At 38.4% G+C, this 144,179-nt stretch overlaps 1 protein-coding gene across 1 annotated transcript; it reads right to left on the reverse strand.

Moving 5' to 3' along the window:
• Positions 1-8,225: 8,225 nt before the first annotated feature.
• ADAMTS18 (ADAM metallopeptidase with thrombospondin type 1 motif 18) lies at positions 8,226-87,164 on the reverse strand. Its single transcript, XM_059824872.1, has 23 exons — positions 87,063-87,164; positions 86,828-86,906; positions 84,655-84,971; positions 58,198-58,480; positions 54,400-54,599; positions 53,571-53,654; positions 52,540-52,699; positions 51,798-51,903; positions 48,352-48,489; positions 46,730-46,883; positions 45,605-45,700; positions 44,482-44,630; positions 37,634-37,806; positions 35,579-35,709; positions 35,319-35,442; positions 33,841-34,085; positions 23,094-23,235; positions 21,446-21,572; positions 16,710-16,914; positions 14,195-14,386; positions 13,608-13,820; positions 12,032-12,179; positions 8,226-8,341 (listed from the first exon to the last, which is right to left on the reverse strand). The coding sequence occupies exons 1-23, from the start codon at positions 87,162-87,164 to the stop codon at positions 8,226-8,228; spliced, it is 3,684 nt and encodes a 1,227-aa protein (XP_059680855.1).
• Between the last annotated feature and the right edge of the window lie 57,015 nt (positions 87,165-144,179).

A 144,179-nucleotide genomic window follows, 5' to 3' on the forward strand; every position in this document is an offset into this window, starting at 1 on the left:
GCAACTTGTACATGGACAGCAGTGGGAGCTTTACTGTTCCAAAGCCATAACTTTTAATCAGCACAGTTCCCTGTCAAAGTGGATTACCCCAAGACACTTCACAACCCTCTCTGCTCCCCACCCCCCCGATGGCTTCCGGGGGGAGCTTGGAACCGGAGGAGAGAAGCAGTGATAAAGGGGATGCAATTGTCCGAGAGAGACAGAGCTATGTGCCAAAATGTCTGAAGGTTTCAGGATTGTATGATTCTCACATTATTGGTACTTTATTTTTTAATGGACCACCGTTTTTAAAAAGGCAAATCCACTGTTTGCCTTCCTCTTCTATATAGTTAGGATGCCACAGTAACACAATTTGGAAACTGAGGTGTAAACTCTCCTTTCAAAGAGTCCTTTGGTAGCTGAAGGATGCTGGCTGGGATCCATCCAGTAGGCATGAGATTCGGAAGGTTAATGAGAAGTTCAGCAAAGAGCATTTACAAAAGCCAGCACCAAGAATAACCCAGTTCTTGAAGTACTCTGTTCCTGGGCAAGTGTGATTGTGTAATCGAGGAAGCTGGGGAACTGCTTCACTCTGGCTGTTTCCTGAATAAGAAGCCATAGCATACGTGAAATAGTTTGGGGGTTTTCCGCCTTAATTAAGTTCCTTATATAAAAAAAGAGCTAGATTAACAGCCTAGAAGAACTATACAATATATATTGTATATATGTGGATAAGAAGAGTTTGGGTGGCAGATTCTAAACTTGGCCTTGTTAGAGGAATCTCTACTCTGACCTGAAAGAAGAGTAAGACCTTTAATCTCCATTTAAGTCACGATCTCTCAGCAGATCAGTGCTGTTATCAGTACCAGTCAGCACAAGGGCCCCATTGTGCTTGCCTTCATGCAGGCACCACATGTGAGTTGTGCCTGCCCTAAAATAAATTAACCATTTAACCATACTAGTGAAAGAGGGGATAGTGGATATAGTGAGCTAGAGAGAGGTGGTTAAAGGGCTGAAAGTGATCACTTGTTTTATCAAATCCAGTCTCTGACCACAACAAACTGCTATGTCATAGATGTAGAGTCCAGAATGAACCAAAAGAGTATCTGTTCTGTTCCCTTTCCCCTCTTCCTTCCCCAGTGCAAGTACAAGAAGTTGCAAAAACACTATGTACCACCTTACAGCAGACTTGATACAAAAGGTCAAAGACTCAAAACCTGGTAATTCACAGGAATATTGTAGGAGAGCTTAGAATACGTGCAATAGTACTAGGAATGTATTTGAAAATGTCCAGATGATCTTAACTGGGTGAGAAAAAATCCTCCTTCTTGACCATAGATTTATCATTGGGTGTAAAAAAAGGGTGAGCAAATCACCCAACCAAGAACAAGAGAGTATCAGCAAATTCTGTACAGTATCTCATCTCTGCTTTTTGTCAGTCAGAAGACAGATTCCCTTCCCTTTGTGTTTCCAAGGTACACTTCCAGATGAAAAACCCATTCTTGGTCACTGCTGAAGACCAGCAAAACCACTGAAGAGTGGGTCAAATTCAATGCAAAGCAAGTACTTTGCAGCAAACACAAGGCAGTCTGGCCTCCCTTCAACCTCGCAGTTGTTGATCACAACAGGTCAAAGCTCAGAAGCCCTGTCATCCCAAACTTAAATTTATAGCTCTGGCATCAACCCTCACCTGTTATATAAGCAGTTCCGTGAACTTCTGGCTTCCCAGCTCCTTAGCCCAGATGAAGTTTTTTCACCAGTGCTCACAAGCAACCTGCAGCACTGCACTGCGGCAGGGAGGCATGGAGGCGTTCGCTCTACCTTACAAACAGCAATATGACTGGTGAAACCGAGCAGGATTCTCAAAAATGTGTAAGCTCTAGGGCAGAATCACTGTGCTAAGGAATAAATCAAATGGCTGATGAGTGTGCCAGATGTTAAATGTGTCTTAGTGAGTTAAGTGGTTTATATCAGCTACCTGAGAGTTGCACTGGTACACTCTCGAATCAATGTGGCTAATGTAACATAGGTCTGGTCTAGCTAGAGATTAGTAGACTGTTTCTGACACTTGAGCAAGCTGTATGCTTCTCTGAACAATAAGCTTATAGCGAGTCTATGATTTTCATGAGAAGTTCCATTGCAATTGAGACACAACAACAAAAAAAGTCAGCATTAGATGTTAACTGGCCACAAGACACAATGCCGATTCGAGTTCAGAACATGTAATATGGTAGATGCATATCACAGTAGCCCATATACCATCTGATGGTCTCACTCAATAGCTGAATGCTTTTCAAATTAGATGTTCCAGTTTGTTTATATACAGTTTTGGTTTTGCAACTAGTATTTTGGAAGTGGACACCAAAAACCTCAAAAATAAATTGTGGTAAATGATACAGTTTGAAGAAGTATATACTATATTTAATTGGAGAGAGCTGTCTTTACAGCCTGTTATTGTCTGTGCTGGTTGACTTTTCCCCACACACCAGCAAAGACAAGAATGAGTAAGTCATGGTGGTTCTGGGCAACTTGGCATTTGCAATGTATTTTTACAAGGTCTGAGCTGATGAGCTTTCTGCTGACAGGCAGTGTTTCTGGCTAGAAATGAAATGTTCTGATCCGGTTAAAATATTGCCTATCAATGGAGGGTGCTGGACGGTTAAAGGAAATCCGTTGAAAGTGTTTAGGTGCCCCCTCTGCTTGAGCCCTGCAGGAATCCTGGGTGTCATGGCAGTGTCCTGCAGTGCCTGAGGTGAGGGATCAGGATGGCTGCAATACATTACCATGCTAAAAGCACTATGACAGTTGGTCAGAAAGGGCATTATAGATAGGATTTTGTACAAGAACAACTTGAATTCTTCCAACATCCTGAATCTCTTCAACTATAATGTAAACAGAGCTAGTAGAGGGCCATTATGGCCATGGAAGCACAGGAGTGTTGGCAGGGGATTCCTGCTTTGGGGAGAATGCCTTCAGTTTCTCCTATTAGACAGACCTAATTCAGATACTACGGTGATAATGAGAAGGTGTAGATCCCAAAGAGGGAGTTCTTGTATATGCTTTTCTCTGAAATCTGTTTGCTTCCCATAGGTAAGAACTTCATGAGTAAACATTTCCTTTATAAATCCTTTCATAGTATTTTTGAATGAGCTTTTGTATCAGCTCTCCTATGTCATTATGAAAGGATTACTGAACATTATCACAACAGAACATAATAATTTAATGCTTGGAAGCCCAAGTCACCTAAGAGATACTAAAGGTCTATCTTAAATTGCAGTGGGTACACAACAGTGTTAAGGCTGAAATGTATGGTGATAATAGGCTTTCCTAGAAAGTAGGCCTGGAAGTTAGGGCTTAGCTGAAGGTTCCTGCCTCCATTGGCAGAATCCAGAAATTAAAACATTCTGTTCATGATTGACTACTTCTTATTATTGAACAGAAAGTACCTAAAATATTTAGTAGTTTGAAGTATAGGTCCCATAATAGATGCTTTTCTTCAGGGAGCATGAGGAAATCTGGTTTTGATGTTACTACATTGCATTGTGAAGTGAGAAATTCAGGTTTTGTCTCTAGTTCAGCCCAGCTGGGATGTTCAGGCTGTTTCTGCCCCGGTATCTCTCATGGAAAATGAGCACACTACTTCCCTTGGCCCTGCCTGGTGCATGTTGGCTGTTAGGAGGCAAGCTCTTCAGGCCAGAGTGTGCTTCGGATGACCTCTACCTAGGGCAGAGGCAATGACTTCCCATGGGCAACGCAAATGCTGTGAATAGCAACCCGCATCTGCACCATTTGCACTGCAAGTCTGAGAATCAATACGGCCCTGCTACCGGTCTGTCACTGCCTGTTCTTCTGGGAAGCAAGTGTTATTTGTAAGCCGCGAGATGAAGAACTTTGGAACGTGATACACATCAAAGGACACGTTCCAGCCCAGCCCGGACATGGATTTGTTCTGAAGAACAGGGGATGAAGAATATCTATGATAGCGGTGCACAGCGTGCAGGAAGTAGACAGGAAGGTCAGCTTGATTTGGCTGATTTTGATACAATATTGGCTGGGGAGGAATTTAAGGTATCGTCTAGCAGCTGCATCTCCTTATTTCAGAACTTTTTTTGATGGAATGAAGACTTACTGCCTTGCCAAAAACTCACATCTCTGTAGTCCCTGATAACTGCCAGGCTAAGAGTTTGAATGATTCATATGTATTGCTTTCCTCTCGTGATAGCCACTATCTTGGTTAGGACTTAGCATTGAACACACCTCATTTTTGATTTGTTCCACTGTATCCCAGCTTCCCTACTGCCTTTCCCCTCTACTATCATCTCAGACCTCAGCAGTGCTCAGCATTTGCTTTCGAAACAGAGTCAAGATAAAGTTCCTCAGTATTGCTCTTTCAGATCTTATCTGCGTGGACCTGCCTTTGAAATGTTCTGCAGTGTCCAGGCAGACAGGGAGCTGCGAGCAGCACTTTTTCTCCTAATTGCAATGAGCTCATTGTTAACATGTTCTTTTCCTATTGTTTCTTGCTGTACACTCGGGACTGTAAGCCTTTCATGACATGTGTATACAGTGTTGTACACAATGGGATCCCGGTGACTCAGTAGGGTTGGACTTCTATTACAATAGAAATAATAATGTCAATTTATTTTATTGATGCTTTGAATAGGATTTGCTGAAAAATAAAGTAAATATGGGACGTGGATCATGTTACCGTAAAACCACATGCAGTGAAACGTTCATCTGTCTCCAACATTTCATGTCTTCTGGGCATCCGAGATAGTTGAGTTTGATTTACACAATCAAGCCATTCATTAAATATCTGTTTGAGTTTTAGGCAGATGCATCCTTTACCTGAGTGATGAAATCTGACTACAGGAAACAGAGCTATTCCTTTGTGAAAAGACCCCATTCTGCTTTATAAAGTGAGCCTTGCAGCAATGTACTTCTAGAAGACTGCCAAGCTTTGTGTACCAAATAACGTTGTAAGGGCTCAGCAGTAAAACAGTTGTGGACTTGGGGTTGATCCAACCACACAATAGCACATCTTTATGCAATATTTCCTCTTTCAACATCCATCTCCAACACTGTCATTCACTGACAACCGTCAGTTCATTTTAATTCCAAAATTCTAGCCCAAAACACAAAGCAGTTTAGAGTCTGAATTCTTGTGTGGGCATATTAATTATTTAAATCACTAGTCCAAATCATGTTCAAAAGAGCGCTTGCTGGGAATCCTTCAGGAGCAGACTGATCTATTGCTTACTATCGCCTACTAGATTATACTGTAAGTCAGAAGCATGCTCAGTATTTCCTACCAACAATACTCTACATAGCTTGCTGTTGTCAGAGAACTGAGTGATGGTGAATGAAGGGAAAAGCAGCAAATATATGTTAGAGAATATATATATAAAATGATCCAGTGAATTGATGTGGTCCGTACTAGGGACTGGCTTGAAAACTTCTGGGCTGAGTCATTTTTGGAAAAATAAAGTATCCCCAGGCAGATGGGAGAGGCCATAAACCCTAATGCTGTGTTGAATGAGGCTTCTTATCTTGCAAAGCACCTTGCCGATAAAAACAGGCAGGGAAGAATCATGCTGGTTCTGTGATCCACAAGTTTCCACTGTCTTTGGTGAGAGAAGCAATAGGTCAGTTTTGTCTTGCACATAGGGGGATAACTGTGTTTTTGTGTATTTTAGCTTTTGTCTTGTTATGAAAATAAAACCATGAAGTTATGTCCATTTTGCCTTTTTGTGCCTGAAATGGGCACAATCCGAGCCAGCTGCTTCAATGTAGGGTAGCCATTCAAATGAGAAACATCTTCTGCTCTTAAAAGGCAACTACAATATATTCACTCTGTTGAATAACCAGTCGTGCATTCCTCACTTGCCAGTACAATGGGACCTTCAAAAGTAGAGAAGTTTCACATGACCTTAGCACATACGCCTGACTTTGAGTGCCAGAGAGGAATGACCTCCATCCCATTCATCATAATGGCTTGTTAACACTCAGATCCGCTGTTCTGAGGGTTCCCCGCCAATATTAACCCATACAAGACCTGAATGGTAGGGGCATGGTTAGGCAGAGGTCACACTTAGCTACGGTGGCTAAATTTCCACTGCCCCGAAGAACAGGCTTTTCTTCTGGGCAGCTTTTGTCGCTACCCCTCCACAGAACTGGCGCAGGCTCAGAGTCACAGACATCAGCCAATTACGTAGCAGACGCAAACGGGATAATGTTTTACTTAACGATACTATGGGACAGTCAACACAAATGCAAATGAATGCATACACCATTTATATTACTTGATATTTACTTATAACCTCCATATTTTATTCATGAATTTTACAATTCCAAATATAATGAAACAGTTAGAGTACTTTATTACAAAGCTTATAAAATAATTAAATATTACACTTATATTTTTTGCCTTTTTTACACCATAATTCATACTTTGTGATGCTACCATCTTCTTTCCTCAGTTGTCACTTAAGGAAGTGAGCAAAGAAATATAAAGGAAAAACTATGCATTAATAAATTAATTATTTTACATCAAATAATAAAAAAGGACACAATTATAAAAACAAAACAAAAAACCCTTGTAGTTTTCCTAGAAAAAAAGCTATAATTACACAATGGCCAATATCAAGACAGAGCGGTGTAGGTTGAGACATGTTTCCAATCATCGTTTCTTAAAGTATCATAGAATACATGTTTTTAATTTAAATTGTTGCAAAAGGAACTGCTAATTTTAAGTGACCACTGTCTGGCATTAGTGCTGAGCTGGCTAATCTTACACTGAAACGATACTTTAAAAAAACAGTAAAACTGAACTACATTCATCAAACGAAGTTGTGGGATTGGATGGAATTAGATAAATATGTCCCTCGTAGGCACTCCCCAGAAAATTGCAGTAGAACACAGCTCTGTCTCAGAATGGGTTTGGCAAATAGGTTGGGTATTTTTTCAATGCAGCAACTTTTTAAATGGTACCATTTGATAGATAGTGTCACCGAACGTCTCGATACTGAATGATTACGAGTATCATTATGTTTACATTTCTTTTGTTTGCTGGTGGATTCTGAACTAAACAAAAGTATTAGGAGAATGTATAAAAATATAATTGACTTTTATTTGGTTAAAGTAAATCATCCACTTATCTTTTTCATTTTTTTTCATATAACCTGTGTGAATAAATAACTATTTAGAGAAGTTCAGCATGAATTAATGGACTGTGATAGGCTTGTCATTTCCTTTGGGTAACAGATTAATCAAAATTTGCAGAGAGATTTGAGCTTAAAAAGAAGACATTCTTCAGTATCTTGGCATTCAAGCAACCTAGCTTCTGAAAAAAACTACTTTAAAATATCAAGTTTAAATTTTAAAATTACATATCTAATGAGCTTAGAAAGTTGAAAACATAAGCATTGAGCTCAATAAATCTGAGTTTCTTGAGTTAGTTGAAATATGAAATTCTATTTTATTTGTAACACAGCAATATTAAAAAAGTCCAAATATTCTAATGCTGAGTATTTCTAGGAATACATTTCAAGTTACTAGTTAACCACCTCTGAGTTTCTACACAAAACAGAAAATGAATTCTTCAAAACAATAAAAACATTAGCATGATGCAAAACTTGCTTTTCCAGCAGCAAGTCTAATAGAGAAGCACCATATATCTTTGTAGTGCACTATTTACTTCTTGCGGTCACACGTGTGACGCTGCGTTCTCCAGACAAGAGCCATTTGAATGTCTTTCTGTGAAAGTGGCAGTAAACAGCTTCCTTACCCTGGGACGATAGTCTCATTAAAAATATGAAAGGAAATGCTTTTGATAGTGTGAACTGTCATGCTGCCAGGCTGTAACCTTCCTCCTCGAGCTCCCAGTCTCTTTTGCTTCGCATTCTGGTCAATTAGCCAGAAAAGGCTTCCTTGCCTTAATTTCTTCCTCATAACATATGACAGTGCAAAATGACACTTTTAAAGAAAGAAGAACTGCCCCTCGAGTCTCAGTGTTCAAGTGATCCGTAGTACCCTGTACTTTAGTGAGGTCAGCAAATAAAAAAAAAGAAACATTCCTTTTTCAACATATATCCAGCAATTACTGTACCTCAGACATTCCCTTAGAAAAAATGTCTCTTCCATCAGTGGTTTATGTGGCACCATGTCTTGCCTCGAAGCACAGTTAATTCCAACATGAATTGAAGAAGAGAATCCTGTCACTGAAGGTTTCACATAACATGCTGCTATCAGTTCTTCTTCGTGCATGATTTACAACATTGCTTGCCGTAAAATTTGTGGTTACAGACACCATGCTGAGGTACCAGATGACACCAAGTGAAGAAATCCACACAAGAAGGATCATCTGAAGGAGAGAAATCCAAGCAATATGGTAAGACTGTGTTTTAGCAAGTCTACAAGTCAGGCAATAGTTCCGCACGCTTGTATACATTTGGTAGTATTAAAAACATGATGGGTGATTTAATTCAAAGAAGAGGGACCAGGAACTAGCTTTCATCTCAAAATCACTAGTTTCTTTTTTAATTTGTTAAGAGATGTTTAATTTGCTAAGAAATCAGATTTGTTAATTTGATAGAGCTAATACAATCGGAGGGTCAGAGGCTAAAGGAATTAAAAAATCTAGAGCACACTTTGAAGTTCAGGAAAACAGGAGGAAGTTCTACTGTAGAGGATAAAAAAGTCACCTGTGTTTTCATCTCTGATTACAAATCTTGTTCTAAAGCCAGGTACTTGTACAAATGAGCCTGCTCCATGCTTGATGCTGATTGCTTGTTGCCATCAACATCACATGAAGTTTACTTGCAGCTCAAAGTAGTGTCAGCTTTGAGCGTATGTGCACGTACACACAAAATGCACGGAAATGTGAATGCATGGACCCTACTCTGGGCACACAGGTGCACAAAGTGCTCTGCTACATGTTTTCATTCCAACACTTTCTAGAGGGATTTATTTCTCTCCATCTGACTGTGCAGGGATCCTAAGAAATCCCTCTTCTTAGGCACTTTAGTTAGGTGGCATGAATCAGGCTTTTAGGACTTCGAGTGTGCCATGTTGGTGAAATCTTAATTAACTGCAATGGGAAAAGAGACAGGCTGACAATGTTTAGTTCTGAAAAGCCCAGCTTTTAATTACAAATAAACCGTATTTTTCAATTAAGATTTTATTTCACTTAAATTTATGTACAGATCATTTATACACACAGCCCAGTCACTTTAAAAACATTTCATAGCTGCTCCTTTCTACAGTTTTGTAGTGGATGCTTTATGTTTCTTTAAAAGAGCAGAGTGATGATTCACATGGATGATTTATAAACAAATTCACCATGTCTGAGAGAGCAGTAAGACATTTAAATGAGGTTTAGCAAAATTTATAGCTAAACTGAAATCTCCTGTGAGCATGGGAAAAGATTCTGTTCGACTCTCAGAACTACTGTTTACATGGTCAATAAAGGGAATTTACAAGGAGACAGTGAAGAAAAATCTAGCCACCATTGTCTGTGTTCTCAGATCAGCTAAGCTGAGTCACAGAAGATCCACGCTCCCTCACATAGCACAGACAACTTCTTCATATTCTGTGGGCCAGGAGTCATTGCCGGCTCTCTACAGGAACTTCTTCTGATTAGTCACCATTTTGCTTTTTTTGATTCCCTTTTATATGATGGCAGAGGTGATTCTGTCTACCTTTACTATCCTCAAATTGATTTGAATGAATAACAAAATAATAGTAATAATTTTTTTAAAAGATGCCATTTTATTCTTCAGTTTTTAAAGAGATAAGTCTGTCGGCAAATGCTAATGTTATGTAAAGAAAATACTGTCCTTGAACAAACAGTTGTCCAGGAACTGGGAAGCTCAGCCCTGAACTGCAGCCTTCCCACCCCACAGCACTGCCTTTCTACTCTTAACTGGGTGTCAGTGGGGATGCAACTGGGAGCTCAGCACCAGCTTTCACGTGACGTCCCCTACTGTCCACCAGACAGAATTTGCCGCTGGGAGGACCCATAGCAGACAAGAGATGAAAAACATGCACAGCACAAAATGAGGAAAGCTGTTCCGATTAAGTCAGGAAGAAGCTCTCCTGCCATGGAAGGGTAAATTTTCAAAAACTATGAATTACTGCTTAAAAAAAATTTGTAAGCAGTGAGGAGGCAATGTTAATAAATCTTTATGCCCCTTTTGAAGATTGGAGTGCAATGTTGACATTACAGAGGTATGGCCAAAAACTTTTTACTCTTGGGACCTAATCCAAAGACCATTGGAATGAACACAAAGAGTCCCACAAACTTCAATGGGCGTCAGATCGTTATTTCTATTTACTCAACTATTTACATGTTGTTTAAATTTTCATTCATTTTAAACAGTTGGAGTTACAGTGACCTTAACTGCATCTAACAGAGGAATGCAAATGACCCAGTGTGTCTAGGAAAGTGTGTAAACTGTCGCTGAAACATTAATTTCTTGACTGTGATCACTGAGCTGGAGCTGCATGGCTGATAACAGAGACTGATTTCCTTCAGTGTGATTCCAGCACAGCTGGTTCCCTCTCGTTTTGCTGGTTTAGACAGAAAGTTAGAGAGCAGTGAAGAGATAATTGATCTCTAGAGCCTGACAACCCAGTTCCAATAAAGGGGAAGGGGCTCCTGCAGATGTGAGGAGAGAGAGAGAAACAGGCCAAGGCCAAAATTAGTAACAGACATTACTCCAGACATGAAATATAGCAGAGGAAGCCAGGGGTGAAAGAAAAGTGCTTGCTATATCGTGACAGAAAAGGATGTAATACAGAAACTCCAAAGTACAGCAGAACTTGTTACGAAGGTTAATTTGAAGCACTAAGAACATTTACTTATAAAAACAGCAGAACTATTTACTCATCCCTTTTAGGACCATTTCATGTATATATCCTTGTTTGGATTCAGGTCCCCTGATATATCAGTTTGATACTCCACATGTGTCCAGTTGATGCAGTAGAATGGTCTGTGAAGATATCACTGGGCTTTACAGGCTTTGTGTGCACAGTGGACGCCAGGAATCGGTACAGCTGAGGGGGTGGTTGGCTAACGTCCACTTACAAAATGCAGGGCCAGCGCTTGACCTTTGCTCCCAACTCTGTTACCACCTTTCTCTTGCAATCCAGCCTAGGTTTTATAGAGGTTACTTTCAGCTCCCAGTTTTAAAACAGTAACAGTTAATGTACGGTATTTTGAAAGTTAGTGTTTAAAGTGCTTTAGCATACCTAGATAACCAGCGCTATATGGGACAAACCTGGACCTCCTTGAGCTTTTTTCCCCACAGTTAAGGAGTCACAAACTGTAACCAGCTTGTAAGCAAATATATGGGATGGGGCTAATGCACCGCTCTCTTTCTGTGGTGGCTCTGAGAGAATTCCTCTTCTATCATTCAGAGTGACCCAAAACCTCTTGCTCCTCCTGCCCACTAGAATTGCAAAACACACTGAAGAGGTGGAGAGGGATACAGCAGACACACAAGTGGGGACAGAGCTTAATTTCGTGTTCCCTGACTGCACGTCATACACTGATCAGAAGCAGTAAGAAGAGAAGTGCATTGTAGACAAAGCATTTTTGGACTCCCAGGATGTGGGTGCAATCTGAAGCTTGAGCAGACTTCAAAAGACTAAAAAAAAAAAAAGGCAAATTCTTACTGCTTAGTTCAAAAGTTGCTATTTTTAATCATAAAACAGTACCAGCATAGGATACTTCTATGTTATTCAACAAGATAGTATAAAAATGCAGCTCAGAAACAAATGGCATAACTTTTTGATGTACTTTTTTTTAACATATCACTGTTTTTAAAATCTTCTGTGTCAGTTATACTCTCAAGTCTGCTTTAAGAGGGTTCACTTTGAAAATAGAGATGCTGTAGTACCAGAGAATAACTGTAAAGCTGGAAACTCTCGGAAAAAATCATTTATGAAGGAACGTGTGAAATAATACTCTTCAGTGGGTGTAACTGGAAAAGGTGATTTTTGCTGGATACAGAGTTCTAAGCAACCAACCCAACATAGAGCTGAGTTTTACCTCTTTTCACAGGGACTGGGCAGAAGTTAGTATTGCAAGCTCTCAGGACTGCTGGTTTCTGATGGGGCAAGCACCCTGAAGCTGGTCTTCCATGGCGTAGGCACTGTACGCTCCGTGTTTGCACTCCCCCTCCACATGTTACTGTACACTGTATGTAGAGAGGAAAAAAGTAAAAGCCGTCTTTCATTACAGAGACTCTCTGGGAGCCCATGAAAGTCAAGGAGTAACTTTCAAGGGCTTTGGATGGGACTTTCAAAGAGAGAGAGGTCAGGATCGGATGTGCTGTTCAGCAGCCCCCATCAGGACCAGCTTCTCAAAGATGTGTGCATCTGTTCTCCCTTCTGAAAGTTTGGTTATTTAAGGACTCAGCTGAAAATTTGGTTCCTTACTTAGGCATCGAGACAGAAACTGAACATTTTAGAAAACCTGTTCCTGATTGTCTGCACTGATTTCTTTTGAACTCTGAGCCTCTGGGCCCAATCCTGCTGTCTGAACAGAGATAAAACTCCCATTGGAACCATAATTATGGCAGTATCTGGGGAAAACCACTATGCCTTTGCAGGAAGATCTATGAAGTATTTTAAAATGAATAAGCCTTTTACTTGTATGTGTTTCTTGAAAAGTTGTCTTTAAGATAAATGTGATCATTTTCATCTGATTACAATTGTCAGGCATACATTGTTTCATGTAAATGTTATTAAATGAGTGTGTGTCTCATTGATATGTGACTCATAAAGTAGATAAGTTCCAGAAATACAGAAGCTTGTTTGCAAGAATGTAGAAACAAATACAGACTGATCCCATAATTAATCATAGTATTTAGGGAATTCCAGGCAATCTGTGCAGATGCTCAAATACATTGTGCATCTAGATATGTAATAGTTCAACCACAGTGCAGTTCGAAGGAGACTGAGAAGAAAGCATTGGAAAATGGGCATGGAATGTAGTGCCTCTTGAGCATGAATAACATTTTTAGGTGACATCCTTCAGTTTCAGGACAAAGAAATGAGCTACCCCAAAATACATGATGAATGTGGACCAGCTGCATCATGTGTCAGTGGCTGAGTGGTGCGACCTTCTTTAGGGAATGGCTACGTGCAGGAGACTCCTGTGGACCGTTAGTACTGGAGACATCTCCTCCACACAATCGGACATTTGAGTACAGCACAATGTAAGACTGGAGCTAGCTTTAATCTAGGTAGCTTAGACTCACATTGCCCTAAAGTCACTATGGTGTGGTCTTCAGCATTTTACGCCCGCCAGGTGTTTATGCCACTCCAGCTAGCCTCTATTCCGTGGCATATGATACCACAGCTTTTCTAGGTTCGGTGCCCTCTAAGCCCACCTCACCTTCTAACTATGGTGGATACACTGCCCAGGAGTCAGCAGTCACCTTGCAGTTGTTTTGTTCTTTAGTGCTGTGTAGTGAAAAGCACTAAAGGATGCTATTTGAGCTCCTGCGTAGAGAAACTTCCTCCTTTTGTAAACTCCATAAAAGCCAAGATGTGAAACAGTGCTGGAGAAAGAGTTCTAGCCAGGACCAGGAGAGAGAGGTGAGAAAGTTTCCCATTCCTACCTGCTGCCAGGGTGAGGAATACCAGCCAGACACCATGTTATACAACATTTGTGATGGACAGGCTCCCTTGTTACAAGCTTCTTCCAGGTCAGTGTTTGGTTTCTTGATGTTTCTACACCTTCTCTGAGGAAAGGTGATCAGTTTCCCATGGATGCTTTTCTCACCGCATTTTAGTTCTCGCTTTTGTACACCTGGGCCACAGGAGGCTGAGCACTGCAAAGGCAAAGTATACCTTTTAAATCTATAGAAACACATTCAGATAAAGGAGAATACGCTATGTGCAAGAGACCCCAAATTATGCAAAACTACAAAAGGATTATATAATGAAAACCACAAAGACCATGTTCCATAATGTATAAATGGAAATATGAATCCAAGCCAGTGAAAGTCCTGAAAAACAAAGAGATCAGGGTACATCTAACTACATCTGGATGTAAAGAACTGTGGGTTTGTAGCAGCTTGCCTAGAACACCTGATTTTCAAATGACAGCTCAGCTTTCTCTCCCCTGCATGGTGGGGTGTCCCTGAGTCAACATTTCCAAAAGCAGCAAAGGAAGGCAGTGAGCCATGTAACTGCACCACTTTACCTCACTCCAGGAAGAAATCACCCACTGGAGTCGGTCATTTTTGGGGCAGCGTCCCAGCACACAGGTCTGCTGGGATTCAGGTTTATGGTCTCCGTTGCACATACTTTCAGGCAAGATTTTAACCTTGGGAGAACCGGTACTTTTGCAGTAGACATCCCGTTTCTTAACACCTCTCCCACAAGTCTTGGAGCACTGTGATGGAAAGAGATATTAATTTGAACTAGAGGAAATAAAAATTGGTGTTATTTGTATTTTACAGCAGGCATAGAAACCATGGCTAATGTGCTGTGTAGCTGCCATTATAACATAAGTGAACTGGAAATTCTATTGTAAATAAGTGAGAGTAACATCTGTATGTCACTTCTAAAACATTGTTCTAAGTGCTTTCTTAACATAAACTATGAACTTTTACAGCCCCCATGTAGGACAGATAAGTAATAGCTCTCTTCCATAGATGAGGGAAGTTGGACTTGTGAGCAAAATGCTTTTTTCCCTGGACAGCATAGTTGAAAGCTCGTCCTAACCTCCCATCGCAAAATCTCCCACCGCAAGATGTTCTCAGCTATTTGTTATTTTGTCCTCACCTTGGCCTAGAGGGATGAAATAGAGGCAGAGGAAACTACCCAGGGAATCTATACATAGCTCCTTCACCAAATGAATCTCACTACAAGACAGAATCTGATACAGACAATGGTTAAGAAGTTTGACCAAAGATATTTTAATTGCCAAGATTACAACTGAAGCTTAGGACAAGTCACCAGTGAATAAACATGCATTCCTGAACCATGGTTCAGTTGAAGAGACATTCTGTAGTTTTCATTGCCTTAGCATACAACAAAATGCACGAGCAAGCCATTTCTGATGAAATGAAGAAATAAATGGCCCTGAAATAATGCTGCCAGCTTTCTATCTTGTTGCATCCTCTTCTAATTGTTCTTCTTTTTACTAATAATTGACGCATTCCAAGGCAGACTCTTGCACTATCTCTATCCGTATTAAATTACAAATGTTTTTAAAAGATTACATGAAAGCAGAGTTGCACTGAGGATGCAACAGAAATACCTGCATGCTGAAAACCTGTGGTTTTAATCTTTCCCCCAAACAAACAAAAATCTCCTTGCATTTAAAATTACTCTGATTTGTGTAGAGAGGCTGAGTATTTTGCATTTTTTTTCCTTTTAACTCCTTGGAGCCTGTGATATAATAGCGTTCAGCTGAATCTTAAAATCTTCACTAACTTGTTCGATAGGCCCATTCACTACATTTCTGCAGGACTTGTGGACTTAATTTTCATAGGCTTATTTGAAAATCCCAACTTGAATTGTACACCTCCTAAAGAGGAGGAAAATGGGGAGTTTTACTTTCTTTTTATTATTTTAGAGGAAGGAAAGTTTGAAAGTGTGAATATCTTTGTTCTTCCTTTTGAAGTATCTAATCATCATACCTGGTTTTTACAATCTCCTGCCACACCAAGTTTTCCTTCACATACATGGGAAGAAATAGTTTCTTTTTGAGTGTTAAGACTCTGTTACGATGGACTATTGAGTAGTTACTCGTCTGTCATAGTACATTACAGGGCACTCCCCTGGAGCAGCAGTCTGTGCTTCTCAGCTGGGAATGCTTAGGTCAAGATGTCCTTGAACACCTAAAGAGTAACAGTACCCAGAAGCGTACACAGAAGTAATAGATTTTTTCAGTAAGTTTAAATCCACCTTGAATCTTACTAAATGAAGATGGAAAAAGAAAAATAATGTAGCTCCTTTTGATAGAAGTGTACTGTCAGCTCTCTCTTAAATCTTAAATCTTCATTTATCCGTACATTAACAGTTCCTACCAGCAGCAATAGTAGTGAAAGAAAGAGCAGAGATGAGTTTTGTGTAAGCGTATGTGTGTTCTTTAACTCAGGTTGGTTTACTGTCAGGCAGTTCGCAGGTTTGTGAAGCAGGGTGTGTACATACAGGAATCTGCCCAGGGGCCTTATGCCCCTCATGGCCATTAATTAACTGCAGCAGTACTCTACTTGCAGTAGAATAGTTACTCTAACAATGGCGAAAGTACAGAAGTGATTAGTGAATGTGTAAATCACAAATTTATCAACCCACAAGTCACATATGTGTGTGCATTAATATGCAACTCTAACCCCAAATATTTCTTCATTCCTTGACTGCCTGTCATCCCTGAGAAAAGCTAATATTGCTGTGGGAAGTTATCTCAGAGGGGGGTTAATGGCTTTGAAGAATTCATAAAGCCTTAACTTATGAAACCAGAAAAAATTATCCATCTGTTTGTATGTACCAAGAAGGACACCACGTGTCCTTCTGGCAAGCCCTCCTGCCCGAGCACTTAGGAAGGCTAGTTAAAATACAGACATAGTTTACATACCATCTTCACGCATAGAGCCACTTGCAAAATACTGATCTTCACAAAGTTTGCACTGTTCTTCTTTCTGAGCAGAGTTTTTGGCAATATTTTCATTATGCCAGCAGACAAAAATGTAAGTTTTTCTCCAAATTACCTGAGACCATAGGCCAGGGCTCCATTCAGGTGGGCAGTCCTGACTGTTGCATGTCTGCACCTGTGTAGGGGTGCTGACAGGACACAGGGAATGGGCCACTACCTCCTCTCTTTGGAAAGCCCTTTTCTGGACACACTGAATGAGACGACTTTGTTGCCCTCCTCCACAAGATTTGCTGCATGCACTCCATTCACCTGTTGACCAGCTTAAAGGAGAAAATGTATGTTAGAAACACAGGAGTCCAATTAGCTTTATAAAATCAATACATATGAGCCACCTATCAAATGTGAATTATTTGGGGATTCTGCTTAGCCTACTCTCCTGATGTACTGATATCTGTTCAAGCAATCAAAAAGCCATAGTTACATAATCTATGTTCAAAGCATGGAACCTTTTGCTAGGGATGAAATATAAGTTACACAACTAGAAAAACTAGCGTTACTTATTTACAGTTCTCATCTACCAGAACCAACTTGCCTATGAATTCAACCTGGAATCTGGAATTCCACAGGGTCTGGGAGAGATGCTACCATTGAGGCTGGTGGAGTATCTAGAAGATCTAAGGGTCTGGCTAACAAATCACCATTCCTTTTTAACCACATCTATGCTTTTAATTGAAAAAATCTCTCTAAAACAGGAAAAGAAAAATCTTTTCTAAAGAAACGGTAGGATGATCGCTTTTGTCACTTTAGCTGCTGAAGAGACCTCCAAAGAGACTAATGGAGCCGAGGCCAAAGGAAGAAGCCAGATAGATGGAGAGAGTTCTATAAATCAGTAAGATTCGATTGCTGGAAAGTTCTGCCCTTTGTTGTTACATTTTTTCCTTTTTACATCTCTCTCAGAAGACAGAGCGGATGAGGAAGATTCACCTAAGCTGATAGAAGGGAAAAGCTGGTATGGCAGGGAAAGAATGGGGCCAGTTTAGCTGAGCATGTACCTCCCAATGCATTCGTGCGTAGATGCACTCACAGAGGGCGACAAATGTTGGCATGGTGCTGTCCAGTGGTATTTATGGCCTCTATTCACAAAAAAAGGACTTGCTTGCTAAAATCAGCAGTCCTGTCATTAGTGTCTGGAGGATTTAAATGTCCTCAGACTAATAAATTTGGCAGACAGATGATATAGAATCTAAATAAAACAGAGGAAACTTAAACAGCAAAAGCTGTTGGACAAATCTATACTCCAGTCACAGGCACACTTCAGTTACACATCGTGTCACTGAAGTTACACAAAGTCTGAAGAATTATTACCAGTTGTTTAGGATAAGATCAGTTTTGAAATGTCAATAGCTGCTCAATATTTCTATTATTGAAGCACTGAGCCCGTCCCCAGCCTTTGTGGAACACTTTGCAAACCTACAACTAAGTGTCTTTGTCCTCAAAGGCTTGCAATGTAAGACCATACACCACAACTAGATAGGAAAACAGAAGTGAAGAAACAAAGGAAATCACAAATGACTAAATGATTACTCAGGTTGAGAACTCTTATTCAAAGACCCAGCGCCGAATTTAAACTAAAGATTTTAAAACAGCAGGTTGACAAATTTTTAATAATTTACGCCACAGAAAAGGTTCTCGTCTCAAATCCAACCGCTTGGCCTATCCTACCTCCATGGCTTCCCACAGCATCAGCCCTGTGACCACTGGAATAGCTGCTCACTTACAGTTTTAATGACAAGAAAGCTTTTTTTTTCTTTTCTTACTGTGTGAAAGATGAACAGCATCCCATTTGCCTGTCTGTTCACATCTGCCTGAAAACAAAGCTCATTTTAATTTGTAAAAAATGTATAAAAAGCCTATTTTAGAAAAATTCCTTTGGGAATAGAAGAAATCCCAACTCTCAGTCTAGTAACTTCAGGAACTGCCAAAAGTAGTGGGAAATATAAAAAGCACTAATTTAAGGACAAAGAAATATTAATATGAAAAGTCAGTAGTTATGTAATTCCAGAACACGTCAGAAGTTTCCTTTTTGTCTGATTTATAAATACTTGGACTATTGCAATACAAACTTCTGGAAAAAAGTTACAGTTTTAATCCATTTTACAACTTCTAATTAGTTTGCCTTGAAGTTTCTGACAATGGTGATTGGTAGAGCAACCAAAAGTGTTCATTTTAAGAGTTTATTCACTGTAACTACCGAGAAAATTCCCCTCTTCACAGAGGAGAGGGCAATAAACCTACTTTAATGTCCTCTAGTAAACTGCCATTTTCCAAGATTATCTGGGCTGTGATCCAAGAGTATCTTTCATTAGCTCAAATAACTAAATAATTATGACCAGATTTGCCAGCTCTGAAATCCAACAACAACAGTGTGCAGTACTGATGCCTTTCTGTGCTCTTGCTGTTGGGACAGTAGTTTGTCCCTACTCGGAGTAATAAGTCTTTGTTCTTATGCTGACCTTTATAGGTCTGGAGCCTCTTTTACGTCACAAAACTGACACGCTTGTATCTCATCTATTATTCACCTCCTTCCCTTGCCTGTTATGCCTACCATATTTGTTTTTGCTTTATTTGCTGGCTATTAAGCACTATTTGTTTCCTCCATGGTATTTATTAATACTACACTTTTTAATGTTGGCAGTCTCAGTTTTATGGGAAATACTACATGCCGTGACTTTCTGAGCAGATTGTTCAGCAGAAACATTCTGGCATAGTCTCACTCAGCTGAATGGCAATCTTTTAATTTAAGACATGGTCCTACATGTAGATCCTCCGTACATTAATATTTCCTAAGGATTTTAAAAATAATTAATTAGTGAGTTGAATTGGTTTTCCCTAAAGGTGGCTTGGGGCTTTCACCATTTTTCTTTTTGTACTCTTTCTAGGGTTCGCGTCATTAACTGTGTTTTAAAGTAGTAAATCTAAGAATATCAGAGCAATTTCAGCATGAAAACATTGCACTGCATGTCAAAAATTAATATTCAGCATTTTGAGTGATAGGTACATCAGTGGATGTTCAAAATACATCGGGATCTCTGTTTAATAGAAATGGAAATTTTGTGTGTGGTCAATAGAATTGAATATGATTTTGGTGAAGCTTTATAGCATAACAATGTCACATCAAAACGAAGGTAAGTATAAACAGCTTAAAAAGACTCCGGGAACATCATAGACAATACATTTCTGTGTACATGATACTGGGTTCTCTGGATAAAAATAATGCTGGCAGAAGATAAGTCACACATGAAAAGATTGTGTTTGGCTACAAAGATTACTTAAAATTGGTATTGAGAAAATCATGTGGCTAAACACAATCTAAAGAAACTGCTGAAGCAGGAACATGGGGCTCTCATGTCACGTGTTACCATTATTTAAACCTTATCTCTATAGGCTTTGTGGTCATAGTGTATAATTTGCCATTTGGATTTTGTGTACTCTGCTGTAATCTTTAAATTTTGCAGGAAATTCCAAACTATTACTGGACTATTTCTTAGTATGTTCAACATATTGCAAACTATGGATTTTTAAGTAAAAACAAAGCCACTACAGAACATACACTTCTTTCTGCTTTGCCCCATCATCCTCTTCTGGACTGGGGGAGATGGGGAATGCTTCCTATTAAACACCATTAAATGTTTTATTTTATGAAGTATGGGAGCGAGCTCAGCCAATTGCTTTTACCACCCATTGCTTTTATCGCCGCAGAGTAAAACCAGCAGATGACACGAGGTCTAGGGCTTTCCTCCATTTCCTCTGCCTTCTGCTGCCGGTGCTGCCTGTGCACTTCAATGCATCTTCAGCTGTCTTTATTTCCCACTGAAACACTCTTAATTTTTTCAACATACCGCTTTAGAAAATCGCCTGTTCTGGAAGTCAAAATGTCTTGTCCAACATAGTACAGCTTTTCTGATCTTTAGTATAAAATTAAAGTAATGCTAAGGTTGCCAAGTCAGGAATCCAAAAGTGAAAAAAACCAGCAGAAGAAAGATGGCCACTGTGTCCTTAAATCTACCCATTTATATTCTAAGCCACATAATACTGTGTTTAATTATATGAGCACACAACTTTTTTTTTCCAAAGGACCTCTACCACAGCTACTATAAATCAGTGTAACTCCCTTGTTTTTAAAGGAGCTCTATTGATTTAGACCAGCTGGATTTGAAATGCTTATCTATATGTCAATGTCTTCCTTTGCATCTCACCTTTCTTACGTCTTTTAGAAAATAAGATTGTTCACATAGGCAATGTCTTAATATTTATTTTTGTGGGCACCAGGAGCATTGCTGATGATTTATTTGGTTTAGATAGTTCTCTTCTTGGTATCATAATACTCTGTGGAACATTTCATCCAAAAATCACTAATTGCACTTCACAAGATTCTTTTAACCTAATCTAATATGTGGGATCTGAGTCACGGGGCCAAGCTTCCACATGGGGAGTAGCACTTTATTCAGGAAATGGTCTTATTGGTTCAAGGTGAGTAAAGGTGGCAGAACAGGCCTGTAAGTAACTTAGATTTACTCCGTGTCACATAGCTAACCCCAGCATGGTGACAGAGCTGCAAGCAATCCTCAGGAGGTCTTGCTTAGCAACATTAGAAATACGGCCTCTATTATTATCATTGGGCAGAAGCCTACGCAACTAACATTTTTAAACAGTTACTGGTTTACGTTACAGAATAAAAGTGGGTTCATCTAGCAGGCTATACAACTCTGTGTGCCTATCAGAGAGGACTTCTTTCGTGGCAAACTCAGTCATTAGGCACAGTGAAAAGGTACAAAATTAAAGAGAACTTACTATGCTGGGCAGGGATTAGTATTGCATAGTTTTGTTTCAGTTAAAGGCTTCATCCTTGGGCCACAAAAGGAGGAATTAACTCGTGTACGATGATCTTCTAAACAAATTGCTTTTGCTGTAATGTGTCCTATGGAAGCATTAGAAAAAAATAGAGTAAAATAAACATTTATGCATAAGAGAAAAAGTAGTAGGGAAGAATTTTAACTAAACAAGTTCAAGCTCATCCTTGGTACAATGCCGCTGACTTGAACTAAATAAAACAGGATTTAATTTGGCAACATGTTTTTAACATTGATTTCCTTCTCTGTAATACAGGTACTGTTGAAGTCAGATGAAACATTTTAGTTATAAACAGCATATTTGCAGAATCTTCCCACAGTAAAAATTAGTAATTCCTCAAATCCTAATTCCCTGCAGAAACTAGCAGTGCTTGCTTAGAGCTCTCCTCATGCACTTGCAAACTGCAACAAAACATTTTGCAACTTTTTACAGTATATCTTTACAGACTTTAGAATTCTGCAGGTTCCTACCTAAACTCTATCTCGTGTCAACATCAGGACAGATTACAGAGAAGACTACAAATGCCTTAAGAGATGAAGTGATTGTATAGATTTATGTTTTAATTGAGATGTATCATTCACCTCACACATGGTTCATTGGGCACAGCAAGTCAAATTTGGCAACACGGTTGTTTCCATCGTCTTTATATCCATGCTGCAACCTTCATTTGTTTTAAAGGGAAGCAAGAAAAATACAGTTGTCATACTTTATGTCTGCAGTGCTCCTGGTGGGTCTTTCTTCCATAAACAGTCTACTGAGATGCTGTGAAGTCTGACAATACACTAGCAAGATATTCCTGAATTTCACCTGGACTTTTTTGCCAATACAGGAGCATAACATGGCATTTCCTTGGTCACCCAGTCCTATTCTTTGGTATTGAAGACAACTGCATCATATAGTCTTATTTATATGACCCAGTTCCAATTTCAAGGCCACTAAAGTTTTAATTCTCAATTCTTTTTGCAGGACTTCCCACATGCCAGTTTTCTGCTCACTTTCACTGACAGAACATCCAGGATTTAGAAAAACAAATAGAAGGTCTGCACAAAGCAAATATGTAGAGGAATATGGTAGTAAGAAATCCTTAGCTTATACAGAATTTCAGACTCTGACCTGGCAGAACTCAAATATTTGTAATTCAACAGTGAGAAGATCAGGGTGCAACTGTCAATAAAGGTCTTGATAATATTGTGGTCTTCAATTACTCTCTACAGAGAAGATAAATTTTACTCATTGTTTGATAGCATTCTATGTTTCCAAATTACAACAACATCAAATCACATATTTAATTCCCACATTACTTCAACAGCAAGATATTATATGCATATGGATTGACCTAGAGAAAAAAGACTGAGTCACCGTAAGTGACACGAATTGAGACAAGCATGAATTTTTTTTTTACTATAAAGGAAGTATGAAGGTACTTCATCTGTGTTATAAGTCATCACATAAAAAAATAAGGACCAGGTGTTCAGTGTAATGCCCTGTATGTACTGATACACATTTGCAAAATTAAAGGCAGCTGAAATGTTTGAGAGGCTTTAAAAAAATGAAAAAGAAGAGGATTGGCAATTGGAAAGTTACCTACCACCACCACAAGTAGCTGAACACTCTGACTGCACCGTCACCCAGGAGTAGCTATGTTTTTTGACAGATGTCTTGTTTTCATTGTTGGTTTTGGAAAATGTATATTCCCAAGCAATCCCAGGATTTTTGCCTTGTAACAGGATCTATAGAGGGGTATTTGGGGTTTGTTTAAAAAAAGAACAGGAGAGGGTAAAAAAAAAGAAAAGGATTCTGTCATTCTGAAGGAAGATGAACTAAACATGATATACACATAATATATTTATACACATGTTTGTGAAAGAATTTTCAGGAGACCTAATCTTTTGATAAACTAAAAACCATCAAGGTAATTCCTGAACAGCAAAGCGTTTGCTTGGACTAACACCTGCAGGGCACGTAACAGAAGAGTGCAGAAATACACGGTTCAGCATAATGCTCCTTCAAATCAGAAGGCATTTGACTGGATTGGTGAAGCAGAAATGCCTTCAGGAGATGGGAAATATCATCCAAAGACTTATGGCAATGCAGTATTAGCCCCTGCCCCTGCAACTGGCCCTTAGCGAGCAGGTCCCTGCAGTCACTGGGGGCTCACTGGCAAGCGCTGCAGTTTGCCTGTGGCAGTGCAGTGGATGGATTAAGGATTTGGGGGTGGGAGAAATTTCCTCTTTTTTAGTAAGCAAAGTCCAGGCTAGCAGATCCTTCCACAATGCCTTCTATGAATGAAGCCTTTGCTATTAAGTAAGGAGGACTCGCATGCTTTACTGAAAGAAGCTTGAGCAAAGTAGTAGTATAGCTGGGTGGGGACTGGGAATAGAGGTGGTTAGAGATGGCTTCCTCAGTTCTTAAGGCTGAGGGTATAAAATAGATTATTTTTTTTATCCTTGTAAAAAACTTTTTTCTATGCAGACTGGCAATAAATTTTGTTTGGAAGATCCTCAGCTGGTATTTTTCTCATGATTATTGAAGCTGATAAAGTCAAGGAGAGGACTCATCCCTGGGTGTCTACAAGGAAAAAAGGATTGGAAAAATCTTTTATTCATGATTTTAGCATAATGTGTTAGAAAATTTATAGAAAGTGTGATTACTGACTATAATAACAATCTTTGTCATTTAACTCAGGGAGCCTAGCTATAGGGGGTGCACTATTTTAGTGGTGAATTATATTGCAGTTTTCATGTAGGCAACTTTCTAAAATTCACTGTATTCATTTCAAGTCTGAATTATAGTCAATGCAAGATGCATGAACATCTGACACGTACCTAAATTTGGGGAGAAATTTATATTTAACAACATTTATTTTAGAAACTTTTTGGTAGTAAAGTGCATTTATATTCATACTTAATAGAAAAAGTGCTAGAGTTTACAGTTACAGAGCTCTACTAAGTTTTAATTCTTCACCAGTATGGATCTGGTCATAGTAACATAAAGAGCAGGTGCAGTTAGCCTCAGTTGCCAAATATGCTTTTTGATAAGCACTAGCATTTCAAGTACAATTTCAGTCTATGTTAATGATTACCATTCAAAATATTAATAAAATATCAGTTAAGTTCTCATGATGTCTAACCTGAGTGCTTAAGCAATCCGTTTAGGTAGAACTGATCTCTTTATAGACCGGTTTCATAAAATAGCAACAAACTTGCATTTATGTCATTTAAGACCAAGAAATATAACCTTTTGAAATGTAGCCAAGGGTTTTAAAGTATTCTGAAAATGTACCTATTGGAAAACAGAAATTACCCATGACAGTGAAAATTCAGACCAAATTTACATGACCTCCAGCTCAATAATGTTGAACACATGAAGGTTCTGGACTGCATACTGTTTACTTCTCTAACAGAAATAAAAATGGATGCTATATTTTCCATTCTTAGTAGCCAAAGATTTTATTTTAGTCACTGAACCTTAATAATGATCCAAACTGAGAATATAGCAATTAGGACTGTAAAAGGCAAAATACTTCCAAAAGAATTGGAGAGTACGTGCCTTCTCATGGGAAGATTCAGATTAGAAGATCCTCCAAGCACAGGTAAATTAAAGTATTTCATGTGAAAGTTTTCATCTCACCCATCCAAGCTGAATTCATGAGCACCTTAGAATAGCTGTGAGATTACGGAAGAAACAGATCTGAGAGTGATTACTGACCTCTCTATTTTTACTGAATGTTCTTGATAGAAATAATATTACTGTATCTGCTTTAGGGGTGATATGTATGTATATATCACAACTATTTTACAAGAACAGGATTCAAATAGAACACTCTGAAATTAGGAAACATTAGAATTGAGACTGCTGTGCAACTTCACACTGCCCTGCACAGATGCATTCTGAACCTCTGGGTCTCATACTGTCTTTCCAGAAAGCTGTGTTCAGTGCTTACAGCACATGGTGCTCACTAATGAGCATATTACAAAGTTTCCATATTTCACTTTATCCTCATGCATCAGTGGGTGGTTCTGTGCCCTATTTGCTATGCTCTGTTCAAACTGTTGCCAGCATAACTTTTTTCAGGAACTTTCTTTTCTCCTTGGCTATTCATGACTATCTGATGTAAATGTTTTATAACAGCCCCTTCAGATGAAGAAAATATCTCTTCTATATAATTTTTTATTTTTAGAAAGCTGTCCCGACTGCTGATAGCAAAAAGTCCAACTCTGTTAAAACAGCTGTTCCAGTCACTTTGAATCTTGAACCTCAAGTCCATGGGCATAAAAGTTCCTAGAAAAAACAGGTTGCAATAATATGTGTTCACTCTACGGTCCTTTTCTTAAGGACAAATGGAGACAAATATCTAATGTGTAAAGTTTCAGAACATGTGCTTCAGAAAAAAATAGGTTGTGTTAACCCTACAAAGAATTGAGCCCTGGAAAACTATTCTTTAATTAAAACAATTCCTTTCCTGGTCCTTCTTACAGACCAGACTTCAAAATGCTTTAATTTGCTTTTACTCATTGGAAGGTCCTACAAGTCCAAGGTATTAGCAGAGACCTCAGCATCTTAGGCAGCCAGAAACAATTTCAGAGAGAAGCTTTATTTTCTTCTTGTGTTATAAAAGATCTGGCTAATGTATGAACAAAGTCAGATTTCCTCTTTCGTGGTCCTATGAGGATGCACTTTCCCCTATTACAGTAGGTGCTCTGTGTTCCTTCAAGTGCAGAGGCTGAAATTCTGTCTGGCCTTTTAGTGAGTTGTGTCAAAAGAGGAGGAGGTTTTGTCTATACCTCCAGAACTTGTGTAAGGTTAGCCCTCATCTCATTTGATTCTGACAACTGTCATAAAACTGTGCTATGTCAGTGGCCAGAAAAACAGTAAAGCTTAAAACTTTTCTAATAAAAATGTCGTGAAGTATTAGACTGAACATTTGCCTTCTGAAAGTGCTCTTCACTTTGTGATAGCAGAGGCAAGAAACAGAACAAATGTGTCCCGAACACCAGAATTCAGAACACGAAAGAGGGAGGATGAGAAGGTGAAAGTGGCAACCGGTTTTACTCCTGTTAGAGCAATATTCTTCTGGTGCTTCAACAAAGTGAAGGGAATGAAGCAGAAATGATCCCGGACGAGTTAGAACAAGACATGTTAGTACCTATCACTTCAGAGAACAACGACACAATGATGTAAGAAACTCACAGCCCCCAGCTGAGTGAGTGCCTGTGGGGTGAACCCTGCACGCCAGGCAAGCTGGGCCAAACACCTTTTAAGACCTTGGGCTACACCCCCTTCGTGCGCACTGGAAGGTGGACGCAGTTGTAATAGGCAGGTGAAGTGAACTTCCTCTGCGATTCCTGGCCGGCAGCCAACGCTAGAGCCCCTTCCCACCCGCAGACTACAAGAGGGAATGTTTACAGAGCAAGAGCTGCAGCACAGTCAGGTCTCTTTCCTCCTGTATCATCCCAGCTATGTAGAAAAAGGGCAAAATCAAACTCTGGAAAAGTATTGGAGCCAAAATATTGCAGGGCACAAAACCATATACTTTAAAGTTCCTGGCATTCAGCTGAAAAATAGTATAGAATGTATAATGTTCAACCAAGTTTTCATCAGGAATGCAATACTATTGCAAAGTTGCAATTTTGCCAAAGTAATGAGCATATATAAAGTTTTCTATCGTATTTTCAAACATTCATTATAAAGCCCTTCTTTAACAACCCAATAACTGAAGTCTGCATATACAGCCAAGTTATCAGACCTACAAATTTGGAAAGACCTCCAGTGCTAGTCTACTTAACTGGATGCATTCCAGCATCTTTTCAGCCAACTGGCATTTGCTCCCAAATTTACAGCTGGCAAACAACCTCCTTAAACATTTCCAGTTCCTCAATAGAACTGTTTAACGTCTACCTTTAACACACCAACCACCTGACTTCAGACACAACACTTAGCAGCTCTGACCACAGGGCGCAGAGTTATAAAATTTACAGCTTCTTGAGTTCGAAAACCACAGACTCTATGGCTGGAATCTGCCAGATCTATTCTGAAGAAAAAGAACTGTGGCTTTCGCTTAGGGCACAAAATGTTAAAACAATGGATAAATTGAATTCTCCTGAGTAAAGAACCTTTTCCTTTTGCTGCTAATTTTGATTTCAAAGCTAAACCAATAAATGTTCTAAACTAGCTGTGCATCTGCTCCTTTGTTTGAGATTATTTTTTTTCCCATGGCTATCCTAAGTTTCCAATATAATACTCCATTTTGCAGGTCAAATTTTCAAAGAGCCTATCAACATTGCTTTGTTATGATTGACTCTGTGTTTTTCCAGTGTTTTTTATTGTAAGATGTGTATGTGAAGTTACTTGCAGCACACTGAATTAAAAGAGATTAATTTACACAAGATAAACTCCTCTTTCTTCCACAATATTCTGTCCAATGTATAGGAAAGCATACCAATGCCTGGCATGTGACAAGCTGAAAAAAAGACTCATTATCTCTGTGAAGGACTAGTAGACATTTACAAATCACTTACAGAGTGAAGCTGAGCATAGAGAAAAAGCCAGGTAAAGGAATAGCTACTGTTTACCCATATGTGCTTCATGTATTTTCATCTTTACTCATTCTGCATGTGCATAATTTACAAAATGGGCATGAGCCCAAACTTTGAATCCCAGCGTACATGGTAGCTTTGATCTGAGTCTTCAAATTGCATCTACATTTCCTGGGTCACTCCCATACTCTGTAAGTCTTTGATAATTTTTTTAGGTGGATGTAACAGAGTTGAGCTATCTGCAGTGAGCCATCACTTACACCAATAAGGGCAGATGGAGAAGTTTGTCTGTGTGGAAGACCAGTGCCTAGCTGTGTTATGCTTTTGAGATCTGCAGTTTTCATCCACTGTGAATCTACATGCTGTTTAATAAATATTGTAACATCCAACATCTTAAGCCAGATTCTGATTTCTCTGTTTAATCAAGATTAATGCCATTGACTTCACGAATTTACTCTCGTTTCAGTAGGATATATCTAAGCATGCAGCATATGATGCTGGTGGAAAACTTTTTAAAACAAGTTTTAAAACAGGACCGTTGTCTTGAATGGGCAGTTATTGGATGCGCTCCTTGACAGTGGCCAACACCAGGAGCTTCAAAGGAAAGAGAGAGAACACCTGTTTGGAAAGCACCAGTAAAGGAAGAATTACCTATTGGTTACTTAAGCCAAACTTTAAAACAAAAGGGGTTTTATCTATTCAATATTTCTAAAGTCACTTTAAACCCAATCTTAACTAAAAGCTTATGACAAACTATTGTTTTGCAAGAAAGTCCACTAAGGTCATTAAAAGGAAAAAAAAAAAAAGTATCCTTGAAAGGACCTGTATGATCTCATTTCTACTTCAGCTGTTTCAAATTTATCTTCTGTTGTTATTGTGTCTCCATTTTTTTTACTGTTCACATGCTAAATGTACACTCTTCAGGGATACTGTCCAGCTAATCTGTCCTGCCTAAAGGAGAACCCTTTTATCCATTGTATTGAATCAACATCTGCATCTTATAAGCACATCTTAGCTCTCTTTAGCTTACTTTCTCTTTAGGGGAAATCAGTACAAATTTATCATCTAGTAGCTAATAATAAATGTAATGCTTTATAACTGCAACTTGGCTTTCTCCCAGTGGCAGCTAGATCATCAGTAAAGTCATTCCACCTGGCCTCCTTTCTCTTTTTTTCCCCTATTGATAAAGAGGAAGTGATTTACTGGTTTTAATTAGACATACTCCTGCCTTGAAGCTCCATTCACCTTCTCTTCCCGTGAATGTCTGCCTCTTTGCAAAGCATCCTTTCCATCTGTTAACTTACTGCTGGCAAAATAAACTATCATTTTTCACAAAGATTTCACAACTTCTTGATTCATCATTTCACCAAGTTTGAGGTACATTTCAGTGAGGATACTGATCCTATCACCTCCTGAAAAACCTTACAGTGCTTTTTCAAATCGTATTTGACTTCTCGAATCAGTCAATTCTTTGTCCGTTTATTGATAGAATGGAAAACCAAATGACTGAACTCTCATGTTTTTAAGTTAGTTTATCAATCCCTGGTCTTGTAATACTTTTCATGCCTGTATAACAGTTCACTTACTTTTGCCCTTTCAGAATCTTTCCCATAATTCGAGTCAGTCGTGGAGGGTGACTGAGTATTTCAACCTCATATAAGTTCTGTATTGATGGAGCCCTGTGATGGCAATGTCCCCTGTGCTCTGCTAGCCTCTTCTGGAAAGCATTTTCAGCAGTTAGTGATGCCCACTGGCAGCCCTTATTTGCAAGGCTGGATAAATGAATGATGAATTTACTGTTTGTTTCTCCTCAAGTTAAATATTTTTCAGTTAACAGAAAAACACTGACAAGGTCTTTAAATTGAAAGTGCTGACCTTAGATTACCTATGACCAAATGCCAGATAAATGAGCTGAATATATTCAGCTACATTAAAAAAAAATTCCAGCATGTTTCCATTTAAGATGAGACAATTATGCTACAGAAACTGTATTTTTAAAATCTGTTATTAATTTCTGATCCTAGATTATCATTTAACTATCATATTTCTACCCCTTTCACCATTGTCTGTTATTTCATCTAACCTGAATCTGACCATTTTGGGAACTGCCTTCTGAATGAATGAATATTTTTCATTTCAGCTTTAATCGGTTTCTACAAACCCACAATCATCAAAGTATCAATAATACTAACTTCAGAAGGATGCAGATACACAAATTCTGAAGGGCACTGGTTTACTGCTTTTTGCCTTCCCTCCATCTGTGAAATTAATTCTTGAACAATCCAGAAAGGGTTCTGATGAGTTCTAAAATTTCATCATGCATTTACACTTCCAGTAGTTGTGCTCAGGAGATGCGAGTCCTGCACATTTAATTCCACATTCATCTCACAATGTTCTCCTCCTCCTCAGAAAATATTTGGCCACTATAGTTTGTATTTTTTCTCCCACAACCTAGTTAAATTACGCATTCACTGCCCTTTGTCTTCTTTGGTATGACTCGTTCCCATAATTACATACATATAATATATGTAAATATATATGTCTTTATTTTTTTTTGTGACATTCCAGGGTAAATAAGAAAAGCACTTTATCAGTCTTTTTCTTGTCTCTTATCCATTTCTGAATAGTGTTTAGGACTGCAAAGTCTACTTAAATGATACATGCTCAGCTTAACTATTGAAAAACCTTACAGAAAAATAGATGCATAGGAACATACTGTACAATAAGATATAAATACAAAATGTTTTGTAGAACTGCAAGGCTGAACTTGTGATATGCAAGACAATAGGGAATTTTAAGATTTTTTTCTTATTTGGGTTTCCTCCTTCTCTCTTAATACATGCTTCAGGTGTCTCTTTCAAGAAAATATTTTGGAGAATGACTGCATTTCAAAGGAAGTGATTGCCTTGAGCACAGACTTGCCAGACCTGTCTGGACCCATACCTGGATAGCGCTGGTCCCATCGTCTCCTGTGAATGCTGCTCAGAGGACGTGAGTAACCTGAACTTTCTGGCTACATGCAAGCTGATTTGCATTCAGAAACGCAGTCGAAAACCTGGACCATTTGAGTCACCCCACAAACGTCTAGCAAAACTATGACTACAAAATTAAATAGGTGCAAGCTGTGTTAATCTGTCTTTCAGATCATAGTGGAATGGCAATAAATACACCTACAAAACTTTACATTGTCTGCCCACCTGAATAATAAAATTTCCTGTATTTATGCATGCAACTTACTCAATTTCTCAATACCTGCAGTGCGCATTTTTACAAGGGCTTGCACTGAATTCTTCTGGGAAAAGAACTAATCTAGAAAATAAGAAATTTCTTTCGAATACAACCTAATTAAAAAATGAAGAAAAAAATATCTAAACATTACAGGAAGAAGTTGAGGTCCAAACCCTGGAAAGCCTTACCTGGCTGAAGATCAACTTAATTGGATAGAAAATTGCTGGCAGGGCTTTTTTTGTATGTTTCTTTGAAAATTACAGAAGAGAGAAAATTTTTTAAAAAGCTACAATGTAGTATACTTAAACATTCCTTTTTTCAGCCTTCTATCAGTTTCTGGTATTTATAGTTGAAGTAGGATTCGTTTCATTATTACTGCTGCAAACAGATCTTCAGCAATATGTGTGTTTTCTCATAAAAGCTTATTTCTTTAGTTTTCATGAGCATTTTTGCTGCTTAGAGTTATTGGTAAATCATAAATGATGCAGATCTCTGAACACAAAGTTTTGTGGTTTTTTTCAGAATTCAGCTTGTGGAATGTTGCTTAAATTACTGAAAGGAAAAAAAATCTTAACTACAATTCACAGATATATATATATAAAATTGGGGAATACGTAACTGTAACATTTTCAGTCATTAGAATCCCTAGTTACCAATGCCAGTGGTGTAGGTATTTCAATAAAAATACAAGGGAAGTTTAAATAAGCTCTCATAGGAGCAATAGCCTCCAGTTAAATGTTAAATCTTAATAAAACTGTTTAGCATAATTTGATAGGATGAAAATAGAAGTGTTATTTGGCATTAAAATTTTTTTCTTTAATCTTTGTTCTGCAAAGTATGTGCACAATATGCAGCCAAGTAAGTCATCTTGCAGGCAATTTATTATTCATACTTTAGCTCTATAATAATACAGTTCAATTTACTTTGTATTATGACAAATAAGATTCCTGAGAGTTCAGCTTAACATTTCATAGTATTTATAAGTTTGCTTGTTTCTTTGGTGTAAGGCTATTTTGGAGGTGATTTGCAGACAGGGAAGCATGTCTGTAACTTGTAGACCAAACTCTTCCTTGGACTAAAGCATCCCTATTAACATACACACCCAAAATGAAAATTCTTCAACTGAGAAAAAATGTTTTAAAAAGGCATTGCAAACTGTGATAGTAATTTGTGAAAATGCATGCCCTTAGCCCATGTCAAACTGTCTGTTCTAAAACATGTGTTCATCCTAAAGTACTTTAACATGTGTTCATGGTCCATGAACTTCAGTGGTTCTTAAAGATACGTTCATTACTCAATCAGTACGAATAGCAGTAAGGCTCTTCAGTATTCCAAATAAAAACTTTACTGAACAGTTGTGAAAGTTTAAATAATCCTTGAAGAATATATTTCATGTTACAGTCTATACTTACTGTGTTTCTTAGTTTAACAGAACCAAGCTGTGTAAGGGAGACGGGGTGCAGCGTTCTCAGCTAACCGCTCCTGCTAAAGTTCTGCAGAAAGCAGTTTTCAGTTACGGTGTTGTATGATGGGACGAAGAACCACAGATCGCTGCCTCAGAGAAAGGGTACAGCACTCGCTCGCATGCTCCCCAGGTGCACGCCAGAGAAAGCTATGCGTTTGATAGTGAGCTGACCAGAGTATTGCTGGAAGGTGTGGGAAGGAATTGAATCCCTTCTGGGGAGGGCTCCTTCCTTCTCACAGGGAAGGATTCATCAACACAGACATAACAGATGAATTACACAGCCAAGGATTTGCTAGAGCATTCTAACAAAGCAGGCAAACTAACGTAGCTAACAGAGAGTAAAGACTTTGGTGATTCAGCCAGAAATTGACCCTCAGATGTTCTGATGCATTTTGAAAGAAAATCTAGTAAAGTAACCTAATGCAGAAAGAGATTTTTCTTAGAACAGAACTATTAGTGGCCAATTTCAAAATTGTAACACTGGAACAAACCATAAAAGTACCAAATTTACTTTCTACTAAATACAGTTTCAACACAAGTCATCTGGCAGACGGAGTAGGTGGTACAAATTTGACTGGGAGATAAACATGTATAAACTTCATTATTTTAGATGCTATCACCAATAAAACTGAATCAACAGAAATTACACAGGAGCCTGTGTGTGGTACTTTGACCATCCTTGTCCCAGGGTAGATGTAAAAATGGCTACATGCACCTGCAGTTTCAGAAGCATTATTTGAAACTGTTACCATTAAGCCTTGCTATGATGTTAGATTTAGTTTTCACATCACTGAATTTTATTGTATACCATTTATGGGATACGTTTATAATCTCTGTTACCATTGTGCAGCAACTGAGAAATAATGCTATATGGTGTGTTCTATGCACCTTCCTTTTCACTGAATTTGTGACAGTTTACTAAACTTCAGACCTTGATAAACTGGTGAAAGGCCTTTCAATCTAGCATGACCACACAATTATGTCTGAATACTATCGTGACTCAACGCTATTCTTTAATCTCACTGAGAGCTACAGTGCAGAGCTAAAGCTGTCGTTACTAATTCTGTAATAGACATCAAGCAAAGAATAAACAGAAGAAAGCTTACTTCAAAGACCAGCGTCTCATTAGTTGGTCCTGCTGCATATAGACTCTCTGGATGGTTAAAAGAGCGTTGATAATCAAAAACTGTTCCAGCAAAAGAGAATTTTCCTGGCCAGTCAATTGTCCAGTCTCCTGTTAGATAATACTTTTTACTGAGGTTGCGCACTGCAAGGTAGCTGGTGGAGATTTGCATTTCATGGAGCTGTATGCTGCGCGCTCCTGCTGGAATAGTGACCACGGCATAGTAGTCTGAAATGAAAGAAGTAAGCAACATTTTTGCAGTTGTAATACAGATAGAGATGGCTTATCATTTTTGAGCCAATTTGCAATTTTTGCAGTTTAAAAGATATTGAAGACAGCTGTTCTGATCCACCGAAGTTACTCTGTTTTCACAAGGAGAAACCAGTTCTGTTTTTAAACCCCCTATGCAGCCTGTAATCAGAGTAACTCAGAGGTATTTCAATTCTTGGAATTTTTCTTTGTGATTAAAGACAAGAAAAAGCAAGTTCACCTTAGAAAAATGCAGAACAGATTAATGGTGGTTTCACCGTGATTGGTTTACCATGTTTTCCTTGTAGTTCCCTGCAGCAGTTGGAACGTACTACTTCCATCATGGACAAGGTTTTTGAGGTGAGATGCACTGGGATGCAGAGAGCTTTCACAAAGCCCTGTATACCACTGGATCTCCCTGCTGTAACCCATTGCACTCTGAGCATGTAGAAATCTCACTTATTCTACAGTCAGATGAGACACCGCTGACAATCTCCAACACGCACTGCACACAGCTAATTTTGCAGAGGATTCAGTTTAGATTAGTTTTCTAGCATTGTATCTCTGTATTACTATATCCTAAACAATTTCCTGGTGTATATTACTGTTGTATTGACATGTCTTATGATTAACAGTAAATGGATCCTCAAAATACCCCTGTGGGAAAAGAAATATTATCTGCATTTTATGCCTGAGAAACTGAGGCATAGTGAGATTATTTCACAAGGAGCCTGTGACAGTCCACTAAAGAACAGTCCACCTCCCAGTGACTGGATCATCCATTGACTCAGCTGGACAGCTTCCCGTCAACTTAGTTTGAAAATGGACATGGAAATACTGTCATGTTTGGCATTATGCTGTGTAGCGCTTTTTATATCTTCTACAGTCCCATTCCAGTCAGAGCTGTTGACAGCTATTTTTTTCACTTGCTTGAATCCTAAAATCTCTTTTAAAAGGAAATTCACACGTAAAGGGAAAATGTGGCTTAAGAAACAAGAGGAGTGCTTGCAAATTAACTAACCAAGACTTATGCTCATAGCTTTCTTGTTACCAAGAAACAGGAGAAATGTGAACTCTCCTCTCACTCTCCCAGTGATTTTCAGTTCACATCTGGACTTTCAGCCACTGCCCTAATGAGCAAGGAGTCATATATATTACATGGGGATACAGCAGAGCAATGAGTTGATGATCATGTGGAACAGCTTTCCTTACCATTAGCTTTGTGCTGGATCAAGTATTGGCCTTTAAAGAACTTGCACGTTGAATTATCTCCTTTACAAACTCCACAAGCATCCAATACAGCTTTGGAACCAAGTCCATGATCACACCCTACTTGCTGCAACCAAAAGGCACAAGTGAAGGACTCAAACACAAGGGAATTTGAAGAAACAGATGCATTTTCCATAAAGGAGTAATTTGCCCACTTTAAAAAAATAGACATTAGGATTGTAAGAAACTTAATTTTATCTTACTTCACATATTCCATCAATGCACACATCATATTTATTTGGAGAACACAGAGTTCCATCCTTCACTTTGCTGGACATTGCAAAGAAAAAGTCAAAGTCTTCAGCTGTGCAGTACAATTTACATCTATCTTCCTCTGGGGGAAAAAAAACCAAAAAACAAGACAAGAATGCAGACCTGCAGCACAGGTTTTTTTTTAAAAAAAGCACCCTGCTATTGTTTCTTCCTGCATCCTAGATGAAAAGCTACAAGGATTAATTGTGTGTGGTGACATATTAGGACCCCAAGATGGGCAGAAATATAGCCAAATACAGTAGCTTACATTATGCTATTTTAGAAGAACATGTGGGTTTGACTGTCCACACTTAGAATTAAGAATTCAAAACCAGTGTGAAAACATGTACGTTGCATTAGCTCTGCTGATGCGGCCCTGACTTCAGTTCCATTGGTTCACAGTTTCAAATTTCATTTTTTATTAAGAGAAATGGGAGATTGTAATAATTTTATTTAATTTTTAGTTAAAATTTGAAAAAGATATAAGGTGGCATAAATGATCAGTTCAGCTGAAAGCTAGGACTAGGGCCACATTATCCCCTAACAAAAGTGCTTTTCCTCTAAAAAATCCCAACCATTGTCAATCAAATTTCTTCTTATACATGGATGGTATGTTATGCTTATAAAGGGCTGATTAATTCTACATAGACAAAACCAGTCATGCAATTGTAAATATTGTCACAATTGCTGAAATACACAAATAAAGCAGCATAACAAAATTTTGAAGAACATGAAATTGGATTCAAAATAGTATCCTTTTATTCTTAAGTAAGCAGCTGGATTTTCAATAGTACTTTCTACAGAGGCAAGGCATCTGTAGCAATTTTGAAAACCAGATCATGTTTTCAGGACTTTAAATGGACACCTTGGGGGAGATATTGAAAAGCAATGAAAGGAGTAAGGACAGGCATTTTCAAGTTCAGAGTCACATGGGGACGTCTTGCTTTTGAAAATTATGCCCTTTATCCCTAATTTTAAGCTCCTATTTACACAGCCCCTACTTTTAAAACCAATGTAGGCTACTGTAATTTCTGTTAAACAAGATGTATTACTCTCCCTATTATACAACATCCATTGTTACATGCTGTGAAATCATATTTCATCTTTCCTAGGTTCACAATGGCTGTTAGGACATAGGTTTCTAAATACCCACGAAAATGTCTGCAGAGTCTTTTGAAGAAAATATAATCAGGCTATGAATGAAAGTTACATGTATGTGTGTATATATGTAATTATACATTTATTAGTATCAAAAGCAAATTTGTACAGGTGCTAAACAAAGCAGCTACAATGGGACATAATCCAGCCACTTTTATTCAAGCAGTAGCAAATGCAGCTACAAACTGTGCTTTCAAACTGCAGAAAATATTTGTTGTCTCTGATAAAAATGAATAGAGTCAAACTATTTGCAAAATTAAGATGCGTAAAGTAAAAATAAACTTTGCTTGTACAAAAGACAAGAAGCAGTTATTGAGTCCTGAACTTCATAAAGATCTCTTACTAAAAGATGACTTAAAAAAATGTATGCCAGTACATTGTTTGTTTTTCCAATTCCCATGGGACTATACCAGCAGAAAAGTCAAAAGGTTGATTTATTGTTACATTTCGAAATCTGAGAACATTCCAAAGGAAGGAAGCTTCTGGTAGTGTTATTGTGGGAGCTCACATTTCCCATGCTGACAAATCCATGGAAATTGTTTTGTTTTGTTTTTACACTAACAGATATGTAATATAAAGTGAAAGAGGGGGGTAGCAACAGCCAGGGAGTCATGCTAAGGACAAAGATTTAAATTCACAACCAAAATCAGTTCTGCATGTTCATACAGGCAGTATCACACAGGAGGCCGGATTTGACTATGCTAGAAAGCAAACACATCTCCAATAAGCCAACTGAATTTCTGTTTGCCTACATCAGGGTGATATTTGCCCAGAGAATATGGATGAATTACAGCTTACAGCTCGCTTCCTGCAATTGCCTTTGTCCATCAGAGCTGTGGCATAATTACCTTCCACTTTAGTATACGGCTTCCATTTGTAGAACCATCCCCGGAAAGGTTTGCTGTTGTATTCTGCACACTGCTGGGCACGGAAGTCCAAACTATTTGCTGGACATGGCTGATTATTACAAAGTTGATAAATACGGCTGGAACCTTGGCAGAATTTGCCTCCATACTGTGGCCTAAAAAAAAAGAAAAAGAAATTCTTTTGCAAAACCTACTTTTTGTGTGATTGGCACGTTACATGTGTATTAAGAGAGAAACTGAGAGGACGTATTGTCTTAGGAGATGAGTATTTCTTGTACGGGCCATTAATTTTCATGGTTCCTAAAACCAAGCAAAGCAGTTGCCATGAATTATCTACTTGGATCACTGCAAACTCAGCAAAGATGCAACCATCTAGAGGTGAGTCGTGTTTTCACTAATTTAAATTTATAGGGCTATTTTGTATTGACTGGTTTCAATCTTGTTATATAGCTGTTTTTACTGTGCTGTAACCCAGGAATGAACATGTGCAAAGAATTACCTATCACAATAAGAGTTAATAAAAGATAACATAACACTGATCAAACATAAACAGAATGAATAATTACATTTGGTTGTTCGTTTGTTTTGTAAATCATTTTGAAAAAATGTGCTTTTAAATAGTCAAAGGAAACAAGAACTGTGCACAGTTGTCTTGCTTTAGGAAAATGTTGGAATTCATGGAGAACTTTAAACATGTCACATTCATTTCAGCAAACCTTACCTGGGCATTTCCCTTCATTTTGGCCAGAATGAAAACAGCATTTTCTATTACTTTGCTAGCATCTTATGTTATCAGAATAATAGTTTTTAACTATTTGGTCTATGCACATGACTGTAAAACAATGTAAAATGTAAGACTTGCTCTTTTTGAAGTGACTGAGAGGTCTCACAAGCTGCTGAGAAATGTATTCACTCACTTTTGTATTCCTTATGGATCTATATAGGAATTTACTGATGCTATTTTTTCATCTTCACAATGCTCAGATATACATCTGCAAGTACTGAGCCAAATCTTCAAAACACCAAATTCTAAGAACTGTTTGTCTTACTATACAATTTCTTGCATCAAGTGAAAAAAAAGGTAACAATGCTGCACTTGCGTACATTTATATAATGATTTTTAAAAATTAGGGAATGTACGTACTTGGAAGACAAGCTATGATCTTTCAGTGGACAGCTTGCCCATGTTACAAACACATTAAGGAAAAAAATTAGAATAATATAAAAGATAATGAATAATAATATTAACTAATAATAATAATTATTAATAATAGTATAAAAGTTACAGTTGCAACAAGTATAATTTTACTTGTTTGTTTAAATGCCTAAACACTATGTTATAACTATTCCCCATATCAATGATTGCACGCAACTTTTCTTGACACGCATCTGACTGGAGTAATATGGAGACAGCTTGGTGCAACATGGCTGAGAAAATCCAGGTGCTTTTTCTCTTTGCTTTATTATAAATTTTAATCTTCACATGTCTAACCCTCTAATCAAGCTGGAGCTTGGTTTATGTTTTGAATCAGCTTTGAATGTACAGAATATTTGACTTTTCCAGAACTCTAGACTACAAAACAGTCTTTCAAAGGGAGAGGTGGAAACCCACCTGCTACTCTATTTAAAACTGCATTAATATGTGAGAATATGAGCCAGCAGTGTGCCCAGGTGGCCAAGAAGGCCAACGGCATGCTGGCCTGTATCAGAAATAGTGTGGCCAGCAGGAGTAGGGAGGTGATGGTCCCCCTGTACTCGGCACTGGTGAGGCTGCACCTCGAATACTGTGTTCAGTTTTGGGCCCCTCACTACAAGAAGGACATTGAGGTGCTGGAACGTGTCCAGAGAAGGGCAATGAAGCTGGTGAGGGGTCTGGAGCACAAGTCTGATGAGGAGCAGTTGAGAGAGCTGGGGTTGTTCAGTCTGGAGAAGAGGAGGCTGAGGGGAGACCTTATCACTCTCTACAACTACCTGGAAGGAGGTTGTAGAGAGGTGGGTGTCGGTCTCTTCTCCCAAGTGATAAGTGACAGGACAAGAGGAAATGGCCGCAAGTTGTGCCAGGGGAGGTTCAGGCTGGATATTAGGAAAAACTTCTTCACTCAAAGGGTTGTCAGGCATTGGAACAGGCTGCCCAGGGAGGTGGTGGAGTCACCATCCTTGGAGGTATTTAAAAGACGTGTGGATGAGGCACTTAGGGACATGGTTTAGTGGTGGACTTAGCAGGGTTAGGTTTACAGTTGGACTTGATGATCTTAAAGGTCTTTTCCAACCTAAATGATTCTATGATTCTATGATTAAAGTACCAGCAAAATGTGTTGTGGAAAAAAAACAACTTCCATCGACTTTTCTGAAGACAGGCTGAGAGAGTTGGGGTTGTTCAGCCTGCAGAAGAGAAGGCTCCAGGAAGACCTTACATCAGCCTTCCAGTACCTGAAGGGGACCTACAAGAAAGCTGGAGAGGGACTTTTTACAAGGGTATGTAGTGATAGGACAAGGGGTAATGGCTTTAAACTGAAAGAGGGTAGATTTAGATTAGGTATAAGGCAGAAATTCTTCACCATGAGGGTGGTGAGGCAGTGGAACAGGTTGCCCAGAGAAGTTATGGATGCCCCAACCCTGGAAGTGTTCAAGGCCAGGTTGGACGAGTCTTTGAGCACCCTGGTCTAGTAGAAGGTGTCCCTGCCAATGGCAGGGGGTTGGAACGAGATGATCTTTAAGGTCTCTTCCAACGCAAACCATTCTATGATTCTTGAGGTCACCTACTAGCTACCCTGACACTGGGTATAACGGTGAAGGTCTTAAAACAAAGTCAGATTTTCTGTCCTAGTTGGTGGCAATTCAGTCTGTGAAAGCCAGGGAGGACATGTAACACCAGTGAAGTCAGAGAGTATTTATGTTGACTTTGTGCAATTGGTGAGAGCTTTGAGTTAAGGCAGCCAAACCGTTGGGTCCTTACTCAATTCTCTACAGACTTTCTTTACAGCTTGAGCACATGTATGATTTTCGACCTCCTTCAGCCCCAGAGAACAAATCTGCTTTAGTGTAAGGAAAAGAAGCAACCTCCTTCCAAGTAAATGCCACCAAACAAGCAATATAATAGAATTATTTATGGCTAGATCGTGATTTCTAGCCACAGTCTTGCATTTGAGGATGGTATAAAATTCCACCAAACTAAGGGAGCACTGAAAGAGGCATTCTGTTTCCCAGCTTTGTTACAGCATTTTAATATTACAGTACACTCCCATTACTGAAACTGTTGGCCAGAGAATTATGGAAACTTCCCCACCTTTGTTTTTTACTAACAAGATGTCAGTAGGAGTTAAGTAATTTGCAGGAAACTAAATGTAAATCTACAAACCCAAATTTCTGAGAAAATACTATTATATATACTGACAAAATCACACTTTTATTGGTGACGTTTATACCACCCATAGAGTTTGGTTTGACTGCCTACAGAAGCTCTGTTAGTATAACTGCACTTACAATGGAATGCTTTTCACAGAGGTTATTCCAGTATTTCTATAGTGATACAGTGTCCCTAATACAGATATCACCTAAACTTTTCATCCATCTGTGTACCTCCCCAGTGTTGACATATATACGTAAAGATACCTGCATGAATAGATGCTGTTAGAGCTGAGGCCTTGCTGAGGATAATTGGAAAAGGGAGAAATCTGGTGAGAAAGGCCAGCAAAAAAAACAGTCTCTAAAGAATGATTTGTAAAAGGAGTATAACTGCAAAGATGTAAATACTCCACTTCATATAAAACTCAAATATTAAAATGCTACAAGAGTAGTTTAAATTAATTCTGCAGTACCCTTTTAAGAGTGGACTTCATGAACAATGAAAGCAAAATGGATATTCACTGCAATGCAACACAGAGTGAGAAATACTGGAATTAATCTGATCAAGGAAAGTATTTTATGCATTACAAAGGAAATTAGCCTCTGAAATTCTGGTCTTCTATTTTTTCGTGTTTTGTAATCATTTAAATTCAAGTGAGAACATTTCTGTTCATATTATGACCATATTATGATAGCATCACAAAGCTAGACTATTTTATTCTGCATGAATTTGAAAGGTCTACAAGGTCTTTCACAGTTTTCATTTTTAATTATTATTTTAAATGGCATCATTACTTTGCATCAGTTTACACCTGCATTGTCTGTAACCACTGTTACAGGTACTGTACACAAAAGATGAAAAAGACGTGTTCAAGCAATTTTGATTTAGTCTTTTGATTGCATACATGCCTAGAACTCCATTCTACTCTTACTGAACAATGCACTATTGTGAAGTGGGTAGGATGCAGTATGATTTAGGTATTAATTTAAATCTCTCGGGCACTCTTCAGGTTCTTTCCCAGCTAAACTATTAAATTATGTAATCTATTTCTATCTTGAAAAAGTATCTCAATTGTGAATTGTTGTGATGTATGAAAACCAGATCCATGAAATTACACTGTGACAATTTACAGAAACATAATGGCTTTAGCAAATCTGCATAGTTCTGTGTTCTACGGATGACCTCCATAGGTGTTTGTTAGTATGAAATCGTATATAACTCAGGTGGTAATTCAGAAGCCATATCCAGAGCTGTTTGGGTGTGGTCACAAGGTCTGTCTTAAAATTCTCAAGAGAAAGGGAATTGAACTGGTTGGATATTATTTGCGAGAGGAGAATTTCACATACAAACACGGGTAATGAGATTTTCATAAGCAGCAGCCTGAATTTGTGTTCTTCACCTGTCTTTAAGCTCCTAATAAGATGTGTCACCTTTAAAATCACCGGAAACCTAGAAATCTCCCTCAATGTTCATAAGAAGTCAGTTACTTTGAAAAATTGACTACTTATTTAAAAACCTCATTTTAGAGGCCAGTCAGTTCTTCAGAGATCCACACCCCTTGTCCTAATTTCTTATAGAATTACATTTTATTCTTTCTCATTCTCAAAATTTTGCTATCCAGAATCATTTATCAAGCTTTTGAACAAAATAAACATTAGCTCCTACACAAATCTGGATTAGGAAAAGTGAAATAAGTATATTACATATGAAATAATATAAATACATGTACTGAAATATATAAACATCTGAAATATATTTCAGAAGTTCAAAAAGAAAGGAATCATTATTCTTTGCTTATGTGTAGTTCTAGAGGTGAACAATGAACAGTGACTAGGTTGTAAATCGTTCCATGTGGTATAACATTGAAAATGGATAGTATCATTTTTCTAATGATTCCACATATATACAAAAGTGCTGTGATGGGAAATACAGCTACCTGGATATTTGTACACTGTTGCGTGGATGGCTTATTTATAGTCCTGTCATTTCATCGCTCTAACTCTGAGAGAGATTTATAGTATCTTCTCTTTGCTCTAACTGAATTATCACTAATATAATAAAATTAAATTTAGTATAAACACGATCCAGCTCTGGTATCAAGTCTTACTTGGTTACATCAAGTCTTGCATCAAGTCTTACTTTAATTAGAACAGACAGATCACTCTGAATGCAAGTTTTAAATACATAAAGCTGCAGTAACACACAACTTTCATGTTAAAGAGCTTCTGCTTGAAGACCATTTGAAATCATTATCAGTTATAATAGTGCACCAAACTGAAGCATTTCAATTACTGGACATTCTTCTATCACATAGGGAGAGCAAGGGAAGGCTTATGAATAAATGCAAAGAACAATGTCTTACATACAAATTTAGCAGGCAAAACAGGGACCAAAGTAGGAAGACCAAAATATATGTATGACGTGTAATTGAGACCCTGCATGCTCTTGCTAAATAGTTTAATAAAGGAAACTATCCAAGTGATTTTATTTATCAAAATACACTGAGAAAAAACAAAAAAGGTTGAGAAAATGCTCTGCTATGGGTCTGCAAAAATTGGCTTGACTGAGTGAGCGTAATAAAGACTTTTAACTAACTCACATTTTCCTATAACATAGTATATGAAGCGTGGGTATTATTACTGCAGCACTGTATAGTAGGTGTGAGGCTTCTTTACAGCCTCATATAAACTGTGTCATATTTTCTCTGTTTTTTATTACTGCAGTTTAAATGCTGTTTTTATTGTGTGCAATGAAGAATACATGTGTCTGTGCCTGTTGAAGTTGTGTATGAAGTAAAACAGTGAAATTCTTTTTTCTTGGAAGTTGAAGTGAATTGAGTACTTGGGAAAGATGCTGGTCAGATAACACTTTACCTCTACTTTGAAATAGTGTTGTAAGGAATAATAGTATTTACAGTGATAAGACATTCACTAGAGGAAAATACCAGAAATGTTTCATGAGATAGCATACAATTCTAGGGTTCAGCAACTTTATTCTGACCTGTGAAACATAAAAGAATGCAAAGAACATGACTGACATACAAAGATATCTGTCTACAACCATTTTGATATTGACTTTAAACATTTTTGGTTTATTATCCTGGATAATACGGTGTCATCAGAAGTCTTAATACCTTTTAAGACCTTTTTCCCTTGCTTGTAAATTATTAGGTGTGAATATGTGTGTGTGGCATTTCGTTACTTCTGCAGGTATTTGATAAACTGTAGTGTCACAAAATAAATTGAGAAGGTTGGGCTGTGGATGTTCTAGCACTCCAGCAGTCTTCAGACAGCCACTACTTTCTAGTATCAGGACGTATTTCTGTCCTTCAGTTACTGACTGGTCATACTGGACATGAAAGAAAGGTCTTAGAAACATTTTCAGACATACTATTTCCCTACAGAAATGGACTCTGTTATTTTTTTGGTGCTAAAAACTTAAATAGTTAGTATAAAAATAATACCTTTGCATATCTATGTCTTACTTTGGATTATTGCAGTGTCTTTCTTGATATGTGACCCCACCTCCACAAGTGCGAGTACACTCTGACCACTCAGACCAGGCAGACCATTGGCCATTTACAGGCTTGGGTCCATGATCACCGTATTTGACACACTGTCCTCTTCGACACCACTGCCAAAAGAATGCCAAAAAATACCCCATCAGTTAGTTACCTAGTAGATGCAAAAAAGAAAAAATCCACATTTCAAAGCTCCAGTGCTTAACCCTAATAAACATGAGGTGACCCACTGAACTCAATGAGATAGTTCACAGTAGGACAAGGACTCTGAAGTAGGACATTGACCCACACAATGGTATAAATAAGCAATGTAATAAAATTTGTTGAAGTTCTGAGTTGAAGATCTCTGAGGTACAAATTTTCAAAACTGTTCTCTTAGAGAGTATCTTTTTTGCTTACTCTTCCCCAAAAAATCCATGTTAATTCATGGTCCGGTGTTGTCAGAACCTCAAAACTTCCCATGTAATTTAAAAATAGCCTGCTAAAATTCTGCTAAAATGTCTCCCTTTTATTATTCAATTATGAAATACTGCACAAAGAGAAAAAGCAAATTAGAACTTTTCAAGTTACTTCCAGTAACTTGAAAATCGAAACAATATTCTACTGGAAGAAATATTACAGCAAAAGAAAATGTTTTGGGTAGCTATGAGTGAGTGTAAATTTGAAGGTTCAACTAAAGCAAATAACTATGCTCTTTTAGTAGTCATCACTGATGATAATGTGCACGATGGCCTTAGTCTGTATAGCAAATACTATGGCTTAAGGATTGTTTATATCAGAGTGGAATTTGAAGCTTTCATCTAACTTCTGTTACAATTAATGGATTTTCTTCCTGATTTAGATTTGCCAGCTATCTTATTCCATAACTTGATGGGGGAAGCATCACTCCTTACCATCAGACAGGTGCCACTGTGAAGACCAGTCCTGACTATGTATCACAATGCAATCTTACAGAGCACTCTGCAAGTCCGTGATAGCAAACCTGGAGGGATCTGGATAAAACTGGTTTTGACAGGAGCTGGTATTTGACCCAATACAGTCTAAAAACAAGTTCAAATTACATTGTCCTATTTGTAAAACAACTTACCATACTAATACCACAAGCTGTTCCTTCCGCTGCTGGCATGAACTTCGTCTCGCACCTATGACCCACTTTGTGACACCAGAGAGATTTGCATATATCCTGAAAAGAAAGAAATACTCACTATAGTACTCATAATTCCCATTATTTGCTGGCATTGAGAAAGAGTAACAAATGATACATACCTTTCCTACCTTAAAAGCCATATAAGTAAAATCTTTTCTGAATTTAGAAAATCCAGGGTTTAAGATTCATAGCACAGCCATATTGCCTTGTTTATGCACCATTTCACTATACATTTTTTAAAACTATTTTGAGTGTGAGACTCTACTAGAACAAAAACTGTGTTAAAAAGTTCAAGGCTAAAGTTTCATCAAGTCTACAGTGACTACAATATTGTGAAGAGACTAGATTTTCTAAAACACAGGAGATATCTGGAAACATATTCTCGTCACAGTGCTGTTCACTCTCTCTTCTTTGTTTATTAGCTGTAGAATAAACACAGCTGCCACCACCTGATAAATGTGGTTAGTATAAAATAAATCAAAATACTCCAGGATGAGAACAGAAGTAAAAGAAATTACAGTATTTCTTTTCAGAATGAGCCCTCCAGATTATTTAATAAAATGTCTTCTCTGAAGAGATCAGCAAGGAGTGTAGCAGTCACTAAAATAACAGATTAATCTAAATTAATTCTTCATCACAAATCAAGAGTATAAGTTACATTTTTATTTTTCTAGAATAACCCTATAGATCTTTTCCAGACTTTGCTGTCAATGCGTAAGAGTAAAACAAAACACAAGAAACTTAGTTCTTCTTACCCCACACCCAATGCAAGTTTTGATCAAAACTCCACTGCCTGCTCATTTCCCTTAGTAGACAAGGGCTCATGAGTCTTACGTATTCAACTGTACTCCTTATGACTCTTGGAAAAAACACATTTCCTTCTGAAACTCCCCTGGGATTATGATATTCCTCAAAAGAGGCCAGTACCTTCAAAGCAAATTGCCAAGCAAGATAAGGTAGAGAAATAGCCCAGGCCTCTGAAGAACACTGTATTACTTGTACTTATTTAGTGTACTGCAGTTCTCTAATGTAATTTTAACTTTTCAAAAGTATATCAATAGGTACCTTTACAAAGCTGAGGTTGCACAGTTTTGCTTTCATTCCAAATTGCCATTTGCACTGGGTATCAGCATCATAGATCTGCCCTGGCAGTTTGTCAGGATATTTATACTGTCCTGTTTGCTTAGGTTCATCAATCAGGCAGGCAGCTTGAGCTGTACTATAATGAGAATGTGTATTAGTCATGACTATGATCTTTATATCAAAATATTTTAATTTGCTACAGACCAGCAAAAACACATAATATGGTATACAGTACCTTTAACTAGCTTTAGAGGTATGCACTGAAATGAGAATATCTGCTTGCAGAGCCAAAAGATCTTGACATCTTGTTGGTAGCCTGACCTGCAAAGTTTTAAGGAAGCAGGAATTTCCAGGCTTTGGGACTGTTGTGACAACAAGAAAGAATGATGCCAAATTCTTTTCCTCCCTTTATTCCTGTGTAACCAAGAGCAAGGTGATGTAGTCTGCTTCTTTCCCTTAAATGGATTCCCAAAATCAGGAATCAACAGAATCAACAGGCACAGTCTCATTTCAGCATTCGCTTTGTGTGGATTGACAAACAGAAGGCTGCTGCAGCTTGTGTGCTCTGGGTTGGCTGTGTCCAGCTTAACACCAACGGTACCCTATGGTCTACTTTTTTCCCTTTATATATGCTTGAGAACCCATGTATACAGAAGGTCACTCTATGCTGGTTTTATCTTCCAAGTGTAAGTCTCTTGGACCGTATTGCATGTCGGAGGGCTTATGTGACTTTTTAGTTTGCAATTTGCTTGTGTACTCAGAATATGTTGCATCATTGCAGCAGAAAAAAAACACCAGAACTCTGTCACCTTTCCTGGCCACTACTGTAAGATACTAACTTGGAATTCAAGGATCAGATCCATAGAACTATCGAGGTGCTTGATCCTCACCCTGAGGAATTAACATCTAAAATGCCTGTATTGGATCTGGGTCTTAGTACCGCTTACACATTTTTTAGTAATCATGTATAGTCTACCGATGTACGACAAACAAAATAAAAGGAAAGTTGTACAGGAAAGGACTGCAATTCTGATGACATTAAACATACACCGAAAAACAGTTGCTTTAAAAGCATCACTGAGTAATGCCAACATGCTGGAGAAATAATTGGCATCTTTCTCTTTTTCCTTTTTTTTCCCCCAGAAACAGTATATGAAAAATGTAAAATGTCCTTACTCATGACAAGAGCTAGATCAAGAGAGAAACTCCACTGAGAAAGGCCACTAATGTTAATTTACATTTTGTAATGACTTTGGGACCACTGTGTCTGCCCTCTTTTGTGTTCACTTCCCACTAATTCTCTAATAAACCTAGCTGCTGATAGGAATGCCTGGGAAAGAATGATACGCTAGTCATTACTGCAGGATATTCATGGAGGGTGAAATTCATTCTTTTGAAACAAGGCAGGACAAAAACACTTACATGCCATACCACCTATACGCTTCATAAGTCCAAGTGTGCGGGCTCAAACAGTACATGGGTTTGAGCACATTTTAAAAGAGGTGAATTTCACACTTAAGTAATTTTTATGTCTGTTCAAGAGTTCAAGCCCAGTTACTAAAGATACATTCCCTGGCACTGGCCCAGATATACATCTGACCTACCTGAGAAATTTGTTGAGATACTGCCTGCTGCATACAGACCAAGAAAACACTCCATTGTTTCCTGTGAGTGTGGGAGACATAATATTACCCTCAGCTTTTCTACAAGGATTTCCTTCTCCATCATGAATCATACCAAAGCTGAAAAGAGAACCAGGCGTGAGAGTGAAAATCCAGATTAATCAGAAGCAAGACACAATTTGGGGCAGAAGAAATACTTTCTCGGTAACAGTTCTATGCTTGAACTCCACAGGGAATGTGGAATTCATCCCTTTCGTTCCAAAGGGATGAAAACATATGCGCCATACAAATGACTGTAGGTATGAAACAAGTTCCAATTAACAGCATTCAAATTTTATTGTCATCATACACTTGTCTGATGAGAAAAAGATAGTCAAGTTTCAAGGAAGACCCATGCTGGTGATGCACAGGAGCTCTGCAATGTGAGCTAATGACAAGACACTGGCACGTAAGTACCAGAGCTGCAGACTGTGTCAGAAGTTTTACAGTTTAACCATTTCTCCTTCCTGAAGGAGGAATGTTTTGTGGTGAGACGGATGGAAGTAGTGGACCTTATGTTCGTTCAGTCACACTTGTACTTGCCTATAAATCTATCAGCTTAAAACACACATGCAGTCTGAGCCTTTCTTTGCCTAGCGATAATGCCTGTTAACATGAATGGCGTGGAAATTAGAATCCAGGGAAATGTCAGTATTACACAGCTGTAAGAATATAACATAACTGTTCTCCTAATAGGAGGGAAGAACTACATAGCTGCATTCAATCTGTAGCAAAAGAAGTGGGATTGAATGAATAGAATACAAGGTATGAATATAAAAATATGACTCTTTTTCTAATTTTGGCCACTAACTTGCTAAATTATCTCAGGCAAATCACTTTCTTTTCCTCGCCTTTGTTATACACTGTCACTTTGTCGAGACTGTAACCTTTTTAGTGGGAATACTGTCTCTTATTGGGTGCTTTGCTTAGTCTGCAGCATCATGAAACCCTGCTTTCACTGGGAGAGGTGTTAGGTTAATATAAAGAATAATAAGCAATAATAAACACCACATTAAAAATGATAATTTTATGGCGCTTATGGTTATAATAAAGCTAATTTTCAGGTTTCTTCCTTTCACTGTTTTATATTTACTCACTGTACAGGACATCTGTGAATTTCAATGTGTTTTGAATAGAAATTTCATAAGCTGTTACTTCAACTTTGTAGTACGCTGGCGACTGGACTCAATTCTCTACTGTTACAAATCATTGCAGGCTCATCAGAGGTACTGCATGAGGCTCCAAACTTGCTAAAATATATGGCTCCTTCTATAGATGGACAAAAAAAGTCCCAACTGAGCTAGTATTTTAGAATCCTTTATAAAACTTTGTTCACATGCATTGCAGCCAAAGAATCCACAGTTTATATACCCACTGTCACAATGGGCTCTGAACTCCCAAAGGAACTGTTAAGCTTTCAGGTAAAAACACAGACTACTTAAAGAAAACCATAAAAATGTAAAACAACTGAAGCTACTCAGTGGATCACAGTGTGATCTAAACCGTATACAATACTCTCCTACTGTGAAATCCTTAGGTTAACATATTCACAGTGGACCTCAGCACCTCCATAGCTGTCGCAGTTTTTTTTCTACCAGGAATCTCTGTATCACAGAGACCAAGTTCTGTTGTCTTACATCATATACTAGGTAGTCTCAGGAACATCAGCATGAACAAATGATAATACAGACATTTTGTATCTGGGGCAGATTTCTTCCAGGAGATAAGATGCATTTTATTAGACAGGAGTAATGTAGTATACCAAAGAAAGGCTGAATAATATGAGAATCAAAGGCAGTGGTGAAAAAGAAAAAAAAAACAACATTAAAAAATTTCCAAGCATAATCTCTCAAAGCAAATAAGAAAATAAACAGGAAGGAAGGACATTAAGAGACCAAAGGGGATAATTCTTGAAAAATAAGCTATAGGCCTGATTGTCTCCTAATACTGATCAAAGGGCACTAAAAATGTACTGAGGTCAGTGAAATTGCGTTGGTGTGACAGGAGGATCAAACAATATATATTTTACATATTGGGTCCCACTGAAATTGTTGGCACAGTTCCCACGGGCTTCACTGGTAGTTGGATTATTCTTTAATTCCTTGTTTCCCTTCAGATGTACAGAAACCTGTGAAAGGGTAACTCGTGTAGACGCTAGGTCATAGTATCTACTGTAGAGCATATTTGTACAATGAAAACTAAATAGTCCTGATTCAGTCATGCAGAATCGGAAGGATTCATGCCTTGACCAAACAGCAGAATACAGTGCCATTGCTTTTCAAAGATACTCTGTGCAGTACTGTTGCTGCACAAAATAAAGATCCTATGCCCATGTTTTAGCTGATCCTTGATTTCAGGTTTGTACCACATAAAGAAACTATGCTTCTATACTGCCAGTGGTTAGAGACTCCAGCTTGAACTATGTTAAAACTGACAATCAAAACCATGCAAAAAGTTGTGAAAAAGTAATTCAAAATGATTTAGGAAAAAAACAGGAGAGCAAAACCTAATAATCTTCTTTAGATTTAATTCAACAATTCGGAGAATAGCTGAAGATCCATGGAAGATTTTGACTGATTTTGTTTGAGAGACAGCAGGTTCTTAGGAAAATTACAGTCTTATTACCATAGAAATCAAATGGAAATCCAATGGATACAGATACAGAAAGGCAGAAACCACCACAAAGGTTGTTTTTAGCCAAAGCATGCATTAACTAGGTAGAGAGAACAAAGAAGGACAGGTTGAATGGAATGAATGGCTCCCAGTTCCTATGAAACACTGGGTCTTCTGCGAAAGGGACCCCTAAGAGACTCAGAGAGATCACTTCTCCATACTGTAAGCTGCAGTGTCCTTTCTTTTTTTGGAGCAACCACACTGATAGAAGAAGCAATTTGTCTACCAGAACATGGTACCAGCGTGGGAAGCTTGTACATTATTGTTGTCAGCTTTTACTGTTTGTTCTGGTTATCACCTGGAATATATAAAATGTCAAAAAAACAAAAATAAAAGGACAGCACCCTGGGCAGCTGATTCACCATTTCATGCTAAAGGACACACCTCTGAGTGAAGAGTCTTGACTCTGTTTGGCCTAAAATTGTCTATAGCTTCCCGTCAAATTAGAAACAGTTGTGAGGTACCTGTATCAGCATAAGGTCCCTCCACCTACAGCAGGAAAATTGATCAAAATCCCACAGTGGTTATTTTTATGATTGTTGAAGAGATGATATTTAATAAGGCAAATGCATTAACTGGATGCTTTATATATTCTAATCATTATATAGCTCTCTATAAATGAACCATATTTAACTGATTTATATTAACTGGTGCTATGTTTTCATTCACTTACATATGTATCTATAGAAGGAGCATGTAAGGCTCATGAAACTTACTTGTGTCCAGATTCATGAGCAATTGTAAAAGCCAGTCCAAGGCCTGTATCTTCATTAATGGTGCAACTACGGTATTTGCTGCACATGCCACTGATAGGTGCAAATCCTGAAGGAAGGAAGCAGTAGAATAGCTTGTTCCTCTACCGAATTCCAAATACATATATCATCTGCACTGGTCCTAATAAGCCAGTCTGTTGTGATGCATGAAGATGGTTGTCTACTTCATCAGGTTTATCATGAAAGAATTACAGCAGACTTTTATTTGACAATAAAGGAACTCCTGTACAAGAAGCATAATTCAAATCTAACCTCCCAAAAATACACTTTACTTGTAAAGATTATTCTTCCCCCACCCCCAACCCCATGCCTTTACTGCTCCCAAAGTAGGGAGGAATCCCATTCAAAAAGGGCAAGCAGTCACAAAAAGGAAAAAAAAAAAATCAGAGTGGCTCAGAAATTTTCTGAAAATCAAAAATATTCCTTGAAGAGGTAACAATCCAAAAGCATGTCTTCAGATAGCTTGTTTTGCCACTTCTTCTGGGGCAATGATACCAGTAATACTCTTTTTCTTCTAGGTACCTCAAAGATAAATATGTAAAAATAATACTGTTCTTTCCTCTTCAAGAAGGCTAACATTATATGCAGAAATGGACTTTTTTATTTTAAAACATTTCAGTCTTTATCAATCAAGATGCTGCTGTTGACACCCACAAGTTTCTCGGAATGTGTTTTCATATCATACCTAAAGTATCACAGGGTTCATTTTTCCAAGAGCAGATATCAAAACCTGTAAGCAAGATGGCATGGTCATGGCGCTTTCCATTCTTCCCAACCAGAGCAGACTGCCATTGACAAAAGCTGTTCAGTGACTGGTCCGCATGGTGGTTAATCAGTAATCCACCCTGTAGATATTTCACAGACACAGAAATAAGGTGCTTCCATCAGTACTTGAGAAAGGTGATTGAAAGAATAAGAGTCGGTTAGGGAAAAAGGTATTACTTTTTCATATTTGTTCTACATAAACTTACATATTCCCATGTTAACTGTCTGTGATGACCAATTCAGCTGATGAATGAATCTATTACAATTGTAAAATAAAACTGCATCTCTCCCCAGACACATAGATATTTTCAAAGTCAGTGGTTGGAATTACAGTGTACAAATATATTTGATTCCTGATAAAGCTGAACACTAAAGCATTTTCAACCTTGTGATTAAAATGTTTGGAGATTTCTGTGGAGGAAAAGTATTATCCAAGTAGATCAACCCATCACAAATTTCTTTTCATCAAAAGAGATTTTGTCTTGTTTTGTCTCAGCACCCTTGACAATAGAATTGGCTCTACTCCCACCTTTTGTTACATGCTATCTTCAGTTTGGGACTTTTGACTCCTTCCCCCTTCTGATCACCACATCCTGGAAAGCCCAGTTCAAAATCTTTTTATTTATTTAAATACTTCTTAAGTAGATTTCTCATTCCAGCCATTAGTCTTCAAGAAAATGCTGGAAATGGTTAAATTTTATCTTACTGGAAGCATTTCAATGTTTCTAAAGAACATTTATATGAAATGAAGGTTTTAGTATCAAAAACTGAGAAGCAGTGAAATGCAGAAAGTGTGATTTTGGAGGGTTTTGTGATTTTAATCTTCTTCTCATGCTTTCTGTCTTAAGAAACCTCTAATGAAAGTTCATGTACATAACGTGGGAACACCCAATGCTCCCTGTGAACAATAGCAAATGAAGTATACCACACAAAAATCCTGACACAACTTACAGGCTCTTGTTCCAAAAGAAGAAGGCTTACAACGATAATGTTTATATCACTTCCAATTGTTCCATCTTTAAAGAGACTAGAGACCTGCAATGATTATTGAAGAGGAAATATCATCTACATGTTTTTTTTTTTTTAATAGACTAAACATATGTATTAAGTTATTGCATTGGACTTCAATTTTCAATACAAAATAATGGAGTTCTATACCTTGTAGGATTAATCCAAAGGCGCTTAACCCAGAAGAATTATACCCAAAACCACTACATCCAAAAACCTTAAAAACCTTCTATTGATTTTAATGGGCTTTGTTCTGTGCTTGGTCTCCAGGATCAAGTGTAATCAATGTCAAAGTTCAAGTTCAAGTTTTGTAGTACAAAACTAAAGAGCAAAGCCACAAAGGAAAACATATTGCTAGTTAAATTATATTACTTTTCTGAAAATAAATTTGTGCTTTCTCAAATAAATTTTTGTTTCAAGGACAGTCATCAGATGAAACAGACTAAGTTTCATAATGCTAAAAGAAATTAAAGTTTCAATTTCAGAGTACCTGCCTTTTTTGTACTACACAAGAAGTATTTTAAAATACAACATTTTAAATATTTTCCAATATTTTGTTTTTTAATCCTACAGTACTGTTGCCAGAATGGTGATAAGGGATGTATTTTTAAAGAGCTTTTTGATGTAAGTAATACATTAGATGAGGCTTGAAGAAAGGCTTGTGTAAGGTGCCCCTGCTCTTTTCGGTATCACTGTTTGTCTACTGAAAGATCCTACTCTGACATAACAATATTCCACAGGGAAAATATATTTCAGTTACACCACATCTTACCATATTCATAACTGTTAAGATGTACGTTGTTACGTTTTCCTTGCCATGTTTCTCCAACATTTTTTTATCTGCCACAACAAGGGTTTCAACATTTAGACTTCCATTTTTCTGAATTTTAGCAGATGATCTTTTGAACCTTGCAGAAGTCCCATATTCATCTGAGCGAACGTATGTCTCTTCTGTGGGCGGCTTAGGTGCATCTAAAAGGAAATAAAACTCAGTTTTGGAAAGGGTTCAGATCACCCATGAACAGTTTCATCCGAAAATGAAGCATCACAGGTTTAGAGCCTTAGATTATTTTTACAGCATGTGATTTAATACTTATGGCTAAGTTCTTGTATATTTATTAAAAAAGACCTGATTCATTCCTGAGGGAAGGACGGCTACAGGGAGAGAAGGAAATGGGACAACCACATTCATATGCAATAAGCAGTTTAAAATAAGGAATTAATCTAATACAATGGTAGCATCTGTGGCAAAAAATACAGACAGAATTTTTAACAGAATATCTACATTTTTCCTTCCTTTTGATAACTTCCTGAGGTGTTTGGCATGTGCTACTTACATAGCAGTTGGTAAAAAATTCCCTTCCACAACAGATGTGCACGGTCAGTACAGAAAGCAGACACACACCATAAGTAAGATTCCTGCCTGCTATTGTGATTGACATTAGTCTTCTATGCGAATTTGCCACTGAGATTATTCCTGCTGGGAACATATTTATTTAGTATAGGGAAATGTCAGGCAACAGCAAGGAGGGCTTGACAACAGGATATGTGCATCCAGCCCGCACACCCCAATGCCAGGGTGCACTTTTTCCCTCTGTGCTTGTATAGCATGGTCAATGGCACGGTTAGAGAATGGTGTCTACTCCATTTCTTCAGAGAGACAGAAAATGGGAAAAGAAATACATATCCTACATCTTATAGTGATCCTGTTATTCATAGCTTCTTTTGCATAAACCTACGCTGCCTTTGCATTAAGAATTAGCTCAAAGGCCACTTTAACATACTATTTGGATAACAATAGGATTTTTTTTTACACAGGATGTAACATGACACAAGTGAGGGAGCCTCAGGTAATTAAAAAAATCCTGCCTGTGCCTCATAAGAAAGTTATTCCAACAACAGAGCTAAAACAGACACTACTTCCTTCCATGCCAAACTGGGAAATCAAGAATACCATAGAATGCACAACAGTGGTCTGCTTTCAAGAACTAAGTCACTCTGAACTATATTTAACATCATTGCAAGTGACTGTGCTAGTAAGATTTTAAAATGTATCACTCATCATAAACAATTGGCCTTTACAAGCTCAAAGAACTTTTCTCTTCTGGAAGCACGTCAAAACACGAAGACATGCCTCACACAAGAGTGAAGTGTTCAGTTCAAGGCACATCAGTTTCCACGTACTATTTTGAAGGCAATACAACTTCCAGGCATTTCACTCATAAATCCATGAGCAATAGAGTTTTGGTCTTGAATTAACTTCACTGCTACTAATAAAACCTAAGCAGCAGCAAAGTTTCAGGCATGATTTATTAACTACAGTCAATTCTCATGATCTAAAACCATTTAGATTGTGAAGAAAAGTTCGAAAGATGATTAACTGACTTCTCTAGTGCTTACAAATTGCCAGCATATGAAATTTTAAAAGATAGTGAGTGGGACAAACTACTTTCATGACACTAAAAGTGGCAATGTGCTCTTCCCTTTTACTGTTCAGCAAGCTTGGATTCAGTCTTCGGTTAGGATAAGTTAACCTTGACTAGGCAGTGTTTAAAGCAAAGGACTGCCTTCCATAAGACTGCATTCTCAATGCCTTTGTTCATTCAAGCTGAAATTTTCTATTCCAGGTGACCAGACTGGATTTTACTCATAGAAGGGGTGTTGCCTTTACTAAGTGATATGTTTTTCTTCTACATCCTATATTTGCCCTTACTCAATTAAACGATGACACATGGTTTTATCTGTAGGACTGCATTCATTCAGTGAACGTGAGATCGACTTGTTCTATAGATTAACCAAGGCTGGGTATGGAAATACGTTGTTAGTTTTTAGAACTCCTCCTTCTTTTCTCTCAGAAGGTTACAGGTATGTACTGCCTGAAGTGAAAGACTGCAGGATGTGAAAAGAAAGAGTTTCATGGTTAAGGTAATTAAATGCAATCTTGCTTAATCGGATTCTAACAGTGCATCTGACACCAAGCTCCTAAGCAATAATGGGTAAATCACTTATACGGAAGTCATCACAGTTGGATACTAACTGCATGTTCTTCGTGTCACATAAACCCAGCTTGAATATGCACCTAAGAGCTTACAGTTGTAACTGAAATTATTGAATATATAGATACACATATACAATTACAGGAGCATATATTTTGGTAAGTATTTTAAAGAAAAACTCAGCTTGTCGATTTGGTACCCAGAAGCAATGGTTGTTTTTGACCTCTCCTGTGCCTGTGAGTCCCATTTATAAGACAGGAATAATGATAATATCTTCTCACATCCCAGGAGGTTATGAATTTCACCGTTCGAAATGCACTCATTTATTAGAAGCATAAGCACCGTGTAACATGCTTGAGGACATGAATAATTCTGAATTTGGACAAGCAGTCACAGGGGGTACAGTAAATAAGACGCAAGACCACAGTGGACAATGCAAATAAAACAAAACACTGTAGAGCAGATGAGCTAACTTAGCACCATTACCCTTTGCTCTGAAGCAGGCAGCAGGAAAACCAGACAGGAGGGAAAGGGAGTATGTAATGAGGTAGTTTTGAACTGCATCAGAATGCAAATGTTTACAGGTTGAATCATAGGCTTGTGCATCTGGCATTTGAGGTCTAGCTTTCAAATCTAGGGAAAAGGATTTTTGAAGAAGCAGTGAATTTTTAATGAGCAGTTTTCAGGCCTCAAATAGGCCTCAGTCTCAGACAGCCACCTTGTCCACTACCTCCTTTCTCATTCCTTCCCTTCTATTTGTTTTTCTCTTTCTTCCTTACATGCCTTTTGGAAAAGGTACCTACTCATTTTCTCAGAACTCTACTAGGAAGCTGGAAGAATATAACTGGACTGAGACAATGTTTTCAATACTGTGTGCAGTGCTGCAGACCCTCATTACGAAACTCAGCTCAGAAGCAGCTCAGCTTTCAAAAAGTATCAACTGAATGCTGTAAGTACAGATATAGGGTCCAAGGGGGATCTAAAATGTTCTGCAATTTGAAGGCGTAATGAACGACTCAGAAATATTCCAGTACGTTTTTTAAGAGGTGGCTCCAAAATCTTATTTAAACAATTTACATGGGAGGTTCTTTTTGAAGATCTCAGTTGCTGAAAAAGTCATTATCAAATGGTGAGTTCAAGAAGACTTATTCTCTGTCCTGTCAGAAATTGAGTTGGAAGACTTTTTCTCCATCTTCAAGCCTAATTAGTTATATATCCCCAAACTAACAGAGAGGGGTTCAGGGACCTGGCATCCATCACTGCACAAAAGCAGCATTCTAAAACAGAATTGCTTACTGAAGACTACGTCAATGTCAAAAAAATCAGGCAAGGGATCTTTTAGCCTAGGTAGAGAGTAAGAAAACTAAATAGTGATTCTGATGGCTTAGTAAAACAGATGATGACATCAATTTAAAGGAATAATCAAGTTTCTCATACCTATTTCACTTTAGAATTGTATAATTTAAAAATATTATGTCTCCATCACAAAGGTGACTATGAACCACAGCTCAGAATCATCATACAGTCTCTAAGAGCCACTACCTCAAACAAGGAGAGAAAGTTTCCTTACATACATTTCTTGCGACGTCCACAAAAATGTTGCTTTTGAAACCTTCCATGGTGGTAACCATTCGCTTGAGCATGATACTTGTGGGAAGTGTGAATTCTGTGATGACCAAAAGAAAAGTATTTGGGATTGGACTCTACTGTGTACCGGTGCACCTTCTCTTCCACAGTTCGTTTATATAATACATGAGGATGGTGTCCAGCAGGTGATGTGTAGTTGTGCTCCTGTGCTAGCTGCTGAGGTAATGGAGATATAAGGAACTCGATCTTCTGTGTCCTTATCAAACCTGACTAAAAAAAGAAACACCACCACAAATTAGAGAAGAGACTGTCAAGATTCACAGCTGGAACATGCTAGCTCTTAAAGTGATCTCCCTTCAAAGCCCAGACAGATTGAAATGTGCTCCTCTAAATTAGATTTACTCAAGATAAATTCTAGATAGTCTTCCCAATTAAAGTAGGCATTGTTTCACTATGGAGATGACCAGGTTTCACATTTGGTAACACACAAAACAAGAATGTTGTGGGACTGGCAGCATAGCACCTTTACACAGTACCATGAGTAATTTCATATGCAGTATTAATCCATTCTTCACAGTATAGATTTGTTTGTATGTGTGTTTGTGTACAGGATATACAGTCTCACATAAAAAGAAAATGCTTTTGGATAATGCAACTTCTAATAAATGCATACATTAGTAAAACAAAATATTTGAATTAAGATTCAGGGTTTTTTCAGAACAAAGTATTACCAGACAGGAATCCCAGACTTAAGGTTACTCTAAGTAGAAGCATAAGCACATTATGGTACAGCAGCACAAAGCTGAAGCATCTGAACATTTTAGTAGTATCATTCAGTAATCAGCTCCCTGCAATTTAATCATCATAAAGGCAGTTTAAAATTTATGTCCTCCTACAAGAGAAAACTGATCAGTGAAAGCAAGTATCTGATTGTTTTCCTTCTTGGATCCCTGAAAGACAGAAGTAAGTATGGGAAAACTACACTATATTTTTCACATCGTATCTGTGCATAAAACTGCACATGTGATGAAGTGTTTCCAGGATCAGGGCCAGGGAAATGTGGGTGGCACTGAGGAAGTATTTCCATGCAGCTCATTAATCAGTTATGATTTTATTTCATTTATTGTTTTTGTAAAACATGTTGTAATAAACACTCCTTTTTACCAAGTCAAAAACCAAGAAGTTGTTTCATCAGGTAATTCTATTACATTATATACATAATACTACATACAGATTTTTGTTTTGGATCAGTGAGGCTCTATCATGTGCCAACACCCTCCTGCCAAAATTGACATCCCACGAGGACTACATTTTTCTTACGCTTCAGAAAAATATGTGCAGACAAACAAATGTCAATTGCAAACCATCTTGCCTAACATCTTAAGTCCTCCCAGATCATGATTCCACCTCCTTCCTCAAAAAGTATTCTTTGAAAATGCACATATTAGACATGTATCACCTATTCCCTTCTGAAATGGATTATTTTCTTTAGCCTCACCTCTTAGGTCCAGAATGCCAAGGGTATCAGAAGGAGAGCAGTTTAAATGCCTAATGTAAGCATTGTATTTCTTAAGGATTTGTGGAATTTTCTGCACTTTCAGAACTGTTTCCCATGAGGAAAACTCAATAGAAAATGAAAAGCAAGTGAAAATAGAAAGTTACAAATGAAATCTTCACAGCTTTAACTGTTTGCTAAGCTAATGCTAAAATTGCCTTTAAGTCTATTCCAGCTGAAAAGATTTATCAGAGATATACAGGTCCTCGAGAGTCTATAGTCATACATTATGCCCTTTCCATGGAAATTCACTTCTGTCTTTCCAAATCAAAGGTATCTTTGCAGTACTCCCCAATATAAGCATCTTTCACGGGGGCCTAATAATAGCACTCATAAAATCATATTGTGATCTTAATTTTGACAATAGAAGAGATTCCATATTATGAACTGGGAGGGTCTAATTGCCTCCTGAAAAATAGTATGAAAACAAACATAGATGATATTCAGATTAACAATTTGCCCCCTCTCCTTTCTTCAAATGAATTCATAATTACGTATCCCAGTCTATATCTACTTAACATTCTAAATGAGGGCTAAAATTGCCTCTGTCAATAAGAGACAGGCTTTAAACAATTGACAAGAATTTAACTTGCCTGCTCACTGCAGTAAATTGGCATATTTCAATGTCAGATCACATTTGGTCATGACAAAGTACTTTCCTGTAGGGAAGAAGACTAATATTTTAATCCTTATGATGTGCGTCATCACACAATTTAAAGGTGGTTTTGAGAGACAATATTTATCTACTAGAGTGCACTGATAACTGGGCACTGCTAAAAATTTTTTTTTCAGCTGGAAAACAGAAATGTAGTGAATCTGGTTTTTATTTCCCCATTTTAAAGGTTTCCACATCTGAAATTATTCCTGTAGGATTCATTTTGTAAATGATTCAAACCATATGGAACAAAGGGGTTTCTACATTTTCCTGTAAGAAACTGTCCCTGATGTACACCAAGTTTCAGCCCCAAATGTGATTTCTATATTTAACATTATAAGGGTGGATTGAGAATTTGGGGCGGGGGGGGGGGGGGGGGTTGGGAGAGGGGGAAGCGAACTGAATTCTGGGCCCTGTGCTGCATGTATATTGCTGCACCTTTACGTGGGCTGTAGCTGACTGAGTGCCTTACAAATGTACTCACTTTATTTTCTAGTAGAAATGACCCTAAATCTCCATGAACACTTCTTTCCTTTGGGTTTTACATCAGACACATCCTCCAAATTGAAAAATGTTTTGCGAATGAAAGATAGCTTATTTTTTGATAACATCTAGTTTTATGAAGTTGTCAAGAAGAAAGGGGAGGTGCCACAGAGCAGTCTGGACACTTGTTCAATCACAGACCATTTTCCATTTCTTCCAGGTATGGTATAGTTTCAAGGACTCATATTAAAAGAATCTCTTTGGTAATTCTAAAGTAATGCTGAGAATGCTGACCTGGCTTCTGACAGAGATGCAGTCCTCTGGATCGCTGCAAAGGGGGCAACTGGGCAATAACTGCCAGATACTTTTCTTGCAGGTTCTTGAATTTTAGCCTTAGGTAAAGCAAAGTGGCCTATGGCTATGATCATGTTGGCTGGAAAATATACCAGCTGAGGAATGGCAGAGCACAGAGGCAGGATACCAGCACAGAATCATCTTTTCTAGCTTCCCACTGCCAAGGAATTCCAGTTTCTTGAAGGCCAGATTTTGGCTAGTCTGTACTCATGGGCAGTATAAGTGTTAAAAAAAAAGTGTTTCTGGGAATTTTTTCTACAAATACATGAAACATCTCTCTAATTGTGAGTTAGATGCAATATGTTTATCCAGCCAGCTCAAGTACTTCAGTAGATGAACAAATACTGTCAAAACTGTCATGGAAATTTATGCATTAGGTTTCCTATTGCCAGCATAGCTTTAAGTATACATGTGATTTTCCTTGAATCAGAACTCAAAGATATCTTTCCATTAACTTTGATGGGGTTGGGACCCAACAAGGAGAGGGTCAGATAGGTCAAAACTCCATTTTTATTTCAGATGCTCTGCAATTATAACACTATGAGAGGAAACAGGATGACAAAATCTAACATTCTTACTAAGTCTAGACAACACAGCATGAAAAAGACCAGGGACTCCTGTCTATTCCCTCTCTCTCCCACTGTGGCTATCACTAATAATAGCAGTAATTGTGAGAATATGGTGGGAAGGAAAACCCAAGAGATTCCTCACTTGGAATTTGCTGTTCTCTTGTTCTTCCCCCACAACACATATTTGCTATCCTTCTGTACGGGATATTCCATGCCATTGGAAAGTGAACGGAAAGACATACGTTGATCTGTGTGGTTAGCAAATAATTCTGAATCAATAAATTAGAGGAACTTGCAGTTTGTTTGCAGAAAAGTTGAGAAGAGATGAGAGGGCAACATTCCTCCCACTTGTTATTTGTTACGAAATGTTTGCTTAGCTCTGGGCTAAAGGAATTTTCAGATCCAATACGTCTTTGTGAAATTCCTCAGTATCAGGGTGTTATCACCAAGGTAAGGCACTTGCTCTGTTTTCTTGGTGTGTTTCAAAAGGAGGAAGAATCTCAAAATGAAATTTGAACAAGGGAAATGATAATAAAATATATGCTTCAAGATTCTTTTTAACTGAAGTTAGATTATAAACTGGAAAATAAGGAGAATTTTTTTAAACCACTGAAAGTTCATGTTAGCTATATAAAACCAGGTAAATCTTCCACTGATTTTAGACCCACATGGAATGGTTTTGAGAGTTACACGCTAACATATCCATCTCTAACAGGTCTCATTGGCCTCTTACTGGAACAGCACAAAGGCTGCTAGCATTTGTCTCCCCCTGTGTTCTTACTCTGAGTGAAGCCTTTGACCTGTAAACCTAATTAATTTTGAAGTTTCAGCATCTTCAAAAAACAGACCCTCCATAAAAACACAATAGTGACAGTGAGTGAAGGATTTTTCAGAACTTATATTTCTTGCCTATAATTTAACAAAGCTAAGTTCTGAGATAGCAGACAAACCCTTGCTCTAAACTAGAAGAGCTTCATGACTGTGGGTTCTCTGTTTGCATACAAGGCATTTTCATTACATGCTAATTAAATTAAAGGCAACAGCTTGGCCATATGCATATTAAAGTTACAGGAGTTTCATAAACCAGATGCAAATAATGAGGTAAGAAGCATGATGAAATGAAACTGAGAATTAAAACATATAAATAAATGAACTGCAATGTCTCTGCTAAACATAACTACTTAATACTGACTGACGCAAAGTTAAATTACAGTTTGTACGAAGACAGGAGTATCTCAACTAAATAAAGTGCTAAAAAGTTTGCATGTATTGTCTAAGGAATACTACTTACATACACAATGCTTTATTCAGTGTTATGAGCATATACATAAAATTAGGTGTTAAAAAACCACTGTGTCTAAACTGAGAGCTGCTAAAACAATGGCCAGAGAAATCAATGAAGTCTATACCATTACATGGGTGTGCATGTACTCAAGATGAAAAATCTCTTAAAAGGAAGAGTTAAATGTAGTGTCACACCCATTAAAATAGTTCCAAATATTCATGCGAAGTTTTAAAAGACTTGACAAAAGGCCAACTGAAATTGGCATAAAGCTTTCCACAGACTTCAGTGGACATTGATCCAAGACTTCTGTTGTGTTATTTCCCAACTCCTAAAATACACAAATCATTGATTCAAACACATCTTAACAAGAGTTACAGCACGTAAAGTACAGAGACATAAAGTACAGTTTTTAGTTCTACTTAAAACAAATAAAAAAGTAAATTAAGAACTTCCTTGAAATATAAAGAATAAAAAGAACAGTTGCCCTAAGAAGGTTATTCAAAATTTTCTGAGGTCAAAGATGCCTATATATCTAGTATTCACATCACAATATTGTTGGGACCATCTCATGTCACAGCATATTGGAGTCTTTTCTCATTCACTTTGCAGTGAAAACTCATGAAATTATCTTAGCTACAGTTCATTTTAATCAAAGTCAAACTCTTATTTTCTGCCCCGATGCTCTGCTAAGTCTCTGGCACTTTGGCACCACAAAGGAAATGCAAAAGACCTATCTCTGCCACGAAAGAATTCCCTTGCTGGAGGAGAGATTCCCCTAGCTCAGATGTCCCACCTGTGGGCTTTGTCTGCCAGACTGTTCCCCATACTGGAATAATGAGCATCTTAGAACAAAGAGGGCACGATGGAGATCCAGAGAACAGGAAGCTATTCACACAACTTAGAGCTACCTGACAACAGCCAGAAGTTGCCTTTGGGGCCAGACAGGCCTCTAGAATTGGGCAGATGTCAATTTTCAAACACCAACATACTGCACTGTGTGCTAGGATAAGGGAGAGGTCTCCCCATAACTCCTGTACTTCTGCTCAGATTCCACCACAGACTGATGGGGAGATGAGGCCCTTCCCTCAGGTTTTATAAGCAGGTAACAGTAGTCCCTTCACGAAGTACAGAAATGATCTTCATGTTTGCGATCAGCCCTCCATTCATTCTGCACATGCTCCAAGGCAGCTGGTGGCAAGCCAGCTCAATTAGAAGCGATGTAGCTGCTAAGAGACTGGCTTATCAGCTCAAGAACAGCACAACATGTCTACATGGTATTTTGTAACATCTATTTCATGGCCAGAAGCTTGGAGAACAGCAACAGTGATTTCAGATCCATTTCAAATGCATACTTAGAGAAACCCATGTGGAGACGGCAGTCCCTTGTGCATATACCACCAGCCTGATACAAAATCCTGTCAAGACAGCAGGAAAAGTGCCAGCTGTTTAGAATGGGGTTTGGGTCAAGCCTTGAAAACGGGGGAAAGATGTTGTTTTCTCACACATGCCAAGGAATCCCAGGAAGAATAAAGTCCTGTTAAGTTCGCCAACATTCACCTTGTGGATTCCTCTTTGCTCCAAAGCAAGGATATTCAACCAATACTAGTATAAGGCTGTTCAAAGCAATCCTCCATCATGTAAGCAGTCTAAATAAATTATTGTTTCTTTAGAGAATGTCTAATGAAGTAGACTCACCTCTTGGGATGGGTTAAGTTGGTAGTCTGAAAAATATGTGAGACTATAACCTTACTACAGTCATAAACAAAACTACTTCCAAGAATTATAGCCAGCAGTATAGTACAGCCTGACCTGGAATTGTAGATACCCGATATCACTAACTGACTTTTTGAGAGATGGGTTATTGAGCACCTCTCAGGTTAGGGTCAAAATGTCAATGCTCTGGATAATATAATCAAAATGAGCAAATTAAGATGTGAAATTAGGTAGAAAAAATGACAAGCAACGTATCTGGCAAAGCAGAAAGAAGAAGCCAAATTGCAGAAAGTGCTGCTGAGGTGAAAGATATCTTTACCCTTGGGAAGCATCATGAGCCAAGAGCCAAACCAATGGCAGTAAATCATGGTAATTAACGAAGTTCATTCCCTTTCTGCTATGAGCTACAGTCACTTTTCTGGGTGTAACTGCAAAGGGGAACGCAGCAGCTAACAGAGCTGAGGCATATTTTACCTTCATATGCTGTTTCTGTCCACCTCAGAAGGGCATTTCATACAGATAAGCCCACGTTACTGAAGCACTGGGTAAATTAAACAAGCTTCTGAGACACAGTGACAGGGACACGATCCATGATTCTCCTACAAAAAGTGAAAGGTCTGGACCCTAAATCCATACACAGGTTGTTAAACAAATGAATGACTTTTAAAGAGTGTTAAGCACCCAGGAGTTCCCATTGAGCTGAACATTATCTCTGCAAGCATTTCCAGAGCGCGTTTATACCAATTTGGGAAAGAAAATGTTCTGGGAACCTAGTGAGAATGGACTCTCATGAGGTTTCCAATAATACACATGTATTATTGAAGTCAGAAATCCCACGAGTAAAACTCAGAGCATGTTCATTTTTGATCCTGTCCCAAACCAGGCAGCACAAAGGCATGCAAACACACTAAAGGAAAGAGAGAATTTAAGTTAACTAAACTTTTCCCTAGCTTTTTTGTTTGCCAAAAAAATTCACCCATCCTTCAGAAAAGTATCAAGTCTGTACATGGGCAGTTACCGATGACTAACCCAGAGTCAGGGAAGTACAAATGTAATGTTTTATTGGACTGGGTCCTTGGCTGATGAGAATAACCTCAGCAGACCTTTACTGATTTTCACCAGATTGGAATATCTGGCTCTGTACCACAGCAAATGTTTAGGTTAAGTTAATGGCCTTTATACACACTAAAATATTTTTATCATAAAAGAAGCATTAAAATCACAGATTGCCTATTCTGACTTGAGAACTGTACAACAGATCACATTTTTCTTTAAATTGTGACTCACAAAAATAACTCCATTTATTCTGTTTTCTAACATAATATAGATTTCTTGCAAATGTAAAATATTAAGAGTTCTTAACAATATAGCATTTTGTTATCTGAGGATCTGACAGAAGGAGAGTACGATGTTTAAATTGCCAGTCTGAGTTAGTCATGAAAGACTACTGTGTTTGGTTGTTCAAAAGAAGTGCTATGCAGAACATTCAGCAATTATTAAAACAAGGTAACAAAATTGCATGTCTTTAATTATTCCTATATGAACAAAGACAGCGTTATCTCTGAATAGTGCCTTTGTATTTCTGCAGTTGACTGAACTTGTTTAAAACATCTTTATGCAATCCTCTGTCAACATATGGCAAATAAGGAAATATTCTTATTTGTTCCTCCACTTAAGGTAATTGAACCAGTCACATTGGTATTTAAATTTATTAAATGGGTATTTATTGCAGGGTAATGAGATATTCTAGAACTAACACAAATTTGATTGCTTTGCCACAGATTGAATACTTGCTTGTCAGTACGTGAGCTCCCTCGTTTCTTGTTTGTTTTTTTTAAATAAAAAAAAAAACTAAGTAGGCATGATAAATGAACAGAAGAAGAATACTAATGTAAACTATAGCATTATGACACTAACTATACACTAATAATATTTAAGTTAAGTGCCAAAGGTTTACCAAGTTGCACTCAAGATCACTTCATTAATGATTCCATCCGTATGGCTCTTTGGCTTGCTATAATAGTTCTGGAAAGCAATGAGCTAAAACCAACAGCTCAAATTTAGGCTTGGGAGGTGTACAAGCACTTGGGTATGGCCTGTTTAAGCAAATCCCTGCAACTGTAAGACAAAATCTAGACATTTTATTAGTTACAACAGTTCTGAAATCCATCACAAAGCAAATAAGAAAGGGCAGGATTGTTTTATGAATGCATTTATGTTTCACTTCTCCTAAAAAGAGCCCACTATTTGTCATGTGCTGTCTTACAGTTGATTAGTTACTTACAGTACATCAAGAATAACAGAACAACTGACTTCAGAAGGTAGCTTAGTTAGTCCCCTAATCTAGCATCCCACGCAACTGAGTGCACAGTTTCAGAGAATCCTTAAAGTGTAAAAGGAGGTCTACCTTTTGAAAATTTTGAAGCATAGAAAATACAGCCCTCCCTGTCTTCTCATTCTGTGTAACAGCACAAAATAAAAGCATCATTTATGTTCTTCTCAAATCTCTGAAATGTGACATCAAGATGCCTAGATCTTTAATAAGCCTTTGGACAGGGCAGAATTCAACCCTAGGAATGGTTTGCTATGAATTATTCATGCTGCTCAAAGGTGCAATGAAAATGTTCTCGCAAGATTCTTCTCCTCCTTTGTGTACAGCTAATCGATTTTATGTGGATGGAATTCAGATGTATTAATATTCTAAGGAAACTGCATGCCTTCTTAATGAATCTTCTGCTCCTATAGTTGTGATAAAGGCAAAACCAATAAGATCAGGGCATAGTGACACAGAAAATGAACAGCTTAAAAAAAAGAACTGATGATAGATAACTAAAATCAGTACTTGGAAATTCTTTTCCATAGGTACTTAGCATTAACAGATGCTTGCTTGAGTGTTTCCGATCAGGAACATTCCTCCCTATCAGACATGCAACTCCAAACATTAGAAGTCATGAGTCAGGCCTTGCAGGAAACACTATAGATTATGAGATTTTTTTAAAATAATGCTGAAGGGCTTTGGTGCTTTATTTTCTTTCTGATTTCTTATTTGAACCATTATCAACTGAGTTTTTAAGAGGTTTTTTTACCCTTTATGATCATGTGTACTAGAATCAAACTTGGGGATTTGTTAATGAAAACTCAGCTTTTCCTGTGATGCTGGGACTCTGGCAGCCAGACCTTTCAGAACAACATTTCAGATGATGAATGAAAGTGGCAGACAAGCCTGAAAGGCTCCCTCTCTCTTACAAGACACCCTGTTGAAGTTGTAGCCAATAGAGAGAGACACTCAATGCACTTGGACACCACATCGGGCTAGCTGACGGTAGACCCTTCACTCTGTTCAGAGGTCTTGGCTTCAGAGTGACTTAAGCTGACTGCATCAAAGCCCCAAAGCAAATGCTCTAGACATTGGTGGTTCACTACCCATACCCACTTTTCCCCAGCGAAGATCCTCCAGATAAAAGCTTCAGTCTGGCAGAGCTGATGCAAATGAATTTGAGGGGGCAGAAGATCTGAGCCTGTCTGACCTGGGATAATTTGCATTCAAACAAAATAAATCCAGCTGAATTCCCATAGCAATTTTACTTTGCTATGAATAGCTCAGGCAGCTCCAGTAACGAGGAGCTCGGGTTACATCTGATTGCCAGCTGTATTGCTTACTAAGAAGTTAGGTCAGTGGTTCCCAACCTTTTAATTTTCCTTGTTGGAGTATACATTGCTATGGATTAGTTAGATGAGAGAGTGGTCACAAGGAACTCTGTAGGGAGCAAAGTATCAGCTTTGCTGATATTCCACATACACAGACATATACATATGTTGAAATATCTATGTGGGAAGGAGAAAGGGAGGGGAACAAAAGAGCTTAGGCCATTAAGAGAATGGAAAACAAGAAGCAAAGATGGCCCAAGAGTGAGAATGTTAGGCTGGCGTCTGGGTTATCTGGATTAAACTCCCAGTTTTTCAGCAATTCAGCTTCTCTGTTCCTTATTTCTCAGTTTTATAGGCAGGGTTTTGTTATCAACCCAGTAAATGCTCAAGAGAGACTCATGAAGGCTCACATTTGACCCCAGTTGGGTTGTTCTAACAAAATGCCTCCATCTTCCTCACTATAAGCTGCAGCCCCAGCCTTCAGGATGTCAGTCAGTAGCTGGAGCTGTGATCCAATGACCAGTTACACTAAGCACAGAAGGTCACAGCATAGCTAGGTATGTGTCATCTAGCAGGGCTCCATGCTGGCAAGTGCTGTGTTCGAAGACACATTCCTCAAACAAGGCTCTGCACATGATCTGTCCTTTGTCACATCACTGGATGAGCTTCTACCATGTAACCCCACTCACAGGAACAAAAACGCTGCATGGTAAACGACCCAGAAATATGCAGTCACATTCACTGGAGTCTGAGAAGGTTTGCTCTTAACTAGGAATTCCCTTGTTACAATGCTTTCTACTTTACACATGCCGATAGAGAAAGTGCGATTACTTAGCACTTTGAAAGTCACTTATCACTGTGAAAGGGGGAGCAGGAAAGAATAAATTTCATCTGCTCTTCTTTTGCTATAATCACCTCTTTGAAACAGGACAGCAGACGAGGTGTGTCTGAATAACATTTTTTTTCCCAAGAAGCGGCAAATCAGTAAAACCTTGAGTGCAATTCATACTATTAAACCTGAAATACAAGGCAGCATCATCCCAAAGATCCACTAATTTAAAATAAGACCTCACCATTTTCTCAGCTTTTCCTAACATTAAGAAACCTGTACAATGGTAATGTACGATGTAACTTAGATAACCATACAAACATCCTTAGCATCCAGATCTTAGTTTACAGCGGGCATTTGAATAAGAAGTTAGTTATTTGCTAAGATAAATGTAATAACTTACATCTATATTCCATATCATGAAAAAGCCTCATATTTGTAGGCACCATTTACAGCCATGAAACCTGCCTTCACAGTATTATATTGCCAAGTATACCATGGGTCCAAAGATTCTTTGTTTTCCTACTTGTAGCCAAATGCTACCCATCAGCAGTGCTCCGACATAGTCAGGACACTAATCCCTGTCCTGCTTTAAAACTGTGCACACTCATTCACACTCCTCTCTCCCACAAATTAGCCTATGTTTCTATTTTAAGGGAATGATGCACAAAGGTGGCCATGCTATAACTGCTCTGCTGGTGTAACGATACTGAAATTAAAAGCAGAAAACCTGGGTGGATTTGTCCCAGACTAGAAAAAATTTTAATACTATTATAAATGAAAGTTTGATGAGAAATAATTTTCAGTACAATTTTCTAACTACAGAAATCTCTGTAGTAGAAATGACTGTGATCACATGCAAAAACTGCCACAAAGAGGACCTGGTTTGGTATGAAATAAAACATCATGCCATAATTGGTTTCTTAAAATGGAAACAGTAATACTACCTTAATATTGGTCCAGATTTTCAGCATAAAGTGAGGTAAATCCATTCTTCAACCCAATATCTCAATTTACAATCTCCTGACATCCAGTCTATTGACAGGGTCAGAGTACAACATACAAGTCTAAACCAGTATTTGGAGTGTTAACATAACAGTTTCCAGGTATCCAGATCAGTGTTTGACTTGTACTTACTGAATAGGCCTGCAGAACTAAAGTGGTCATGAAAGGTTACACTGATTTTACCATAAGCAGACTTCAGTATAAGCCTGTCAATTATGTGACTGTTTAGTAGGGAAGAGTCTCAAGTGTGAAAGATGGTGTGGGAGCATTTACTTATGTCTTTCCCTTGAAGAAATCAGTTCTATTTTGCACCTCTGAGAATCAGAAATGAGAACAGAGGTCAACAAAGCAGCTGAGGAGAGGACATAAAGGTTCCCATTTCTACAGACTCCCACAGAAACTGATCCAAGAAGGGAGGGCTTTGATTCCTGTGTCAGCAAGCACCATTTGCTATGAGTTTCAAGCAAGTGAATAGATTTCTTCATGAAAGCATTTGTAGAGTGTCTTCAGCACACTACCTTACATATTAGGCTCCCAAAATATAGTCTGTGGAGCACCAAAGATCTAAGTAACCCTGTGATGATCTCTGAGATCTCAGCAAATAGGAAAGATAAAGTGACAAAGGGAAGGTTGTGCTTGAAAGCAACTTCTGTGAGGTATTCTTTATATTAAATTGGTCCAAGAAATCATGAAATCTATTGCCACAGATGTTGGCATTATGTTAAACACTATAGGCCTTCTTATTGAAATAAAAATGCACTAAAGTCAAGGGACATACAATTATATGGAATTTGTTGACAGCTCAGCATGCTGCAAAGTTATGAAAGGATGGTAAAAAAAAAAAAAAAAAAAAAAATCAGCAGAAGATTTAGGAGGCAAAATTTCCTAAGCAGCCTGACCTTCTTTCTGCAATGAATCTACTGAACAGTAGGTTAAGCAAAGGTCGGGTTAAGCATAGGTTAAGAAAAAAGCTCCAAGAAGAGGAATGTGCTGTCAGGGTCACAGAGGCTCTGGGACATCAGGGAAGTGTGTGAGAGTTATAGACACTTCAATCTCATATGTATTTCCTAGTCCCAGGGCCTGAGTGAGCTCTCTGCTCCGACCTGACACCAGGGAACATGACCTGAATTCACACCATGCTGCACAGCAGCCAGCGGCTGCTCTCTGTCATCTTCAGGCATAACTTGACAGAAGTGCTGCACAGCTTAGCTGCTGTTTTAGCTTGAGCCCTTACTTAGAAATCAGGATGCACTTGGTGTGCTGAGAAGTGCTTCATGAGTCAAATAAGTAGTGCGTCAAAGCACACCAACTCCCATAAACAAGAGATAATTTGTCTACTTTCATAGACAAGAATTAGAAAACTGAACATGAAGAGTGAAGAATGTGGTCCTCCCATTCTCTTTGAAGCTCCATGTCACTTATACAGCCACTGATTTATCATTCTCAGATTCTAACTTCTCTGCTAGAGCCTGTCCTCACGCCCCTGTCCCTCACATTAGTGTATCCCTGACTTTTCCCCAAAATGACCTGGCTGCTCAGTGGCCACTAAAGGGGCACTGCCTGCCAGAAGACTACTGACAAAGGTAGTCAAGCCCTATTTGTGCCAACACATTTCCTACATAAGACTATATGTGCTTCCAGGAGTTAAAGTGCAGTCCTGCCACTTCTCAGTGTGAATTTGCCCAGCTTAATGTGTCATGACAAAAAATGTGACTGTTCATGCAATCCATCTGGATCATCACTCATTTACTCCACCTTTTCTTCTTTCCAGGTGGTAACATAAACAGAGGAAAAGCCAGAAGGACCTCTTGTTGTGAAACATTTCCTCTTTTCACAGCATGTTACACTATACACTCCTCCCACAGCATAAAACCAGCAGTGTTAATGTGCTGTGGAAGTAAATTAGTCACAAACACCACCACAGGGAACTTAAATATTTTGAATGTATACCATATAATCAGGAAATGCCCACCCTCTTTATCTGTCAGGAACAAGGAAATTGAAAGCTTTGTAATTTTAAACTGCCCATCAGTTGCTATGAATCAATCAAACATCTTGCTGCGGAGAGCTAGCATGCACAAGAACGCTGGTAAGATAAGAGAGGGTTTAAACTACACTCCCCACCCTGTTGGAATAGTTTCAGCCCAAGATTCCACATTTGATCACCCCTGTCCAGGGCTTCTCTTTATAAACCTCCACTGAACTCCTTGAAAGGACTAGAATATGACACCGAACTTTCATATTTTTTCAAATTATTTATATTACTACCAATTCTCACAGACTTCACCAATCCAAAATAAATTCATTTTTTTTTTCCAAGAGTAAATAAATTTTATAAGACAATTTGCAGATTTATAGTGACTTATTCCTTTAACATATATTAACAGAATGACAGATGTCATGTAAGACTGATACACATCCTCTACATTATCATTTTTTGCAATAACCCTACATCCATCCACTTACTACAAAAACCAGAGACAAATCACATCAACCTTCTCTTTAAAATTTAAGTTCCTTCCTGGAAGAAACACGAAGGTGTTGCTTTAAATTGTAATTACTATTTTGCTAGCACATAATATAGTTATTGAATGGCAGAAGAGACAACAGCTGTAAAGAGCATTGACTTGTGCAACTTTATGGAAATACAAATATATTAATATTTCACAGACAAGGGACACTGAGTTGCTCTGTCCTTTGTAAAAGCAAGATTAAGGATTGGCATCAATTCAGTGCATTGGTATAGACATGTATGTATATATAAATTTCTCTTCCTTTTTATCGGCAAGTAAAATGCAAAAAGTTAGGTCCAGAGGCTAAGCTGTCATTAAGGGCATGTGACATATCCATGGAGGTATTTTGGAGCACATGGGCACCATGCAGAGCAGGCTGATGGTAAGCAGGAAACGTAGCCCCATGGGGAAATGCTCCACATCTTCTTCTGTTAAACCTAACACAGAAGTAGGGCTGTGGAGGTAGAGTGACCTTTGCTATGCACAAATGCTAATTTGCAGAAGACAGACCTTTGTTCTGGGTGAATAAAATTTCCTTCTGTTTTGTTTCTCACATTAGAGCATGTTCCTGAATTTCCCAAACTGTAATCTTTAAAATGATTAAATAAATCATGTGAACAACCACAACAAAAAAAATACACTATTCTCTCGGCCTCAAGATATTTCCAACTAATTTAGTGTTGTGGTGCTATTCTGCACACCAGAAAGCTAGTTCTCAAGAAATGCTTGGAAAATTACAACAAAAATAAACTTCTCACGGCACTATAAACCAAAAGCTGACAACCTGTAAATAGAACCAGTGCAATATTCATAGGCCAAGACCAAAGACTGGCACATTTTTGATACCAGCTTCAACTGTCTATGGCAATCTATCAGCCCCTCTTTCTGATTCAGCTTCTGATCATTGGTATTTCATCTGTCACACAGGCTGAGGGAGAAAGCAAGCCTTTGTGACCATACCATTAGTCTGATGTTCAGTGACACACAGCACCAATGGTGTGCTGTTCCGTCATGGCTCCCACCCTATATTTGGGTTCATGCATGATCTTCATTAAGTGAGACCATCAGGACTCTCTGTGCCTCAGGCAGTTAAACTGACCACCCAGGACTCTCTAGTAGACCGAGGAATCAATTACCTACTTCTGTAACATATTCTTCTCTCTGCAATTATTCAGCACTCCTACCAAGAGCAGATGAATGGAGGTCTTGCCTCCTACAGGTGTTGCCAGGATGACAAATGATAATATCCTTGCACATTTTTGTAGATCAAAAACTGTGAAGTCCATCTCCTGTCTAACAAGGCAAACAAGCCTCAAAAGTTACTTTCCTCTTTTACTCCCAAAGCTAGACTTGACTTTATCAGGACTTGATTGGGATTAGGCCAAGTAACCTCCCTACATTTACTCTTGACTTCATTTTTTTTGGTGGCCATTGTGCTTCCTTTACTCCTTTATTGTCCTAATACTCTGGCAGCATAACAGAATGAAAACAGTCAGCATCAGTACACTGAAACATATCTGGCAGCTGCAGGCACCAGATGCCAAGCACTTCAGTGTATTTTCTAGCAGCAGTAGCAGCAGCCAGTTCTCTGGGAAACTGCCTGAACTCCTGCCTCATTTCACTCCTGGCTGTTCCTAGTCTGAGTGGTCCATGAGAACAGCATAGGGTCAGTCTGCAGAAGGGTTTCATTGCCCTTCAAGTAGGCTGGTTTTCTCCATCTCACTTCTGATTCGGTGAGATCTGATTATACAGCACCACCTTGGATTATTTACAAGATGTGTTTTGGGGTCTGCCAGTCGAAATGGACATGCTTCTCTTTCTTGATGAGCCAGTGGTACTTTCCATTTGCAAAATGTCTTTCTAAACCAAATAGTAATTGTAGTAATGTTTCCCAAAGAAATGGTACACCTCTTGACTCAAGGGCCAAGATGATGTAGGTAGGAAGAAAAAGAGAACTCTCCTGAGGCCAGGTTCTGATCCAAAGCAGTCAGCATAAAACTTTTTACTCACTACAAGCTTTAGATGAGGCCCATAAACCAGCAAATACCTGTCAATGAGAGTGGAAGACATCAGCTGCTCACTTGTGCCTCAGTCTGGAAATCGTCCTTTTTCCACCCCTTTGCTCAAGCTTTTGCTGCTAGAGGCACGATAACAATCTGATCATCAGTGTGTGATGTTGGGAGTGCAAAAAACATCTATACGGCCTTCAGCCTGGCTTCTAGCATGAAGAGAAGCCAGCAAACAGAAAAAAACTGGAGGCTGGAGATGCTGTTGTGGTAGGCTGGTCTCTACAGTGACCATCTATTGCAAACAATGTAACATAGAGCAGTCTATAAGGAATTATCCTTTGTCAGAAAAAGTAGCAAAAAAGTGCAAAAGTGACAGAAGCATTTTTCTTGTCCATACTGTAATCATCCACAGTGGGCTGCAAAAAATTCATCTTGGCCCTAGCCCAAGATCAGTATTTTAATCTTTAATTTATACTTGCATCTACCAAAACAAATAGCATAACTTTCTGTCAAGTGTTAAGAAGAAATGAAACTGGGTAGCCACTTTTTTAGTAAAGTTTAAATTTTCTTCTCTGACACTGTGTTACAGCACTTATACCTACCCCTCACCATGACCAGTTCATACTTTAATTACAATATTAACTTGAAATATTTCTTGAGGTTTAGTCTAGCCTAATTTTCAGACTTACTGTTTTGATGCCTTCTTCCTAAAAAAAGAATGAGCGTGTGGCATAAGACAAGCCTGCTCAAGATAGACTTATTTTAAAATGCTCACTCTTTTCACTGAAGTATAATAATTTTGCATGAAGAAAAAGCAAATCTGTTTTTAATTTCAATATTTAAAAAAATTATATTCTGGTTTTATATAAATTTTACATCTCATGGCAAAGAAACTGCAGAGCTGAAGAGTAATCCATGTTTCATTAGTTTGTATATTCTGCCACAGAATATAATATTACGTTCTTAAATTAGTTGGAAGCCACACTGTGCTGCAGAGTATAAAAACAAAAGCGAGGGCTCAAGCTAGGTCAAGCATATTTTGTATAGGTCCATTAAAAATCTCATTCCATTAATATTAATAAAGATGTTGAGACACAAAAGTCCTTCAATTAACATATATTAGGCAGGCAGGCACAAGCATTCAAGTGATCCCACTGTGAACAGCAAGAATCCAGTCCTCAAAGAATAAAGCCATGAGTGTGCTGTGTACATAGTGGGGCAGCTAGAAATGCTAATGCCACAGAAGAGTGAAAAGGCAACACCCAATTGTCTGTGCAAGTAAATATCACTTTATTGCCTCAGCTTCCTCTTCTAGGAAGCAGGTTTGTGCTGGGCCCTGTTATTCCAGCAAGAACAATTTCAAGACCCATTATCTTTTTCATCAAGCTTTTTTCTTTTACTATTTTTTGGCAGGAACTAGCTGGGCAGCCACATATGAGATTCAGGAAAAGGATTTTCATCTGACTGTACAACTTGTTTGTAGATTTCCCTAGCTTATGAACTAAGGTTGTAAAAAAGAAATTAACTTGCATGTTCCAGAAATTACTCTGGATAATAATGGTTCCCACGGTACTGAGCTTCAACCATCAAGACTCATTCACTTGCATATGACCTGATTATTTGACATTTCTTCACCCTCATTCTTAGTGACTTCCGAGCATGATAAACAATAAAAGGTTACTGATGTCAACCTATTATGAGCCAGGATGCTGTTCTCGTCTAACACACAGTAAAGCCAGTACTGAAGCTTAATTAATACATGTTTGTAAATTGTGCTGAGCTGCAAGGCATTATGATTTCAAGTTTCTTCTGTAAATGTTTACCTCGAAGCTTTAGTCAATGCTCTACTGTCTGAACTAAAGATAAGTTCTGCTTCCATCAGCTATTCACATAGCTGGTCAAATCACTGTCAGAGCAAATCAATAGGAAATTCCTTTAGCATACTGTAATTTATGGTAGACCTGCAGCAACAGAACTGGGATTAAAATGGGATAAGAAAAGGCAAGAAAGAACTAACATTTCTGCTCCCAGTGACATGATCAAAAAGACAGAGGAAAACCTTGTTTGTAATATAATTATCCATTAAAGTTCACTTCAGATACCATTTAAGGGCTAGTCAGAGCCTTCCTAACACAAAATGAGTAGCTTTTAGAAAAAAAACATACTGATGTCTGAGCTTCAGCTGATATGACTTGCTGTAGGTCCACTGCTAGCTCTCACAGCAGAGATAACTAAGTTTAACGGTTCTCCTGCCAGCTCACTGAGTGAAGACTATTACAAAATGAGGCAGACAGAGCTAACAGCTTCTGTATGTGGTCAGGAGTCAAGTCAGAGGGAACAATTCTGATGACTAAAAAGGCTGCTTACTTTACTGGGGCTGCTGTCAGGTTATCACTAGACACTGCAACTTCCAAAAAGAAAAAGCAGGTATCTTCTAGAAGATCCCTAGAGAGCTATAAATCTGTAAGTCAGCAACATTACTCATGCTCAGGAAAGAATGAAATCAAGTGAAATTGTCTTAAAGAACTGACCAATATATTAGTGGCATCACAGCTCTGGATGCCTTTGTCTAGAATGGCCCCAGTTTTTATCTTGCCCCCATCCATGGACTGCAAGTTTCAAAACCACAGACATTGAGAACAGTCTTTAGACCTCTGTCCTTCTCTCACTGTTTGTGGTACTGGACAGCAGTTCCAGTGATCAAACTGCCATCTCTTTCAGAGTATGGGACATGCCGTGCATCAGAAACACAAATCCTTCCCTAAGAAGTTGCAAATTATAAAACATTATCTTAAATATCTTGCAGTCTTAAGCATAACTGTGACAAACGAAAACTGTAGATGCCAAAATGACTGAGGGACTTACAGAGCTGGTAACAAACTCCCAGTGACCATCCAGACCGGTTATGACTGGGCAGCCTGTGTTGAATCAAAGTCAAGTTCCCAACTGAGTACAAGTGCGCAAATCACGAAGCTGTCATCATAATCAGGGCACTGGTTTTGCAGAGAGGCTAAGGAGGGAGTAAGCTTGGGAAAAAAAAATGTTTAAGAACAGTTTTGATAGCACTGTTTGCTCAGATTAAGTGGACTCTGCGGCAGGGCCAGGGCACAACCAAAATACTCCTGTGCTTTCCACTCACTCTCCTGCTATGTGTCAGGTACAGAGCTCTAGGAGTGGGCTGCTTGAGTTGGACTTGAACTACAATTTCACAGACTGTCATTGTGTTTTGGGTAAACAAAAGCCTTTACACTCCAGGTCTGCAAACCTGGTATCTTCCTCAAACACTTCTGAAGTGGAGGAAAAAGGGGGAAAAGACAGAAATAAAACCTTGTTTAGGTTAATTATTAGTGACTGAAAGCTGCTATTAGTCATTAGAATCTGCCTCTAAAAAGAGAAATATTTTAGATGTTCAGCAGTTTGCAGCCATGCAGAAGAGCGTATGTTGCATCTCGGCAGCAAAGACGGTATGGTCCAAATGAAAATAGTGGCGCTTAAAATAAAAATCCTCATTTACATCAAAGACATCCTGTTATGAAGAGGTCAAGTCTGTGCAGACAGGTCATCCTCTCCTGACCCTTATAAGGGCATTTGACTATAAGCTTCTCTCTAATGGACTACGGAAAGTGTGGGAACTAAGCTTGGTAGAAAGACTTTGTTACAGCAAGAAAAATGCTGATGTTTCAAGTATAGATAGAGTCTACTAATTCCTTTAGAAGTTATGATAAGACTGCTGCTTAACAAGAAAGGCCAGGATGAACTGCCTGTCAAATGGACGGCTCCCTGTTTCTGGAGCTGCTTTAAGGGTGCAAGCAGTGGTGCTTGCAACAGCCTGAAGTTTGGTCTGAAATACACCAACGAACAATCTCCATGCTTTTATTGCCAGCTGAGCAATAACGGAGCAGGCAAAAATGACTGAGAGAACCAGCTCCTGTGGGCACTCTTGCGAGCTGTTCTACGTCCACAGCCCATTTTGTTGAGGCTGATGGAGCCAAAGTGCTCTCAGTGACACAGTATTTCTTCTGTGTATGTTAAAGGGTTCCAGATTTTTTAATATAAAACCTGGAAGAAATGCAACCTCTATTACTTTTCCTGTCCAGCAGAAGCAGATTATTTCTCCATCATTAATCCTCTTTAATTCCATTTCCTACCCATCAGGAATAAGTAGGGTCAAAATGCCTGGGATAACACTGTCTTTGTCTTGCAGAGCTAAAGCCAGAGTTAAACAGAAAGCTTATCAGACAGATAGGGAGAAGGGCAATCAATAATCCAATCACACAATTCATTCCCCATCAGCAGTCAATTCAAGGCTGAGACCAGAAACAGTGTCTTGTATTTGTCTAGTATAATTTAAAATATCTTCAAGAATATGCCTTATTCCCATTGTCACCTCATTTTCCTGTAAAGATTTTTCTTATTTTCATCTTTACCTTATTATGGAGTGAATAATGGCAAAATGTCCATCAAAACAGTGGACAAAATGATGATCCTGTAAAACACAATTTGTGTTTTATAAAGGATGGAGATGTAATGGTGTGAGAAGATAAAGAAAGTCAAAGAACTCCTATGCCAGATGCTGTTCTTGTTGTGCTGGTATAATGGCAGAAAATGTAGGATTTGTATATTGACTTGTGGATGGAGTAAAAATAGCTTTGAGAATGAGTCAAATCACCAATTCTGTACTTAGTTTCTCTTCAAGGTCCCACTGGGCCAAATTTTGTCCTATTTTTACAGCTGTAGGTTTCTAAAGGAACCTCATTGCAAACAGCAATTATTTTGTACTTTTATCAGCAGTCTGGCTCACTGATTTTGATGGGAGTTTGCATAAGAACCTTGGGATTTGTCTCAACATATTTAATTGGACTTAAAGTGTGAGCTCTAGGAATAAGAGGCTGTTGTTAGCATGAACTTAAATAATGCTAATACAGGGTGCAATTAAACAACTACAAAGAACAAGTACATGAGTTGCCTTGCCTGCCTGCCTCTTAGGTGGCCAGACTGCATTAAGAAGCTTTAATTTTGTGGCTTCTTTGATACTTTGAGCAAAGTCCTGCCCTCAGACATGCACACACAACTTCCATTGAATTAATACATCTCCTGTTTATCTCTCAGTGCTACATCTAACCCTTTCTCCAGTCGTAGACTCCTCTGACAGCTCAGTGAGTGTAACATGATTCATCCTTCCCTCCTCTTTCTCTTCCCTTGACTAGACACTAACAAACATAACAGAACTTGAGACAAGAGAAAGAGGCCCCTTATAATGAAAGATTCAATCACATCTTATGAAAAACAAAGAGGGGCACTAGCTAATGCATGAAGCTGACTCCACTCTTCTAATTGAGGTACATAAATAAAAGGGAGAGAATGGCCCACATTCACCTCTAGCGTAAGCAGGTGCAGCCTCTCAGGCGTCCATGCTAGTGTGTTTGCTTAGGGCAGAATTTGGCCTGAACAATAAAACTGGGTATCATATAGTTCTAAAGGATCTGAACTGTTCCACTGAACTGTACTGATTTTCTCTCTGACCCAAAATACACATGCATGTCTCCTCTGTGATGTAATGGTAGGAGAGTTCCTTTATGTTGTACGTATGTTTCTTTCCTCTGGCCGCACATGTTTTGTACTTGGTATATGAGTTATGAGACAGGTGAGTACCTGTCTCCTCCACCAAATAGCAGCAACATCCCCACAAATGCTATATAATAAACTACTTATTCACTATGTTCACTATTTTCTACATATGTTGTGTATCAGGCTATAGTGTAAAGTTGTTTGACTTTGTAAGAGAGAGTTCTTGTCCACAAGGGGAATGTGACTTCTGCTCCTAAATGCACAGTTATAAATTACTTTTCAGAACGTCTCTAGAACACAACTGGACTACTGACAGCTCCGGGGTTCTCTTGTATTCTGCCCTGATTTACTGTGTGACTGCAAACAACTCAATTTATACAAGAGATTATGTATACATAGACCTAACACAAGCAGTACATAAGGAGACAGAAAGGAGACAAAAACTAGCATATAAAGAGAGACAAACAACACACAGTTTATCCACAGACTAGGAAGACAGTCGTAAGGCTTTTAGAGACAATGTCATCATGAAAGAGGAGTTAAAGATGGTGAACCTACAATAGATATCTGTTTTTAATGCAGATGAGATAGCACAACTTGTGGATGAGGCAAGAGGAATGAGATAGGAATACAGATACAGTCACCCTGAATAAGTCCTAAAACCAAATTTCGTATTCTAACAGTGACTAGCACCATCTCCTTCAGAAAAAACTGAAACAACCCTGCACTCTGTGGATTTGGCATAGTATTCCTCCCAGTTAGATAGCTAAAGGCAATTATAAGTATTACTATATTACTAAATAATAATAGTAATAAAAACATATAATTAGAATAAATAAGAATTTGCACAAGTCAGGAGCTTCGGAAAAAAAATTAATTTGGGAAGAATGAACAGCTTGAATTGGAGAACGTAAACAGAGGATGAAGCAGCAAGACAAACCAGTGGCCCAGACATATCAATTGGGAGAGCACAAGGGATTGAAGGAAACTCCAAGAAGTCATGCTGGAGTAACAGAAGAGTTTTATTAAAAGTAATCATGAATATCAGTAGAGAAAGGAGTTGAAAATTTTGCATTCATTTCTTTTCAGGCGACATTAAGATGATGCCAAGAGAGAAACTAGTTTTGTATTTACTAACATAAATGAACTCATTGACCCAAAGTTGTAAGAGTTTAAAAAAACCCCAACCCTGGGAGTGAGAATGTATTAACAAAATATATGAAAATGAAAAAAAATTATCACAACTTCTTTGCAGGGAATGTACCATATTCTCCACAGATAGTCCAGAACGTATTTTTCTGAAGATGTACAAACAACATCCATCTTTTGAGATTTTTTGATAAAATGACTGAGCAAATCTGTGTTGTACAGCATAAGCCTGAATTTTAATAAATCTGTCATACTCTTTTATTGCTAAATAAATATGATGCTGCTACTCAATGCCTGATGGTGAAACAGACACTTAGGAAGATTTAAACAAGGTTTCTTGAATACAAGTTAATTTCATTTAATAAAAAAGAAAAAAAAAAAAAATCACAGCTTTCTTGCTGCATAAGAGATACTCCAGCAAGTTGTTCAAAATCAAAGCACCTGAACACTTTGACGATGAAAAGGTAAGAGACAGTACTCATAGTAAACTTGTACACATTCTCCTAAAATGTTGTCATAATGTATTAGGGTACTTATTCAGATAAAGAGCATAGATCCAGTTTTGCCTTCTGACACATCAAGAAAATTGTGTTGACTGATGGGAACATTTGGTCTCAAATCAACGAATCAGCGTAAAAATGTGGGGCCTTACTGTCAACTAAGCTATTAAAACGTGAGTAAGATACACACATCTCTTAATAGATCTATACCAAAGCAAGAAATTCTTGCTCCTTTCCAGTGTTAAGTTAAGGTCATCCTGCCTAACAAACAATTTCATATAGACTCTCTCAAAAGTCTACTCTGCAGGCAATGGCAGATAACAGACAGCTGAATGACTGAATACTCTAGGTCATCCAAAAAATTAGATCAAAGAGTCCCTGTAGTCTATTGAAATGCAATTGCTTCCAAATCACATTGTGGTGTTCCAGGCTTGACAGAATGGGTCACTGCAGTTTTATTGTAGAGAAGCTATTGCTAATGAAAGGAACAATGGAAAGATTAGTGCTACCAACCATATAGAAGAAACACCACTTTCGGTTTAATTGCAGTGAACAAAGCAAATAGGAAAGAAGGGCAACCAAGTGACAAAAGTAGTTGGTGCAAAGAGGATATAGAAGCTATTCACAAGGTTCTCTTGATCAGAGCATAGCGTCCAGACTTAACATATGATTACTGAATTTGGATAACAGTAAAAAAATGACGTGGTTGTCATTATAGACAGCTGACAACACATTTTTAAGATGGTAGCCTTACAAACTGAAAGACTAATAATCCTATTGATAATTTGCCTTGGATTCATTAGGTGAACAGAAATTAATAAATGGATAGGGGTAAAGGAACAATTATACTTTATTTGTGATACCTACTCTGCAGGAGATTATTATAAGTAAAGGTTTACTTCATTTACCAGTTTAAAATAACAATTTAAGGTGAAATCTATTGAACCTTGGAACTGATTAAAGAGAGATTCCAATTGGTGATAATCTAGGTACTGAAAAAGGTTCTGCCATAATAAATTTGTTCATACCACAATATTTACTCTCTTTTGATCAGTTTCTGGATCTTTTCTAAGTGAAGCTTACCAGTCATAACAATGTCTTTGTCGAGACAGTGGTAAAAGATCCATTTCAGTCTCAGTTAAGATCACCACATTCTGTTTCTCTGTGACCTGAGGCAGACTTGAACCTTCCTTCTCCAGACAAGACTTGACAAGCCCAGCTTTACTTAGCTCGTAAAACAGGTTAAAAAACAAAACGTGGCCAAACAGGGAGACCCAAACTGTAACTGTTGCCTGTAGGTAGAGCACTTCTCTTAGAGGAAAAAGACAAACACTGCACTAAGTGAAACCAGTTTTTTTCCTGAATAAATATGGTAAAAGCTAGCAGTTGTGAAAATGAAGCTTTCACAGAAACAACTAAGCACATCCGATATTAACAATTCAGCACTACAAACACAACTTAAAAAAAACAAAAGAAAGCTTCATTCCAGTTCCTGGCACCTGCTCCAAAGTCACATTTGCAATTGTTCAAATGAACTGTAAGATACTAACTCTAACGTGCTGCGAAAAAAAGTAGAGCATTCAAAATATAATCCAGACTACTTCAACCAGTTACCAGTATTCAACAGCTCTTCCCAATGAACCACCCTCTTAAGTCACTGATTACTATTTCAAAGGAAACACTGTGTGTCTCAAGTGCTCCTTTTTTGGTCCCATCACACAGTTTAATAGCCCTTATGGACAAGTACCTTTGCAAAACAGATTTCTAGAGGGTGACCCAACATATCCTCTGGACGTTAGTCAACCACAAAGCATACAGATAGCTTCATATACCTAACACTATTACGTGTCACTGCTCTCATCTGCATCCATAGGAGATTGCTTTGCAAGTGCAAGTGCTTAAGCCTAAAAAACATCAATAACTTAATTCTGTAGATAAGTCTTCTGAATTACATCAGTAAAGACTTCTCTGCAGGCAATGAGCACTGTCAAACATGTTTTGAAAAAATCATTTGCGAGTAATAATTTTTCATGAACTTGGATGACAGCCATAAATGGAAAATATGCAATGATAATATTTAACACATTCATAAAGACATCAACTAATCAAGACTTATAAACCCGAATAAGGCTGGAATTGTCAAAGGAAACAAAGGGAAACTGGTTCATAACTCCTGCTGAGCTAGGAAATTCACCCTTCCTTAAAGTAGTTGACAAACCCAGGTACAATATTTTTTTCTCACAAGCTTATGGATTGATTTTTTTTCTTTATTCATAGTAGTTCAGAAAGACAGAAAGAGCATTTACTTAAGAGCAAGCAAAAATGTATAAACTATCACAAACTATAACAAATGATAATTGCTATGGGATAATTACTAGGATTACCAGCCAATCTTCCATTTTTTTCCTGAATGACTGTGATCAAAAAATACAAAGGGTGTGTTACAGTTCATTGGCTGTAACTAAACCTCTTCTGTTAAATGCAATAGCAACTACTGGTATTAGGAAAATCACCAAACGGTGTATGGTATCCTGAATATTATAAGAATTACATACCTTCAGCTACTATTCCATGCTTTTTATGCTGATTTGTTTTAAATAAACACTTACCAAGCCTACACACGTAGATATTGCTACTGAAGAGGTGCTATCATTCCTTATAAATCCCTGGTAGAAACACTGCTCAATTTCATGTTCCTGAGAATTTGAGACTCCATCTTTCCCGAGTACCTGGACAATAAAACTGTTGCTTAAAATGGTCGAAGGTTTAAGTTCTAAGTGAAGTTCCTGTCCAAATGCTGAAAATTTGTAGTGCAAGGAACTCTTTGAACTCTGAGTTGATCTCTTTCTCCTAGTACTGTGCAAAACATCATGTGAAATGTACGATCCACTGGAATCCACTTTGACAGGTGTCACAAATACATAATCTGTAATGATAAGAAGTTAGCCATCAGCTTATGATTCCAACAAATAAGGTAAGTGTCATTCCAACACAGTAAGCATCAGGCTTTCACTATGGCGTGAAGCATTCCGTCATTGAGGGAATGGGCTGAAAGCTCTGCAGGCTTGACTGCATAAATTCACTCCTGTAAGTCACACAGGCTCTCAAACAGTGTTTGTTTCCTTTCTGCCCCACTGAGAGGTACAGACTAACTAGCATAGCTGTGAACATTCCCACAATCGCTCTTCTGAAGACATTTGTCATCACCAGCAGATCTGTAGATTTTCCCCTCCCCCTGTATTAACTGCTCTCAAATGTGAAGGCTGCTCTGGTTTGAGGGGGTTTTTTCCTTCCCTAAGAATGCAGCAAATATTATATCACTGTAGGGGTAACCATGACTAAGACTTTGTAGAACTATACCACTTGTTCAAATGGATTAAAGGATTAATTTATTAATGCCTTAACCGAGTGAGACCTCATCTCTTTGTAGTGACTCGATTAGACTGGGTTTCAAATTGTAACTGACCTTCAGCAGAAAGAGATTACATCCTACCTAATAACCTTTAGTCAGCCATTGCTAATTGCATGTCAAAGTAGTTTATTGTTTTGAATAAAATATGCAAAAAATTACAAAACTATTTGTGAGGAGAAGACTAATATCTACTCACAACCACCTAAGAAAGGAAAAAATAGAGTCCATGATTCAGCTAGCTGCCTAAGCAGGTGCCTAGCTTAAAGTACATTACCATTGTTGTTGATCCAGCCATACAGGGATTACTTGTATCCTGGAAGCTGGGTCTGAATTTTAGCCGTTTGCTGAACTAGGACCTTTGCACCTATTCCTGGTTATATGAGTAATTATGCTGAATAAACTGCTTCCCAACCCCATTTCATTTGAGCTGTATTTCTCTGTGAATATTTAAAGATGTCCATGCATTTGACACTAAAACAATTCATTTATCTTCCTAAATTGAAATAACATTTAAAAAAGAAGAAAACCCTCTCCTTCTTGTGTTGTAACAGATGTTGCAAAAACTATCAATCTCTTCGCCTGAATAGACTTTACTGGACACCCATTAAGCTGAAAACATAACCAGTGATAGGTTGTTTTTCCTTAGACAGTGGAAACAATACATCAAGAACTTTCACTTGCCTCGAGTGGTGTTAATCAACGGCAGAAGTTGAGGACGCTAAGCAGGCTGGTGGCCAAAAAATGCAAGCAGCTGCTGGAGAGAGGGAATCCCCCAGCGAGCAGACGATAGGGTGCAAGAGGGTTTTCCTTTCTGCACCCTGGTGTGGCTCTCTATTGCACTTTGTTTCCACTTGCACCCAATAAAAAGCATATATTGCATTTCAAACTTCCCAAAGTCATCAGCATCTAAGTGTTAGTCTCTGCAACCTGGGAACAAACAGCTCCTCAGCTCTCACTCACACGAGCCCTTTCTCTCCAGGTTTGTTTTCCCTTAGCCTGCATTGCACAGCTTCTTCAACTCTCCCACCCAAATCTTTTCATTACTTTTGTCTCATTGCTTCCATAACAGACACATGAGGTTTTTGTTGCTGTGGCTACATACACATTCATCTTTCTAATCGCACATGTAAACGTGGATGTATTTACCATCTCATTCATTGCTTTGCTGTTACATATTGTTCCTTTTAGCTTTTGCACACAGGGCTTAACAAGTTAATCTCTGCCCATGGTTAGCTATTTTACAGCAGCCAACTTGCTTTCACTTCATGTTCCCTGAATGCTGTGGCTTCTTCCCTTTAAATGCTCAGTCCACCAAAAAAAGCATCCATGCAAATGTTCACATACATAGATACAGAAAGAGCTATACAAACCATGATTCAATTCACTGATGCTGTCACTGGCTAAAGTTGCTGCATGAGACATGCAACAGAGGCAGCACAGCTGAAGGGTCTGCAAGAGAAAAAAAAAAGAGAGAGAAAGAGAAAAGGAGTATTGGGCGAGATTTACTTGACAAGGGAAGGCAGAAAGACAAGGCACCAGAAACTGTGCAGTAACCTGGTATGAAAGTACACTAGGCGACTGCAAAAGAAAGTGCTCTCGACCTGCCTTTACAGCGCTTCCAAGCCACGGGAGGGTCGGGAATTGCATGGAGCTGCCGCTGAGAATCGCAACAGGTAAAGTCCAGACGACAAGCAGGAGACAGTCCATGTTCCGCCGTGCACCTGGTGTGCTACCTGCTCCCCGAAGCGTGCGGCGGGCGAGCCCGGATCCCCCGCATGGTCACCTGGGCTCTGCCCCGCAGCAGCTCCGGCGGCCGGCTCGCAGCGCCGCGCCCCCGCCCTGCGCGGCGGCGGAGCCCATGGAGCGGCGCCCAGGTGAGGGTGAGCGCGCCCTCGCCGCCGCCGCCGCCGCCGCCACCGCCGCCGCCGCGCACTCTTTAAGCCGCCGCCGCCGCCGCGGGCAGCGCTGCCTCCGGCGCCGCGTCTCGGCGCGGCCGCCGCCCGGGGGGCGACGCGGAGCGGAGCGGGCGGGACCAATGGGAGGCGGCGGGGCCGGGCCGGGCCGGGGCCGGGGCCGGGGCCGGGACTCGCGGGCGCAGGCGGGGAGGCACCTGGGAAAGGGGGTGGCTTGCGGACCCCCAGACCTCGGGAGAAGCGAGGAAGCGGCTGGGCTGAGCAAGGGTAGCGCCAGTGCTGGCACACCTGTGGCGATCTGCGAAGAGATCGGGGGGACCTTCACGGGGGTAGGAGGGGTGCAAAAACGGGGGGCCGACCCACAGGGCTTAATCAAAAGGAGCGGAGCTTTCGTGACGATGCTGGGAGAAGGAGTAGGGTTCGGTATCAGCCATCCAGCTTCCAAAGCACCAATCACTTGGAAAGAATATGCTGTTACTTTCCATTCTTCTTAAAGGTAGCTTCATGGGAAAACAAACCAACCAACCAACAAACCACACAAAGATTAGGTTGCCTGGGAAGAAAATACAGCTGTAATAGCCAAGACCAGTTACTGAATATTGACCACTGATGTCCATAAAGGAGCTGACTTTCACACAGAGGCTTACATGTATTGAGCCAAATGCAGCACCAGGTTCTGGTCAACTCATCTAGTCCATGCTATTAGGTTACACTTTCCCTTCTACACAAAACTTCAGTAAAGGATCAGAGACCTAAATGATCTGAAAGGAAACCGAAGTATTGAAGTGAATGGGACTGGTCCAGGCTGGAAATCAATACAGAACTTGTTTCTGATGTTTTTGGCTGCACTTGGAGAAGTGTCCCTCACGTCATGATCTCCCCTTTCTGCTAGAGAGTTTTCCAGTATGTGTCAGTCCAATCTCACTCAAAATCTCCCTTGTCCCAGGGTCACACCATGAAAAGAAACGGTAGCTGTGTCAATTTAAGGTGCTTGCTGCTCCAGTTGGCACACAAGCTGGAGAGCACAATGAAGCTGAGGTGAGCTGGAGGTCATCTCCTCTATCTACCTCCTTCACCGGGGGGTTTCTGGTAACTAGTTTGGGGCAGTGGATTAGACAGATCAGAGATATTTTCCCTTCTAAAGCATTTCCTGTCTTTAAACATTAAATAAGTCCCCAGGTGTGGAATTTCTCCTTCACCTCTCTCTATTTCCCAGTGGGTTTTACATTATCATCTCGATGAACATATTATGACAAAGTTTCAAGATCTTTTTCTAACAGTGCACCTGTCACCTCCCACTGAGTATATTCAAACGAAATAGCTGGCTACAGGTTTACGATAGTCCCAGTGAAGCAGAACGCATAAAACATGCTGTGTGTTGCAAATTATAGGAGAAAAATATGAAATTATTGGGCTGTAATTTTATTATCGGCCCTCAACACCCTGCACAGACAGACTTGACTATTTTCAGTAGACTACCTGACTGTGAAGACGGACATTTTATTTGCTGTGAGGGGAGGGAAATAAATACGGTTCTCTAGCAATTACAAGAACTGTTTAAGAAAGAAAAAGACAACTTTCAACAAAAACCTAGCACCACTGAAGGGAGTTTTGCTTTTGATTTCTGTGGAGTTAAGATTTCACCCTGGGGATTTATAGTTTCTGAGTATGATCAAAAAAGAAGAAAAAAATGTGACACTGCTTTGCATGACTATAAATGACATGCATCCAAATTTGAGTTGGCATTAGGCAGGGGACCCCAACCCTTCTTGGCCTGTAGGCAGCAACACTGATCAGTTAACATGCTCAGACAACATCATACTTTGCTCCCTGAGTCAATCAAGATCCCAGCAGTGATGGGCATAAACATCAGCGAATCCTGCAGGCAGCTCGCTACCATGTGCAAACATAGTTACCATGCAAAACATTAGAGAAATGACTGCTCCACAGTCAGCACTGCAGTAAACAATGCAGTCAGAGGGGTTTTTTCCTCCCCCCACTCTCTAGCAATTCCCACCTCAGATGACCAGCAAGCATAACCATTCAGACATAACCATTACCATACTAGAGTCTGTTATTGGACTATTCTCTATTCCCCCTAAGCTGCCAGGTTGGATGCTGCTATCTCTTTTTTATGATGAGTAAAAAACTTTACTTGTTTGAATCCACCTGTTGTAATTGTGTTCCACCTACATGAGAAACTCCTCCATTACCTGTGAATACAAGAAAGCGTGGGGACCCAGTAGAAGCTTGTCATCCTTAAGCAGCATTGCACTACAGATAATATTACCCTTCTCGGGGAGGGATCTCCAGCATAAAGAGATCACCTATGTACCATGACTCAGGAAGTTGGGATTTCTCTCCTATCTCAAAGGGAAAGCAGGGGTTTGCTACTCTGTACCAGCAGTAAGTTACTGCTTCAACTTCATCACCACACTGAGACTCACAAGAGCTTAGCCCGAGTTTCACCAGGGCTTCTCATCCACCCACTCTAGACAGATCACACCTGCATGCATGTCCATTGTCTTGATGTCTAGATGCAAAGATGTTGGATGGTCTTGTTTCCACTTGCTAGCTTATCAGAGAAAATGGATTATTATTTTTAATAACTCTATTCTTTCTAACTCTGAATCCCTCTTTTCTCGTGAATTTCTATAGAATTTTTTCCCCAAGATCTATGCTGTTATGGCCATCGTGATAGAGTCCAGCCCCACACAGAACTCACATTATCGGTAACATGACTGACAGGCGTGGAGAAGAAATACGCCCTGAATTAAAATGCTATCATGTTTGCTTTGCCATCTTTGTTAGAGCAAATTCTTTATCATGTGAGACATTTGTGGCCACTGAGATGAGTCAATGATTCATAGAAGTCTGTTGTCTGATAGCTGTCACCTCTTCCTCTCTCGACCTAGATTATTTTTGCAGATATATTTGCATTAGAAATTAATCAGAATAATTTATACCATATTTAAATCATATATGCCTGGATGACTGAAAGCAGAGTACTTCCAATGGGAAAATGGAGCAGTGAGGGCTTGTTTTAATCAGGTAGTCCCATTGTATTGCATGAATACACATAGTAGAATTGGAGCAGATACATTTTTTGCTAACTCAGCATTCAGTTTCTGCAACTGTCCATTCCTACTTGACCTTTTCTGTGACTATTTCTTACCAAAAGACATACTTGTTGGGTTATTCAGGATACATGTAAGCACTCCACAGGATTCTTCCAGCTCAATCTCTACGCTCTCTGTCTGTTTAGACTCATGAAGATGTTTCACTCTTGTGAAGCACAGAAGCCCTTTGCCTTCATTTATAGTGACTGGTAATTAACCACATGCTGGGTGAAACTCCTTGCGGAGAAGTCTTCATGGAAACCCCTTTACAAATCAAAATGACCCGCTTTAGAATGAGCTGGTAGTTTTCAAAACCCATCAAGTTCATCTTTGTCCCAAGTTGAAGAGGCTCTGAAGTGAAGTTACGCTCCAAAGTTGGTTATGCTCCATACATAGCACAACTGCTAAGTAAGCTTTTCTTTCCCATTGTATTATTCATTCAGTCATCTCAAGGCATTTTGTGAATTTATATAATTTGTCTAAAGAGTTCAGCAACTGTTACTCAGTTGTAGCAGGACAAAACCTCTAGCTGAACAAAATATGAGCAACTCGAAAAAGAACTTGTGGAAGGGTTCATATAGATTAAGCATAGTTGTAGGGATGTAGTCATCTGGTATTAAATTACATTTGCATGGCTATTTGTACATTATCTAAATCCACTCAATACCATACAGTTTAGGAAGAGGCCAAATCCTTTCAGCTGGCATAAATGATCATAGCTCCTCTATCTGGCTGAGTTACAGAACCTGAGAAGATAGTCTACCGTATCCTTCCTGCCAGAAAGATCCCTTGTGCAGAAAGGAGGTAAGCAAGGAGAGTTCATGGCCTACCTCCCTGCCATAGGGAACACCTCACCTATGTGAGGGTACAGGGACACAGCTGGAACATGACACATCCTAACAGACTGATGGTCTGAGGACACTGGTCAGCTTCACCTCCAGCTGGAACGGCATTAGCACTTGCTCTTACTTCCACAGAGTAGGTTTATAAAGCACTAGACAGTATTGTAATGCCTGCTAACAGCGGATCCACTCCTACCCTGTATCCTTTCCCCCCTCCCCAGATTTTAAAAGGCTACTCTCTTAAAAAGAAATGATGAGGACTTTGTTGTTTACTTCTGTGAAGTATTCTCAGGAATGGAAAATGCTAGTCTAGCGTGTTCCCAAAAGCATATTTCTACATTTCTAAGCAGTGTTCAGTTTATAATATGAGCTACTGTAATAAAGTTGCTTTTGCATGATGGCTAATTGCATTCTTCAGTGACACATGGCATGGGCTATACCATGTCACTGGTTATTCTGTTTATGGGTAACTATATTTCAGCTGACGTGGAAACTGTGTAAGTAACAAAAACATCTACTGGTTGACTTAGTGTGGTTCCTCCATTAATTCCTGTTCCTTAAGGGCCTGAAAGTTCACGGAATAAAATTCCACTGTCCCACCAGTTTCTGTATTAAATTCTGCTTTCTGCAGAAGCCTCAAAACGTGGTGTTAGGACTGAAGTTATTTCCTTAAATGGTCTCTAAACCCACAGTTTTCAGATTGCATCCTATAAATTCTGGCAAACTCCATGTAATAAAGAGTAATCTGTGTGGAATAGGTTTTCACCACCATTTACAGTAATATTTTCGGTCAATAAGCCCCTAAATTCATTTCACATAGCTTTTTAATCACAGCCACTGGAAAAGGAGCTTGATCCAGCATTCCTGCTGTACCCTAACTCCCAACGAAATCAAAGAAACAATGTTTACATTTTTTCCTCACCCAATTTGCACGTAGCACTGGGCTGTTATAGTCCCAAATAAATGCTTTTGATTACAAATATTAAACACAATTTTCTGCTTACATGCATTTCTCTGTATTGCACAGCATGTCCATCCTAATTTGATTAGTTCTACACATTTATTTGTGCTAGCTGGACATCCTACTTTCTGGCATGGAGTCTGAAGTTCCAGCTATCCTGCTGACTTGTTACTATTGTACTTGCTCTACCCTGCTACACAAGAGATTTGGGCTCAGGAGCGGAACTAAAACCACCTCCATGCTGGGTACTGACGGCTGACGTACAGAAACTTCACAGAGCAATGTTCTGCATTTCTCTTGCAGTCAGTGCTGTAGGCTAATGCTTAGATTTTAGGAGAGATTAACTGACTTGCATTTCTAGTGTCACCAGCAATTTTTAAAAGGGGGAGGGGAGACCATGGAAGCAAGAAAGACAACCTAAAACCTCTGCAAATAGCATTCATTTGGCTTGGATCCAAATGTCACAAGTTGCTGCCACAGTGTCCCGACACACTCTGTGGCTGAAAAGTGAACAGGGGAAAGCTGTAGCTCAGTACATGGGGGCTCTGTCACACACCCAGACCAAAATTAAATGAAAATGTCCATCACTAATAGAAGAAAAATAAAAGCTGTCATTGTGGGTGGCCCGACTAAGGCTTTGCAAGCACTACATTTTAGAAGAGTTTTCCTGGAAACTTGCCAAGTGTAATTAAAGCACAGGTACCTCCAAACTCACAGAACTCTAATAAAAACAATTATGCAGTTTATAATGTTGTGCACGTGCCAAAATTTGTATTTATACAATGGATCAAACCATGCAGTCCAGCAGGTTCAAAGATCCACTTTGAAAATGCTTTTTAGAAATACTGATTTGCACTATACCCGGAAGACTGTGTAGCCTACGGAGTCACAAAGACATATTTAAAACCCCTGCAAATTACTTCTAAGACACTAGTATTGGTTTCAGACATACTTTGGCATCACGCGCAGGAAGGAAAGCCCAGTCTCTGTTACAGTCAGCCAGCATCTGCACCCCAGAAAGGATAAACCAGGCCAAGAAAGAAAATCCATATGGAAGTTTCAACCTCTTTCTTCCATGATAGGAATGTATGAGGTTACTCCACCCCCAAAACAAATGGCATTGGGATGAAATGGTACCTCATTCATTTCTTACTGGTTCTTCTTTTCATCTCTGTAACCAAAACATACTTGTTTCATCCAATAGAAGCTAAAAGTTGTTCTTTTCTCCCCTACTCCTAGTAGTGCTGCTTCATCTCACCCAAGTCTGACATATTATCTTGATTTTTCATTTTGTTTCTGAACTGGAAAGGTAACTACTGCTGATGTGACGTGTTCCCACAAGTGCTAGCATCAGTTTGTGTTGCTTTGTAAGATAAGATTGCTGATGACAATTTTCCTGCTTGTATCCAGTTAGTTTCAGGGTGGGAGTCTGAGTTCTGTGATGAAAACTTCAAGTTCACTCTGGGGACTTAATTTTCCAAAGTACCAAGAATTCACAGCTCCAGTTGAGATCAAGAGGAACTGAACCTGCTCAGCATTTCTGAACATGAATCCCTGTACTCTTTTGAACAACATACCCTGAGAAGAATATGGCTGGGAAGATTGAGTCTCCAGTCCTTCTTACATGTGTTTCTTCTTTTATTTGCTACTAATTTCATGGGCCAAGCAAAGAAGAAAATTGGCTTCTCTCTCCTCTGAATTTCATTATTTGCAGATTTTTTTAATACAAGATAATGCTTCTTTGGCTGGCTCCTGGGATTCCTCTATTAAAAACTTCCCCCCCCCCCCCCCCCCCCCCCCTTTTCACATCAATAAGCCTTTGTTACTTCAGCCTTCATGCTGGGAACATGGATTGCAAAGAAGTTCAGGAGCCTTTTCAGTCCCTTCTGTGTAACAGTTGCAGTGTACCCACAAATACTTTGTTTTACCATTTTCAATTAAGTATCAGCCCATTTCCTATGAAAATTAGGTGCTTTTACTTCTGGTTCAGTCTGTGTTCATCTTCCCTTTGTAGCTGTCTGCCCAGACCCACCACCTTGATCTCTTTCTTCCTCAAAATGGACCTCTCAGTGGGAATTTTAACTACAGCTTGGCAATCAAACAGGAAAATGTCTCCCACAGAATTATGGAGCTGTTCCATATTTGCTTCTATAAGAAAGGACTTACAGCACCATGCAATACTATACAAAGAAGGCGTTGTCTAATAAATCTTCATAGATATTCTATTTGCTGTGTAGTGAATGACTTCAAACTCTGGTGCCATAACAAGAGTGGGGTTTGTGTTAGACGTTGGAAAGCTGTATTTTTTGAGGACCAGATTCTAATTCCTTGTAGGCTATTCTGCACCACAATGGCAATCAGCAATCACTTCACAGCTTTGTGTAAGGGTATTAACTCTAAATATTTAACTTGCTTTATACTCTTTCACCAGGAAAATGAGGCCTTCATGACTTACCTTTTATTTTCTGCAAAGAAGGATATTTTTACCACTATTTTTCTCGCCAAAAAATGATGATAACAAATGGAGAATATGGTAGCAGTAGTTGTACAGGACCCCTTGAGCTAGGTGCTGAACTCACACAGAATAGAAAATTGGTCCCTATCCCAAGAGCTCAGCTTACAGTTTTTAATTTACCACAGCCTTCTTTGCATTCCTAATTTGCAAACAAAACTATTCCCTGACTGTGGTGTTGATTGCCAAAGTGATTTCAGCATGTTGAGGAGTCAAACAGTTGTTTTACAAACTCAGTGTTGCACCGGTTGCTGTGACAACATTTAATAATATCTTACTGTGTGTGTGTACTGAGTGGAAAGTGTTTGATTTTTGTCTATTTTCAATAGAGCTGGATGTTGGGAAGAAAAAGGAATGAAATCATTTTAGGCTGTATGCCTGTATCATTGAAATTAACAGCCCCTCTTCAGCTGAATTCAGTAAGGGTAGAGTTGGAGCATTATGGTGGCAATTCGGAGCTTGCATATTAAGACAAGTGCTGTAGTGGAGCAAGAATGTAAAGGTAGCTGGGAGAGTTAAAGAAGAAGTGATTTTAGGCATATTACAATAAGAAAAAATGTAGAATAGAATATTCATGAAAATCGGAGTCATGCAGGTTGAAGCTCTACTCAGCAAACCCTTATGTACAAGTCTAACGCTAGGTATGTTCATGTTTGCTGGGAGGTGCCTTATAATCAAAATCCTTCCCTTCCTCTCCTTTAAGAAATACCAAATACTGTGAAAGTGCTGTTGTTTTGCTCCATGGATGAACTCTTAAAGAGTGCAACATTAATAAAAGTGATTTCATGGCCTTTTCAGTCATTTTACTTTTAATGAGAGCAGGGGGGTTTTAGCTTGAATTTAGATGAGATTTAAACCTTCTTGGCAACGCAGACACTGCAACATTGTGCTAGAGCTTCATAACTAGAAACTGAAACTGATTAGTCTATTTGAGAGTAACCTGATTAATTTTTTACCCATGCTTGCAGGATAATTTTACTGAGTTGCGTCTAGCAGGAAGAAACGCGCTGCCTCCAGCTCTGCCAGGCCAGCTAGCACTGCCTGCTGCGCTCACAGTATGAAACTGGAGTTGCACACTGCATGATGTGTACTGCGATATGCACAGGATCTTTCAGAGGACTATGGAAGGCATCGCACGTCTAGGACTTAGCCACAGTCAAGCAAAAACTGTAAGTCTACACACTAAAGTCTACAACTTCAGTTACCTTGGCCTATTTTCATGATCCAGAATAAAATGGAATTAAAAGTAAACAAAAAAAGTGACAGGTAAAATATGAACTAGGTTGACAAAGTACTTTTATTTTTTATGATCTATAATAGTCTAAGCTGCAAGATTATTTTTTTTCAGGATTTACCTTTTGTGTCCCTTTGATTATATATATACACTTGTGTCTTGCTCATTTGCAATCACATGCTAAGGGTGTCAAGAGCAGCGAGACATAAATGCTGTTCTCATGAGTAAAATTTTCTCATTGCAAACTGAGGAAAATGGGCAGTTTATTAAGTCTCTGTTTTCCAGATACATTTTTTCTGAAACCTGCCTCATCACAGTACAGAGACAATGCGATCTGAAAGCATATTGTTTTGGACGAGGGCCAGCCATCTGGGAATCCTTCACAAGTACCTGAAATAGAAGTAAGGTAGGGCATATTGAGGTGAGCAGCTTCCAGATTTTACCTGAAAGCTCTGTAGGTGGCCTAAGGCCACTTGAATCTAATCCAAAATAGGCACCTGGCTCTGGCCTGGATGCCTGCCAGTTTCATAGCATATTCTATCCCTGAATTATGGTGTCTGGACTTATTTCATGGCTTATTGTTGTATGTCTTTTAAAACTAATTCCTCACTGAAAGATGTTTGAAATTCAAAGCTTTCTTCAATTTCCCACTTTATTCTGGAGCTGCAGACACTTGCCTTATTAGGTCCAGGGAAAACCTGCTCTAACAATTCACTAAATAGACCTTAATGCTTTGGTAGTGTGCAGGTTGTTGTTCTTAGGAGGAGGAAGAGAAGGGAGAACGGAGGCTTGTGTTATGGCTTTACCTTGTTGATAAACATGACGAGGTATAACTTTTGTAATGTCAGAGTTCTCACTAAATGCCTGTGCTGCTTAACTTTGAAAGCACTTTTTTATAGGTGTGAAGGGAGCAATCTACTTGCAGTGATTAAACCTTGGTTGTTTATTAACTACAAATGTGGCTTGTATATGCTAGCCCCTGAATTATCACAGTGCTTTTATTATAGCTCAGTCTTTTATATTTCAGCGAGATTATTCTAACTTCTTCCTTATGAGCTGCCCAGAAGCAACTCTGCTATGGAGCTTCATGACTATTGAACTTTTTTGGAATACCAGGTCAGACTTACTCATACTCTGAAACTCCGAATGGAGAAAATAAATCTTCTAAAATCCAAATGTGAGCAGTATAGTCGATATTTCCTCCACAGAGGAATAAAATACTTAAAATACTTAAGGGAGAATTTACCAATAGGTGATACATATAAATACGAGAACTTTTCCCTGAGACCCAAATGTTTAGCTTTTGATGTTAAAATATTTTAAGTGGAAAACACTATAGGATTTCTCAGTGCTACACGGGCAGCTTAAATGGTAATGTATTCATCTTTCTTCTCCGTATCAGATCTGTCAAAATGGTTTGTATCTTCATGATTTTGTATGTCCAGCAAATCTAATCCTTACCAGATGCCTGGACTTTATATTGCAGTGTTGCATATTCTTAATTATGCTGCTATCTGTCCATCTTAATACTTGATCATCATTATCACACTAAGCAGTCTACTTAGCTAAACTTCTAAAGAAACAGAAAGGCAGACTTCTGCAAAGTCCTTTCCTAAGTTGGGTAGCCTCACTGTTACAGAAAACACGTTGCTGTTTAAACAGCCCAGAAAGGAATTACCTGACCAGAATAAATAACAACTGCCTTAGGGCATGTTCCCTCTCAAATGTTGATTTGAAATTGCTGATCAAGTATTAGATTAACTGAATTACTTACAACTCTCAATTAATAAATACCAAAGCAACTTGGCTAAGAAAACAACAGAGAACATGAAACAAAGAGAACAATGCCCACGTCTGCAAAAATCACATGGAGTGGTTTGTTAGATACCAGGGCATTACACAGAGAAGAGATTTCTACTGAATCATCCTCAGAGCTAAATCAAGGGGCATCTGTTATTTCCCACCTAAAAGTCTAATAAGAGACTCCGAAGGATTTAAAGACTGTTGGGCCTACAGGAAAATCGCAAATAACTGCAAAGTCAGGAGAATACTTAACCTGAAATTTATGTGTTGTATCAACAATAATGGAAAGCCCAAGAGAGACTAAGGGTTCAAGACATGAACCTATTATGTGTGTGTGTGCAGTGTGGAATGTGGGAAGCTTAGGGCTACCATATTTCTGTCCAGGTTTTCCCAGACAAAATGAAATGCAGTGAGACTAATGTGTCTGGGATGCGTCCTTGATTTGTACACATACGGTAAGTTCAGAGTGAATTGGATTTACTGTGCTCACACAGATCACCTATTCAGTGCACACACATTAGATCCCATGCATCCCAAATGCATGGGATCCATTGTTCATATACTGTAGAGTAGATCTGACCATATGCAATAGATATGTCTGCAAATGGCCTTGATCAGCTCATCAGAGTCCTAAGCAGGCATCACATTACCTCATTTTTTCCTGAACAAAATATCTAGGTAGAAAAAGAGGACATACCTGGAAAAAGTCAGATGCAGTCCTAGGTAAACTGTGTAAGTACTAATTTCCTTTGGTATGCTTAATGGTATCATTATAAAAACATCAGAAGATACCATTTGTATCAGGTCAAAAAAGAAAGGAACTGAATCCATGGATACTTGAAATGGAGAATTCCATTTTATTGCCCTGAGTGCTCAGTGGAGAGAGATTAGAGAAGTATGTCATTGTCCACTCTTGTCTGAAGAGGGACAGAAATAAGTGCTGGTGTTCAAGAGGGAGAGATACTCCTTGAAACTTTAAAAAACCAAAAGCCATTTATTTTCCAGCCTAATAGATGTGTTTGATTCATGTGCACTAAAAATCTTGCCATCAAAAATAGATTGTAAGGATTTTAAGCACTTTTGGAAATGCACTTCAATGTATTTGTAGTTTGAACAGGCTCTGCAGTCCTCAGATGGGGAAAAACAGTCCTTCATATTCAGAGACTGAAATGTTTGGAACTCCAGAATGTACACTTACTGTACATCCATGCATTCCCTGCCTTGGACTGGAAAGTCAAATGATGAAGTAATTCTACCCTCCACAATGTACCATTAATATTTTAGTATACTAAAGGAAATAACAGGATTTGGAATGGTTAGTGCAACATGCTACTCTAGTGTGGCTGAATGACTGCATGTCAAAAAACTACGCTGTTTGTATGCCTACTTCTCTGAACCCTGTCTAATGTCACTGTACCATGACCCAAGTTCTGCACATACTTATTGACTGGCAGTTACATAAACACTTTAAGACAAAATCTGATTTTATCTGGCAAAGTACACTGATGGCTATCAAGCTATGATACCTTATCTGACTCCTATTTCTTTGGATAAAAAAAAATAAAATAGGGCTACTTTTTCCTAAAATCTGTCTCAATACAGCATACAATGCCAGAGGGACACTCCACGTTCAACTCCAAGCTTATCTGTCTAAGTAACCTAACTCAAAGCATACCCACAAATATTTTTTAAAACAGCATGACAATAATGCTAAGCAATTTTTCTGAATTCAAAGGGTAGGATTCAGGCAATCACAAACCCAGAAGCACTTATCTGGTGACTTTTGCATCCAGTCCGTCTGCATGCTCGTGCCTGAAAAGCAGTCAGTGTGGAAATGGTGGAACTTGCTACGCACATCTGAAGGATATGCTAGACCTAGTATGTCCATAAAGGAATTCTTCTGTTCTGCACCACCATAACATTTTCTATCCTGGCTCCACTGCAGCCAAGAAGCAAGTCAAGACAAATTCCCTTCGCGAGTGAAGCTGAAATAGCATCCAGCAGATGTCAGCAGCGAGCCCGCACACCTGCCCTCAGCTCACACACCCTGCTGTACTTCTTCCAGGGCACTGCCTGATCCCAATTTACACAAAAAGCAGAAGACAAAGTCATCGACATATAAATCAAGAAGGAAACAGCTGTATTAAAAAAATCAGTGAATATTTCCACTCCAAGGGTGATTATGTGGGAGGCCTTTTGTCTTTTTAGGAATCTCTGGCTTCCATGTTTTGACTCTCAAGCTGAAAGATGCTATTTAAAACTACTGTTTCCGCATATAACTTCTATTTCTTTATGCCTTGTTTTCTTTACATCTGCTGCTATCTTTTATAGCTAAGCTTTTTAGATTTTTCCTGCTGCTATATAACTCTGAAATGTGGAAATTCTGTAACGCCAAAAGGTATATCACTGAACTGAAGTGTGGCATTATAGTCCCATCATTACCAAGTCACAATGGGCTCAGTTTCGTACATGCTTCAGATCCTTCACTCTACTGAAACTGAAGTGAAATGCTATCAAAGACAAAAAATTCCTACACTACCTTTCTCATTCAGAAAAGAATCTTCCTAACTCATGTTCTGTTAATCCACATAACTGACAACTCTTACACAGTGCTCTGAATTTCACACCACTTCACAGCAAATATATTTGTAGTAAAACTGGGTATCAGTTTACTGAAAAGTATCAGTGAGACTTCACAGGCTTCTTGCTGTGAACAGGGGATCAGATTCTCCCGAAAGTCTCTGCTGGTGCGAGCTGGTATAGCTCTACTGAAGTCACGTTTTGCTGAAACCTATTGCTAGACAGAATTTCAGGCCAGCTCAGAGTGTAACAAATCAACAGAACTGGAGCAATCTGCATCAATAGTAAATTTTGTCTAGGGAATATAAAGCAATCCAAGAGATTTTTTAATCCAGTCTCCATGTCTCATATTGTCTATACCCATAAACAAACTGTAATACCCAGTAAATCCTATGGCCAGAATTTCTTGAGGGAAAGAGCTTGCTCCTTTTCTGTTGAAGGAGGGCGTTCTCACAGAAAGCTCTGTACAGCCTATGTACGCAGAATTATTCCAATGGTTCTTGGGGAGTCACCGTTTAGGTACATCAGTTTTTTTGGGGACAGCTTCCAGAAAGGCTCATAAGTAGAAATGAAGGCAATTACTTTTAGCAAGTAAGAGTTAATATTCAAGTAGCTAGCAATTTCGCTGTGGCAGCCTAAACACACTTTTCTATCTTCACGGGAAGACTTTGCTGAAAAAATATGTTACTGAGGATTTTGTTGTCGAAGACAGTGCAAGATTGAAGACTATTCTAGAATGCCACCTATCACAACCTAAAGAGCTCATCCCAGTAGCCTATCTATAGTTCTCGGAGAGGAAGATGGTCCTCCAGAGGATGCTTCAGAGGAGATCTAACTTGGATGACATTCCAGAAGAGCCTCCAGCAATGGCAAAGTGTTTTTCTACACCACTAAACACACACACACAGGTTTAGGTCTAGCAGTGGCCTCAAAATCAGCCACAAAATGTCTGTTGAAACCTTTAAATAGCATCAAGTCCACATGCTCAATCCTCTGAGAGCTCTGCTTGAATGCATGGGTTGGTGACATTCATAATACAAAAGGGGTAGAATTTGTTCAGTGCCCTTAACTTCAAAGAATTCTGGTAGTTCATTTTGTTTAAAAAAAATTCACATTCCAAATTTTAATCTGTAATTAGCTGTTATAACTCTTCAGGTTAAACTTATAATTTAAATTCAGGAGACTTTAAAACTGTCTGGACAAATTAGATATGTACTTAGAATACTGGCACTTCTCCAAAACAAACAGTGTCTGTTATTATCAACAGTGCTAATGTTACCAGAATAACTAGGAAGCTTTACAAATCAGCATGACAAATTAAAAAGAGGAAAAACAAAAATCTCTGAAGGCAAGGAGTTTTTAGCACTCATTTAAATTTAATCTTCATGGCTAGATTTGTTTCCATAAACATACGTTTGTTGTAATTAGCTACTGAGACTGGAGCTTAATGAGTTTAATAAATATTTCAGACTGTTAAGAGATGGAAGTGGCACTGTGATGACTGGAGATTTTCTGCAGTTCAATGAAATATAAATGAAGAGTAGAAATTAATAATTAAAAAAGAATTGGAATGACTGAATCACACATTTCCTAAAGGGACCATCCAACTCTCTGTGGAGTGGAAAAAGTTATTCGGAATTGGGCATGGACCATAAGCTTCTAAACACTTGTCCAGCACAAGAATAGAAGATCAGTCTGCTGGAGGTATCCATTAAGGAAAGCTGAACAATTATGGACAATGCAGACAGAATACTTTCCCTGAACAGGAGACTAAAGAGTGCAGTGGAGGCATTGCTATTTGCTTCAAAACCATTTGCACTGCAACCCCTGTGAATATCACAGAGTCTGATGATGTCCTGTGAGGAAACAAGCAACAGGAGCCACCTGGAGAACTACAGGGTTCATAAATCTTCAGACAACACCCTTCTTCATTTAGACTCTGGCTGATAAAATATCTTCCCTTTTTTTTGTTCCTTTATTTTAGAATATTTGGTTTTGAGATGTTATAGGAAACATTAATTTTCACACTGTTGGATTTTGTAGTCTTGATTATGGAAGCAAGTATGTTTCACTTGTATATAATTCTAGGGCTACTTATTAACATATTTAAACTACCTCTCACAATCCAGATATCCATGTTACCACAATGCAGAGAAGGCTGAGGCACCATTCCAGTCTTAACTCTAGCATTTCACATCAAATCAGATGTGTGACAGCCGTCTTAAAAATCATGAGAGAAATGTACAAGTCATTAAATCATTACGTACTCATGTTTTCATGAGAGTTTATGCAGCAGAAGTCAGTTGTGTACAGATTATTTGCTTTAGTTTTTCATAGACTTTAGCCTTTCTTTTACAACTACAAGATGGAAACTTCTTTTTTTCAGATGAAAGGTAATATCCTTAAATGACCACACAATTTCAAGGAACTTGGGACATTAGCTCCTCCTTACTGCCATCACTAAAGTTGATAATAAGCATCAAATCTTGGACCTAAAAAGCAAAATTTTGGAATTTGGAACTTCCTTTTAGTACTGACTGACTGTTAGAGCAGGGACAGTTTTGGCTTTTAGGTGATGAAACCACTCTTCGGAGAAAACAAAATGCTGCTTTTTGCGAAGATTCTAGCTCATGTGCTGCCATCAGGGGCCTGTGGCTAGAGATACTTCTTAAAACCAGTCAGGGAAAATTCACTTCCATAATCCTGGAGCAAGTACGAAACCAGACCTTGCAGCTTGATGTAGAGTGTGTGCCCAGGCTCTCAACAATCTCATGATTTGTGTTGCAGGGAAGATAATCTATGGATAATCTAGTCCATACTTATAATAATTCACTACTTCAAAGGAAACAGAGAACTGTGCATTTATCAGATAACTGTAATGTCATGAAAGTCTGAAGGATATAAGAATAAGATTAAACTACTGAGATAGAAATTTAAGTATTTAAATGTTAATGTGGAAACACTTGCTACATACCATAAAATACATAAAAAATCTTAAAATAGAAGAACATGCTAATAATGGAGAACTCACTTCAGGCCCATTCTCAACTGTTATTTCAGTATTTGATCATAGGTTATTATTCAATAATAAGGTGTAATCTAGCAAGCAGATACCATTTTGAAATGAGGCTTTGGAGAACTACCTCTTACTCTGATTACCAACAAACACTAAAGTTGTTACTTTAATGTGGAACACAAATGTCATGTCAAAGGACGCTGGTGAGGCTTTTCCTTTTCTTCCTCTCTAGCTCTTTAAATTACAGTGTGAAATTAGCCTGACTCATAGACCAGACAAAACAGGTAAACAATCTAAAATTTTGTTTGTAGCTGGGTTTTTTCCTTATTTCACCCCATCTTTCGCCATTTTATTCAGCGGGCCTGCAAATGGAGCATTGTCAAACTTGTTTTGCTGGTTTGACTCATGGCTCATTCCTTATGCAGATGCAGAAGAGGGGGAAGGGGGATTTCTACATGGGTTCAGCATGTCCTATATTATCCTTATTTTATTTAGTTCAGACAGGCGCTTTCACTGGTTAAAATATTTTGCAGAGTACATATGTCTCAAGAAATATAGCAACATGTTAACTATGAATATACCAACCACAAAAATCAGCTTATCTCAAGCTGTTAATAAAGACAAGAAATAAAATGAATGACGAAATTAGGAATCAGCTGTCATCACTTTGTAATACTCTCACCCCATATATTTTCATAATTTCACGTGGTTATGTCACAGAACTCTTTAACAATTGTACAAGTTGTGTGTCATGAGGTGGAAAGATTTAAAATTGCTGAAAAAAATTTGGTATGTTTTTTCTTTCCTTTTTCCTCATGAATTTGACAAGTTTCTCATTGTCCTATTAACAGAGGGCTCAATAGTTGAAAGCTGCTAAACAGTATGTTCCAAAGAATATGAACATGGTTCAAATAATATATATTAATAAAAAAGAAAACATAACTGCAAGTAAAGAAAGCTAAACAGAAACATGTTTGACATTTTGCAAATAAATCTTAAAATATCAAGCACCATGAAAGTATATTCTCATGCACTCAAGTGGAAAAATGTGATCTCAAACCAAATGTTTATTTTTCAAACAAAAGAAGAAGTAACCAGTCCATTTTATTCCAATGTCTTCATTGTGGTCTAATTAATCAAATCAAAATGAAAAAAAAAAAATGGTAACAATTTGCCAAACACATAAAAGAGATGTCTGATACTGACGATTAAACAAACAACTCCCCCAAACAGTCTGAATTGTTTCTAGAGGAAAGAATTTTAGGGGCTTTTGAGCTTTCTGAACTTTTTCTCATAAGTTGTTTTCAAAAGATCAAATACAAATTTACCATTTATCAATCATATTACATATAAGAATTCAGGGCGTCTTTGAAATTCTCTTCACTTGAGTTACTGCATCTCCTTTAAAAAAAGAAGGCTCCGTGGAAATTTTTTTTTCTAGAAAAGGCCCCATTTATGAATAGCTGCACTAAAATATGTATGACTACAAAAATGAGCACAGATGCAGGTGTTTGGTACATCATTTATAACATGCATTCCTGATGAACTCAAGCAAGTAATTTCTATTAATCTCTCAAGTAAAAAGCAAATACCAATACTTTTATGAAGTGCCTTCATTATAAGAATTCAGAGTTGACAGATGCTTGTTTCTTGCCATATTTTCAGCAGCTTGCCAGGGGCAGCCTTAGTGTCTGATGGTAATTTACTTACATCATTTTACACCTACAATAACAATTGTTTCCAGTGAAATTCTCTATTTTTATGTTCATGCCATATTTATGCTCCTACATCACAGATACATGGCTCAGAGACATCATTGAACAGGTTTCCTAGAGCTGAAAACTACATCTATCAGTTACCAAATATAAAAAATGCCTGAGGCAGAAATGAATGTCAATAAATAAATCACTGTTATTTTGCTAAATGGCAAAGGGGTTTAGCTTATTCACTCCAACTAGAGATAGACAGAGAAATAATATCAAGCATAAGCAAACTGGAGATTGTATATCAGAGTAATATTGAGAATGTACAGGCAAAACTTCTTGAACACTACAGCCACGTGTTCCCACTCAGAGACATTATGTGAACCAACACACTGGTAATTTTAACCACAGCCCCTTTGTGCCCCATACACAATATTTTAAGGCCAATTAATCTGGTTGTTCACATACCCTATGTGTGGTCTCGTCTCTGGTCAAACCACATTGCTGATTGCTGGTGCTGTGAATACCTTTTTTCTGCCAGGCCAAAATAATGCACTGACCGTCTTGTAAGGCTGTTACACTGGTGCTTTCCACACAGAACTAGTTCATGCAGAGAAACAGGAGTTTCATTGCCTTCTGCACCAGAGTGGACTTCTCCTGTTTCAAAAACTGGTAATACCAAATGTCAGATAAAATAATTTCAACATGCTGCGGCTGCTGCTCTGCAACTGTAGCTCCTGTGTTTCAATCAGAGAAGGGTGTAAAATGTTTTTCTATTGCTTTATGTGATTTCAGCCTTTATATAAAATAGATCAGAGCTCTAAGCCATCTTTGTGCTTTTTTAATAACCAAAAACAAATGGAACTTTGCACACTTACAGACAAAAACCAGTTCCAATGTAAAAAAAAAAATTTCAGCAAGAACTGACAGTCAACTTAAAGGACTAATACATGAAGAGGATATAGAGGTGTACCTGAGGCATGTGCAGATAGCTATTATAAACAGTAGCATATATTGAAACATGAGATATGTAGTCCTGTATGTTTGAAGTACTAATTAAGTTACTGTTATTGTACAGGGAAAATACATTTCTGATAACATAGCTCTTATCTGTCACTTTCTTACACACATCAACACAATGAGTTTTCTTAATGATAAATATCACCTCTGTTTTACAGAGAACCTGACACTGAATTATTCATATTTATGGTCTGCTTAATAATAATTGTGAATGTCATCTTTTGATGAGTAAATTGAGTATTCCCCATATTTCCAGCCTAGCAGAGGATCCTTTACTAATACTGATTAATATTACCATCTTTTGCACTGTATGATCACAATACTGCCATGTGCATATACGCAGAAGACAGTGCATTCCCAAAGGACATGGCACAGAACAGTCTTTCTCAAAAGAGTTGAACATTAGGGTAGCAAAAAATCAGTTGAGAAAGATCCGATTGCTTAAATAATTAGTTGTTCATCTCAGCATACTAGAATCTTCAAGGATCTTAAGAGCTGATTAATTTCTTAAATCAAAATCCCCATTAAACTCCAAGAGCTTTTTCCAGGCCACTTTGTAGCTTTAGGTTTTGCATACAAGTCTTTGAAAATTTCACTTTTTGAGTAAAAAAAAGAAAAAAGGCTTTTGAAAATTGACTTCCTACCCAGCTGGCTGACAAAGCCTGAAATCCACCTGCCCACAAAAGATTTTCAAAAAACACAAGGCATGGTGTTGAGTCGATCTATTGCTGCAACCTACAAGCATATAAAATATTTTAACAGTCTATTCCCAACGTTCTTACTGTAAAATAGAGTTGCCCTTAACCGACAAGGGAAGAAAAGCTCCCTGAATAAGGGAGCTGTTGTCAGTATTACATCATTCCCTTCACCCAGGCTACAGTCTTCTGCTGTCTTTACTCAGTTTTAAAGGTCATTGACTCTTTAGGAAATTACCAGAGGCCACTGAAATCAGTAGGGGTCTTTTCTGTTCACTCACACGCTTGTTAGATTAGGCTCGTGCATATTCCCTTGCTGGAACATGGTACCCTGATAACATCCAGAGAATCAAGTCTCCCTCTTTCCATCTGTGGTACCAAGACAAGCCTATCGAACTATCTATCAGAGAACCCACGCCATGTTAGCGACAGGAGGAACACTCAGAACATGCACTTCAGTGCTTCTCTGGCTCACCTTGGAGCTGGCTGTCATGGCATGCTGGCTGTGGTTTGGGATCAGTGCATCGCATCGCCCTGAGGAAAGAACAAGCATTTTACTGTTCTTGCAGTTCCAGCTATGGAGCTTTACCGAGGAAGAAATTTTCATCTCACTAAGGTCTTCAGATCTATTATTATTATTGCTTTTGAACTAAAAATGTCTGCTTTAATCAATATGGTTATAGTTTTCTTTCTGCCATCCATTGAAGTCAGTAAAGTATCTCCATTACAGCCCAACCAAAAGGACATTTCCTCTCAAAAGAAAAGAACAGCATGTTTCATGAAACAATTTACTTAAAGAACATCTGCTTGAGTTTTCAGAATGTTGCTGTAGGATATGGTTACATTGAACTGTAAGACAAAAATGTCTGGTTTTACTGTGTTCCGTATCTCAGTTATTAAGTCAATTTTATAGGACCACTTATGTAGGCTGAAAGTTTTTCTAATAAATCATTAGAGGATATTTAGGCCTCTCTCTCAGCTTGTGGTCTTTGTTTGTTTTCCAGTAACCACAAAACATCTGAATTAAATTATCTAGCAAATTTGATTACTTGTATTCCAGAAGTTGTACATCTTCAAGATACGCGAATGTCATTGCTCCATCAGCAACCTCATGTTCTGACTGCATTTAAATCACTTAGTTCCTCCTTCATTGCATTGCTATCACATAGGTGTTAAATCACATACAAGCAATATTGTAGAGCTTCAACTTTTTCTGAAGTTGAATATTTAAACTTTTTAAAATATGTATGCTTTGAGGACATCACATGCCCTGTTTGACCCTTTTTAGCCATGACCCACTGCCCCTGCAGCTGATGAATAAGGTGGCATCTTGCATAATGGTATAGGCTATATGGTTTTAGGATGAAGGATTCTAGAAGAGGGTTTGTGATGATACCTGCGTGACTATTTTATCCATTCCAATAAATTTTTTAATGAAATAGAAACAATTGAGTTTGAAAGTGTCTGAATGTTCCATTTGGATATGAGTCACCTTAGAAAGATTTGATTTTACTTAAAATCTTGAAATAACTTTTGGAGAAAACTCAATGTATTTTTCAGAATTTAGTTTCTTTAAAATAATCAACAGCCTATGTTTCTGTCTTGATCCAAAGTGCTTCTTTTCTACACAATCTCAGTATTTTTTACAAGATAAGGCACTTATGCTTCAATCAGCTGTGTTTGGTTTTTTGTTTGTTTTGTTGCAATCATGTTGTAAATGAACTTACACAGAAGAGATGGTAGACTCCTCAGTGTCGGATTGCAGACAACAAGAACTTATTTTTATGTACTAGAATTATGATGTCTTAATTTAGATAATATACTTTTTTTTTGACAAATGAAAGCAAAAGTAAAAAATAAATAAATCCCAAAGATGATACAGTAACTCTTAATTTTCTTTAACAATATGAGAAATCTTTTTTTTTTTTTAAATTTGCTTTTGCTGCTTAAAAGTGGGCTCTAATTGTACGTAAAAACTCTTAAATCCAAACCAAAAATAATAATTTAAAAACAGCTTAAGCCACTGGAGAGCAAGTGTAACCCATGAAATGCATTGGCTATAACCTGTGAGGTGTCTTTGCACATTAGCATTCTTCAGCACAGGGAATACAAAAGTTAATTAAATTAGATAATAAAATAAGCATAGTTCTGACACAATACAGTTCCTTGGAATTTTATACAATAACCTCCTGGAATTACTCAGGGTCAATAAAGAATTACCTCAGCAATCCCCCATGGCACAGACATTGTCCCATCAGGCAAGACAAGAATGTACCACACATTCCACTTTTCAAACTAGGCTTTTAAATGTTTAGATTTTTTGTGTGGGCAATGGAGAGAAAAAAAAGGAAAATGAACAGTCTTTCAGCAAACAGTTTGATATAACATAATAGGAGTAAAGAGTCTTTCTACTCTGCATTGCTCCCCTGGCCTGCACGAGCAGACAGGAGGCTTTCAGGCTCTCCATTTGTGTTGCACTCCAAGCTACATTCCACATTTCCTTCCTCTGGGCACCACCTGTAGTTTGCATATTCCTTTAGGATGCCAAACGTCCCTGGGAAAACAACAGCAAAAACCCAAACATACACAATATGCAGCCCATTCTCACACAGCAGAAGCCTCAGTCGGAAAATCTAGACAATAAAAGCTTTAAATAAAAAAATATACTCTCTAGCCAGATCTGTATTTTCCTGGTCCCCTAGAGAATTTTTCTCTTGTTTCTGGCTTTGTTTTTTGCCAGTCGGTACCCTGCTTCCCTGTTGTTTGAGGTAAAGAAATCTATACTGATGTCTCTTCCTCCATTAAAATGTCCCTGCAAATGACTAGAGATAAATTCACAGGGCTTTTAAAAGCCTCAGTGGATGCAAAGTTGGAAAACTGAAACGTTTTACTGCTACACGAAGAACATTACACAATGTCAGTAAACCTAATGAATCTTAGTACAAAGCATACAGGTTGGTTCATTGCAACACAGCTTGCCTGCAAGCAACAACTTTGTCTTTACTGATCTCCTGCCTACTCCAGACAGAGGTGCAGGGGGAGGTTTACTTCCCACATCTCCAGTGTTTGCAGAAGCTTCAGTAGCAGTGTGTTACTTTTCCACGCACATTTGCCAGCTGTTTTATCTTACGGATCACTCAGGGCTTTCAGGATAAGTGAATGTTCCTACAGAGGAAGATGGTGAAAGAAAATATGTAACACTGTTCCTTAATGTACCTCCACTTTCAAGCTGTTCCAGAGGTGAACTGCTGAGCATTAAATACATTAGTCACCACATCCACATGCAGGAGTTCGGTATTACCAAGCCTCAAGCAATGCACATCCACATGCAGGAGTTCAGTATTACCAAGCCTCAAGCAATGCTCCATTCTGTGAGAAGCGAAACTCCTGCATTTTGCATGCTTTCAGTTTTGTTATTATTTAATGTTCACAGTGTACAAATTGTCTAACCTGTGCCTTGTGGCAAGTCAGCTGCAGGCATGAGCTTTCATGGGTCACCATGAGATGCTATTATGGGCTAACAGTACTTCAGAATGGCACCAGTCTGTGGGACTGCTTAAAACTGGAGTTTTGAGAGTAGCAGGAGAATATTGCATGAGGCCTCAGTTATTCTGTGCTATCAGGGAAGCAGCAGCAAAGCATGGGGATCTCCTCTAGCAGATCCATGAGAATCTGGAGATATTCAACCTGCCCCCTCCCAAGTCATACTCTTTAAGTATGGCTCTCTTTTTAAGGATCTTCATTAAGGCTCCATCTCATTAGCTGTCTTGTAGAAGAACATGATCAGGATCTTAGTTCCTTCATTTGCTCCTCTGAGGTATCATTTACATCAGCTCTTTCCACACAAAGGTATCTCACAAAACAGTGCAAGCTAACCAGACCTCAGCAAGGGAGTACGTATTTGACACAAGAGGAATGCACAGTTTACAGATGAGTATATTTTTAACACCCAGGATCTGTGTGGTTTTGCTCTTCTCTTTTCATGGGTGAACATTTGGAACACAAGTCTTATGAGGAGCGGCTGAGGGAGCTGGGGTTGTTTAGCCTGGAGAAGAGGAGGCTGAGGGGAGACCTTATCGCTCTCTACAACTACCTGAAAGGGGGTTGCAGAGAGGTGGGTGTTGGTCTCTTCTCCCAAGTGACTAGTGACAGGACTAGAGGAAATGGCCTCAAGTTGCGACAGGGGAGGTTCAGGCTAGACATTAGGAAAAAGTTCTTCACTGAGAGAGTGGTGAAACACTGGAATAGGCTGCCCAGGGAGGTGGTAGAGTCACCCTCCCTGGAGGTCTTCAAGGAGCGTGTGGATGTGGCATTGTGGGATGTAGCTTGATGGACATGGTGCTGTGTGGTGTTGGGTGGGTTGTGGCTTGTTATTGTTGTTGTGTGGCGTGGGTTTTGTGGTGTGGTTTTTTTTTTTTTTTTTTTTTTTTTTTTTTTTTTTCCCCCCCCCAGGTTGGACTCGATGATCTTACAGGTCTTTTCCAACCGTACTGATTCTGTGATTTTAAATCATGCTTTAAAAGACTGCCCTTTTGCTGAAGAGACATAAAGCTGGGGTGAGAAGGATTAGGGGAAAAGGAGTAATAAAAATCTTTATTAATTTTTACTTCTGTTGCTAACAAAGGTGAGTATGCATGAGAAAGCAGCCTGCATGTAGTTTTGTCCATCACCTCCCCGAAGCTGCGCTTCACGTTGCACTTCATTCTGAAAGAAGTAAGGCTGAGGAAAGACAAAGGTATGTTTTACTTTGTCATGCATGTGGTCTGGCTAAAGCAATAACAGCCCCACAGAAGAAAGCCAGTCTAATTGCTGCAGAGGTTGCGCTCTGTTTACATGTCCTATCTGAACATTAGGGGGTTGCTTTGTTAGGTTTTCACAGAGTTGACAATAGTCCAGCTCTGAAGCCCACCAACATTGGAATTTTTGTTTTTCAATTTGCACCAGGTTTTCCTGCAGCTCTTTGACTTGTATGGACTTGTACTTTGTTGTTTTGGTTGGTCAGGAAAAGCACGACAGGATTTCATAGGGAAACTTAAGAAGGTCTCAAGAATCTTTGGTTTCAAAGCTACTAGTAGGATAGTTCTATTGAATTTTTGGGTGGCTCCAGGCTCAGAGCCCTCCTGTAGTAGGCACCCTATGGTACATTACTGCCTGGTTCCAGTGAAGTAGTAGGAGGTGATTTGTTTTTTTTAATATGATACAAGTAGTTTTTATTAAAGAAAATATGACTGTAGAAAGGGATGCTGTCTTGTGATGATTAAAGGATCTTTAACTTGTTCAGTGTCAGTACGAAACTGGGGCTGAACAATGTATGAACATCTTCTACCACTATTAATTACTTGCTGCATTTTAGGTTTGATATGGGACAGAAGAGATCAGTATAATATATCTCAGAGACATATTTTTCTTTCAGCACCTCTCATATGCTTTTTACATCCACTCATCCTGTACTTTGTTATATTTAAATTATAAACTCTCTGTCTGGGACCATCCCTTTTTATAGGTTTGCACAGTGTCTAATGTAACAAGCTCCCACCTTTGGGGAGTTCTGCAGTGCAAATTAATGATGTCAAGTATCCCAAAACCTATATACAAAAGGACATTAAGTTTGTGAAGTAAGGATTCAACAACCAGGAGGTACCAGAATTATGCAGTCTCAATTTGGCATGCATGCATGTATGTATTATGGTACAGACTCTCATTATGAGGCCATACGCCTTGTACAGGAACAGGCAATGCTCACTGCCACTATTGAGTATTTTCTTTTGTTCCCCTCCTTCACTGCATAACCTCCTGCATTCCCTGCTGCACCTCATCAGACTCCCGAGTCTTCCATAATTGCCAAATGTGCTATCTTGTTTTGGTTGCCTGGTTTAAGAAGCATAGGGCTTCACTTTTTAAAGCAATTACAATGTATAGAACATTTCCACTCGGAACAGATGTCAATGCAATAGAGATCTTGCCACATCTGCAAACCAGAAACATTAGCTTAGATGTCTCAAGTTGGATCCCCAGAAAATGAGGAACACAGCGTTCCCACCTCCAAAACCTTGGTTTAAATCACTTACTTTTACTAACTACAAAGAAGTGTCTGCCAAACATATAGTTCAACAGACATATATTTCGCTACACAAGCACTTATTTGTCTTAATACTTAAATCCTCTGCCTCTTTTACTGCAGCCATGACATGTCTCCTCAGAGATCTCTTTGAGCTGTCAGTTATTTAGCAACTTCTCAGGGCTAAAAGCTTATTTTAGTCTGTGTAAACTAAGCACCTGAAGATAGGTACAGTTCTTATTAGATTTCTATCTGGAAGGAGAATTTGGTACACATTTACTGCCTTGCCAAGGTTTTCAGAGGGAGCCCCTTTGTGATCCTGCCAGGTTCCTAATCCGAATAGTTTGGAAAAACATGGCCTTAGAGCATGCTATGTCACACACCTATGGCAGGGTCCAGCTATAGCCTCAATAATAAAATTCACTGCAGCACCCAAGGACATTAATTTCTCATAAATGCCTACCACGCAAAATCCCCTTTAGTTCACCAGAGAATGATCTTCTACAAGTCTGCATTGATCTAGGACTTTGCTTGTATAAATGACTTCTTTGACCTGAATTTGCTTACTTGCCATACCCCTCCTTGCTGTTTTAGGCTGTGAAGGTTGCCTAATGATCATGTTGCTACCTTACAGTAAGATCCACAGAGCAGTGAATCCTCCTATTCTTCTCTAATCAGCCTCAAGACATAATTAACAGTTCCCTTCCCCACCGTGAATGTACTATGTAAAAGCAGCATGACGCCTAGCTGGTCCACTCTAGAGTCTCACCCTCACAAACCTTTTTCTTTGCACAAACCTTTTTCTTTGCTCAGACACCTTTTTTGCCCTTGAGCTCTATTTTATGCAAATCTTTGAAGCTCACTGCCACCTTTGAGGACAAGGAGCAAAGAATCCCAGAAGCAAACTACCTGGACTACCTACTTGCAAAAATAATACATACAGATGAAACAGTGCTCCCCTGAAGGAGACAGAGATAAGAGTGTCTTCCCCTGAAATTCCTGTATTAATTAAAGAGAAAATAGTGCTTCACTGGAACAAATCCCTTGTGTTACTTGCTAATCATCAATTTACAAGTACAGATTCTAAAGCAAAACAACCCGTGGGTGGTTCTGAGATCATTAACAAGATAGAAATCTTTTAATAAATAATCTCATGGGTATGGCATCTTAGGAAGACTGGTACCAATTTCTACACTATTTTAAAGCCTGCTGTGCAATTAGGATGGGTGCCAGTGCTGAAAAAGAACAGCCTGAAGCTTGGCATGGCAAACCTCCAGTGGGCAGCTTTAGTCTGTGAGTGGTCATATTGTGCTCTTCCAGGGCACTGTTCTGCTGAAGCTACCAGAGTAAGAGGCCCATATACTGTAGTGGAGCATTAGTGATGTGTAAATCCAAGTGTTTTCATGCTGTCAACTGAAGCCTACTTAACACAGACTGTGTGCGCGGCATGCAAAATAACTGGGTGAGCACTTCCCAGTGTACTAAGGCCACCCTTACAGCAAGGACTGGGAAAGAAAAATAGCCGTCCTGTCAATTTTCATTTAACTCTTTCAATAAAAATATGGTACACACAGTCTTTAAAGGTGTGTATGTCTGTAGTGACAGCAACAGGAGGAAGAACTTGCAGGGGGACCATAATTCTGGATGTGCTTTCCCTGCTAGCACGGCTATAAGTGATGGGTGATCTCAGAGGTGGCTGAATTCAGTGCCTTTCTGACTGGAATGATAATGCCATCAGGAAGATAACAAATGAGATGAAGCATCCAAAATGCCTTATTAGCCTTTGATGGGATGTGAGGAGCTGCCAGCAGAAGTAAAATATATACAATCTGCATTTCAGCTGCTTTGTGTATGTAAGTGCAGTGCTGGAGCAGCGTGAAGGGTGTGCATACATTAATTGTCCTTCCATGTGGCAGAGTAGGTAGATAAAAAGCCAGGAGACAGAATTATAGTAGTCTCCTTTTTATTGTTGTGATTTTATTTGTAGTCAGCTTTGTCCTTTCAGTCAGTTATTTACAATTCTGTTGTTTGTTCTATTTATTGTTACAGGATCTCACACTTGGACCACAAAGTCAGGGTATTTTGCATGAGAACTGTATCATTTTGATGTTTCTTTTAGCAGTCTTTTTTCTATTCTAAACTGCTTGCTCTGGCTATCTGGTTTGAATAGCTAATATAGAGTTAGTCTGTTCTGTTGGACAGTAGCACAAGGTCTAGGACAGCTTATTGGGGTGTATTACAATGAAGACGACCTCAAACAACTTAAGAAAGAGGCTTTGTGTATTCCCTGCCCCAGCTGAGTTGATGTTGGTTAGGACAGCAGCACAGCATGTGGTCAGACTCCTCTGCCTCTTGTAGTCGTCTCTGAGACTACGCTAACTCTATATTGCTGAGCACAAGTATTCATTTGTTTATGCTCTCCTCCTCGCCTCGACCCTGGAATATATATAATGGAAGAGAAGTACTTTGACCTGTTTTTACACTTCACAGTATTCTGGCATCAGCCAACCTTCCATGTGCAGCTGCTATGGCTAAAATAATACCGTTATACCAGCACCTCCCCACTGAAAAGATGTAACAAAGTGCTGGTACTGTAAGGTATGCAGTCCCCATGCTCATGCCTCTGCCAAGCCCAGCTGTTAAAAGCACCATGAGCCAAACACAAGATAATCAGATTCTTTTTTTAAAGACAATACGTGGAGCTCTCTCTGCCCTCTGACTTTTGAACTTCATAATTTTGCCTGCTATGGAAGGTAGAAATACAATCTGTTACATTCTCTGTTATTCTTGTAACACTGAAGACTCTTCATTCACACTATTACAAAAGCTTTTTTCAAAGCTTTTCAAGTACTAATTCAGTGGTTTAGTTCAAATACTGTAAGACTCAGAAATAGATGTGAGGCTTTAAAACTGAAGGAACTTGAGTTTCAAGGGACATGTGACACAGAACCACTTGCAGCAGTGGTACGTACTATAAAAAGAGAGAGCCCGTTTTATTAATGGGAATGTAAGGCTGGGATGTGAAAAGGCCTGTATGTAGTAGCAGCAAAAAATACTTCTTAAACTGTTAGTGGGCTCTCTTATTTTCTCTGCAGCTAGCAATTGTCTTCAAAAGATTATTTTTATTATTTTGTGTTATTTGGGGCTATTTACATTCTTATATCTGTTACATTTAATGGATTGAAAAAGGGTGGACCTGAACTCATTCTTACTGAGTGACTTGATGAAACTGCCCAGAAATAAATAGGCGACTCCACTGTCTTGGCTCCTTAAAAATTGCACTAAAAGTGTATTTCCTCACATAATCTCATCAGCCATATGTCTCCTGTCCTATGACACTATATAACTGTTCAGTCCTTGGAAAATCAGTCATTTCTTACACTGAGTAATTTAACCATTTTAGCCACATGCCCTCAAGATAATCTCTTGAACAGGATGTGCAACTGATTTAGTTTAACAGTATTCATAAGGAAGCATTCAATAGTAAGGCATTACAGGAGCTGTCAGAGCAGAATAAAAGAAAGGAATAAATGCAACTCTGCTTATAAATATGTAGCTAGGCGATTTAGTTCAGCATATTCTGTATCTATAAAGAATGTCTTAAATTAGATTCTTTTCAGAGACCACACTCATGGTTCTGCTATGTCCACTTTTCATCACTTCAGCACTTGGCAGGACAGCACCTGGCAGGACTTTGTCTTAAAACTGGTGTTTATCTCAGGTAATTTACATCTCTCCTTTGCAAATATCCTACTAGTTTGAGAGAAGACAGAAATAAAAATCATCTTGCGTTTTGGACATTTCTTTTTCTTTTTCTTTGCAGGAAGCCTTAAAAGAAGAGTTTGTAGAAGCATGATTGACACCCACTTGAAAACATTTTCTACTGCAGATGTTGCCATCCCTTGGGAAGGAAAGTATGTCAGGAATTCTTTTACCATCCCACATGATTGTGTGACAAGCTTCTAAATGCATCTCTCACAGTCAATCCACAACTGCTGAAGCATGAGATAAGAAAGATTAGTTTAGCTGGGAGCAGACCTAACTTGAGGGTCTGCCTGTATACTACAGTCATTAGTTCTGCCAAACATACAGCACCAAAAAAGTCCTGCTACATTGCCCAACATTTACTACATTCACTGCATCTGTATATGCCAACATAAAGCTTTCCATTGTAGGATTTCAGCAAAACGAACCCTTCAATAGGAATAACACTGTAAGCCATGTTGCAATGAGGATTTACAGGAAAGTGAACTTGAAGGTCTAATGCAAGTGAGCAACACCTGCTTACTCTGTCTTACACAACTTTCTGACCGGCACCCAGGTTTTGTCTACATAGTATCTCCGTGGCTGAAAACAGAAGCAAAATATTAGGCCAACTCCCTTACAGCATGGTAAGATGCACTAGGTAAAGATTCAAGAGAATGAGGAGATTCCAACATTTACTGTAAAATGAACTTGACAAAAAATGCAAATTATATCGTTGTTTAAGTTCAAGGCATTCAGACTGTGGTCTGTCTAATGACAGCCCATGTAAAAAGAGATCTGTCAATAGCATATGCGTAATAAGGGTGGGTATCGACATCAGAGTTTTTGGTCAAGCATCCATAAGTTAATCAGCAAACCTGAACATGAGTACTCCAGTGTAAAAGCTAGTGTAATAATTTTCAATGAAGTGTCATGAGCATTTTCTTCTTTGCACTCGAATCTGATATACCCAAGCCTTAACCTGGCCAATACAGTCAAGACCCATCTGCCTTCTGCTTGGAAAGTGCTTGTATCTAACCTGCAGTTTCCCAGCTCCCTCCCTTCTCCATCAGTCAGGCTTCCTGGCTCATTTACCCTTTTCATCAAGAAAGCAGGATTGCTTTTCTAACATCCCAGGGCCATCAGACAAAGTAATCATGAATCTTGATGACTGCCAGAACAGAGGGAGACCTGTTTCTGCCCACAGCTGCAGGAGATGAACAGTGCTTGTAGACAAATCATGGCACTTGGTGACAAATGCTTCAATACCCAGCAGGAGGTTTTCTCGCTGGCCATCCCAATCCACAGTGCTACCAGAGGAGCGTATCTTCCTTATCATTAGATCAATCTTCAATTTTGCATTAATTATAAATTATAGGGTCCTTATAATTGAATTAAGGATTATTTTATAGGCTTAGAAACTGAGATGATCTGTGAAATATATATATATATTTAATGCCAAATGTGTTAATACCTGTGAGAATGCCTCCTTTGATGAAAGATTCTAGCTATACGATCTCTACTGAAACATTTGAAGCAGCAGCTCCTGGCAACAGTAATTGACAGGGCTTGTTATAAGGAATTTTAACTGAGTAGAACTGAGAATGATATGTGGTTAATTAATTTAGGCAGGATATCAGAAGAAAATTCAGAGTGAGATCTATTAGACAATGAAAATATTGTCCAAAGGAAGTGATAAAAGCCACATCACTTAAAATATTTAAAGCTGGTTTGTTTAAAGCTCTAGAGAGGATAATTGTATTGAATCAATCTCAATTTACAGAGAATTAAATCAGCTTCTATTCAGGAGCATGAACTAAATTACTTAACTGGCCATTGTAGTCTCTAACTGAGGTGACTCCATGGTTTTGCTTCTCTTCAGGGGATGCTGCTTCACTTTGTATGTTTGTTTTCAGAGAGGAAAAACACTCCTAAAAAGGAGTTAATCTGGAAACCCAGCTTAGATAGCCTCCAAAAACACTGCTGTACTCTAGTGTATAGTACATGCAATGGTGTAGTAAGGCTGTAAAATGAGTAAAATAAACTATTCCAGAGTACCATGGTTCTGCTAGGTCCTCTACTCCTTATCAAAATGACCACTATAAAACCAAAACTATTGATAATTTGTAACTGAATTTTTACCCCATCTTCAGTTTTTACTGGAACACAAACAGTTCTTCCACATGTTGGCTTGTAAAACCCCATTCTGCAATATTTGAGGGATTGGCTATGGTATATTCTCCTTTAGCACATTTAATCAACTCATCTGAAAGTGCTTCTTTGCTTTTCCATAATGTTGAGTCTCAGTTCTACTGTATGGATGATAACAAATTAGGATCCCTGTGTCATTATAGCAATAGGTCGTATCATAAATCAAGCACTGTTGGAAAATGTTGACAAAACTGATTTACAAGTTTCCAACTCTGAGCCCCGCCTAGATGTGGTCTGATTGTTTTGCAATTATTCCTCGGAGGAAATATGTAAGAATATTCATAAGTGGGGCACTGGTGGGTTCCTGTTGGAGAACAATGAAAATTATAATGGCAGTACAGGAGCTGTTCTTATTCTGTAATAAGATGACTTTGTATTGAGGGCTGGTATCCAAATGGAAGTTTTTGATGCAGACATCTGTTAATGAAATATTTACTACTTAACCTTGATACGGAAATAAACCAGCAAGTCTGATTAAGTCCTAGACAATCCTTAGGGCAAAAGCAATAAAAAACAACCCTCTCAACCCTCAGTTTTAACTAAAATGAACAATTTTACAATACTTTAGAGTTACAACAGGTTTTCTCAACTATAAGGCCTTTTTCCAATGGACTTAAATGCCACACAGAAAAAGGGTCAAAGTTTGTTACAGTGTGATCAAATGTTCTCATTATGATGCGCATCCATCCAAATAAAACTCTGTTCTTTATCATTTAATTAATATATATTCCTAATTCTAGAAAGACTTAGGTTCCTATTTAACTAAATCCTGGTAGCAATCCACTGATCATAATGAGATTATCCACAGTTTATTGACTTAAGCCTATGCATAAATCTCTACAGCAATGGAAAATTAATTTTTTGCACAAATGTATTTATATGTTATAGAAAAATACTTAGGACAGCAGTCTGACTTTTCTACAGTTTATTTTTAAAATTATGTTACCTCATTTTGGGCAATTCTTAGTGTTTGTGCATACACAAACATACATCTCACTATATTCCCTTTTTCAGGAAAGATGTGTACACAAAAGGCAAAAACTGTATAGGTATGTATCCAGGTACTTTTGATTTAACCACACAGCAATTAAATGCATACATACATACAGGCATATTTATACATATATATACACAGACTTACATATTTATGTATTCATAAATATTTATATGTATGTCTGTATGTATACATATGTACACACACACATGTGTAAAAATAAATATAATAAGAAGCAGAGTAAGTGAAGAGCCAGAGCTACATAACATCTTAGAATCCATGTTTCAAATACATAAATACATGGTATTAACATAGATTAATATTAGAAGAGATTAGGAAGAAAAAGAAACAGTGGCTCATCATGAAAGAGTTGAGACTAATAAGGAAGAATAAATAGGTGACAATTGGAAAACTTCCCCAGCAATTATGGGATCTTACTTATCCCCACTATCTTCTCCATGTCAATGATTGTGTAAGTAAGTTAAGAAATTCACGTACAAACATTGCCATCAGTCACTATCAGTCAGTACTTCATTTTTGCAGAATAATCTAATTCCTCTATGCACAGATTTGTACCTCATGCTTTACTACTTCTTCATGTTTCTGTAGTATCACAAGTACAGTCTACTTCCTAACAAAATGAGATAGTTCATACATGGTATGTCAGTAAAAAGAAAACAGTGTAGCAATTCCAGCTGTTTCACAAGCCAGTCAGAGACAAGTGTATACTTTCACCTGGCCGATAAGATTTTATTCAGAAAAGAAGATTGGGATTAGCTATTCAGACAGCACGTGCTGCCCCAGCAGGCAGCTGGCTCCTCCTGTGTCCACAGAGGAGCAGGTGGCTAGTCTGCAACAGGAGCAATGGGCTGTGCAGGGTAACACATCACCTAACTCCCTGCCAGAGACAGAACACACAAAGAGCAATCCTATCCCCAGTGCTCAAGAACTGGACCCAAACCTGGGATTATTTTTCTCTGCAGTATTAAAATAAACTCTCTCCAACACTTTTGTGCAGTGCCAGTGTAGTTGTGACACACCTAAGCATGGATATAACCAAATGATACACCTGGTATCAGCTATCTACATGATCTTTCAGACATCAGTTTCTTCTGGAAACTACATATTAACAATCTGCCTGCAATGCAGCCTGTGCAATTCCATTGACTCCAGAAAAATTCCAAATATACATTTCTTCCAAGCTAATACATTTCTTCCATAGTTGTTAATGTCCAAAATTGGCTTACCTAACCTAAACTAGTAATGGTAGTGAAATAACCTACACTAGGTCTCTATATGATTCCTACTGCTAACATAATTATACTCCTGTATCTCATTTGAGATACAATAATGCCATGTACTTTAATGCTATACAATTTTTCTGTACTGACACAGGATGCTTGACCAGAAATCTAACTCAAACCATTTCAATGGCCACTAGGTCCTAAACCATCACAGATTTTTTTTTTCTTGTAATATCTTCTGGAACAGTAATTATCTGACCTGTTTAGAGGATTTTTAAAAATATTACATGTTGAGGGCAATCACAAGAAATTATATGTAGTTCATGAAGAATTATATAGGTTCAATTTTCTTCTCATATATATATGCCATTAGAATCTGCAGTAAAAACACTTAAGTATGGGCATTACCTCTGTATACAACATGAATATTACTGTATTCTATTCAGCAGTGTTGATTCCAGAAAAGTACCTATTATCTTAAATTAGCAGTGTTGGCACAGCTGTAGCATCATGAGTTAGGTCCCCAAAATGAAGGAGTTAACTTTAACCATCATAGTTTTAGAATAGTGCTATGAAATTTGCTTTCAACTTTTTTAGCCTTAAGGGTTCACATTTACATTTTTCTTTTCACAGTTAGAACGACAAGGAAGTTACCTTTAAAAGTAAAAGAACTAGAAAACTATTGTAATTCATGCTTTAGGAGCTGGAATTATTTTTAAAAATCCCAATATTGTGAGAACTGGCAGCTCTGAGACTGGATGAAAATTGTCCAGCATTTCCTCCAATAATTGTCTGATTTTTTAAAAAAAACTAATTTATTTCCACAGAGTTTGGGGAAGTACAAAAATGCCTAACATTTCTGGCATAAGAACTTGAGCATGCTGCTTGAAGTATGATTACTTAAGAAGCTGTCTTAAAACATTTTTAGATTTTGGCACACCGTTTTGGGCTGAACTATAAATTTTCCTTTCCCTTACTTTTCTTTTGAGCTGCAATTTGTGTCACTATAAAGCCACATAGGTCTGTAAAAGCCATAACTTCAAGCATGGCCATGTGTGTTAACTGGAGAAGTCAAGGAAGATAAACAAAATAATATGCAATAGGGACAGGATACTTGCTCTTGAATTCTGGAAATGACTAGAAATGCATTAAAATATATATGACTCCCATTGGTCTCTACACATCAGCGTGGCAAATCCAGAATTCCAACACTCCCTGTGTTAATGGGCACTTGCTGGTTTTTATTTGTATGTATCTTACCTTTGATTTACACTTTCAAAACACAGAGAAAGGGAACTACTGCATGAATTATGGTTCAGTTTTTCCACTTTGTACTTCAAGAAGTTAGGTATAAAATCTTATATGAAACAGTTTTAAAAACAAGACTTCCTATAGAACTGATTTTCACTGCTCCATAAAAGTCACAGCTGAGTTAGCTGTATTCAGTAAGGAGTGTGGTGTTACTTAATACGAGAAAGTGGGTTGAAGGGGGAGGCAGAATCTAAACTAGAGTAAATATCTGCTATTCAGAAAAAGCAGCGGTAGGCATCTAATATGGCAGTTAGGTTGTATACAATAAAGTACAGTCTTTGAAAGATATACACAGCTTATCCATAGGATTGTCTCCTGGCATTGTTTCAAGAAAGTTGTTAACTAGCCTCAGTGTCGCTATCATAATCAATCAGGCAGACCCTCTCACCCCATGAGAAACCTGATGGATGTCTACAACAGTTCCCTTTGCAGGGTGAGGATCATTACCTGGCTGATATACAGACCTCTGCTGTGGTTACCAACACTTCATTTTTCGGTGAAATCGTAATTGCTGTTTCCTGTGGCACTTTGAATCAAATACCTATCATCAGCCAGGTAATTATGTTTGTTTCTGGAGATTGCTAGGCTTTTCATTGGCCAAGATTTACCACGTCACTCACTCTAACTGCCAGCCCCTGTGGAAGATCAGGGTCATGAGAAATCTAAGCAGGGAGGAATAGCTGAATTCACACTTTACAATGGTTTTTAACAGTTGGCTTTGGCCGTGGCCTGAAACGGGCAGCCAAGTGCAGCTCCAGGAAAACCCTTTATAAAGCTTCCCCCATTGCAGACAGGTGGCAGCTGCAATGCAAAGGCCCCTTTTTGGGCTGAGAAATAGACCACATGGGAGCATATATTCAAAAATTTTAAATGTCCTTTCTTCTGCTTTTGCTGTTTCTGAAGCAACAGCTGCTTCAGCTGAGCTGCTGTGTTCAGAACTCTCAACATCCTTCTCATAATAACAGATGCATTATTGAGCATTATGAAAGAGTCTCTCCAGGGGAACGGGGATTGCTCTTGGGGTGCCAAAAAACACAGATATTAGTAAAAAGACAGATGACTTGTGAATTTGAAACTGCCTGGTTCTGTCTCTCACTGTGTTAATAATGAATTCATTACAGAAGAGCTGTAGTTCTCCCCACCATCCAAGTGAATCACCTTTTTTTGTCTGGCAACCCAGCGCTTACTAATAAAAGCAGTTCTGATCTGAAATTATACAGATCTTGGAGCCACTCTCTGTTTCTGTAAGCAGCCATTAGACTCCTGTGTAATCCAAAAGTTTACACTATGGCTTCTGTGCTACCAGCTTCAGGTGGTTTCACACTGTTCCACCTGAGCTGAGGAAAGAAAATATGCCTGTATGGTCTGAACAGTTTGCCATCAACCAGTGCTTCTAGACCAAATAATGAACAAGGATGGTCAGGTAGAAAACAGAAAGTTCAAGAACTGCATTTCTTTTTGATCAAGTGTACTGAAATACTTGCTGGCTTAAATCACAGGTTTTACTGGGAGGTTGCAAGGCATAACCGTGGCAGGCCTTAACATCCTTCCAGCCTCTGAGCGACAACATATGAACAAGACAGTAGTTTAGCATGGAAGGTACAGAACCACCTACTACTGAAGTTGCTCTCTGCACTGGTCACTGTACAGCAGTATCAGGTAATAAGGTAGATTCCATATATTAGGAGATTATGAAGTTCTCTGCTTCCAACCTGCCATTGCAAGTTTTTGTAAGGCTCCTCCCATGGGGAAAAAGAAGCCCAAGGGACAGCACAAAGGTGTTTAAAGTTTAACAAATACCTAAAAAAGGAGTGTGTGAAGTTATACATAAGATGGACACTGCTGTCACATCACTGGTGAGCCTTCAGAAATCGAGGGGCAACAGTTTGGAAAGAGCCATCAGGACACATAGCTTATGCTGAGTGTGATAGATGAGAGGGACAGTGGGTTGAAACAAGTGGGTAGATGAAAGATGATTGCAGGAACATTTTGAGAGGAATGGACTATGGAAAAAAAATATTATTCGTGTACTTTTTCACAAAATGAAGTTTATACTATTTGCAGAACTCCAGTTATGAAACACAACAGCACCATTCTCTTGCAGAGCAATCAATGAAAAAGTACAAACTTTACCCAGCAAGTGATACTGCTCTTTAGCTACTGAGTAAAAAACTGCTTTACACAACTTTAATGTAGCTTGCCAGTCTGTGGGAACCAGACAATCCTAATATTTCTTTAGTGAATTGACTTTGTCAATTCCCTATTATAAGCAGAAAACAGCAGTCAAAATAATAAAAGGTACTCCAAAACAAAATGGTCCAACATCAGGAAAGGGGTTTGGCAGGGATGCATCATGTCACTCACTCTGCTGTTCAGGCGCTATAGCAAAATGATAATGTACATTGATCTTGATCATTAGATTATGGAGTATGAATCTGAGGAAACAGATGGCGTGGTCTTGCGAACAGCATAGTGATGATGATGATGATGATGATGATGATGATGATGATGATGATGATGATATCCTTCCTTACTGCTTACTTGGAGGAATTGGTTGCAGTCCTGGTCACAGAAATGTCTAAGTTTGTGTTGTTTCTGGACTACACATGTATTGTGATCTTTTTGGTTTTCCTTCTTTGGAACCGGTAAAGTCCAACAACAATGGACACTAGTTGCGAAGTGTCTGGGAAGTGTACCCCATTTTTCCAGCATATAAAGATAGGAGATGTACCAAAATATCTGCGAAAGATAGTAACGACCCATGAAAACTAGAAAACTGTGAAAGGCAAGTGGGACAATTACAGTTCTTGTTCTAACCTTTCAGTGGTTTCCTTGATTCCCTGAAGAAACAAACAGGTATAGGCATGGCCAATGGGAATTATATTATTCAGGAGGTAGCACATTAGGTAAATGGTACACATAAAGAGTGCTCAGTGGAAAAGAATAGTCACTTTAAAGCTTAAGTAAAATACTAAAAAATGTATAACATAAAGATGTAATCCAAACTATGACCACTGTTATGCCTGAGGATTATTATAAATGGTCTGCAGCTGACCAGCAGATCACCTGCCTGCCACGCACAGAGCCCTTCCTGTATGGCGTAGTTATCACAGCATCTGTAGACATGTAGAATTGTAGACAAGTAATTGATGGTATGACATACCCTACACAGTGTGACACCATGTGACACAGACCACACGCTGCCATATATGAGAAGAATTTTAGGGAACTGCCAAAATATTTAATGCAGCAGCCCTATCCCTTCTCTCCAGTATGTCTAGAATAAGATACTGGCAATCATCAATTAGATGTCTATTTTTAAGCATATTTGCCAACAACACTCACTGATACATCATCATACTCATTTAGTGAGATTAAATAGTTTACCCTCTCAGTAAAAATTCTACAGACAACCTATGTAACTTGCCAAAATACGTAACCACTTAATGAATATGCTACTCAAAACTATATATTTGTGTAATTTTTATACATTTCTTCTGTAAACTGCACATTAGTGAAATGGTTGACTTTGACCAAATTAAATCAAGCTAAGTTGAGCATGGGCAGGAAGTTCAATTAAAACCATTTCAGACTGTCAAATCTGTCTAGATATTATTCTTGGCTGACCTGGGGACCTGCAGTGACAATTCTGGAACATAAAGCCATATTAGTCCTTTGAACATAATCAATGTGGAGTATATGTCTTTAAAAACTGATCAAAGTTCTTGTCTGACCCATAAAAATGTTTTACTTCTTCTTATGAGCATTCAGATCATTATGGCCATTCTGATTCCTAAGTACTATTTAGACACAGAGAAAAAGAAATACATTTGGATCTGGGTATTACTAACATAGAGCCAGATACAATAAAAAATGCACTGTTACAGTAACATAGTTGCAATGACACTTGCTTCTCATTACATTTTTAAGAAAGAAGAATTTAGTACTGCAAAATTTCCAACTATAAAACAAAAGCATTCTTTTAGGATCCTGATGTAGTCAGACTATATTGCTAATATTAGAAAAACGCTATGTTAAGATCAAAATGATAACATGTATTACACTTGATATTTTGCATGCAGCAATGAAAAGTTTTGATTCACATTTTTAGGCAGAAATGCTCTTCTCCTCAAGTGATTTTTCTAACTCCTTTTGAAGGTCATACCAGCATGGAAGCAAGTTGGCCTGAGTCAGCACAGATAGTAGCTGTATCATTCTTCACACTTTAAAGCCTAACTCATGCATTTTTTCAATTACAGAAAAAGAGTTCACAACTGCTTTTTCAACATATTGCATTTCAGCTTTAAAAATAAGCCTTCAGATATAAGCCCTTTTGAAAACGCGAAAAAGAGATTTCAGTTCAAAACGAAAAGCCCATCATTCCAGTTAATAAAAAACACTTGTTAAAGCAAAGATGAGCCTTGGTGGAAATGTAAGTTTAAAATTATTTGGACTAAATGTATGTGTAATAGAAAACCTCCCAACAGAGAAGATACATTTTTACAACACATTCCTGTCATTTCTTGTTTTCTAGAGTACAGAAGCACTTGTACAACTGTACGTAGAGCAAATCTCCTGGCAAACTACTATATGCAATCATTCTGAAAGCTAATGTAGCAACACAGCTCAGAGCTCAGAGAAAAACACACGTCCAGCCGCTAACATAATATGCAAATTCTTTTACTTTTATTGCCTTTTTGCTAATTAGAAATATTTGTATTTCTAAGATGACTAATGTGAATGTGGTTGCAGAAAGCCATAATTGCTATTAAGAATAACTGAGGTAATTTCTGAAGGGGATTTCTAATAACTTCAGTTCAAATGCAATGCTATTGTAATAACACACAGTGATTTACTTAAATGTTTATGCTGGCATAAACATACCTGCTAATGTGTTTTTCCAGGATTTGACCCATGATAGTCACAAAAATTGTTTATTCAATTCACTCCATTTGTTAGGATGCTTGAATTTAGGTGCTAGCTCCTCTACAGTACCATCAGTACTTATGTTCAATATCAAGTCTCTTCTTCCCTTCCATTTTTCTTTTCTTGTGCCCATTAAAACAAATTAAAGCAGCGCAATATAACACAAGGTCATTGATGGTTCTTCACCCAAAGAGTAAGACCTACTGTCTTCTTGCAGTATTGGTGGCTAGGGACCCTTCTCAGATAATGAGAATGTTCTAGGAATCTTTCATTCTTTCCATCGTAAAAGTGGAAAAAAGGACCAATTGCCCTTGAAGCAGCAGGAAGCTCCTTCCCAGCTGCTAAGACAGGCAGAGATAGCAGCAGGGGACCTCATTCACTCCAGCAGCTGGGAAATATCCATTTGGGTGTGTGGGTTGGCCATGTGTGACTATTTGTGGAATCTGTCTATGTGCAACTTATGAATTCTGCATTGATATTTTGAAGCTGTTGTTGTAAAAATTCTTGAAAACTGGAACACCATGGTGGCCCACATCCAGATCTTCAGTGGGTTGACTTGACCTCTGAAAATGTCTATGCAGTATCCATCTAGGCAGCCTGTGTACATGCTACAGACCTAACTCACACACATGACGTGGTTGCCTCAAATTAAGTGCGAAAAATTTGGACCTGTGTGTCCTCTTTTGTTGCCAAAATCTCTACCAGGTGCTCTCAAGACCACGGCCAAAGACAAGCGACCAACCTGTATTTTGACTGAACAGTTAGTGTGTTAAGCAGATGAGGTAAAAAATGCTGGTGTTCAGAGGAGATAGCTGAATACAGACTTTTTTTTATTAGAATCTTGCACTGGGAATAACAGTATCTCTTGGAAGGTAGGTACACACACACTCTATGGTATATGCCTCAGAGAAGAGATGATGTAATGTATTTCCCATTCATGAAAGGATTATATGAAGTAGAGTCGTATTAGAAAGAATGGCTTTACTGTTTGGTGAGTTTCCCAAAACATACACTCATCAGAAGGGAATTCATGGCACTCGGGTACTAACACAGAGATGAGAGAGGGCAAACATACGTGAGGGGCTGCTACCACTCTTAAAACACACATTGTGACCTTGAATATTTGAAGGATTTTTTTTTATCAAAATCTCTTTTGTTTCCTTCAATCTCCATATTAATCCACTTCCACCTTTGTTAGGTTCAGCACTTTGTTGATAAGAAGAGAATGACAACCCAGGTAATTCTACCTCTTCTCTGGTCATTCTAGATTGTTGCAGTCTGAAGCTGTTGATTTATTCAAATCCACCTGGCTTTGTAGTTTTCTTTGTATGGGTCTTTCTTTCTCCTGCCTTTCAAACCCCAGTTATCTATTTATCACTCTGTCTCAGGTCCCATCCTTTCAGTAAGATCTCTGTCAGGCAGAAACTATTTTTGACTCTAGAAAGTGCCGAACACTCTAAAGGTGCTTAACACAATGAATTTTTGATCCTTTGGGGATTGCATTGTTATGAAAATATTATCATTTATCAAAATAGGAGATTAAAATCTCAGTTTATCGAAAAAATACAGCACAGACATCCAGTTGTACGAAATCTCCCAAACTACTTACAGATTACTTACCGGAATCTGTATTCACCTGTCTGAATAACATTACATTTAAGACGATTAATCTAGCCATAGAAGAGAGATCTACCTATGCCTATTTAATTTTTTGATTTAAACAACTGAACTTTTTACTGTGTCTTTAGAACACACAGGTTATATAATTTTATCAGTGAACTGTACTTCTTTCTGTAAGAACAGTTTTAGCTTCAGTCCCATAGTGACAAACCACCAACAACTCCTTTAATAAAATACTGGGAGTTTTTTCTCACAGTGCCCCTTAATTTCAAGGTTACAATCAAGGAAAAATATTAGCCTCAACTTTGTTCAGATCATCTTGAATAAAAATATTGTAGTCAATCCTTCTGTGAGTTTCAATCCACAGTTTTCAAAGAAAAGGACTGTTTTACATTTAAATAATTCGTATTTATAGACATACTGAAAACACATTGCAGAGATTTATTACTGTTTTTTTCTTGCTGGTCTCATAAAGATGGGTCTGTATTGCCGACACCACAAAGATGTAAACACTCTGGATAAGAAATAAAGAGTAACCCCCACCAAGAATGAGATCCAAGCCACAAGACCTATAAAATGGCTGTGGGTGTTGCAATGTTAAAAGCATTCTTGTTTGTATACTGCTAAACTTGTTTTAGCAAGGACTTGAACTGGACTTTTAAAAGTTCATTGTATGATGTGTACAGTATATAGTGCTGTGTTCATACTCTTTGTGAAGAACATTTAGCAGTTTTTTTTTAAATGGATAATGTGTACAAACAAATTCTGCACTACAGCTTGCTTTCTTTTTGCATTTTCTATTAACATTTTCCTCTCTCTTTATTCTTTCTTAATTTTTTCCTTCATTGTCTTTGCTTTTCCTCTCTTTTCCATCTTAAAGAACATCCTAGAGACTCTCTGTGCTCATTCTTTCCCCTCTTTAGTGTCAACATTGAATCTGTGTCTGGCAAAGTGACTGGGAGCACACTCTAACTGTGAGTACAATTGAGTGTCTGTGCCATGTGTGATAGCTATTAGTACAGGATAAAGATTCTTCACCATTTCAGAAAAGGTCTTTAATTCACCCTGAAAAAATATATGAATGGGTATGTACTTCCCCATAGATTATGTATGACTTTTGCTTTATGAGTATTGAAAAGATAAGTGAACATGCAAATGCCTAAGGCAATGTGTGTAAAGACAAAAAGAGGTAGAAGTAGAAAGGGAAAAAGAAACAAAAGAAGAGGAAATCAGTCTTATTAATGAAAGTTGATTAATGAACAAACCTTTATTGTTTTGGGGATGACTTTATGAGAAACAGTTTCAAAAAGAAGCAGCAATGAATTTTCATTCCAGTGTCACTCCTACAACCCAGCTGAGGTCAATGGGGTGGCCTCACAAAAGCTAGGCTTAAAAGACTTCTGACCAATCTCTTCAGTACTGTGAACACTAGTACTCATCTCCTTTAGCCACAGCTATGCTTCACTGTTTCACCAATCTAGAATTGTCTTGATGCTGTTAGAGCCACAAATCAGTCACTTCCCATTTTTCCAGAGCAACATTTAATTCCTCTGCTAAAATACTGCCATCTCCTTGGCTTCCTTAGGAACAGCTGCTGCCCAGAGCTTTAATTTTCCCTTCAGTCCACTGCAGCATGAGATCTAGCATGCTGTATGCTGTTGATGCTCTGCTCCTTCCATGCTCACATAGTTCTTGTTTGAAATGTTTATCCTGTATATTTTTCCTGTACTTAAACTGGAAGATTTGGCTCCTGATTAGGAGCAACTGGAGTTTTGTTGCATATGCCAAGAGAACAAGGAAGAAGATTATGTTGAAAGACTGTGGCTAGCTTATAAAGATCCAGCTGGTAGGGAGGATGAAAGGAAAAGCCTTTACTTCTGCTCCTTTAGTTTGACCAGGGAGATAAACCAGCACTTCAAGTAAACGTCATCACCTGTCTCAGCTTCCTTTAAAGAGAAGGATGACAGTTTGAGAGCACTGCTTGATGGAGTTGCCTACAACCGGCATTAGAACTGATGTAGTTCAGGCTCTTTTTCTCCTGGTAATGAACAGTTTTTCTTGCAAAGCACACTCTAATACTCTATGTTCAGTACTGCGCCTATTCTTGTAGCTTAATCTCATCTGAAGATTTGTGTAAGCAAATGGCATCTGTTACGTGTCAAGCAAAAATATGGGCCATCCAGCACTTTGATTTAAAGATGATGCCTTGTGCTGTGTAATACTAAATAATGTCATGTGTCTGACATACCCATTAGAGCATGTGAGACACACCCTACAACATGTTTCAAATTAATTTATCCTTATGAGGAAAAAATTGTTTCCTTGCTTGTGAGAGTTTTTTATTATTATTAAAGAATTTCCTGGGCCAGCCTTTTCTTTAACCGAAGAGCATGCTCATTCGCCTGTTCTTGGAGAGAAGGTACATCTGACTACATCTTCTTTCTGCCTGTTAATAGCATGCCAAGATCTCAAAAGTCAGGATAAGGCAGAGAAAGGAACAACTTCATGATTTTGCATATTTTCTTGTACCACAGCACTCAATTGCTTTTGTGCAACATTCCTAATATAGGCATTAGTAATGAGGATTAAAATGAAGGTGGAGTGTAGAGGAGGAGCTGAAGTAAATTTAATATGATCTTTTTATTTATCTTACACAGGTAGGATAGGTTTTTTAAGATGAAGGTTCTTATCTCTTTTCACAGTTATGGGGTTAGCAGAGATTCCCTCTTGCCTTTTCTAGGTTACTTGTGAATCTGAAAGGATTTCAAGGAATGTGATCAGAAGCCATTGATCTGCTTGGGAAGGCAAAGGAGCACAAAGAAACCTTGGAGAAGATGGGGTGGCCATTGACTGCCAAATTCAGTCTGCTTCTGATGGCTTCCTAGAACATAACTCCTCAGCTGTTTGCTTACCCCTTCAAAGTCCTGCTGTAATACAGTGCAACACAGGTACCATTGTTCTTGTAATCTGTAGGATAAAACTGTTTGAAAACTTCAAAAAGAACACTGATTTAAAATAACAAAGCAAAAGCTCTCAGTCCCAGTGCATTTTGGGCAAAGAGACACGTTGACGCAGGGCTGTTATCACAAAGGTACTTCCTCTGCCTGGGTTTTACAATGCATGCCTGTGATATATTGAATTATTCATGTAATTGACTCCACTGTAGGGCCCTACAAGGTTGAAAATTACCCTTTTGCTTTGATCTTTAGACATTATTCTTTGTAATCATGAGTACAAATGCACTTGGAGGAGCACAGAGGCAGTAAGATCCTCTGGACTAGTTTGTGATCCCTTGCAGTTGACTAGTGAACAGGAACTCTCCTGTGATTAAAGTTAGGCGCACCTATACTAAATAGCCTGCTTAATCAGGACTCTGGGTTTTGTACACAGTTTAGAAATTAGTTACTTGTACAATAGAAACCACTAGTATCTTGTTGAATTCCTTGTCCCTATTAGGGAAATAATTCAAATACATATCTCACAAATTAGACTTGCATTAGAGTTCTGGCTGGAGAAAGAACTACATAACCAGGCCCAAGCAGAAAACTTAGGTTCCTTTTCTCAAGCTTTGTTTTCAAAAATTCTGCATGCCCATGGGCTCTGGAAGTTCCTGTCAGTTTTGAAGACCTAACTTTCCATGGAACTGAGGAACTCTGCTTATATCCCGAAGTTTTATTATATTGGAGAAGATTAAAAATACTTCTGTGTTTTGAGCATTAAGCCACCACTATTGTTCTGTCATTACTGAATAATTACTGATAACAAATGGAGCATTCACTGGGGACTACAGCTTTTATGACACACAGCAAGCAGTACAGAATACCCTTTCCACTGGGGCCATATGAAAAGCATAAATAATTATATGTTTCTGAGCTATAATAAAATCAGTAATAGCATACCATGTGAAACCCAGAAATATGACTCTGCAATTGATTAAGCAGAAAGAATTGCATTGAGAGTATGGTGTAAACAAAATGGGGCTGCACCTTGGTGTGACACAACTCATAAATCTGAACGTTAAGAGATGACTGAAGGTTCAGATTCTTTCTCTCATTCTTCCCCTTCTGAGTTGCATAGGGGCATAAAAAGCTCTTTGGGGCTCTGAGACCTGAGAGATGAAGACTCCCTTATCACAGACGCTATGCCAACTAAGCATAAAGCTATCATATGACTGCCTTCCAGAAGAAAAAAAGCTAGAAGTGATTATTTCAGAACCTGGGCATCAACTGGCATCACTGACTGGACAGACAGAAGGAAATCTTAGGAAAGGGAGGTTGGTGTAACTGGGGGAGTTTTCCTGAGGCTGGCTTTTTTGGAGTGAGAGTCTCTCTAGCCCTCAGCAATGACCATAGTTAGGAGATTTCAAAGATGGTTTAAAAGCACTGAAACCCTTCAGCATGGGCTATACAATCTCTGCTTCACCTCTCAGAGCAGTGGTCAGTTAGAACAAGTTTCTTCAGCTCTTCATGTAAAGAAGAAAACCAGACAGTTTGCATATGCATTTTTTCCAATGAGTTGAGTATTTTTTCTTCTGTGTAGTGTTATAAACCAAAGTCATTAACTTCCTCACTAACTTTGAAAAAAGGAATATTATTCAATATGATAATTTCTATGGTAGTCTCATGATTTGGGACAGACTACCCCAATGCTTTCTTAGTGCCCAAGACGCAGATGGATTGGTATCATTCTGCAGTCACTAACCACTGCTCTTATCTGATAGCTCTGATATTTTACAGCTAAAACGACAGTTTGACAGAAATCATTCCATTTTATTCAGCAAGGACCAAAGATTTACAAATGTTCACTTGCCTCTCTGTACCATAAATGAGCTAACTGTAATGACCAGACTTAGTGTTTCCCACTGACAAGCCTAATCCTTACACATGTACTTTAGCTTGCCCATCAAGTCAATCCCCATGAAAACCCAAGTTATATTTTCCCATCAATATCAATGACATGATCAAATCTTTTCTGGTACTTATCTTTGCAATCAGGTTGTCATTCCTGAAATGTCTCTCATACTTTCCCACAACAAAGACAATCAACAAAGAAGCTTGAAAAAAAATCACTATTTGATGAGTACAGATTTGCCTGTATCTTTTAAAGTTAGCTTATCCACTAAAGCTGTAATTAATTCTTATACGTGATTATGTTTTTTCTTCTGATCCCAGCTTAAAGCCAAATCTGTGCAATAGGACCAGCCACATGGAAAATCCTTCAACTATTAAACTAAAAACAAACTAAATCCACTTTTTAAAAGATGAAATTCAGAAACATGTAAAGACTACTACACAAACAACAATCTAAGTACATTTCATTTCAACTCAAGTAGCTATAATTTATATTGCAAGTAACCTAATTACACTGGATGTTTTAGCAATGTATTGTTCTCTGACCTTTTTGATTGGACTAAGAAACATTAGCAGTCAGAATGTTATATGCTAAATTACACTGGTGAGTGATAAGTGAGTCATTCCAAAAGACCGTAAGAAATACCAGTAGAAAACCAGTAAAAAACTTGAACCCCGAAAACCTTCTACGATTTTCACACAAAAAACTGCACAGCAAAAAAGTTCAGCTGTGAATATAGTAATTCACTTCAAACACCTTTTTTAAAATTCCAATTAAATTTTCAAGTAGTAAACATCTTAGGTTTTGCTGACTGAACTCCAGTGTCTTTTAATTAATTCCGTGAGCAGTAAGAAAATTCAATGTGGCTTTTGTTTTATATCAGAGATACAAAATACTTAAACTGAAATACAATCATACCAGGGCTCCAAAGTGTTTCTTGAACAGAATGTGTGTTTCGATTCCATGGGCTTGAAACAGCGTGTTAAAGACCTGAAATCACATAAATCCAGAAATAGGCTGCAATGATACAGCTGGGCTGAGGATTTTATTGGAGTACCTTTACCACAATATTAGGACCATTTAAGGATATAATCTCTCAGCTACTGTTTTCTCATGTTTTACATCTAAGTTTATATTTCACAAAATAAACACATACGATCAGTTTATCTTGTGAGGAGAATTACATGCAAGTAGTCTCATGGAGACTGGTGAAATCAAACCTCATTAGTATTTCCTGCCTTTGAACATAAATAATGACAGGGTTTCAAAGACTGACAGATCTTTGAATGAACGGCAACAATAGTAATTGTCATCTTTGAATTGTGCAGGAGCCATTTTGAAAATTGTCCAAGGAGTAGGGAAAAAATTTATACTTTTGCAGAGTGGACATTAAGACTGAGAGAAGCCTGTGTTACGCCCTTGTCTCCAATTTTCTGCCCTGATTAATTACAAAGACTGCTAATTGTGCATTGATGTTAGTTAAAACCATTTGGCATTTGGTATCTGTCTAGTCATGTCAAAATTAAAAACTTTCTGTGTAAATGTTAGGTCAAGGAAAGTACCATAGTGTTTTTCCCTCATCCATTTTTGTTTATAAATCCTTTAAACTACAATTATTTGTATTTATATCATACTGAATGTGACTGCGACGGGTTAAGAAAACACAAATTAGAAAAAAATCAATTCTAAAAATACAGAGTGGAAGTGGTGATTTCTAAATGTCATTATTCTATGGTGATTCTGTGGCACAGTTTGTAAACAAAGAAGGATCTGATTTTCAGCAAGTTGGACAGACAGTCATTCATGTGTTGCACATCTCACTTCTGTTTACTGTTGTTACACATCAACACACAAGTGAGAAGCTAAATTTTGCCTTCCTTTCCCTGTGTAATAACACTGACTTTCTTACACAGAGCCTCCCAAACATGATCCAGCCAGTGTCCTGTACACTGACAGGACCATCTTTGTGCCTTACAGTCCATTGAATGTCAATTTCCAACTCACATTTATATATTGTTTGCCTTTTCATTCCTGCTTTTACACAAATTGATTGATTGGATGATTATTCCACAATGACTCATACATCTGGGAGTCCAACATCTGGATATGTTCCCATTTAGTGCATGTTCCCAAGAGCCATCTTACATTGTCAGTGGTGAACTGCATTTGCCTCCTTCTAACCTACGTCTTGAAATAATCCAGAAGCTGCTGAGTCCCAGGGGTGGTACCTCAATAATTGCTTTACCTCCAAACTTAGGGTTTAATCTAGTGTTAGTTGCATGAGTGTGAGTCATTTAAATGAGCACTAAACTAAGCTACAAGTTTCTTAACTACAAGATTCAGGGATCCACCACAGATACTTGTGGAAGAGCAACATATGGATTTGGCCCACCATCTGCAAACCTACCTGCAAACTACTAAAGAACAAGAACTGATTTCTTAAAGCTTAAAGGTCTTAATGCCAATGTTTAATAGCCATTTTCCAGTGTGACAGCAAAGCATAGCCTAGAACTATGTGCCTTGCAAAATTAGTGCATATAAGCCTGTAAGGCTGTTTGGTTTGTACAATGAAGTCCAGTCTCCCTTGTGATGTATTACTCCTGGGGCAACATGTTCAACTACTGAGAGCTCCAAGAAAAATTTGAAGCAAAAGACTTCAGCTAAATAACGAGGCTTGCTCTCAAATAAAAACTACCCTCTGTAGTTCTCAGTGTCCCCTGGGACTCTAAGACACCATCATCCCACAATTTTCCTGCTTCCACAAAGTACTTGAATTCTAGCAATGTCTCTTTCTTTTTAGTAAAAATGTTCACTTGGACATAAAAGAAAAGCATTAGAGTTTAGTAGTCCTCTCCGTCCAATATATATTTGGACTTTTTAAAATGAGATTGTCTTCTAACACTCACACAGGCCACTTGCACACGTTCCTTCTGCTGTCCACCCTCTACAGCTTCTGCCTTTTAGAATTGATCCTTTCACCCTCCTTCTATTGCTAAAGTTATTTCTGCCTCAAATAACCATTATGATTCCCTTTGGTCCCTTTGCCACTCCCCATGCAAATAAATCTTGCTTTTAGCAGAATCAAGACATCTTTTCAGGCCTTCACTTGCAGCTAGTTAAAGAAAGGAAAATGTGCCTTGTGCTGCTTACTGAGCTCCAGGTGGAATGATGATTTCCAGAAATTCAGATGCAAGGGAGGGTTGGTATTTGTTGGTTGCCAGTAACTGCCTCATGTTAGCAGCTCTTTGACAGAATCTGAAAATTGGTAAAATAAAGGTAGAGTCCAATCCAAACATAGATCCTAGAAGTCATAGAATCAACAAAATGTGCACACAGTGTCTTACAATTAACAGCAAGGAGAGAGATTTCAATGCAGTTGCAGAAAGGTAGCAGCAGCTCTTGCTGACATCAGAATACTTGTTATCTGAGGGCAGATCAAGAAAGGTGAGGCCCAAAATACTCAAATTTAGACAGCTGAGAGGACTCAGAAAAGCTGTTGATCTCTGTCTGAGATAAAATGTAAGTATGAAACTGTAATAGAGCAAAGTAAGTATAATGTGAATTCTGCTCAGAGAATTATTTGTTAATGCTGTGGCAAGGAGACTGAGAGCATTGAAATGTGTTGTCTCCCTATTGTATTGCAAGTCATTGTGAGTAATCTGGAGGAGCTACATTTCTTAGTCCTTAAGGAGCATTATGATAGCATTATCTAAAAGACATATAAACTGCACTGTACTGTTTATCTGAAGCGCCTTCATCTACAGTTTGTTGTCCTGAATATTAAGATAGTCACTTAACAGCTTTCAGATAAATATCAACCTTACATTAAGTAACTATTTTTTTCACAGAACAACTGACTGAAGACAAAAGACTTTATTGTTTTTAGAGTAAGCCAGGTTAATTGAATAAGAGGATTTGGATTATATTTCATGTCTCACCAAGGTACAGAAAATGCAATTCTGTTCCTTCAATTCCAAATATATGTCTTTCAAGATTAAGAACAAGGTTTACCATTTACCACGGCCAAGTGGATCATGCTAACACAGGGTACAAAAAAGATGCATGCTTAACAAACAATTTGGAGTTTATCAACTTGTAAAGTAAAGTGAACAGAAAATGTAACATTGACAAAAACTTTGAAAAATTCTAAGTAACTTCCTGTGATGGCTTCTTCTGGCCACATTCTGTGGGTTTGATTGTATAAATATGACTTAACTCTGAACGATTATTGAATCATAAAGGGATCTGATTTTCCAATTATCTCTATTAATTTATTAAAGCTTTTAAGCATAACCTTTCCTCCCAGATTCTTCAGGGAACAAATTAGATAAACAAGTTCTTTACCTGTTTTCCTGCTGTTTTTTAAAAAATTCCCATGGAGATAAACAGCTTAGCCAGATGTGTCCAAAATACACCATGTCTCATAAATGCCTAAGAACAGAGCCAAACACTCAGATACACAAACCCCATTTGGCACACCTAAGAGGAAGATAAAGGGGCAAAACTACTGTTAGCCACTATTGTTTTCCCTTAGAACAGGTGGAGTCCCCAAGGGGTTCCCAGAACTGTTTAGAAGAAACTGTAAGATGCTCTAAATTACGCCCGTTAGACTCTAGGGCCACACCTGCTTCTAATGGCCTGCAGCACACCCTTCCCTTCCCTCCTTCTTCATGTAATGGTGTAGGAAATTTGTTGGCAAGGAAATATGGTTAGAATGCTGCTGGAGACAGGAACTGCTGGAGTGCAGCCAGGTCTTTGGCCACAAGCCCTCTCCGGCACACCCAGCACACCAGACAAGCTGTTACATTAAGACTGGGAAATAGCTGTTGGTGGTGGGGAACATTGCTAGTGATACTGTGGAAAGTTTAATAATTCTGTGTAAGTGATTTTCTACTCGTGTGCAACACAGATCCATACTCCTGCATTGGACACACAGCACAATTATAACAGTAAGATCATTATCAGTGTCCTGTAGGAAAAGTGAAAGTAGTTTACAGACATGATTTCCTTCTTTACCTTATCACCCTCTGGCAATCCCCTTGCAATTAACTGCCAACGCATGTCACTTAGCAAAAACTATAACCTTGAAGCAAAGCATTTCTGGAAAATACTTTACACCATTTATCACATGCAAAAGCAGGCTTGGCATACTCAAAAGGTGAAATGAACCATAGCTCATAGTAGCTACCATGTTATAATAACTTAATGTATGTCTATGCTGAAATGTTAAATTACACCTAAAACATATGACAATAAAGACACTACAGTCTTTATTGCTGTTAAGTTTCCCATCTGTTCAAATAGTATACAATTCAATGAGTTATATAAATACTTCTGGTTTCCATGATTATGTTCTTCATTCCAACACAGTATATGATAAAAAGTATGTTGAATTGTTTGAGTGGAACTGAGTAACCCTTACTGACTGCTCAGGTGCTCTATTTGCAAGACAATGTCAGTGACTGACAGGCAGTTAGGTTAGACTGATATGCATGCTGATTAACTGGAGATACAGCAGAGACTCAGCCCATGTTAAGGCATTTTGTCTCCTCTTCTGTGGAGACAGTTAAAAATGTGGCATAGATTGTTGCCACCTTACCATGCATTGAAAAATGCCTCATTAGGGAGATTTTGTAATCCAGTTCAGAGGTGGTACTCTCAACAGATATAACATATGGAAGTGTGCAGTGCTTACAGCTGTCTATGTGTGCTCTGGCACCTATAAATGAGGTGCACAGACTTTTCACTGATATCTGATTTGAACTGTTGTTCCTTTTAAATTTGAGTTTTATGACTGTTCCTCTTTCTTGTTATTTAAAAATTATGAATGGATAAGAGATAATGATCACGACAAGAGGGGAACTGTATTTGCTCTAGCATTAAGATAAAATTGAACAAGGAAAAAGTCTTCACTAATAAAGTAATGTGGTGAAAGATACCAACTCTATTGTTTTAAATGAGGTTCATTTAGTAAGTTCAACCTCTACCCTAGACATATACCTTACATCTGTTTAATTTAATCAGAAAAGACAGACAGTGTTAATTACTTTCTGATGGTTGTTCTGTACTGTGGCTTTGGCAAGTGAGAAAAGACAAATTCCCATGGTTTTAAGAAAAAGGAAACGGCTTCTAAGGGATAAAAACCACTTAAGCTGGATGGTAGTGCATTATTTAAAGTTTAAAATCTTTGGGTTTTGTATTTGCAATATGCATATTAAGATGCAAAAATTTGCTAAGATAACTTATATCTATTTTTTCATTGTATATTGCATGAACTCTGATTAGTGCTTGGGGAATACAGCAAAAAAGTCTCTGCAGTTCTGAAAGGTGTATACTATCACTTCAATTGTCTGTAGTCTGCCACCATTTAAAATAATTCTACAGAAAGTCATGTTTGCCCAAAGCCTGACTTCTGAGTTAATGTTGTGGAGCGATTTGTATTGAATGTATCTTGAGTTAGTAATAATGGAACATTCAGGCCAGTCCTGCTTCGAGGAGCCAAGCTCATCAGGGAACAGAAACATCCTAGCTGCCATATGTGCCAAGCCAAAGCAATCTGAGCTGTTAACTGTTCACAAAGATTCATTTGTCAAATGATTTCAAAGGAATTGATCCATAATCATTCCTCTGTCTCACAGGTACTTCTGGTGTCTTGAAAGAAAGGTAGGTATCAATTGTCCCACCTCTCACAGAGGGGGAAACTGAGGAACAAACAGTTACTACAGATCACACATTAGGTAAAAGAACAGAGTTCTTTACAAGTTGGTCCTTCCAATTTGTAAACAAGACAGAGGAAAAATAGATTGGGTGTATTATTGAACAATACCTACTCTTGATGCTAAGAGTCTGAAATATTTCCACATGTTGAAATTTTACACTGCAAATTTAAGATTGCATGTGGTTCGGTCACTATAGTATGCAGTGCTTGTCCCTTTCTAATATGTTTAACTACTATAACCACTTTAACTACTTAAAAATAACTGCCTTTTTTTACTTTAAAGGTCATAAAATTAGGCATGCTATCCTATAGGATGTTACATTCTTAGATACAAAAGTGATTGTGTGCTGTGATGATGTTGCAGTATCTGTCCTATGAATACCATGGGTAGGAATCTGATTTTTCCATCTGGTGCAACTGATTTTATTGTCTTACAAATTTAGAGGACTGTTCCAATGAAATAATAGAAAATAATACATGGGAACTTCTGTGAGGAACAATAAAGCATATTGTCATGGTTTGTTTCCTTAGTGATTTATCTGCTAGCTTCATGATCAAATGGATAAATTCCTTCTGAAACACTATATGCATGATATATGTATTGCAAAATTGTCACTTGAATGTAGCATTTTCCCCTCATTTCCTATTGAATATGACACATTCATTGTCTTTGTGCCTTAATGGAACATTTAATTATATGTTTATTTCTGATTAGAAATTATACTTTTTCTTATTTTTTATTCTTTCTCTCCACTTTGTGGTTGTGTGCCATTAATGTCAGAATTAATGAGAGTCAAACTCACCTAGCTCTTCTCACATACCTAATAGTACTGAATTCAGTGAGATTGTTAGTGTGAAAAAGGAAAGGTTATTTATTTTACAGAGTATTACATCACAGAAAGAGGTGGAAGAAACTTCACATCCTATGACAGCAGCAAAAACTACATAAATGATATGTTCCTTTCATTGCACAAATGCTATCTCTATAGAAAGCTTTATTTGTGCACTTCAACTCTCTTTATTCCTGTAAGATCTACAAGTATCCACCATTTGTTCCTCAGTTTTAGCTAGTGACTCTCTTTAAGTTAGGAGCTACTCCAGTTAAACTGCTGGAATTATACCAGTTAAAAAAAGGTCAGAGGGAAGTCAAACTGGGACTGTAGCAAGGCAATAGCTGTAGATCAACATTAGCAAGTATACATGCAATGGCAGATTATTTCTTTATAAATAAATAGTGAGCATAACAGACAAATTTGTGTGATTTCTCTGTGGTAGCTAGTTAGCCATCAGGGTTCTTCTTAAAACAATTGTACTTATTATTATTTTTCCTACAATATGTTGAATTCTTCTGAAATCTTGTCTGCTAAAAGTGTTTGGAAAACACTTTTAACTTGTGTATGTGCTACTCAAAACCTATGCAGTTGAATAGGAGAATAGGGAGTGCTGAGATAATATCACTTACGGACTTTCCTCTTTCCTGCCCTTCAGGTTTTGCTGAAAAAAAGGCAAAATCTCAGGATTAAAAAAAATAACTCTTACTGCAGTGTAAAAGCAAGGGAAACAGAGAGCAAAGTCCTATGTAACAATATTTGATGTGTATAAAGATCTGCAGCTAGCAGCTGGAATAGGTGTCAATATCTCTCTTTAACAACTACTATGCAGTATTTTCCCATGCAGGTTTTCTCATTCTATTCTCCAAATATTTGAAACCACTCCCAGTTAACTATCATTTACAAGTTTTGCATATCATTAATGAAAATATTTAAGGGAAAGTCAAATAAAATTGGTTAAAAACAGACTTCTGTGAAACTTTAAATCTGCTTGAAATATAGATTCTAACCTTCTCTGTGCATGGACTGACAATAATTAACATATATGTTGTCACAAATCCTCAAAATCTACAGGAAACAGTTTCTCCATTCTTTTATTAAATAGCACGTCGACAATAAATCAGTATGCTTTGAATTCTGCATAATCTTAAAATTTCTGTCATTTCCAATACCATTTTCTGCAACTGTCTTAAGAGGGGTGCAGATGTAAAATATGTAATTGTAGTATACAACCCTCTTTCCTGAGACCAGGCTCAAATTTTTTGCTCATGTGCAGAACACAATTCCATTTTTTAATATTTTTTGAGACAAAAAGCAATGAAACTTCTTCACTAATAACACATGATCTGTAGTATCTGAACACTGGAAACAACAGCTGCAATAGTTGTATTTTATAAATAATTGCTAAGTGGTTATTTCCAACAGATTTTTTTCCACTCTGTTACTTTTACAGAGATTTCAGCATAAGCCATTCCCAGGACACTCACATACATAATCAGAGATGACTTCTCAATGTCTTCAATGTGGCACTAACATCTACATATGTCACCAAGGCTCCCCAGAGAACACTGCAGCTTCAGAGTCTTTCAGCATTCCTTTAACAGAAATCAAGACAATTTCTGAACTCGATAGCTTGGTTTTCTGTAGAAACAAAGGACTAGAACAGACCTCCTAGATCTTTGAGTCAACTCCTCTGCTATTGTAAGCAACACATCCTATAATTTTATCAGAAACTCGTCAGCTTACAGTAAAGAAGAACAATAGTACAGATCTCAATTGGCCCTGACTCTGGGATGAACATCTCAAAGCAAACTTGTGTCGTGCAGTCACTAAGTCACTAGGACTGATTGTCTTTAACTGCTCTGTTTAAATAACCTTCTCCCCACAGAACTGCAGCTGCCTTAAGACTCCAGCGGTGGGTGTGAAATCTGCAGCTTGCCCTTAGTAGAAACTCTCTAAACAATTCTCTCTTCTGTTTTTGTCTGAAAAGAACTGAACTGAGGCAGTACAAAGACAAGGGATTCAGAAGCACAGAACAGATTAATAGGAATATTATACAGCGGCTTTACTGACAACTCAAGGAATGAGAAGCTACCAGGAGTCTCGCTGAGCACATAAAACTGTTATAGTAACAGGCTAGTAATGATCTACCTTAGGAACACAGATAACCTCCAGGAAATGAATCAGCCTTTTGAACATCTTGCATTTAGAAAGCTTTGGGAAAATGTGGTGAAGGCCAACACTGCTGCCCATCTTAGACAGCTTCCATTTCTACCCTGTGCTGTCACTCTACTTGCTCGTTTACAATGCAGGGAACTGAGGAACTTATTTTGGACTTCTATAACTTCTCCAAATGGCAGAGAAGGATATGTATACAAAATTGTTACCACATTTCCCTAATATACCAAAGGGCATGCATGATGGAGACCAGCAAACTACTTTTAATCTGGAGAAAGCAGGGAATCAAGAAGTGAGAGTTAGCATTATTCATGGCTCTGGCCAAGGGTGTTATAATTTTGCAGATAGCTATTTCAGGATGATTGATAACACACAATTGATCCAACCGTGTGGGAGGGAGAAAATTAAATAACTTCAAGCACATCAAATACCAGTGCATCAGCTATCCTCCCTGTGGCTACAGACCAAGAGATGACCATTCGACTGTCTGTCTTTGCATCCTACAAATGTGGAAACTCAGCCTGATAAAAAGAGGGGTCACCCACTCCATTTCCAGAAAAGGACAAGAGACGTTTGGCCTACATTTGTGGAACTAAATAAAAATAGTGTGATAGTAAGAGTTGGTGAGCATGTCAGACA

This window comes from Gavia stellata, chromosome 15, assembly GCF_030936135.1.
Source record: "Gavia stellata isolate bGavSte3 chromosome 15, bGavSte3.hap2, whole genome shotgun sequence".
Classification (NCBI taxonomy): Eukaryota; Metazoa; Chordata; class Aves; order Gaviiformes; family Gaviidae; genus Gavia; species Gavia stellata.

Excerpts from the sequence above, each read along its gene's own strand:
- ADAMTS18 (XM_059824872.1), bottom strand. The coding sequence starts at position 87,164 with ATGGACTGTCTCCTGCTTGTCGTCTGGACTTTACCTGTTGCGATTCTC. Across the intron at positions 48,490-51,797 it reads GCTCATGAATCTGGACACAA|CTTTGGTATGATTCATGATG; the intron begins GTAAGTTTCATG and ends TTCTCTTTTCAG. Across the intron at positions 8,342-12,031 it reads CCCAGTCCCTGTGAAAAGAG|ATGATCCTTCTTGTGTGGAT; the intron begins GTAAAACTCAGC and ends TCTCTCCTTCAG.